The sequence below is a fragment of the Maylandia zebra genome, linkage group LG12 (assembly GCF_041146795.1).
Source record: "Maylandia zebra isolate NMK-2024a linkage group LG12, Mzebra_GT3a, whole genome shotgun sequence".
In the NCBI taxonomy this organism is placed as follows: Eukaryota; Metazoa; Chordata; class Actinopteri; order Cichliformes; family Cichlidae; genus Maylandia; species Maylandia zebra.
In genome coordinates, this window is record NC_135178.1 from 25,782,398 (window position 1) to 25,903,381 (window position 120,984).

The 120,984-nt window shown below is 39.2% G+C and overlaps 6 protein-coding genes across 7 annotated transcripts; 2 read left to right on the forward strand and 4 right to left on the reverse strand.

The window, feature by feature from the left end:
• Positions 1-6,268: 6,268 nt before the first annotated feature.
• htr1aa (5-hydroxytryptamine (serotonin) receptor 1A a) lies at positions 6,269-8,578 on the reverse strand. The gene has a single exon (XM_004547192.4). It carries the CDS (start codon positions 8,256-8,258, stop codon positions 6,975-6,977), a length of 1,284 nt encoding a protein of 427 aa, XP_004547249.1. The 5' UTR covers positions 8,259-8,578; the 3' UTR covers positions 6,269-6,974.
• A 2,864-nt stretch (positions 8,579-11,442) lies between these two features.
• rnf180a (ring finger protein 180a) lies at positions 11,443-18,012 on the forward strand. Of its 2 annotated transcripts, none has more exons than XM_004547194.4 (4): positions 11,443-12,315; positions 15,897-16,134; positions 17,036-17,161; positions 17,552-18,012. In XM_004547194.4, the coding sequence occupies exons 1-4, from the start codon at positions 11,638-11,640 to the stop codon at positions 17,755-17,757; spliced, it is 1,248 nt and encodes a 415-aa protein (XP_004547251.1). In that variant the 5' UTR covers positions 11,443-11,637; the 3' UTR covers positions 17,758-18,012. The 2 variants fall into 2 exon arrangements, with proteins under 2 accessions (XP_004547251.1, XP_004547250.1); XM_004547193.4 differs by having other exon boundaries at positions 11,444-12,594.
• A 2,528-nt stretch (positions 18,013-20,540) lies between these two features.
• rgs7bpa (regulator of G protein signaling 7 binding protein a) lies at positions 20,541-27,751 on the forward strand. The gene is made up of 6 exons (XM_004547190.3): positions 20,541-21,455; positions 22,393-22,559; positions 25,329-25,459; positions 25,700-25,844; positions 26,496-26,566; positions 26,711-27,751. Exons 1-6 carry the CDS (start codon positions 21,306-21,308, stop codon positions 26,800-26,802), a joined length of 756 nt encoding a protein of 251 aa, XP_004547247.3. The 5' UTR covers positions 20,541-21,305; the 3' UTR covers positions 26,803-27,751.
• An 850-nt stretch (positions 27,752-28,601) lies between these two features.
• Positions 28,602-34,983, reverse strand: c7a (complement component 7a). Its single transcript, XM_004547189.3, has 18 exons — positions 34,822-34,983; positions 34,559-34,620; positions 34,371-34,449; positions 34,003-34,144; positions 33,776-33,920; positions 33,566-33,704; positions 32,760-32,903; positions 32,428-32,671; positions 31,999-32,112; positions 31,729-31,895; positions 31,368-31,596; positions 30,822-30,993; positions 30,554-30,641; positions 29,900-30,032; positions 29,629-29,817; positions 29,370-29,469; positions 29,082-29,266; positions 28,602-28,992 (listed from the first exon to the last, which is right to left on the reverse strand). Exons 1-18 carry the CDS (start codon positions 34,825-34,827, stop codon positions 28,808-28,810), a joined length of 2,523 nt encoding a protein of 840 aa, XP_004547246.2. The 5' UTR covers positions 34,828-34,983; the 3' UTR covers positions 28,602-28,807.
• A 5,534-nt stretch (positions 34,984-40,517) lies between these two features.
• On the reverse strand, positions 40,518-60,175 carry plcxd3 (phosphatidylinositol-specific phospholipase C, X domain containing 3). The gene is made up of 6 exons (XM_004547188.4): positions 59,886-60,175; positions 48,489-48,745; positions 48,058-48,231; positions 46,375-46,550; positions 45,808-45,909; positions 40,518-44,819 (listed from the first exon to the last, which is right to left on the reverse strand). Exons 1-6 carry the CDS (start codon positions 59,986-59,988, stop codon positions 44,663-44,665), a joined length of 969 nt encoding a protein of 322 aa, XP_004547245.1. The 5' UTR covers positions 59,989-60,175; the 3' UTR covers positions 40,518-44,662.
• Positions 60,176-63,183: 3,008 nt separating this feature from the next.
• Positions 63,184-118,452, reverse strand: oxct1a (3-oxoacid CoA transferase 1a). The gene is made up of 17 exons (XM_004547187.6): positions 117,968-118,452; positions 116,847-116,955; positions 114,811-114,901; positions 111,985-112,120; positions 111,707-111,856; positions 111,121-111,227; positions 110,508-110,568; positions 98,954-99,061; positions 98,576-98,690; positions 98,039-98,133; positions 97,382-97,430; positions 96,909-96,981; positions 93,407-93,482; positions 81,004-81,093; positions 79,592-79,672; positions 64,455-64,556; positions 63,184-64,352 (listed from the first exon to the last, which is right to left on the reverse strand). The coding sequence occupies exons 1-17, from the start codon at positions 118,061-118,063 to the stop codon at positions 64,317-64,319; spliced, it is 1,575 nt and encodes a 524-aa protein (XP_004547244.1). The 5' UTR covers positions 118,064-118,452; the 3' UTR covers positions 63,184-64,316.
• Positions 118,453-120,984: the final 2,532 nt, after the last annotated feature.

Here is a 120,984-nt window from a genome sequence, read left to right on the forward strand (position 1 = left end):
TTGGTTCTATTCCCTCGTCTTGCCGAACATTCACACACACACACACTCACAATCCGATGGATGCATCGGGAATTCTGTACTTTCCCAGGCATACTTCGCCATGCAGACTGGAGGAACCGGGTAGCCAATGGGGAACTATCTGAGTGGTAGAAGACCGTTACTACCTACTGAGCCACAGCTGTCCCGCTAATAGATTAATAGTTGCAATGGGGACACCTTAGCAGGCATTCCTAAAAATGCATAATATTAATAGTGAGAAATGCCTGATATGAACTCTTTTTTTTTCAAGTCAGGCATTACTGATTTCAGCAAGACAATGCCAAGCATTTATCTGCATGAATTCCAACAGCATCCTCCATGGTGAAAAGAGTATGACCCCCTTTCACTCCAGACAAAGCAGACCATGAGCTGTCGGGCAGCTGAAGTGCCGTTTTAAGTAAAAATAGGGAAATATTTTTTGCTTTGACAGCTGTAGCTATTAGTAGAAAAAAAACCTTTAGAGATTGTTATTAAAAGGGTTGATGAAATACAGCTGTAATTCTCTTGAGGAGAGGATGGTTAACACAATAGAACTTACTGGACAATTAATAATTTCTGTGCTTGTCTTCCTGCCCTCTGATTTAAGGAAGTGAAGTTTGTTGGCAAACTGTTTGTAGAGAGAAAAGGTGCTTTCTTTGTGGCATAAATAAGGAAGTGAGGATTTATTTTCATCAGTCAAAAAGACAGACAATTTTTTTGAATGATTTCTACCTTTAAAAACTCTTCAAATGATAAATAACATTTTGTTGGTGGATAATGGCAGCTACGCCTGTGTTTGGTGAATGGTGGGTGTCAAGTGCCTTGACGCTGAGTTCATCTCCTGTAGTGTGCGGTCCAAAAACTCCTGTTTTGTGGAAGTGAGTTAAAGACCCTTCAACTGTCTCTCAAAATTCAAATATTAGTATTTGGATTATTAGTGGCTCAAATCACATTATTTTAACAAGACATTGACTTGACAGGCATATCTATTGGGTTAAAAAAAAATATATATATATATAGATAGATAGATATATATAGATATATATAGATAGATAGATAGAAATCAGTCCCCGCTTTTACACTTGTTTTGTTTATTTTATTTATTTTGTGAGTATGCTTGCAGACCACTTCATTAGTTACAGCTTGCTAATACTGGGCTGAACCCCCGTTTGCCACAAAGTGTTGGAAACATTTCTCAGAGATTTAGGTCCATACTGACATGATAGTATCCATGATGGAAATCTCCAGTTCCACAACATCCCAAATGTGTTCTGTGGGACTGAGATATGGTGATAGCAGAGGCCATTTGAATACATTGAAGTCATGTTCATGGCACGTTACCCTGCACATCAAACGATCTGTACTCTGGTCATAAAAAGAATGGTCATGGTCAGCAACAACACTCAGAGGCTATAGACCCCAGGACTTTCCTACCTCTTTACTGCCACGCTTTCCTCAAACCAAATCCCTCTTTAAACTCATGCATTTGGTAGACACCTGTCAATGTTTGTACCTGAGACTGACTGTGTCTGTGACACACATCCACCTCCAAACAGACAGACAGATACAGCTGCTAAAGTCAAAACTGCCTTTGTGATTCCTCCTGCTACAGTAGACGTGTGCACGCACACACATACACACAAACAAGTGCAAAGTCATAACTGCCTCCAGGCAAACTAAGAGGGGCTTGTTCTGTTTAGAGTGGCCTTCTTCAGAGACTGTGTCACGCAGTCACTGTTTGTGTCACTGAGGCATGTTTGGTGCAGAGTCTGTCCACTGTTTTTTATCAGAGTTTTAGCCGAACATCACTTATTGAAAAGGAGTGCGCGATCCTCTGGGAGAAGAGGAGCAAACAGAAAGGAGAACAAATGAAGCGGCGGCAGCAAATGTTTGGCGCTTGCTGAAGGAGAGACAGAAGAGTTCTTTCAAATTTCAAACGCTGAGGTGAAGTGTGTAATACTAACAATGGGGTCCGACTCTTCATCTCTCTTATACTTTTGGGTCTTTTGTTTTTTTTTAAAGCAGAAAGTGGCAGAATGGATTAGATATTGTTTGCTTTTACATTCTTTTGTGTTTGCTGTCCTTGAACACATGTCCTCCATCACTGTGATGAGTTATTGTGAGTGTGCTAGCGTGAGCAAGAGACAGTCTCATCCATCAACATTTGGACTACCCTATGAAACAGGAATGTTCTGTTTTTAACTAACCTCTGTTCTAAAAAGAAAAGAAAAGAAAACCCATACCTTAACAGACCCAAATCCTCATTTCTCCACGTCAGAGGGGGGTTTTGTGGCGTTATTTCTCAGAGCCTCCGGTGTGTGATGGGCTGTGGGATGTGAGATCCTTGAAAAAACTATGACAGATCAAAAAGACCCTGAAGTAGGAGGGGGCGAAGCAGAAACGTGTTGTGCTGAGTGCTCAGTCATATCCATGTCTCTCTTACTTTCTCCTTGTCTTTTCCTGTTACCATTCCCTTTTAAGCCTTCACCCAGTCTTCTATATCTTTGGGCTTATATTAGATTTTGTATTATGTAAGTCTTCTTTTTCTATTTTAGTTTCTGCTCATCCACTCGTTTCTACAACTCAGCATGCTTTTCTTTCTATAATTTGCCTTTCAATCCACTTAGACACTGTTTCGCTCTGTTCCTACAGAAGCAAACACACCACCAGAACTAACATGCAGTAGAGCCTATACATTTTTCCACCTTGTGTTATACTCTAATATAATGTCACTTTGAGCTTGTCCCTCGTTCACAAGAGGTTACCACAGTGGGTAGCTCTACATGTTTGATTTGGCAGATTTATTATTATTTTTTTTTACACCGGATGCCCTTCCTGACTCAACTCCAGAGGTGTTTCTGCGTCCTTCCAGGAAGGAGAGGTGTTATCCTCACACCTAATGAGGTCAATCAGAAGGAGAATGCTCTGACGGCTTGATTGGCTTTATATAATAACGCTGACCTTCATGTGTGTTTATACATCAAATGATGTTCATGTACTTTATGAATTTATTGAGAGAATGATCATAAACAGATCAAACACCGAACTGCTGTCTTTACCTGAAGTGGTAAAATTATTTCCGCTTAATTCATGTCATTCACTGCTGGGTTTCCTTTGAATGCAACCTAAACACGTTGGTTTATTTTCCGTTTTCCATTTTGAAATCCCTCACAAGCTAATAAACTGACCTTAGATAATGGTCCATATTTATTAGTGCAAATTGTGTGTTTAAAATGTTTCTTTTCTCAGTACACAGTCCAGGCTTAGACTTTCCCACTGGGTGATTGAAAGGGACTGCTGTTTTCAGTCATGTGGTCACCTCTTTTCTCATGACCAAACCCCTGTTTAGCCTTTTAAATGTCCAGTGTTTTTGCTGCTTTGCCTCAAAATAAACAACTTAAATATCAGGGGGAAAAAGAAGAAAAAAGAGGTAGTAATTAATAATTAACAGCAGGTCTACTTCTTTGTTTACAGTTTATGCACTTTCCAAATTACTGTACCACCTTCAAAGAACTTGTTTAAATAAATGTATGTTCAATTTTAAGTGCCAGATGTTTGATCTACCTGTCTTGATCTATCTATCTTTCCTTTTTTTCTTTTTTTTTGCTTAACGCTCCATATAAACTCTATAAATGTTGGATATAGCATGTGCTGTTAGAGGACATGGGTCATAGTACTTCTCTGTGTTTAAGAAGAGCTGAAACAACTGATTTTGGCTACTCTCTAACCTACAGTATACTGAAATGCTTCTATAGAACCAGCATCAAACTACAAAATAAACCAGAATCAGCTAAATTTCACAGTTTTAGTCTTGAGGGCAGCTAAAGCAGTAAAGGCTAATCCCCCTGTTACCGATAGACTAGCATTTTATATAAGCATCCTCTCCTCTCCTCTCCTGCTGGGTTGAAGGAAAGCTCCTGCGTCATCACAGTGCACCCACATACCTATATTACATTTAAGATTCCCAGAGTGATTGGGATTAATGCACTTCCACAACCGATTCCTTTGATATTACAGCATAGTTCAAAGAAGGTCATCTACTTCGTAATCCCATACAACAGGAGCAAAATGTAATGATTATACAGTAATAGTCTTACACACAGTGTGACTCATAGTTGTGAAATATACTCATTTCTGCTCATTGGCTCACACCACAATCTGTATGTGTTTCTCTGAGCCTGTTATGAGCCTAGAGGTCATAGGTAGAGGATTAATTTTCCCAAAAGCATTTTAAGTGCATTCATGGTACTCTAACCGGCCACAGAGCAAAGTGATCAGATGGAGAAACCCGGGCATGGAGAGACAGAGGGGTTGTATGACATCCTCCTGTCCTATTAGTTTATTGTTTCAGGTGCTCTTTGGAAATGAAATTGTCAAAGAATCCAAGGAACTCTCTTTTCTAATAATATCTTAAATGGCTTTATTCTCATCTTTAACCTAAAACAAAGCCCTCCCCTGTGTTTTTGGCATACAAGCCTTAATCATCCATCATCATTTATGATGACATAATATCAGTTATCAGAACAGTAATCAATGCATCACAGAGACAGGCAAGAGACTGAGAATACATTTCTGTTTCACAATTTTGATTTAATACTTGATCACTTATGTGAAATAAATTTTATTGGCCTGTGTTGTCAGTTCCCTTTTAAAAACCACCAGATTTTACACATACAAGCAAAAGCAGCGTTCTCCACACTATGAGTGTGTTTTCTCTTACTCATAAACAAGCCTGGTAACTGTTACTTTACAGTGCAGCAGTAGGTGTGCGGTATTGATATGCGCTTCCTCATATAAAACATTCCTCAAATAAAATGAAAAATAAAGTGCATTTTTGTTTTGTTTTTATTAATTCTTTGCAAGATATTTATTATATCTAGAAAATATATTTATTAATTGCTTATAATCATTATTATTTGATAGAGTCTTCATTTATTTGACTACTGCTTTCTTGTACTAGTACCATAGTACTACCACTGCAATGTACATTAATTAATGAAGGTCGTGAGATGTAATTGCAAGCCTTAAATTAAATTCAACAATTGGCCCATACGTTAGACCTTTATTACTTTTACGTGTGTAAAAATGGGGGTTTACAAAACAATGTGCTGCTTCTTTCCATGCATGTGATCAAATATCCTCAAGTGGGACTGCAGCTGTTTTAATGGATTATATTTCATTCATTAGCTGTTGATACACCAGCATTCTTTGCATTGGTATTAAAACATTAATAAAACTTTTTTGAATCACTAACATAGTCTCAAAGAGAGGCAAGTTTGTGAGAAGAATGTAAGAGAAGGTAGAGGAAAGAAAGTTCTAATTTTCACTGGAATTATTCAAGATATTTTAAAGTGAAAATCCCAACTTAAAAAGCAATCCTTGGTGAAAAGGCTCCTTGCAGTGATAAAAATTAGATACACTGTAATTTTATCTCACATACGATCACCCAGCAGAGTATGAGCTAACTTGTCATGCCACAGGTGTCACCTGTAAACTGTCATGCTACTGTATGTCTCACATTCCTGTCTGTCCCTAGCCAGCCTGCCTTCATATCTGACCAACCTTGATGCCTTGGGCTTGATGTGTTGCCATGGCAATGCTTCAGATAGCCACCCATCTTGTGAAGGAAGCGGGCCTGATTGGGGCTTCTTCCTGAAAGTTGTTTTCCTCCTTCCTCTTTTAATGCCTGACAGCATTTATCTCTCTATCAACTGTAAGTGGATTTGTGTCTGAGATTTGCTTGATAGATGATAGCAGTTATACAGTGAGGAGGTTTCCTGCAACCCTTTTTATTATGTGGCCTATTTTTCTGAGTAACCCTCTAAACTATGTGCTATTATGAGTGTGCACACATGTGTATGTGTGTGTGTGTACGTGTGTGCGTGTGTGTGGACTAAATTTAGCACAGATTTTCTTGAGGTTGATGATGTAACAAGCTGTCTATGTAGTTCTCAATAAGCCTCGATGGAGAACTGCACAACAATCCTATACAAGAGAAACGAGTTAGACTCCCTCTCTTGGTTTTTCTCTGAGTAATTTTACTTTCACTGTCAGTCTGTTGTTTTTCCTGTCTTTCTCTAACACTCAAGGGACAGAAATAGAGAAGAGAGGAGGCCAAAATGAGAAGAGCCACAGGGAGATTGAGAATGCATCGTATCATAAATGCAATACCAGTTCCCATTTTAGAAGAAGAATGCCCATCTTCTTTTGCTTTCAACTCTGAGGTGGATTTGATGGCTAGACACTGGGCTTCATTTGATACCCATTTGTTTTAAGACCTTAAATACACCATGCACTGATAACCTGAGCATCACTCATCATCATCAGTGTGTTGGCCTGTCAAAGCAAACTGATAAGTTGCCCACTGCTTCGAGTGCTCAAGAACATAGGAAAATCACTCATTCCTTATTATCTATATGAAGATATATGACGAGCCATGTCCTATAAATGAAAGTGTGATTTTTCATAATGGGCCTCTGCTCTCTTCTTTTCTCGTTTTTGCTTCTAAACAAACATTCACTCATATTTCTTCGTGACAAACTTTGATTGCTTTTATTGTTTCAGTGCTACACAGCTCATGACATGGGACGGAAACCCCGCGTGCCTCATGATAAAATGCATGGAAACAGCACAGGACACGTCTTGCATGGCAATACAACGATGGCTGCCGTCGCATATAAGCTATATACTGTAGCTACAACACTGAATAAACATGAGCTTGTACATTAACAGCGAAAGTTTCTATATTGATTTGTTTCACCGGTGGATTATTTTTACACCATCCTTAAGACACGACTAAAAGGGACTGTCCCTGAATGAAAGTCTGTGTATTGTTGTTGTTGTTTTTGTCTTTTTGCTGTTTCTATACAGTCACTGAACATCCCCGCTCTCTGATTAACGTATCCGCATTTAAATAAACGTAAACGTTTTTCTTTTTTCTTTTTTTTTTACTCTGGTCATGGTCTGTGGAATTTGCATTTTATAATCTTCTTGAAAGCGTTTTGGAAGTCTTTGTTGAAGTAGGCATATATGATGGGGTTGAGGAGAGAGTTTGAATAGCCCAGCCAGTTTATGACTGCGCCCAGCCACTCGGGCATGTAGCAGCTCTCTGCACAGAAAGGTAGTACCAGTGCAACGATGAAAAAGGGCAGCCAGCAGAAGATGAAAGTTCCCATAATGATGCCGAGTGTTTTCACCGTTTTACGTTCCCTGGCCAGCGCGATCTTTCTCTTCGCCCCCGAGTTCTTTTCATTCATGTTTTCATAGCCGTGCGAGGAGGACTGAGGAGTGTTGGGCAGAGGCAAGTGCGTCTTTGAGTTGCTGATAACTTCTATGATCTCCAATGATTCGCCCTCGTCTCCATGCTTCACCGCGCCATTTACGCACGGAGAGCTGGATTTAGACTCATCCCCGCGCTTCCAGCCTTTGCCGCCGGTTTCTCCGTTGGTTTTCTTGTGAAAGATGGCCGGAGACACACTCAAGCACTTTTCTGACACTTTTGCTTTCTCTGCTTTCTTCACTGTCTTTCGAATCCGAAACCGAGCAGCTCTGAATATTCGTCCGTATAGAACTAACATGAGGATAAGAGGGATGTAAAAAGCTCCAAACGTAGAATAGATGGTGTAGCCCGGGTCCTGGCTGATCATGCAGGCGTCGGGGTTTGCCCTGTCTTCGGCGCTTCTCCAGCCTAACATAGGCGGAATAGAAATGGAGAAACCAATTAGCCAAGTGACGCTAATCAAGAACGCAGCTCTCCTTGGTGTCCGTTTATTTACATAGTCAATAGGGTCCGTTATGGCCCAGTACCTGTCCAAAGCAATTGCGCACAGATGCAGGATGGATGATGTACAACACAGTACATCCAGAGAGATGAATAAATCACAGATCTCCTGCCCCAGAGTCCACTTGTTTAAAACCTGATACAGGGCCGCCATTGGCAGGACCAGCACAGATACCATGAGGTCTGTCACGGCCAGGGATCCGATCAGATAGTTGGCCACATTCTGGAGAGATCTCTCCAGGGCGATGGCTGCCACGACGCACGCATTGCCAAATATGGAGCAGAGGATGAGGGCCCCCAGGAGCATTGAGGTAATAATCTGGTAACTTAGCACCAGATCTGGAAGAGACCCGGACCCCGTGCCATTCTCACCCCCGTTCCAGTCGGCAACCACGTCCCCCCCACCGGGGTAAACACTGGTCGCGTTGCTGTCGTTGTTGCTTGTGGTTATAAAATCCATAATGCAACCACACTCAGAGCGAAACTTTTCCCAAAGTAGTGGGGAGTAGTGGAAGAATAAGCAGGAGTCAGTCAGCCCCCTCAGACTGCTGCTGCCGCTGTGCGTTTTACCGGGTCCATCGGAGTTACAGGGCTCGTGCTGTCGCTCTCAGGACGCATGACGCAGACGTGCTTGTGAGTGCGTGTGAGGGGGCTGTGTATGTTGTAGCCCATGAGTGTTGACAGCCGGGTGCGCACACTGGTACTGCGAATCATCTGAGCTTGGTGACGCCGTGAATTCATTTATACCAACAGCTTTTGGTACGTCAGACCGGGAGGAGGTCGTCCTGGAGGTTTGTGCCTTTACTCTCCCTGTTGCTCAGTTTTTCATCACAGACCGCCGCCGAGGGTGCAGAGAGCTACTGTCCTTTTTGTATCTCCTTTATTTTACTCTTTGGACTCACTGAAAAAAGTATTTTGTTTATTTATTCATTTTTTTAAAGTTTAGTTTTAGCCTTCATCGGAAAGGGTTGGTATCAGCCAGAACCAGTAACCAGGAATTTTTCCTTTCTTTTTTTAATATAACGAGATATCAGAAAATTAACTATCAAATGAAGCAAATTTGTCGTTGGGCTACCTAAGACGGATACATTTTAAAAAAAGAGTATCTATCGTCGGTTCCCATGAAGTTTTTGTGTAAAGCAACTTCGTTTGAAACGGATCTTTAAAAAATATTTTAAAACAGTTTGAACTAGAACCGAGTAATTCGTACAGCGTGTTTACGAGTGGAGCTTTGCAATTTTGATGTGAAAGGGAGAAAAGTTCAAATGTCCAGAGCGCTGAGAGAAAATAGTTTGAGGACCAGGAACAGCTCCTCTGCAGTCCTGAAAGGAATGCTGCTGCCCTCTGCTGTACGCGAATGATATTGCACCAAATGGTGGACGTTGCTCCATCAGCGCATATGAGTTCAGGGTAGGTTGTGTGAGTACATTACAGGAAGGAGGGGGTTCCCTTGAAAACAGCTGTAGCCGTTGCCTTGTGTTCAAGTGTATTCGAGCCAACAAATAATGTCAGCTATGAGTCAGAGTGGAGTCTGAATAAACGCAGTTAGTGAGGAACTTCTCAAAGGGGAGGGATGGAGGCTGTGGGTGAGTGTCTGTTATGAGGTGATTGTATGAAAGATGAGTGAGTCTAAAAAACATATTTAAAAAAATCTTAAAAGTTCTCATTGGAATTCCACACAGAGGCCCTAAGGCCAGGTGATAATTAAAAATTGAAAAAGAAAAGATATTTAGATGCAAAATGTCAATTTAGGAAAAGGGCCATGAAGTGAAAATTGCAAAAGCTAGAAATGACAAAAGCTTAAATGGACAACAAAATGTGTACAAACAGAGCACATAGTGGGCAATTTATATTTTCTCTATTTGTTGAAATACGTTTTTTCCTACAAATTACAATTACAATCCTAATTTGGGATAAGACTCATCCAACATCCCAGCCTGTGCCTCCAGGTGCCCCCCTCCTCCCCACCAAAGATAATACTCAACATGTTTGAAAAAACTCCAAAGTTCTGTTTTAAAAAAAACCTTGTTCTGCATTCTTTTTGTTGGATGGTTTCAGTTTTTAGACACTTAACTTTGACTTTAACTGCGAGAATCTGCTGTGTTGGTTATACTGGAGTTTAAAATCAAAATGGATGTATTGTTTTCCCATCCCTCTGAAGCTTCTGAAATACCAGTACAATGATTAGATTAGAAAGTCTCATGCTCTTTCTGTATAGTACTTCCAGTGTGTGTGGAAATCAGCTGACACGACACAGGTAAATATAGCCTTGTGTTAAATTTGAAGGGGGAGGGTATGCAAGGATGTTTTAAAACATATTACCACTTTCAACCAAAGAGTGGTGAATCAGAAAGAACAAAAAAGTAAATCAAACTAAAATTTGGGGTTGTCACTGTGCCATAAATGGCACTTGTTCTCTTCCTTTTTCAAGGTACTTGGCAGGTAGGTTGTACAAAGCATCTTTGAGTGCTTGCCGCTGTTCTTTTGTATAACATCTGACTTTTATTTGTCTCTTGATGTAATTCCAGATTGACTGCTTGGCATTGAGGGAGCCACTCAATTTTCTCAGAATGTCAGCGAAACCAAAATCTAAGTAACAGAAGTACTTATTAAAATGACAATTTTATCACAGACAGACACCTTTAAAGGGATACAAATCACCCTTTCTTGTCATTTGTCTTTGAAACAATTAGACATGACAGTCACTGCAAAAATGATAAAAGCATGTAATAAAAGCTAAGTGCTGAAAAAAAACGAGGATAAATTTAGTGCTTTCATTTAACTGCTCTATAAGTGATGGATAAAAGATCAGATTGCCAGGAAATGATAAATACATTAAAGAGACAAGACACTAGACTGACGCAACAAACTGACAAAACAACTTGGCAAAAGATGAGAGGAAATGTCAAGAATACAATGAGAATGAAGGAATAGAAAACAGGTGAGGGAGGTGTGAAGAGCCACCTTCACAATGGGAAAGGGTGGAAAGGATGATTATTTTGATAAATACTAATATAAAACTTCATGTAATAACCTTTTTAATAGAACCTCAGTTATAAAGCAGGCTCTTTAAATTCCAGTAATCAAGAACTGATAAATTGTTGGGATTTTGTCTGATTGTTGGATTTTCCTCTGTGTTATTGTCACATCTTTACCCTACAGTATAAAGCACCTTCAGGCAACTGTTGTTGTGATTTTTGCCTATATAAATAAAAATGCATTTAATTGAATGTTTTTCATGCAGATCTTTTTTGAATTCAGGAAAAATAAATTCTGCTATGCTAGACCACTGAAATGCTTTAACAAGGAAGCAGCAGCAGCAACACACACACACACACACACACACACACACACACACACACACACACACACACACACACACACACACACACACACACTGTGCTGTGCTTATCAACCAGTAAGTGAAAAAAGCTGACACCACGGTTGTGGGCATGAGGGGAAAAAAGGTGGCTCTGGCTATTTCACTTGGTTTTTGTGAGTCTGCTGGTTCCATAGTGGTGTGCTTTCTATAGGTCATGAAGGACAATAGCAAGGCTGTTAACAGTGCACCTATTGCAGTGGGGCACACTATGGGGACTTTGTCTTTGTTAACAGAGTGGAATGCCCCAGTGGGCTAACAGGGGCAGGATAGAGAGCACCACTGCTCACCGCCTCTGCACTCGAACAGTCCCTGTAGCTCTTAAAAAGAGCTTCAATCTATACATCCAGAAGAAGTGGGAAAGAAGAGCAGGAAAAGGATGACAGGGGAAAAACCAGGCTAACTGGGTGAAGTTGCTTCAGATGTCTTCCACTGGTGGGCGAGGTGCTTCGAATGAGCCATGATGAGCTCCCATGTGGGAGCTTCTAGTGTAAATGTCTCGAACAGAGTTGGATGTAGCGAAGCTGAGGATGCTGGTGAGGAAACCAGTACTAATGAGACTCACACACCAAAAGTGGAGAGATCTAGGCAAAGGAGTGTAAATCCAGCAGGCGAGGGAAGGTCAAGCAATGTGCTGGTGAGACCTGCGCTGTCAGGTGGAAAAGCACGCAAAAAGACCTGCAGTGAGGACAACAAAGGAAGCTGGAGAGAGCAAAACCAAGACAGGGGCGAGGAGACAATAACTGCTGGAGATTTGGAAGGCAGAGAAAGAGGGAAAAGTATGGAAAGAAGAATGGCGGAAAGAGATGAAACACATGGAGATGAAGCACAGTATAGACAGAGAAGAGAAAGCATTGGAAGTTTGTCAAGTAATAATTCTGATCATCAGTTAAACAACATTTTGGAACTTGGAGAAGGATCGAGCAACTTGCAGAGAGGACACACCTGCTCTCGACTCCAGAGCACTGGCTGCAACTGGACCTTCACTTCCAGTTCAAACGCACTGTCCCGTCGGCCTGCTGCTCATACCAGGTCCATACCCCGGTCACCTCAGAGACCTTTATCCAGACCAGCAGCAGGAGACTTGCACCTCTACTCACTAAGTTCATTCAGGGAGCCAGATCCATTCTGGGTGGAGGTGAGACCAGGGTCAGCACCTGGGCGATCTTTGACCTTCTATGAGCTAAGAGGGGAGGGAGAGGATGAGGGTGATGAAGAGAACGTGGAGGATGGTGATGAAGGAGGCAGCGGGGTGGTAAGGGTGATGAGTCAAAGCGTGACCTCAGCAGTGGCACAACCTTGTGTTCCTTGTGAGAGGAGGATGAGTAAAAGGGAGAGGAACAGGATTAAAAGTCTGAGGAGGAGACAGCGAAGAAGGGAGAAATGGAGACAAAATCAACAGCAAGAGAGCAGACAGGTGACTGGCACTGCACACTGACATCACAGAGGTTTAAGTATCACCACGAGATGAGTCACAGAGGCAGTTATTAGATCACTAAATGATTTAGTAATTACTAGATCCAGTAATTAATACCCAGGATAATTTATTTTTTTTAATATGTAGTCTTTATGGACTTTAAGGATTAAAGACACACCAAATAACAAATGTTTTTAACTGAGTAAGTCCTGAGATTTATACTCAGGACTTACTCTTACTAAAGAAGTATTTATAGCACAACATGGCAGGTATATGTAGTAAAGAAAGAAAGAAACAGAGGCTGCATGCACATAATCACGTGGTACAAAACAACAGGTACAAACATTAGGCCTGTTTCTGTTTTGTTGTTGTTGGGGCTTTGTTTGTTTGTTTTTTTTGCACTGCATCTATTTTTCACTGTTTTTACTCATGGTACTTTATATTACAGCATACACGTGTGTGTGTCTGTTTGTTTCATCTAGACTCTGGCTCTCGAAAGCTATATCAGCAACCAGCTCATTTCAATAGCCATTGTGTGCGTGGTTTAAAGTGGGGTTACATCTGAATTAGTTGCATGATGAGGCTTGGGCAGAGAGCCCTTCAAAACCGACCAGACAAAAGAGCAGATTCCATTTTGATTGGCTGCTGCAGAGCTGCAGTCACGTTGGCAGACTGAAATTACTCTGACTGCTCTGTTACCAAAAGTCAAATTAGTTTCTTCGACACTTTCGTATGATCGATTTCCTAATCCTTTGTCCTCCTACAGACTGTGCTGTTTTTAGTTAAGATATTCCTATCTGTTATTCATTGGACTTGGTGTGTAAATAAACTGGGTCATGCAACAGGACCTTAGCACACCAGCAAATCTGCTAGCATGGCTGAAAAAGAAAGGAAGAAAGTCCAGACCTACTCCCAAATAAAATGCTGTCGTGGGACCTGTGCATGAACAAATGCCTGCAAATCTGAGTGAACTGTAGCAACGCTGTAAAAAAGAATGGCTCAGATTTCCCCCACAATGATCTGAGAGACTGATAAAATCATACAGAAAGCCATTATTTAAACTTACTGCCCCTAATAATAGTTCTGCAAACTACTGAATGATAGGGTATGCTTGGTTTTTCATACGCTGTGTCTCCATTGCTGTATAGGCTTGATAAATAGATAATGATACTGTAGCATATAATGTGTTGTCGTTCATCTGAAGCTGATAGACTCTAGCAAAAACCAAATGATTTCTTCTTTTTTTTTTATTATGTCCTAATAATAAAAAAAAATAACGGATTTTGAAATAGGTTTGAAGGCGGGTGCATTTTGGTGTACACTGGATGAAGCCAGCTAGCTTCTTCCTTCTGCTTCCATTTATCCTAAGCTAAGCCAATCATCACCTTGCTCCTGCTCCACACCTAGCACACCCTTATATATTGATGTTCTCAGCTAACTTTCAGGAAAAAGGCATTTTTTCCTTAGACTGATAAAGACATTGAAAACCCAACATATATTCAATATGTTTTTAAACAATTACTTTTGTTACCCAGTACCCATTTCTTGCTCATTTATCATGTTGAATCTTTATTTCCATTTATCAGCTCTGTGAAAATTGAATTTCAGAAATTTTGCACTTATTCTCGATTGGGAGAATATAAAAACCTAGAACACACGCTGCTATTGGGCACACTGGTCAAATACCCTGGTTTAGATTTTGGATTTTCACAATAAGTTTTATCAATATTTTGTACAATACAGAATGTTTTACATTTTTTTAATCCCCTTTTTAAACTGTCTTAACTTACTGCATTCATGTGGCTGCCTTCTTGGTTTGTGCTGGCTTGTTTGAATTTGTTTGTGAGAAAAGTGTCGTAGGACAAAGCTAGAGGAGATGCTGTTGTATAAAAACAAACCACAGGATGTGATTTCATCCTGAGTAATGCAGAGACGTTTAGTGTTGGCTTGTTTCCAGCTGCTGGAAAAAAGCTAAAATGTGGTTTTAGCTGCTGTTCTGCAGAAACACATTTTGTGAAGGAAATGCAAATTGTTTGTGGTGCAGCAGCGCTATCAAATAGAGCTTCACTCAGTTATAGGTTTATCTATAAATTAGCAGTTTTTTTTAGTCTAAACTTTGGTTCTGTATGTCATAGAGCACACTCTTATTCATTTATATACCAGTATATGATTGTAACCTAGACAAAACTGGCATGTCACCATACATGTTGCCAGGAGAGCCTCAGCATCTATGCTTACTTAGACACCCTGTGCTCTGTGTTCTCTCCTCTCTTTAATGACACACCTTGGGAGGATGGGCTGATGTGACTGGGAAGTCCCTGGAGCTCCCCCAGGGTGAGAAAATAGTAATTACTTTGGAAACACCCCCAGGATTCTTTTTAAACAGTGAAGCTTCAATTCTCAGGGGTCTGCCAACACAACACGTGTTTGAGGAGGCGGTGGGTGACTTGGAAAGCCCTAGCTACTATTTTAAAAAAAGAGCTTTTGTTACATCATGGAGTTATAGCTGGAATTTGGAACCATAAAAAGTGAGTGATGAGGATAAATTAACTGTTGAGGAGAAAAGAGGAAGTAAGGAAAGAGTGTAGCAGATGCTCTGCATGATGAAAGAGAATACTAACCAGATCCAAAACCCACCTTCTGTTTTTATCCAATAGAGGTTAAGAGGGCTCATAGTAGGGCTTAACTGACAAACTGCAACAGATATAAAGTGACACATCCTAAGATGCACCTCTATTGGTTTTCCATGAAGTAATAGGAGTTTGAACTAATGCCTATGATGGGTCAGAATGCTCTCTCTAACAAACAATGTTTATGCTTTACAGTAAGATGTGTGAAAATGTAGGTAGGCAGACATTTCACTTGACTGAACTCACACCTGACACCCTCATGTCCTCACACATATTATTATGCTGTTTGGATGGGTGTCAAAGAGGGTTACATTCATCAAAAGAGAAAAGAAATTCAAATAGAAGAGAACTGTGAAAGAGGACATTTTCACTTATATTTAATGCTAACTGGTAGCATCTTGTAGTGATAATTTATACTTAACATCTCATACGTGAAGGGTCAAATCTCTGGATTGCTCTCTCTTATTGCTGTTATCCAATCCTAGGCAAGATACTAATATAACTGTCTCAGAGGTTAGTCCATATAGCCAAAACTGTGCAAAAATGGGTTTTATCATTCTAATATTGGAGCTTTAAATATGCACACATGCAAACATAAGCAGGTTTGTGGTCACACAAGAAAAGATATTTTTAACAATTAAAATGTTCTTTTCTACTTCTGTTTTTTCCCAGAGTTCAACAGGAAACCCATCCAGCAGCAGCAGTGAGGACGATGAGGCCCTGACTACCGGGGACAGAGAGGGCTACATCTGCGCTGTCTGCTTGGATGTGTACTTCAGTCCTTACATGTGCCACCCGTGCAATCACATCTTCTGTGAGCCCTGTCTTAGGACGCTGGCTAAGAACAGCCCCACTAATACCCCCTGCCCCCTGTGCAGAACAATCATCACACATGTTTTCTTCCAAAAAGGTGAGATGATGAGCAAGGACCACTTACTGTATAATCACTTAATCAAACTTCCTCAGCACTAAAGACTGAATAAAGCAAAAAACAACTTCATGTAAAAATCTGACATTAAGGACAAACGATTTCAGCTATATTTTTATTCCTGTGTTGGCTGCTACACAACATCTAAGCTGCAGATTGTTCAGAGGGCCCAGCTGCAGATGTCCCACAGGGAGCAGAGTAGACCTAAGTTCAGCTTTGACCAGATGAGTCACTTAGACTGAGAAGACAAAATCAAACACAGTCTGAGCACTTTGATTCCGTGCTTTCTAATGGAAATAAGAAGTAGTATTCCCCGTGGGTGGAAATGAACTGTAATAATAGGAGCAGATGTTTTAGGGTTTCTTTAAACCAGTAAAAAGTGGAACCCTAAAGCTGTAGGGAAACCTTTTCACCACAATGTTAAGCAGTATAATAGTAGTTATTACTGTAATAATATATGTATTGTGTATATTTCTGTGGTGTGTGCTAACAAATGTATTTTGTCACCTTGGGATAATTTATTAGATACAATTTTGGTTTGATTTTGGTCAAATTTATGAATCACTGAAAAACTTTTATTATTCATCCCAGCCTATTTCTAGATGTCTATAGTAGCATGGATTAGATGGTGAGGAGGACTGTAGAAACACTGAGGGCTCTTGTTAATGATTAGATGACAAGATTAGACTGTCGTGTTGATTACCAGAGCCAAGGTCACAGAACAAGGAGATAATCAGAGAAGCAAGTGACGCTATATGTGCTGTTAGTGAATGTGTTGAGTAAATCAAACATATCTAGCCAAGCTATGAAGAAGTGATTAAAATGGTCGGGGTTTTTTTATTGCATTAACTTTGTGTCTTTTTTAAAATATGTATTTATATAGAGCTAAACCAAACAGCAAGAACATTCTTTCCAAAGGAATACCTTTCCCGGAAACAGAACTTTCAGAAAGCAAGCTGTGCAAAGTGGCCTCTCCCGAGCTGCAGAAAACTCTTCCGCATCTTTGGAGGCAAGTTTTTAATTCCCTCTAAAGTGGGGTCATATTTAAGCAACGTCATCTGCAACAACAGCAAAACTATATAAAGATAAAGCATAGCTAGTATTTTATGAAGCTGCACTTAAAGAGCGCTGTTGTTTTGTGACTTTTGACAATATGACACGTGTATGCTGTGCTACCTATTTATCGTAATTGTACCTCAAGGCCTCACAGAAGACTAAAAATAATCCTGTGCACTTTTCATTTGTATGAATTTGTAAATGTCTTCAATAGCAGCTCTAGTTGTATCAAAATCTGTCGTCTAACATTTATCAAAACACTGAGGTTATGTGTGTTAATTACCCCAGAGGAAATTGTTGCTTTTTTAACTACACAAAATGACTTATTTCTCATTTAAACCAGGCTTCCAGAGGCAGTCGAGTCCTATTGCTAGACGCCAGTTCCCCCACGGAGAAGGCTACCCTCTGGACACCATGGATTTCGAGGATGACACTCGTGGCTGGCGATTTGACATGGACATGGTCATCATCTACATCTACTCAGTGAACTGGGTTATTGGGTTCTTCATATTCTGCTTTCTTTGCTATTTCTTCTTCCCCTCTTTTTGATGCCCTGGCAGCAATTTTGGGGTAACATAGAAATAAGGTAAGGCTGAAGATAAATTTGGGGTGGGTGGGGGTAAAGGGGAGTGAGGACATAACATAAACATGATGCAGCGAGCATGCAAAGGGGGGTCAACTTAAGCTGTAAGGTTTAATGAAAACGCAGTGAGTGAATTTCAAGCAGGTGAGGAGGTGTAGTAGAGGAAAACCATCAGTGTGCTAGCTTCACATCTCTAATAAATCACTGAAATAAGGAAAATCCAGTGTTCTCAGTTTTGTGTCTCAACAACACGAACAGCATGTTAATATAACATGTTAGGCTGCAGTGTTTCAACATGATCCCATTACACTTTTCAATGCCTAAACTTTTGTTTAACAGCACAGCCACTTGAACTGTTCCCAGTGTGATTACTTTTCTAATGTCCAAGGACATATTAATTTCAATGTGAAATTTTTAATTACCAACTTCCATCCACTGCAGACACTTCATTTTTAAGATGTGTTACTGTTGATTAAACATATTGTAATGCAGCAAACACTCAATGCAAAATAAGTTTAAATTGCATCCTTGTTGTATTCCTGTAAGTGGAATTAACCAAAATAATGAGCAGATCTTAGTTAAAAGAAAACAGACTGATGAGGGTCTAATAAGACTGTAGAGGTTGGATATCGCAATAAGAAAAACGAAACGAAACGTTAGAAAAACACACAAAAAAATGTGCTTTAAGGTATGGGAACATTCATTTGTGGTTTCATGAATGCTTTCCCCAACATATTACTAATGCTAATAATGCTTATACCTGATGGGGGCACCATGATGGTGGTGCAGTGCTCAGTACTGCTGGTTCTGGTTTTAAATGGTCTGGTCAGGTGAGGACTTTCTGTTTAGTTTGCATGTTCTTCCTGTTTCCCTTCATGCTCCCTCCCTTCTCTCTGGTTTTCCTTCCACAGATTTGGATGTTAGGTTACTGGTGAGTCTATATTGGCTACATGCATGTTTAGTTTAACTTATTACAATTTATATGAAATAACATTTAAACTTCATACAGGTTTGTAGATGCAACAAATTTTTATTTAAGACATTTTAGGTCATTTCTATTTTTTGCCAAAGAATTCACACATCTCACACATCTTACACATTTCAAACTTTTAGTTTGGGATATAAAAAACTCCTTTATTTGAACTTTTTCTACAAGTTTCCATTATTTCTATAGCAGCTTCATATAAAGTATGCACCAGGCTTTTAATCTCAGTGTGGATGCATTGCTCACAGCTCTAAAACTAGACATTAGTCAGTGCCGCTTAGCTTGCTGTAAATGATGGTTTAAGAAAATCTGTGTTTATTACATACTTCTGGTCCACTTTCCCCATACATTTCAATTTTAAATTATTTAGATCAACTTACATTGCATAAGGCTCAGAGACAAGTGTTTTTAGCTGGTTTCAGAGCTGCTAAGAAGTTGATTGCCACAAGATGGAAACTTCAAATGCTCATTTGGCAGCAATGGCTGCTCACTTTCATGGATGTGCTTATCTTAAACTCTCCATAGCCTAAATCTGTGGAGCTAAAGAAGGTGTAGTTAAACTTTGGGCCCAAGCTGTGGAGAATCTTAAATCTTTACTGAACTGATTGCTTCATTGGTCTCTGCTCTCTAGCCGTTCATCTCCCATTTTTTGTCTTGCCTCCTTTTGGACAAGTTTTTTTTTTTTTTTTTTTTTTTTTTTTTTTTACATTTTTTGTGTGTGGCTGTTATGGTTCTCTTTGGTTGTTTGTTTTTTGCTGAACTTTTACTGTAGTTGTTCATACTACTGATATGTTTATGGGTTTTTGTTTGTCCGAAAACATTGATCACAAAAACTTACTTTAAACTAATTGTCACTATACAGTAAATATCACAAACTAATTCTCTGCCTTGCCTTTTTTGTGCCACTAATATATGTGATTGCGTCTTCAACTCCACACGCAAGTCTTCCTTTGTGTTCATGGTAATGCATGTCAGGAAGAGCACTCCATACACATTCACTGATTTATTCACAATATCTGCTGCAAACTTTTCTATTTGTGGTTGTGAAAAGCAAGGAGAGAAAAGCACTCATCAACAGCCAGTAATTGATTCTGGCACTCTTATAGTAAAGCGGTGCCCATGCTGAAATAACGTATTTCCTGGATGATCTTTTGTGGTGTAATCAGACACACACACACACAAAACGTTTATTGATCAGTTACACATCTATATACTCATAATATATATAGTAAAAAATAGTTTGTCTTTGTGCATTTTTAACTTTAATGTATATCTCAACCCCAACTGTGTTTTAGGGTCTGATGGTAAAACTGCATTTTTATTAGTCGAAACGAAGCTAAATCTTGAACTATCCAAAATGTAAAATAAACGATACACTATCTACAAGCTGAACGTGCACTTTTTTCCAGTTAAGTAACGGTAATATAGCTATAGCCCACCCTTTTCATTCTTTATGTTAATTATATTCTTGTAAAGGTAGACGGACACACATGTAACAACAGAAACTTAAGCACTTGTTAAGTTAACCTGCATGTGAGTATAAACGCAGTAATAATTTGTGATATTAAAAACTAAAGAGAATCACTTTAGGCTCATTTTTAACGGAAGTGTTCAAGTCATTCTTTTTTGTCTCCACTCGGTACTTGTGGTGGAGGTAAAGTGGCCAGTGACCTCAATTTCATACGTACAGGAGTTGATATGTCAGCATGGGGGAGGAGGGGGGTTGAGTTGATGGGCCCTATTAGTATTCGCGTCCTTTGGGTGCGCAGTGTTGCCAGCCACGTCAGGCCTGTAGCAACTGTTCTTCTACTGCCTCTCCAAGGTTAGATATAGGCCCTTCCTAATAGCTGGAAACACTCAAGGAAACAGACTGGGAGCCGACTTGAGACCGCGAGAGCAGGAATTAAGTTTTTCGACGTTTTCCGGCACAGTTGTACGCTGTGAAATTGTCGCCGTGGACACTGGCCGTGTTATTTCGTCTTAATAGGAGGTTGTATAGCTAAGAAAAGACTGTTACCGTCCGTCTTATTGGTGCTTAATGGAAACGCGCAATCATAAAAAATGGTTGCATTTGGAGAATATCCGTGAATGCGATCGTTCCCTCTTGACATCGGTGCGTCAGAAAAGACACCTCAGCTAGCTGGAGTCCGGGTTGGGTGTGAAGTCTTCACTGTGCACCGTGTGCTGCTGGAGTGAAGGTGACTTGCGCCCCGTCGCAGTCAAGGCAATGCGGAGAGGAGTCACGGGCTCTCATCCGGTACTTTACCTGCGCTCTAGGGCTCTTCTTGGGAAAAAATTGCTACCTTTCCCACATTAGGGGGAAAGAACGTAAGACATAGAGCAATAATAGCGTTCGAGTTTCAACACAGCCAATAGCTGGCGAAGGTGAGCTGAGCGTAAATCGAGGAGAGAATAAGGTGAACAGTAAGGTGCAGGGTGGTAAGGCAGGAAGAGAGAAAGTGGTGGAGTTTGGGGGGATAAGACCAAATCGTTCTATCTTAGGGCTGTTTTAATAGTGGATGTGTATGCATGAGTTCTGCATCGAATGGGCGCAAAAATCGCCCCAGATCCGCCGGGAACATCTTCCAGATCGGCAAGCCTCCTTATCGAGACTCACAAAGGAGGGAGAGCACCGAAAGTACCCGCAAAGCCCAGCGCGCCGTGGCCGACTGCAGAATGGTAGGTTTGCGGCACGTTAGTGCCTGCATGGTGCCTCTGATAAGGAGTGCTGTGCTATTATCGCAACCTTTCTTTGTTTAAGGATGTTCCAATACCCCGTGCATGCACGCCGCACAGGCGACAGCTCTTAATAGCTGCAAAAAAAAAGAAAAAAAAAAGATTCTAACCCGGTCTAGCAGCCTAAAAATAGCTTTATGCATTTGCATTGCTTTGTCGGCAGTGAAGCCAAACAGAACACCTCGGCGTGCAGATTGACTGTGTGATTTGCATTTAAAGTGTGGAAAGCTGCTGGTGATTTGGAATGATTTCAGCATTGCCCGAATGACAAGATTACCCATGGTGGAGTGCATGATCTTGGCACATATGTGCTTTGACAGAAGCTGACAGGAATGATAAAGCCTACTTCACCCTTTCATACATCAGTGATCGTCATGGAGCCTCGCTGTTCGTTTACAGGACTACAGCAGGATGCTATGCAGGAGGTGCACAAAAAGAGCAGAATACTTGTGCCCCAAGCTCAAATTTCGTGGTTGTGCAGACAACCAAATTTAGCATGATGGAAAACCAACCAATTCAACAATCAGCTGGTTTATCGTGCAGTCTTACTTTGCGGGCTGTGCTTCACTTTCCGCGTTTTTCGCAAGGATCGGTGACTGCACATGTGCAAGGCTGCAATTTTCGAAATGAAGCACATGACAGTCTAACTGCACATGGAGCATTATTTGTCCCCATTAGTCTTTTTTTGGGGGGGGGGGGGGGGGGGGGGGGCTGTAAAATGCTGCTCAGCATTTCCTTCTTGGCTGACGCGTTTTCATGTTGACAGGTCGGACTGAGGATAAAGACTATCCTGCAATTTATTTGTGTGATGCTTACTTGTCTGGTTCGTTAGGTAATAACTTTTTGTGTCTGTGTGACTTATTATCTCACTGTAATGCAGATCGTCCAAGAATTCAATACACTTGTGGCTCTGTACCGTGAGCTGGTCATCTCAATTGGCGAGATCACTGTCGACTGTCCTTCGTTACGGGCCGAAATGCTGAGGACCCGAACCAAAGGCTGCGAAATGGCGCGAGCGGCACACCATAGTCTCTCCTTGATATCGGGGTGAGTTGGCACAGACGCTGTCCGTGGTCCTGAAAATGAAGAGCCATCAGTGGCTGAACGCTCTGCAACACTGCAGCGCCGGAAGTTAAAAAAAAGTAGCTAATTTTACCAAAGTAAACCTGCACAAGTATCAACATTTGAGCTGCTGAATATTTTTTTTGTGTGTGTTTTTATAAGAATGTTCTTTCGATAGGCCATCTAATGCTTGTCCCATTAAAGGACTGATTTTTTTTTTTTCGTGGTGGGCAAAGTATGTGGGAAAACAGAACATGAGATCAGCTTTTAAAAATCATGACATTTCTAATTTGTTAGAAGGAGAGCTTTACCAGGAAGCAATCACAACAACATACTGTAACTGATCACTTCCCATTAGCTGACCTAAAACGTTAATGCACAAAGTGGAGGGAAAGTGGAATGCTTCCCGGGACTAATATCTGAGATAATAGTATCAATAATGTGGAGCCAATGACGTTTTTTTTTCTTCTTTTTCTTGTAATTTATTGAGAGAGTGGCTTCTTCAGTACAGATTTTTTTTAAGAATCGGAATCCTTGGGAGTTTTTTTTCTTTTGCTCATCAAAAACAAATGATATCACAATGAAACAGTAAATTAAAGTGGTTGGATCCAAAGTTTGTTCACTGTTTAGTGATTCTGAGTAGATTTTCATGTTAAATTAGATTTCAAGTGGTTTGTTTGTGATGAAAGCTTTGATTCAAGATACAGGAAAACAGCTGTTTTAGGAGCCTGAAAGGACTGCTGTTTTGGCCCACAATATCTCCTCTACAATAACGCCAGTAGAAGAAGGGCAAAGGGAGGCTTGGGATTTTAACATCCTCAGTGAGGCTAAGATGCCAGCCAACTTGGCACACTCAAACTTACTTAAATAACAATCGGACAGACTGAAGCCAGTGGTGAGAGAGATTTGGAGGACGTCTGCAGTGCCAGCTGCTTGCCAAAGCCTGGGTGCTGCTGGAACAATAACAGCATCATGATTTATCTTGCAGAAGGGGCATATTCCTACCACTGGACATACTGTATATTTAAACCACGAGAGATCCTTTTCTATTAGAAATTATTTGTCACCATATTATTTACAAGGTCCAGTTTTAAAAAGTGTTAAGCTGAATTCTTTTCTATTTTAATTCACTCTAGTGGGGTTTTAAAACTACATGTTTGATGCGTGACACTGAATATGTTCAGTGCACATCTCCCATCGTGCACATGCATGAATCATGAATGTAACTTTATTTGAATTGGAGCATTTAGTTGCTTTAAATAATAATATACCTTAATGCAGCAGGGCAGTGGTGGAAAATGAACCATTTCACTGTTGTTTTTCAACTGCATGGCTCATAATTATACACCTAAATACAGTTATACCTGTATCTGCAGAAAAAAGACTATTAGCCATTGAAACTGTGCTCTTAAATGTTCCAGCTTCTGCTGCTAAATGGAGATGGTGCAGTAGCTTTAGAGAGAACTCTTAAATTCTCACTGATAACAGCATCTGCATCATTGCCATTATTATCACCAGCACATATTCTAAAAACTCCTTCCCTAAAAGCTCTCTCGGCCATCTAAGTGTCTGTCTCCGCTACTAGAGACAGAGCTTGAATTAAACCAGTTCATTCCCCTTTAATAAAATAAACCCAGTGTGTCAGAATGGTTTGAATGATGCGAGGTCCCTCCGATGTGCAGGGGGAAAGCTGATTAGAGGGATAGCACTGGTGACAGCTGTGCTTGAGCAACAGTAAAGCGGCACTGTGACAAAACGGTGATGGCAAGGAGAAGCTTGCTGTTGGAAGAGGTGAATTCTAGAGCATGATTTGTGTGAGAAAGATTTGTACCAAGTTTCACGCCTTTTATCGCTGTCACTTTCCCATGTGATATTACACCCACTGGATATCACCTGCTGTTTCCCTTTGAAAACCCGATTAATATAGTTGTGAAGCTACTGCGATGTCTCATAAAAGCTAATGATCAGCTCCGGTTGAATGAAAAATATTGTGACGGGCTTTTGTGTTGCTTGAATCTCTTCAGTGCATTTTATTTATATATTCTCAGGGAGTTAAGTAAGCACTACATATAGACGCTTGCACAATCACAGAGACAGCAGCAATTTGAACTTTGCTGTAAAAAACATGGATAAGAAGCACAGTATGTTTATTATCATTGCAGACTCTATAGGCTTACTTTAAGCTTTGATTAGGAAACACTCTGCTCAAACATTTTAATGCATATTTGAGTTCATAAACCTCTCTGGCCTTAAAACCTGGTATTAAGAATTTGCTGTTATTCTTCAGGTTACAGATTTTCTGTAATCACGCACAGAAAATACCACGAGTATCACCAGGTCCAGCCCTCATTTATTCACTTAAGTAAAGATATTTCCAAGTAAAAGCATGTGACTCGCATTTGTCACAGATGTGACACAGATGTGCACCCTCAAATTACAAGAACAGGCAGTGCATAAGTTACCAATGTAGGTGATCATATTTCTTCAACAGATATTGCATTTACAGTTTAAATGAGTCAAACAAATTAGACATGTCAGTAACACATCCTTAGAGTGGAATATATTTTTCTTCGTTTTAACTTTTTGGTTTAGTACTAATATTTATTTAAGCTGCTGCTGGTTTCAGACTCAAGATTAGCACATACACGGATGAATTAACAACTACTGTAATGCTCATAGAGACTTGCAGAGACTATTTTGTCTACCAAGTTCCACCTGGCTGGTAAGCTTTGTTCTCTTCATGTGCCATTTCAGGCCAGAGGATGGGGAAATCCACCCTGAGATCTGTAGGCTCTTCATCCAGCTGCAGTGCTGTCTGGAGATGTACATCACAGAGATGCTCAAATCTGTGTGCTTGCTGGGATCGCTGCAGCTCCACAGGAAAGGTTAATACACAGACAAGCCTCATGGATAGTTTATAGATAGTATGCTTTGTTTTGTTTTTAATTTTTTTTAAAGAAACATGTGGACAAATGGGATTTTGTATCTCTAACGTCACCGTCATTCCAGTAATGCCATCACTAAACCGATCAGTAAACTCAAATAACTGTGTACAAATGACATAAATAATTTAGGTCAGTATCTAGTGAGGAAACACGATTAAGGCATTTCTCTGTGTGCTTTAGGTAACGACTCGTGTGGCCCTCCCGGCTTAGATGGTAAAACGGAGGAAAGCTCAGACATCCCCATTCTGGAGGACACCTCTTCCTCCCCCACTGACTGTCCTCAGCTCTGCTGGCTGGTGGCCACTGACATAGAAAACATAGAAAAGTAGGTAAACAAAGTGTGTTCTGTTGTGTCCTTCGGGATGTACGTAGGTGCTGTGTCTGCACTTGCGTTTTTATTATGATTTAACAAATATTTCACATATATTTTGGTGGGTAATCTGTTACATTTCCTATAAGAACATAATGCAAAGTATCGTATCACATTAAATTGCATTTTAATACACTGGGAATACATGTTGTATTATAAGATTCATTGGGATGTTTATATTTTTTTATCAGCTAAGGCTTTCTTGAAATTACATTTATGTAGTTTGTGTGGGTCTATAGTTTTACCTCACAGTTGGATTTAAGATTTGAGTTTACAAAACAATAGAAGTATACCAAAAATAATCAGATATTTGTGTCAAAGCTTCAACATTTCAAAACAAAAAGTATACACACTTATTTTACTACTACTACTTATTTTTCTAGACACCGTGTGTGTTTACGACTCCTGCTATGAAATACATTATGAAATAAATTGAAATACAGTCCCTAGGTTAACATTAAGTTAAGAGTTCGAGTTAGGGAGGAAAGTCTCCAGAAAATCCAATAATGGAAACCTGATTTTGTGCTTTTCTGAATGCGAGTATGTACTGCATATATTATGGATACTTTATGTACACAACATAAAAAGCCATTTGCCTTACTGCAGGGATATGAGGGAGATGAAGAACCTTCTCAGTAAACTCAGGGAGACAATGCCTTTACCACTGAAGAACCAAGGTGAGAAAGAAAATGCAAAAAGCAGTAACACTTTCAGAATTATTCATTGTGAAGCAGAGGTACTGGTTTAAGTGGACTGCATCGTAGCTCAAATGAGGAAAAATGCATGACTTGGCTGTGGTGTCTGTGTGTTCTTTCGCCCAGATGACAGCAGTTTGCTGAACCTGACTCCCTACCCACTAGTCCGACAGAGGAAGAGGCGGTTCTTTGGGCTCTGTTGCCTGGTAACCAGCTAAGGGCCCCGCCTTTGTGGGTAGGAGGCGGCAACAAAGACACCATTACCCACTGTCCTTCACCACTTGTGTCTCCCACCAATCTATTACTGCCATTTTCAAATAAATTGTCTCTTTCTCTTTTTTTTAACGGCTGCCCATTTTATAATTTTATTTTGTAATACGAAGAAGAATTGTAACTGCAGTGTAATGAAAACAAAAGTCATGAACATATATTTTAAGATATTTTGCAACAGATTTTCCCCTTTTTTGGTAAACGAAGTGCGATATCTGCTTGTCTGATGTAAAAGGGAATGAGAGTTTGTCTGAAATGATAATATCAATGTTCTGTTACTTCCACAAGCCTGAGTGAATGATGTGGATTTATGTTTTTATTTTTAAAAAAAAAAGGGAATCTAAATGTCCATTTTGTCAGAAATAATGTGATAACTTATGAACAGATGCCATTCACACATCTGAGGACGGCTCTTGCAATGACAAAGTTTTACTGTCGTTTGTCTAAGCTGAAATGACAGGTTTGTGAAGAATACGTTTGTGTATTACAGTCTCCGTTTTCTGTTCCTTGCTGTTTTTCTTCTCAATGTACTTAATTTAGTCTTCCATAAAACAAGAACCTGTACCCAACTTAAACTTTCCAGCTTCAAAATGGAATAGAAGATACAATAGTCAAAAGAAAACTTCTTTGCACACAATATCTATCTATAAATCGAGACATTAGACTTGTATATACACATACTCTTTACGCAATGCTCTCTGAATTATTTTCAAGGTTGCAGGTGGTTAGTAAAGAAGCTGTTGGTATAAGCAGAGAGCATCTCTCTCTCTTGGGCAGTCAAGCAGACAGAGCGCAGCTTATTAAATATAGTGATCACTGTTTATGGCAAGCTGTTTATGACAGTAGTCAAAGCTGATATAGGTCATTTTACATTGTTAATAAAACTTTTGTTATTGAAACTCATCCACCAGTGTTTGTCATTGTCTTGCATGAACTGAAATGTCCACCGGGTGGAGACAAACAATCAACAGAGACAAACTTGTCTAGCACGTTCTGGTAAAGCTCAAACAGTAAAATTACACTGAATTAATTAGATAAATTGACTGTGTTAAATGCAAATTAGGTGGTTTGCATTCAAAGAACAAACATGTATGCCATTATTTGTGCTTTTTTTTCTCTCTGTCCTTCTTTCATAGATAGATAGATAGATAGATAGATAGATAGATAGATAGATAGATAGATAGATAGATAGATAGATAGATAGATAGATAGATAGATAGATAGATAGATAGATAGATAGGAATTTTTTTTTTTACCACATCTCACCCAAAAACCATCAATTTGTATGCATTATCCCTTCAAGAATGGCAGCTCAGATGCACTTTTAACACCTTTCCCCCAACTATCAGTCTTTGTGATCAACATCTCAAACCTAGAAAATCATTCTGCTGACCATAAGTATTTCTTGAATTGATGATAAAACATTAAGTAGTTGGTGTCTTCACAGCTATTCACGGACAGGTTCAGACACACATGCAGACGTGCATTCACACTGTGCGAGGGCTGCAAGCCAGAGGCAGGAATAGACTGTCAGCAGGGGTTTGCTTCGCAGGATGAGCTTTGTCGGGTTTAGTAAGCACAAGACATCTTTTGTGAGAAGCCCTACACTTTCTCGAGCCTGAAAAACAGATTTCCAAACATTACCTCTCAAACCCAACCAACAGTCCATTATGCTATGTTTGTCTGTGAGAATATTACATATCTCTTGGTCTCAATATTAGTAATACAAAAGAAGAAAGATCAAACATGACTGATGTGCTTTTTATTTATTGTTAATACAGTATTGTTCTATTTTTACGCATGCAAAAAATGTGCCTTTAAAGTGTGCTAAATCTTAGCATAAAAAAAACAAAAAACATTGGCTACACAAAAAAATTTGTGGAATATTTCAAAGTGGGATAATAAAAGAAGACCAATAAGAGAGGTCAGTCAATCAGCTCCTGCCCTGAATGCTCAGGAGGTGCAGGGCTGGATACTGACAACAAACACTTTTTCTCCCTTACATCGCCGAAGTCCTGCTTCACATTCACTCATGGTCTGTGTGGCCGCAGTCTCATCCTCTCCAACACGGACACACACGTTATACCCAGGGTTCGCACAATCTGCAGAGTCCTTACAGCGACAGTCATTGGCTTGATCTGAGAAAATCGTGTGAAGACAAACAGCATGAATTACTACAAACTGCTGTACATTATAATAGATCATTTGTCACTTCACATGTTCATACCATCGCAGTTCTCCCACATGTGGCAGCCGGTGCAACCTGTTGTATCACGCTGTGGCCAAATGCAGGTGCTGTCCTCTGCTGTCATATATTTCTTCCCCATACATTGCAATGCATTCATTTTGCACACATCCAGAAGGACCGATTTTCTACCTACAGCAGCTGTGGCACACAACTTCAAAGATGAACTGGCCGGTGGGCACAAAGCACAAAAAACACAGTAAATCAGTATCATTAGCCAGTTTGCCAAAACTGACATGACCAAATTATTTATTAGCAGAATAAACATACCCACACTCAATAGGCATTTTACAAACACATTTTCCTCTGGAAGGCTTCTCCCACAGTTTACACTGCACTCCAGGAGCAATGCTTGGTTCTGGTGCGCTGTCTGTGGAATACACAGAAATCACTGTTCCACATTGTCTACTGATTCTCTACACTGAATGACTAAATATAGAGCTCATCATATTTCATTTTGTTACATAGCAGTCCAGGACAGTCCTTTAGCAGAGAGCTAAAGGATTATAAAGCTTGATGTAAAATTTACCTTGGATGCACCTGACGTCTGCTGGGTTTGGTGAAAAATCCAGACTGGGATTGCAAATAGCCGTGGCTTCGCCTGTTAGCCGTTTACCCGCTGGGCAGGAGAATGTTACTAACTCTCCTATGCCATAGGTCTCCTTTAAAGGAGAGGCTATGACACCATCTGCAAGGAGTCCAATCTGGCAACTTGTAACTTGAAGAAAATGTGTAATTTTACAATGTGACACAGCAATTCATTATTATGATACACTAAATGTTAAACTTTATTTACTCACCTGTGCACAATCCAGGCCGGGCAGACCAGGTTTGATCAGCAGTGCACTCTATGGTGCTGTGACCAACAAGATAAAAACCTTCAGTGCAGGTGTATTCAACTTTACTACCCACAAGATAAATGTCCTTTGGATCCTGTGACACATGTAATAAAGATAAGATCATCAAGTTCAACTTCTTAGCTTTGATGTGGGTATGTAACTCAGCTCGGTTCAGTTTTATTTATGTTCACAACAAGGGTTGCCTCAAGGCACTTTATAAGACAGTACCACTTGTAGTTCCCCTATGAGGAACAAGTGGCAGCAGGAAGAGCAGCCATTTGCCAAAAATGGTTGGAGGATGAGCACAGAGGAGAACATAGAGACACAAGGACAAAACACATCTCTATTATGGGGAAGAGAAGATATAAAATTCAGCAAAATATTTAAAGATAACTAATAAACTCAGTAACATTGAGGCAGACTCTCTTTCACTTAGATAGGAGATACTAGAGCTTCAGTTTCAAGTCTCTTCCCGTAACTCTTTTTCTAACACTGTACTGTGACTTTGTGCAAAACACTGTTCAAGCACTACAAAAGTAGCAGTTAGTCTGGTTAATAAATACTAAATGTTTGTAATCATTTGTTCCACACCATGGTGAAAATTTCTATTTTTACCAGAATGTAGCCATTGATCAGAGCAGGTGGGGTTCCACACTTCTGACTTGCTGGGAGAGTATAGTCGAAGCACTGAGGCTCCATAGTTCTGTAGAAAAAGTATGTGTTGCATAACTACATATTGATGAAAATCAGTTTGACACTTTCTCTTACTGGAAACTCAATGCAATGAACACAGTGCTTGTTACAAATATGTCACTAAATTCACGCAGCACAAACAAACAAACAAAAAACTCATAAAACCCACAAAACAAACTTAAGCTCTCACCTTAAGTATTGCAGCTCTTCATCTTCGCAGTCGGACGTCTCAGCTGGTTCTCCGATACAGTGCTGTCCCCCATTCTGAGGGTAGGGGTTAGAGCAGGAACGACTACGAGACCTTCGGCCCCCAGAGCACGATGACCAGGCAGACCAACAGGTCCAGCTACCATGGATCACTCCTTAATGACCAGAAATGGAAAATAAGAAATAGAAAGAAATTAAGGACAATAATAAAGTCTGTCTGATATTAGCCTCGATTAAATCCTACCCCCACCCATGATAGTGACTTAACCCAATTTAACAGTTTGTTAATTTCCTTGTTTTCATCCTGAAAGTAAGCCTGACACCAATCTCACGTCTGCCAGCCCCACAGGGCTATTTTGGCATTTCTAAGCATAATCACAACACAAAAGCTAAAAGCTAAAAGGAAAAAGAACACTTGTTTTTTAAAGGGGGTTTTCACTGCAATGTGCGCCTTTTAGACTTTAAAAGTAACATTGGTGAGCTTAAAAAACTACAGTAATAAAGATCCTGTATGAAAGACAATACACACCCTGCTGCCCTTCTGCTTCAGTTCCTTGCTCACAGGCTGGTCCTGACGTGTTAGGCTTGCAGATGCACTTACATTCATTTCCATCCATGACAACCATTCCATTGTTCCTGCATGGCCGGCAGTGGCAGGGGGCACTTTCAGCAAGGTACTGATCTATGGCCCTGCGAAGGTAGAGCTTCTTCAAACCAGGACACTGAACCTCCTTCACCAGCTCTGACAGCGGCCGCAGCTGGAGAAACAATAGTAAAATAAAAGCGATGCAAGGTTGCATTAAGTGATAAGATGAAATCCATATAAGATTCATTAAACATTATGATCTTGCTTTTTAACATACAAATAGCTTATTTTACGTTCTCTTTACCTTTTGTTTTATGACCTTTGGAAACGACCTAACAGACTCTGCCCAGTTTGAGTACATTTCCCAGTTTCTCTCTGGATTATCTAGGTTCATCATATTCAGCGCTGCAATATGTGAGACACCTCCTCCCTCCACATCCACTTTTTTCAGATTATTGCTCCTCCTGGTTCCTATTTTTAAAGGTTTGAAGAGATAGTGGATGGCAGAAAAACTTATAGAGGTAAAGTGCTTTTATAGGTACTGGTATCTGTAAAATTATCATCCAAATTGTACCTGTGCCTGATGAGTGAGTGCTCTGGCCTCGCTTACAGTTCACTGTGGTGATGGGGAATATGAGAATCCAGCGTTTAGTCCTTGAACATTCGTCATACTGCTCACTTTCGCTGACTTGAAAACAAAGGAAAACGTAAAGTCAGTGTCAGAAAAGTGAGGCAGGACTAAAGCATTTACATATATATATATATATATATATATATAAATAATTTAATTACATTACAAACTGATTACATTTAAAAACACATTTTAGAAATTTTTGAGCATTTTTAGTCAAATGCATTTTTAAAAAATGTATATTACAACTATTACAAGCAATAGACACATGCAGTGGCTTGTTGTTTAGCACCTTAAAACACTGGGTAGAATTAACCACTAAGACCATATTTTTAAATTCTTCCATTACACTAGTGTTTTATGAATCCTTACCCATATTGTTTTCAGTTTCTTCATCAATTGTGGCAATAACTTTGAAGGAGCCTCCTAAGCTTCCAGCAGACAGGTAGTGCGTTCCAAACCTTTCCAAAATCTTCCTGTAGGCCGAGTAGTCATAGACAGATGGCAGTTTGACCAGTGCCTTCCAAAACGCCTCGGATATCGGGATGTACCGAGGAGCGTTAGTCTGGAACTGAGCTACCTCGATGTCATTCTTTAAAACTAAAAGCTTTTTGGTCTGTAAGAAGAGGAAAAAAAGGTTCCGTTTCAACATGAGATGACTTGTCAAAGGCATTTTTTATTTAAAGTGTTAGGTTTCTACTCACTTGAGTCTTGTCGTGTTGTTCATGAAAATCATAGTTGCGATATCCCGTGGTAGTCCCGGTTACTGTCTGCCTCTTGACAATATCCTTTGCATAGTGCCATTTGCTGGTGTACATCTCATCACTGAAGTCATTCTGGACTTTAACCTGGAATCGGGACAGGGGTTACAATGTCTGGTTTCCTCTAGTTTAGAGATATGAAATGCTCACCTGGACAACTTAACTAGATTTAGGGGAAGACCCTACAGGTGAATAAGATGAAACAGGTGAATTTTTTGTGTTTACAGAAATCTTATGTTAAAATGAGTCATACAAATGAGTCACTGTATGTCTAAAAATGAGCATAAATCTGAACTTTGAATAAAAACAGGTTTAAAATTATTGTTTCAATGTGTTGACATATATATTTACACTTTGTTAGTTTGTTTTTCCAGAGAGGACTTTGGACATCTCTTTTCAATCCACAAATCAGAAAACACCATCAGCAGCAAGACAAACTCTAACGAGCTGATTAACTTTATAAAGAGAAGATGATGAGATGTTGCAGATGATGTGAATGTATGTCAAGTTGAGGGCACCAAATGTGAGTCAATGGCCAAATGCCTAATGCAACAAAAAAAAGAGCAAAAGGCAGCAAGCCAATGGTAATAATGTGTGATTGAATAGATTAAAAAAGTAGAATAGGTAGAAAATATTGCTATATTCACTCCTTAACTCTAGAATACAAATCCAAGGGGTACTTTAAAAGAAATTGTGACCAAAGAAGTATCAGTATGAACTACAGTTCAAGTTCTTCCACAGGTACCAACCAAAAAGCTGTACTGAAGAGTACTAAGGGGCAGTCGATAAACAGAATTGTGAACGCCGCTGAAGATGGTGCGGCACTGGCCACCAAAGCTCTTAGTATTGATGACACTTTCTCTGCTCTTTCCTGACACAGCGTCAACCCTACAGAAACATAGATTAATGTCTCAATGAATCATAAAAAATAAACATCTAGATCAAGACTTTTCTCTTACCCGAGTCCTAGGATCTCAATGTTCGGCGGAGGAACTGAGTTTGAACAAACAATGTATTCTGAAATGTCGCAGTTACTCTCATCAAGTCCATCTTCCTCACAGTCCTGATCTCCGTTACACACCAGAGACTGGCTAACACACTTCCCTGCAAGTCAAAAGACAGATAGATAGTTATTGTTTAACCACTTCAGTAGGATTAAGGAAGTGAGGGCAGTTTCGATTCCTACCCGATCGACAGCGAAACCTGTTTCCACATCCGTCCTCTATAGGGCAGCCTTGTGTGGTTTCACAGGGCCTTGTCTCGCTTCGCTCTCCATAGCAACGGTTTCCACCGAACTGAGCGTAGACAACCATGGATCGGGTTCTTGTCTGTAGCATCCACAGGATGACAAAGAAATATTTATATAAAGTAATAATAATTTAATTAATGGCAAAATATCTTCACAAGTTTTAAAAATAACATAATCTTGAGTATTTCTGATGGTGAAAAATCTTTATTATGAATACACTTTCTTGTACTGTACTGTATACAGTACGTGAAAATGCATGCAAATTTGTATGGGTAAGAAATTAGTTACCAATGAATCTCCCTGACCTGTAATTTGGTGCAGCTATCACATTCTGACCAACTGCCAAAAGGACCCCACTGGCAATGAACTTCCTGGTTACACATTCTTGAAAATGACGTTTAAATCAACATAACACGATATAAATGACAACGTATAAAGTTCAACAAGCACAATATATTTATGCTTTAAAGCACAAAACGAAAACCAGATTTACCCCTTGGCAGTGAACAGGAAGAGGAGCCATGGTAAGACTCTTGCACAGAGTTGTGCAACTTTCTGAGGAGGAAAATGAAAACACAAAAAAGCACAGCAAAGAAAAGAAAGTTAAAGAAAGCAAAACAAAAGAAAAGCTTTGGTAATAGCAGTCACCCACGGAAATATCACAGCAATGACAATACAAACTTACTCTTACTGAAATCACATCAGTGACATATTTTACAGAAAACTGAAAAATGTATCCATGCAAAATCTACTTGCCTTCATGTTGAGAGAAGCACAGCAACAGATGGATAATGAGCAAGATTTCTATGTTTCGTTCTTCCTAGGGAGTCCAGCTGTTGTAAATACAACACATGGAGCTTATCAGGTTTCAAGGGAAAATTTATGAGCATGTGTGTGTTTGAGAGAGAGAGAGAGGAATATCTTCCTGTCCATATTGTGAAAGAGGCAAGAAAATAATATGTTGGAAGTTCATGCCAAAAAGTTCTTCCAGAGAAGTCATTTTGAAACTGAACAAAGCTTCCTCTACTAAGAATGACCTTTCTCACAACAGATGCTTTTACTCATCAGTGGAGGAAAAACAAGGGTTTAATACAAACCGTCTTCAGAAAACCACCAAGTTACATAATAGTTCCACATTACCACAAGATTAATTAACCATTGCTTAGTCTTCCTTTAAGAAAATGCTTCATTACTTAAGGCAACACATATTAATTAATGAAACAATGATGAATTACAGTTTTGTGCCATTCAGAATTATTTAGTCATTAATCGTTTAATTAATGCCTGAGAATTTAGATTTATTCGTTGATATTTATGAAACACTGATTGACCAGTCACCCAATAATATAGCATCACCCTTTTGTGTTGTATTACGATTTACAGCAGCATTGATTAATGACTTATTGATTTATTTATCAACTGTTCCTTAGTTACTAACCACGCTTCAGTGTTTCTCCTTGTAAACTGTTATCTAAATGACTACTATCATTTTTAACTTATTCAGATGAGTGATTTTTTTGCATCTACAGCTCTGAAACAGTAAAAACAGACATACAGTAGTGATGCATACTGAGATGTGATTTATCCAACCAAACACTGGAGGGCAACAGAGATTTAAGAACTGTTTCCTCTTGGGTTAAATTTGATTCAAGCAAATTTGTGACTGTTTCTGATCTCCACAGTATTTATCACCTTTGAGGAAAACTGCAACACAGCCATTCTGCTTGAGCTCGATTATATCTTATATCTTCATATCTTAATATTCCTGGCATATATGCATGGTAAGGGAGACAGAGAGAGGTTGGGTGATGTCCATCACAGTCAGCTCTGCAGCTTCAAGGAGACATATCTCACGGCCAAACTTGAGATTTTCTGCTGTTTATGAAAAGCTGTTCCTATATGTGTCAAGGTTCTCACTAATGATGAATATATATTTGCTGTCTCAGGCAATCACGGCTTCATATTCATCACATAGTGGCAGCTCAATAGCAAAAACTGAGTGCTGCATCGAAATGCTTTTTAGCAGTCGCGGGGCAGGCGAGGTTGTGTTGCTGTGCATTGATTCCTGCTGCCTATCAATTCTAGCAATAACCAACCCACATTACAATTTAAGGTTGTCAAATGAACGCATAGTGTGATTGAAACTGAGGTAAAATGACAGGAAAGGGAAAGACATGTTGGAGATGAGAATATAGCAATAGCAGAGGAATAAAGCAGAAAAAAAAAGCTTGAGCAAACACTTAGTGCCCAAAATCTCAGCCCTTTATCCACTCAAAAGCTCCCCCAAGGTAACCTCCTTATTTAGAAGTCATTTTCCAGGTGCAGCAATTTTAGAACAAAGTAGAAATTGTGTGATATTTACCTACTGAAGTCAGGACCACTAAGTCCTGATTGCTGTTTCTCTGTTGTGAGGCCTCCCTGCATTTCCACGTGCATACTGCAAAGCCACAGGCAGGGAGAGCAGCAACAACAGGACAAAGCAGAGCAGGCAGCGGTGACACAGATGATATGTTTTACGGAGCCTTGTATTACTTTATCTGCAATAGCATTACAGATTATTAGCCATGTGTAATAATGCCCGATCATTAGGTACTGTTACAGATGAAATGTTGTCATTTAAAACACACTGTGGGATCTTTGTGTGTAAAGGGATACTTAAACTAAGTTTCCTTTTTGGAATAAGTCTCGATTCTCTGTTCAGGCAGGGAAACACAATTTTACTGTTATTTGATCAGAGTGATCTGCTCTTTCATCATCAGTTTCATTTCAGCCACTTGTTTCTTGTTGTACTACTGTCTGGACATTATCTTATACTGCAGCAGTTCTAATTCTGCTTTAGACATCAAATTTCTTCTGATCCGTTTGACACCTGGTCCCAGCAGATTCACAAACCTCTTCCACATCACTTGTGATGTCGGTCTGATGTCAAAAGCAATTTGTTCCAGCAGCTCACCAGTATCCATTCTGCAAATGTATCCGAGATATTTAAGATTTTGTCTCTATGATTGCACCTGGTCAGTATCCAAAGAAGCTAGTGTGTGTTTTTGTTTGTGTTTGTCAGTCAAGAAGTCACAAGTATTCCTCTACATATTTGAACTTTTCCTCTAGATCCTAAAACTGGTTGCTATGGAGGAGTTTACATCAGTTTTAAAAAAAAACAAACACCCTCATACAACCTTGGTAATTATTTCATTTAAAAATCTAATAATGTTTTTTTTAATCTGCATGTCTATGCAAATACCATACCTACAGAACTATGCAAAATGTCTTACCCTCAATTAATGCTTTATTAATTACATGTGATGAACTGATCTTTATTATATATTTTCCCTGTCATTTGAAATTTATATTTATTTATGAAACAAGTCTATAGGACTACCTTATTTCATCTGATCGGTATTGAAAAAAAGAAACATCCAGTCTAAGAGTAATGTTGAAAAACTAGTCCATGCTTTTGTCATTCTTAGGATGTAGTTTTAAGATGAAGGTGATGGTTGTGGCTAGCAAAGGTGAAACATCCATTACAAATGCTGCTATAGCCTCACTATCTGAATTTTGCCAACTCTATGCATAGAAGGTTACTGCAGATGTGGGCTGGATTTAAACTGACCACCCAAGATTTTTATTTTTCACGCACAAGAAGGTGAAATTATATTGGGTAATTATGTAGTAATAACCATTAAAGGAAATATATAATTAGGAGAATACTTTAGTCTGAGCGTGTCACCTCAGTTTATGATATAAACTCAAGGCAATCACACTGAAGTCATGCATATCTTTCCCCTGGACTTCAATAATGGATGTAAAAGTAATTTCCAGTATTTCTGAAATGACCACCTAATGCTAAATGACTCAGCTACTGTACAGCAGCAAGCCAAATCCCAGCACCTCAGGCTAGAATAACATTTGGCTCAGACAATATGCCACCAGACCATGCCCTCCTTCATTAGTTCTGCTTGTGTGGTTTTCATGATGTTCAGAGAGCCATCTTTGACCGCCATCTGCCCTGGAAGTTTGGCTTGCCAGAGACGTTAGTAAGCTGCACACACAGGGTGTATCAGTCAATGAATATGCAGCTTTTATCCATACTCATCTCCAGATGAATGTCCAAATTGTGTTACAAACATATTTAAGTATACTACAAGATTTTGAATGGTCAAAAAACCCCAAATCATCCATAATTATTTCTATTTAAAAGAATTAGGCCCACTATACATGTGCTGGAGCTTCCTAGCCTGGTGCTTTAGTGACTAAAGGGGTCATCAGATAAATCCAAGGACATGTGCGGTAATAAGAAACTGAACACCATCCATCCATCCATCCATCCATCCATCCATCCATCCATCCATCCATCTATCTAATGTTAACCAGAATTGTTAAATACAAATAAAGATGGAGGAAAAAGGCAAACACCCTATAGTATATGGGTTGTCTGCTGATGTGGCATATTTATATGCAGACTGTTTAAAAATGAGTTGTGACTAAAAAGGTCATAAACCACCAGTGGCCACGGACCAACTCTCTCTCTCTTTCTCATGCCCCCTCTCTTGGTTGTCACAAGACTTTTAAGAAAGCTTTGCTTCCTCTGTCTCATTTCAAAGGTCATTAAGTTCTCTGAAACCTGAAAATTTGTGTTGAACATTTATTCATCTGTCCATCCAACCATCTGTCTGGGGAAGAGTTTGGTCACACCCTCCACAGGTCACCATCTATCAGAGGGCTAACACCAAGAGACACACAGTCATTCAGACTTACATTCTCATCTACAGCACAGCTAATTTAGAACCACCAGTTAACCTAACATACCTGCCTTTGGGCTGTGAGAGGGAGCAGGCCCCGGCTGGCCAGTGGATTCAAACCCAGGGCCTCCTTGCTGTGAGGCAACAGTACTAATTACCATCCCGCCATTGCCCCAGTGTTGAACTTGTTCTTTACTCCGTTGCATGTTTTACACTGTAGGGTGAAGTGCATCTCAGCCTCACCCATAAACGATTGACCACATATTCTGTTTCCTTTTTTCAGCTGTGAAAACCGAGTTAGGATACATGTCTGCTTTTATCTCTGAGGCTAGAAATATATCTTCCAATTCCTAATTCCTTGCGTTTTTAGGACAAGGAAAAATTGTGTTTAGTTTGTTTGTAGCATTCCAATTACTTTTCTTCATTCTTTATTTCCTCTTCATGCCTGAGAGAACAGTTTCCATTCAAAGGATTTACTATACATTACCATATATATATATATATACATACACATACATACATACATATGCCTCAGAGAAACAGCAATCAGGACTTCAGAACTAGAAACAAGAGTGGCTGGTAAAATTATTCTTCCTCCTCCACACATTTCAAACTTTTCTGAAACTGTGCATTTCACTGCTGCCCCTCTTTAAACTGTCTGAATGCCATCATCTCTACCTCCTACACCTCTACCTCCTCTTCATCTGTCTATTTGCTTGTGCGTGCGTGACAGAAAAAAAAAAGACAGACAGACCCAAACATGCACACATTTTTAAGCACAACAACACATTGGCATTTTTATCATTTCTTCGGGGGAAAATGACTGCAGCAATAACATCCAAGACTATTTCCGTTCATTTTTTTTTCTTGGCATGTCATCCATCAGTCCATTAACATGGTTTAGAAAACAAATAAAAAGCACACTACAACAACATTTAAAGACTCCTCATATCACATAGAAAGCAATATAAACAGAGAAAGGGAAGTAGCTGTGCCATTCCTTCCCAAAACTACTGTAATGTGCAATCAAAGCACTTAATATCCATTCATTGAGCTAGTCTGTGGCTATCAAAACCACTCTGCTATTGCACACCGCAGCTTCCAAAGAAGGTTGATGACTGCTCACAGCAGTGAGTGCACTCAGTCAATTAACCTCTGTTAATAAGAGTAAAACAGCATTAACATGAGAACTGCATCAAAACTAACCTTTTTTAAGCGAATAACTACATGCTTAAAAACATTAACCTAACAAAAAAAGATTGTAATAACTAATAAGTGCATCATATTAGTCATCATATTAGATACTCTCGAAGGTGCACAGATGCAGGGGGCTACTCTCCACCTGAGTTATCTTTATTTCCTCTTCATGAGCAACGCCTTACTGCAGAATGGCAGATGCTGAATTACAAAACACAGTCTCAGTAAGGTCACCCTGGGTGCCGCTGCCCACCCACCTCCATCCACATCACCCTGGAAACAGGATGATTTTAAGATGCTCCTCTGCACAAATCGAGTAAAAAAATGCAGCTATGCTGGCTTAAAAGCTGAAAATCTACATTAGATCTAGAGTACCGCCATTTAGTGATTGAATTAGATTAGAATTTTATTATAATGGCCATAATAATGATTTTGTTTTTCAGTCAAGCAATTAAGCAACCAAGCAACCACTAACCACTCAACAAGCCAGACACTCCTGAGGAAATGATACTTCACTTAATAGGCATAGAAGCTTTATTTGATCTGCCATTTTCCACTTAGAACAGAGTCACTTTGAACAAAGGTTTCCGAGTTTTACAACAGCAAAGGACTCTTCACATCAGAACATAAAGGCAGTGACAACAGTTTGGACCAGGAGAGACACAAATGTCCTTACAACACGGTTTGCAAGCATTTTAAAGTCTGCTCATTTGTGTGGGTTCATTCATGATCTGCATGGGCTAGTAAGAGTGCAACCTTTAAAAAATAAATTAATTTAGACATTTGTCTTAAAGGGAAGGAACATTTCCAGCTGAGATGCACGCATGCTCCTAACAACAATATGCAGAAAATAATCAAATTTATGCACAAACCTCATGGACCCTCTAGGTGTACAGAAAACAGTATAGTATGTAGAAGATTTCAGTTCATGCAAAAAAAAGTAAAGTGTAAAATAAATATGACAAACGCGGGCGGTGTGGTAGTTCACTAAAACGAAGAAAATGTTGTTAGTGACGATATAATAATCTAAATATTTTACAATTTATCGGCAGTATACTATTTGCAGTTACAGTATGTAGAAACTCTCCACGATATAAAACATTTTAACATGAAACCACATCTTTAAACTCTAAAACTTGAACTCATTTTCACATTGAAGCATAATAATACAAACATGACTTTCTAGCTGAAACTCAGTCACTCACATGAAACTTTTAGAAATGGCACAGATACGCACGAGACACATACATTCACCAAGCCAAAGAGTAAAGTTTTCTGTTTTTGGCTTTACATTACTGAACTTCTTAACACTGTCCTGGCAGAATACATTCTCTACAGAAAATACCACACAGACCATGAGGTGTGTGGATATTTGACTAGTGTGTGTGTGTGTGTGTGTGTGTGTGTGTGTGTGTGTGTGTGTGTGTGTGTGTGTGTGTGTGTGTGTGTGTGTGTGTGTGTTTTCCATGCATAAAACCTTGCAACAAAAGATGTCTTTTTGAATCTCATTTCTTTGTACTTTTCCATCTTGATTTAAACCCGGGAAGCGAAAGAATGACATGCACCAAATATAAATAAGAAATTAATGTATTGCCCTAACATTGATACAGCAGAAATTGAGGGATTCATAAACATGAGCGATAAGAAGATGCTAAAGAGTTGCACATATATCTCAACTGAATATTTCTTGTATTATTTTCCTAGTGATAAAACATCATTGCCAAATCAGGACCCCTGACTCTAAATTATGATTTTTTTTTTATTTTTTATTTTTTAAATACAATAAGTCTCTGAGTGGCTGTGAAGCAGTCACCTAGTATTATGAAATACATGATATAGTGATGGAGCTCAGGGTGACTCATTCATATATATATATATATATATATATATATATATATATATATATATATATATATATATATATATATATATATATATATATATTAGGGGTGCAACAATACTCGTATCGATATTGAACCGTTCGATACGGTGCTTTCGGTTCGGTACGCATATGTATCGAACAATACAAAATTTGTAATTTATTTTATCAACTTTCCTTCTGACGATGCTGTCTGTGTTGAGCACTCAGTGGATCTGCGCTCGACAGTGCAGCCTAGGCGGAGTAGTCGAACGCAGATTCACTGAGCGCAGGGCAAGCTAGCGAGACAGAAGTTAAGCTCTCCTTGCAACATGGCAAAGTGAACCTTCCCCACCCTCATTCAGATCTGGCGTTTGGAACTATTTTGGTTTTCATGTGACGTATGACCCTGAAGGTAAGCGCGTCATGGACTAAAGTAAAACAGTATGTTGGATGTGCCACAATGCTCAATTACATGGGTGGGAGCTAGTGTGTTAGCGCAGTTAGCTCGTTAACGTGTTGGCCGTCCAGCCCCACGCACGGGGCGATCCGCGGTAGCTCGTTAACGGAGATTTGCCGTGTTGTGGCGTTAACGTCATTTCAACGAGATTAACGCTGGCAGCACTAGTGGGAACACAACGAATATGACTGCACATTTACGCCGACATCATCCTAGTGCAAAGACAAGTGGAAGCAGACAAAAACAACAAGCACGCATGCTACAAACTTTACCCAAGTCATTTAGACAGCCGTTAGCACATGATTCTCCTTATGGGGACCTGATATGTTTAATATGCTGCTGAGAGTATAGCCCAGAAGAAGCGTATAGTATAGCTTTTATTTTGGAAAGAGCCATTTCTCTGTAATAAACTCTCTTTTCCAAAGATGAGTAATTCCTCAATCAGATACAGGGCTCGCAAAATCGACGACGTCCCGACCAAATAAGACAGGTCAGGGTGAAGAAGTGACAGCCAAAGAAAAGCTTACCACAAAACGGAAAAGTTATGACAAATCAGACTATAAGGCAAAAATAAAGTGCAGCTTTATAGTTTCATGGACAAAAGAATTTCTGTGGCTGCAATATGACGAGCTAAATAACCAGGGCTGCACATAAGTGGTCCGCAGGTGCGCATTCGCTGTCAAAATAAAAAACGTGCACAAGATAAGAAGTTGCAACGCGTGTTTGCGTACATAAGATTTTCAGGAGGAGGACAGACATTTGTTTAGAACTCTTAAAGATGTCGAAGAAGCTCCTTTAAGCAATTACTGTGATGTTCCTCCACCTCCAAAGAAATGTCAGGAGTCCGAACCACAAAAGAAGCGGAAAAGTATTTGCAGGAGGTGAGCTGGCTTCAAACAAATGATGGACGCACAGAGATGTGGTGCGGAATGTGCCGTGAAAATTTAATCAATGACAAATTAAAAAGGCATGAACATTTTTTTTTGTATCGAAAAAATATCGAACCGTGACACCAAAGTATCGAACTGAACCGTGAATTTTGTGTATCGTTGCACCCCTAATATATATATATATATATATATATATATATATATATGCATGCAGACATATATCTGCAGATACATGCAGACTGGGGGCAAGCAATGAGCAAAGGAAATGCAGACGGTGGCACCCAGATATACTGTATTTTTATACTTGGCTGTCACGACTCAACACCCACGACAGAATGCAAAAAAAAAAAAGTCACACTGAATGCCTTCTCATTAGAAATGTCTTGCTTCATCAACTTCATTTCCAACAGTGAGAACTGATGCTTGTCTTGCAATATGAATCAAACAGATAATGTAAAAATTACTGTTTTAGTGCTCATGCACAAGAGACCGCTGTGTATCCATCTTACATGATTAGAACACTTGTCGGCCAGCCAAGCTGCACTCTCACTCTCTCTTGCAATATGGTTTTGAATTACTGCATGAATCATTTTAATCTATCGATAAATAGTTTTAGAGTACACAGGTGTCTAATAAACGCCATTGCTGCAAGCTGGCTTCAGTGGAGACTTACTGGGTGAAAATCCCACGAGGGAATACAGTTTCAAAAAGAAATGGGAATGATTCGTTTTTGTCTATGTATTGAATAAACACATTGGAACAACACTTTTTAATCACACTCTGCATTCAAGCTGCTGGAGGCGTTTTCAAAAACACCCGCAGTGATCTGACCAAAGATGCATATTGTTAAAAACAAAAGAGAGAGAATTCACTTGGACAGATTTGCCAAACAAGACATACAACTGCTAGCTACTTACACCGGCCTAAAGTTTGAGATACACAGACTTATTATAAACAGCCTCTGAAAAAACTGTCACTGTCACTAGAATACCACGATTGATGTACCAATACATTTAGCAGACGGTTGATATGCTCTGAGGAACCTACCCGTGATGAAGTGGTAAGCCTGAAAACAGTGCATTTGATCAGTGGACAAAGCAGGGATTTTTACAGCACAGGGAGTAAAGAAAATAAACATTTTACCTGAAAAAACAAACAAACAAAATAATCAAAAATCTTTTGGATCCCCTAAAACTGGACACAAACAAAACAAAACCTCACTCTCAAAGTGCTCCAACCGAACATCAGCGTTATGTCTACCAGTCTCAACTTGAAATTCCTCAATCTCCTTTTTCCATTTGACCGCTCATCTCACTATAGCCCTAAATAAAGTGAAAGGAGCCGTTTAGCTCCCCCTCCTGAAATAAATGCCAAAGAGAAAAGAGTGAGAGCACAGACGCAACCACTAGTATCAGTGGTGGTGACTGCACTCCTTGACGCCTGCTGCGGGTTCTCAGGTCGCATCGTCGTCTTCGTCATCCAGGTGATAATTGAGGGTGATGACGGCGCTGATGAATTCTCCAAGCTCCACGAAATCAGCTGTGATGATGTTAATGCCGCTCTCCCCGGGTCTTTGAGATCTGATCCACTGCATCATACCTGGTAAAGCCCTGGGAGAAATGAAAAGAAAAAGCATGTTAGTGGAAAGAGTGCAAGGGGAAAAAAATGATGTCAAAAAAAGGAAGAGAGGAAGGGATGATTCACAGTTGGTTAAACACAGAGAGGGGCGTGCTGAGATAAAAGATCCCTGTGATGCTGCATGTGATGTCTGCGAGCCAGACACCAGCTGCGTGAAGGACACTCTGAACATGCCGGACATGTTCACGTGAGCTGAGCAACAAAGAAGAGCAGCTTTCTGCATAAAAATTAAAAATAAAATCTACGCGTTGTCTCCTCGTTGTTTGCTTTCTTGTTATGCTGAGTCCAACGCTGGCAGTCTATGTGCAAAACGCTTGGATGGGATTCTGAAGGATGCCTACATCAAAGTAACTAAATGCCTGGTGAGAGAGGCTGATAGTGGAATTATCAAATGAATAATTCATGCCAGGAAAATTGATGCTTTTGCTGTTGATGCTTTTAACAAACTGGGGACATTAAGAGGGAATGAAACACAGACAAAGCTAAGGGTAAATTAATATAATTTAAAAAAAAGTTGTGTACCATAACTGAAAAGAGGAGACATAACGTGAGGAAAAATTGCCTCTGGTTTATGGCAGTTGTTCCAGACAAAAAAAAGATGAAAGAAAAACAATAACTCGAATTAGGCCAGTGTCAAATGCCTGGAGATACCTGTAGAAACCACCATGCCTTTGGTTGTAGTTACAAAATGCCACAATGACTCACATTTGACTCCTAAAGTGTGTATCTGTCAGGGTACACACGCTTGTGATTTTTTTGTTGCGAGCTGTTATGGCTAAATCACTTCTGTGGGCTCTGGTGCCTGAGGTGTTTCCATAACTCTGGTCACAAAACTGAGCGTCTGTGTATGTGTGGAAGAAGACTGTGTGCCACCACTGGTGGTAACAATGCATTTTTTGCTAGGCCTAGCATAATAGCGATCATGAGCACAAAAACATGCACATAAATGAGCATGCACACCTTTCTGTAATTGTCTCTCTCAGTCCACTAGCCACACCCTTCATCACAGTGCTGGCTTTTGGTGTCAGAACCACCTGGGAGACAAAGAATGTCCCCTTCCTCCTGCAAGAGAAACGTTGAGGGTTTACATGTTATCTTTGCTGTAACTTTCTTCCTTTTTAATAGTCACCATAATATATTTGCTTTACAGAAGTGCTACTTCTTATATAATTCACTGCTTTACCTTTGAATTAATTACTTTGCATTAACTGCAATTAATCTTTTTAAAGCCTGCTTACTTGTAGCAGCATGCTGATGAAATCAGTAAGTTAAGCAAAGGAGCCAAAAGCAAGTCAAATTATTTGTACAGACCTCTAAGCACTGCAATATATCTACATCATGATAAAAAAGATCCATTGTGTTTAATCCTTATGGCTCATTTGCAAAGTTACAAAACATAAAACCAAGTTAATGAAACATGGATCATTAATTAAAGTGATTAAAAAAATTTATGTGGGGAACACAACAGATTTTATCTGATTTCTTCCTCTGTGTAGCAGACACTGGATTCATGAATATGAAATGTACCTGCGGTCAGTGATAGATGCCTGCAGAAACTGAATCAGCTTCTCCGGGTCAGTGGTGTTGGCCCAGGGAGAAGGCATCATCTGGCCTGGCCACAGGAAGGGCACCTCCAGGGCCATGGGATGGTGGTAGAAGACAAGCACCTGGTACTCCTTCTCCCATAGATACTGAAGACTCACCTGAGTGAGGGAGGGAGGTGTTCATAGTAGCAAGAGGTTATAAACTGAGGAACATAAAACAACCTGAACAGGTAGCTGATTTATTGACAGCTTAGTTCTGAATTAATTCTGAATGAATGAATTTCTCTCAGAGTGATGCATCTTCAATATTTAGTACTGACTTATCACAGAAGGTGTCAGATGTGTTATTTTTGAAGTCAGTGGCTCAATAAAACACCAACAGAGAGCTGTAAGTGAACCAAACTACATATAAAATCTATTTTAAGTGAATTGCATTGACTCTAACGTGATGATACATTTCTGAAAGCATTTTTGCAGACGTAAAAACAGTGAGACTGTCTCCCACAAGTTGCATTCTTACAAATACATGCTTATGTGTATAGCTGGACATCAGCAGCACATTTTGTTGGCTACATCCGATGAAAGAAATGCTGGATAGCAATATTAATTAATCGTAAGCAACCGGTAACAGCAATGAGCTAGATGATCCTCAGGGAGTGTCAATTACAGCAAAAATACACCTTTTCATCAGAATCCCAAGACGCATACACTTCACATCTTCTTTTCCAGCTGATTATTTGAGCTGATTTATTTTTTTGAAAAATGGGCTTGCAGCTGAATATTAGTTCTTAAAATAGACCAAACAAGTGCTGGAAAACAGTGCTGAAGTGGATTAACTTTGAATAGCAAAGCAAATGTGGGCTATAGAGATGACAAGGGAATGGCAGATAAACTTACAGTCTCAGGTCTCCGTCTACAAAATTAAACACTGAGGAGAAGCTCATTGTTTTCTCAGAACCTACTAGTCACTCTTGGCCTTTTTGCCCTCTTTTTCTTTCACTCAGCTGCTGCACCTGACAGGAAGGTGCTCATCTTAGAGTGGTGTCAGCGATTGTGGTAGTTCATGAATTGTAGGGCTAACTGGTACTGCTTATTTTAGGTTATTCAGTTACAGGGGAGGGTGGGAGATGAAGATGGGCCACAATTGGATGGGAAAAAAGACAAAAAAAACCCCTGAAAAACCTTCAAAGAGCAAAGTCTCATCTTAGGGAGACTTTTCTACTTGTCTCCTAAGCAAATGGGCATGGCGCGATATGGCAGCCTCGCTTCTGTCAGTCTGCCCCAGGGCAGCTGTGGCTACAACCGTAGCATGCCTCCACCAGTGTGTGAATGCGAGAGTGAATGAATAGTGGCATTGTAAAGCGCTTTGGGTGCCTTGAAAAGCGCTGTATAAATCCAATCCATTATTATTATTATTATTATTATTATTCTGAGTGAAAAAATGAACTATGATTAGAGATGTAATAACCATAATTCTACATCGGTACTGATCAAAACACAAAATCACTGTTGTGCGGTGCTGAGAAAACAATAATTGCTTGAGGTCTTTTGAACTCAGCTAAATAAGATGTTCTTGGTAAGACGAAAGAAGCATCAGAAAAATGTTCAGCTGCTCCTACTTCACGTACCCCTCCTCCTCCCTGTTAAAAGTTAAGTGTATTTATACCTCCTGAGCAAAAACAACAGGGCAGAGCTTCTCTCCAAACACCTCCTTTAGCATGGTCACCAGTTTTTCATGGTGCAGGTTCTGCATGCCGTAGAAGTGGTTGAAATCCAGGAAGACCACCTCTCTGGCATGAGCTGACAGAAAACTGCTGATCTGCTCTAGGCCTTCTCTGACCTAAAAAAAACAACAACAAAAAAAACAAAATATGCACATTATTAAAATCTTTAGTGATGATATTAAATGTAGACATACAGACTGTGAACTGTGTACTTCAAATCTCTGAAGGACCTTGTATAATTAGGCTCTCAGTCTACACTCAAATATAAATATGTTGCCACACACACAGAGATGGTTAGATATCACTTAGCAACCACAAGCATTGCTAAACAGTCATCACATCAAAAACCATCAAAACTCTACTCTTTTCTAACCGTGGCACTGAAGAGCCCGTGGGCGAAGTACAGCTCATTTTCAGGGTCACGGGGCTTGGTGGAGATGCGCAGGTCAAAGAACCGGATCCCAGCCTCCAGTTGGCTCGTGAAGTTCATAGTCTGTGTAGCCAACCACTTCCTCATTAGCTTCTTGGCCACCGTGCCAAAAACAGAAACGAAGTTCTGCACCGTCTCTGGCTGCTCGGGGCCCACTGGAGACGCCTCATCGATGTAAAAACTGAAGGAATCGTGGGATCCTGGGGGAAACACAAACATGAGTCTGCATACTGACTACTGCAGGTGTCGTTTCTGGTGGGAGACGACTGAAAGTTGAGGTCATTACTGAGAAATAGCCCAAAACCAAGGTAACAAAACTAACTACACGAAAAACAGCATCCAAGGTTGCAAATCATGAACTCGGACAGCTTGAAGAAGAAAATATATTTCCTTGGGATTCTGACAGGGACATAACTGGATTTAACTTTGAACTATTAGAGTATAAGTAAGATGGATGTGTGTGTGTGTGTGTGTGTGTGTGTGTGTGTGTGTGTGTGTGTGTGTGTGTGTGTGTGTGTGTGTGTGTGTGTATGTATGTATATATATATATATATATATATATATACACACATACACACATCCATCTTACTTATACTCTAATAGTTCAAAGTTAAATCCAGTTATGTCCCTGTCAGAATCCCAAGGAAATCAGATTCCTGATGGTCATTCTCTAATAAAGTTTTATCGTTTACATATTATCCTTTTCCGATAAAACTGAGTTTTGGTGTAAATTAAAGGCAAAATAAAGAATCAAGAAAAATTACAGCCTTTGACTTAACAAATTTACAACCTGGATGACAACTATTTTATCCACTCTGGATATGAAGACTTTAAACTAAGCTTTAAACTAGGATAGACCTCTAACTGTGAAATGCCTGGTTTTGGATTCCTGCTTAAATTCAGACACACTTGCTTAACAAGTGAACCTGCCATTAAATTGCTTCCACACAACTACGCTTCTCACCAATATCTCTGAATGATCAAAATTTAAAGGTCTATGTCTTCTGTCAGAGTTTTCCCGACAAGCTCTGGAACCGTATCTGAAAAGATACATGCTGTGAAATTTTCCAAATGTCATCTTTGGAGCCTTGGGGATCACAATCATTTTGGAGTGGCAGCAAAAATCTTAGATACAGACATCTACAAGCCTCAGGAAATAAAACAAGTCACATGAATACAGGCAGTGGAATCTGTGAAAAACCTCTAAAAGCATATTTATTTTGTTATTAACAGTGATACAGTTGATGTTTTCTTAGTTGTATTAAAATTGAAATGGTGAAAAAAATACATTTGTGTAAGCCAGTCTGTACACTGAATGGTGATTCCTTTGTGACATTTAACTATTTCCTTGAGACAAACTCAGGATCAGCTGTAAAATAGACCTGAAGGTTGTGTGTTCTGCTTGAGCAGTTAACATCTCCTGCTCCTCTCATAATCACTGAGACTTCTTCATTATCCCCTTTACATTTCACATCCTCACCTTCTACCACCACCACCCCTCTGACACAGAGCCTGAACTGACCTTCAGCTATCTATATAGCGGTGCTAGGTCTTCACAGTCAGCACAGCGAATGACCATAAGCTGAGTAGACAGCTGAATCCTGGGGCAGGGCAGCAGTCGCATCACTACTGGCTAAGCCGCACCACCAGGGTCACAGCGTAGCAGAGCATGACCTTAACCGACTCCAACAGCTGCCTCTGCAGAAAATCTTTGCTTTTTAGGGCTCAAAGTTGCGCAACAACAAATCATAATCATCGCAAAATTATTTTCATTATCCAGTCATTCAGTCAATGTTGAAAACTACGCTACTGCTGATGCCTTTAGGGCGCTTGTTACTGAAATGACCCTTGCAGTGTGGTGAAAAAGTCAAACAATTTAAGTAATTTATTTAAGCCCCCATCTTGACATCTTTTTTTGGCATATTTGTCATGCTTACATGTTTCAGATCATTAAATAATTGTAATATTACACAACAATAACCTGAGTTAATACAATAAGCTGTCTTTAAATAATGATTTCATCTATCACGGGGTAGAAGCAACCCCTACCTACATGGCCCCATGTGAAAAAAGTAATTGCCCCCTAAACGTAATAACTGGCGATGCCACCCTTGGTAGCAAGAAATTTGATCAGCCACTTGTGATAATAGACAATGACTCTTTCACATGACTGTATGGTTGGTTTCTGAACATGAAACCAGGGTCATGCCAAACATATCAGTTAGATTTAAATCCAGATTTTGACTAGGCCAAAGTTGGTTTTTGAGCCTTTGAAAGAAGTGTGTACATTATTGTACTTTATTGAGCCCCGTGGGGAAATTGCTCTCTGCATTTAACCCATTCACTCAGTGAAGCAGTGGGCAGCCATTGGGCACCCGGGGAGCAGTGTGTAGGGACGGCACCTTGCTCAGGGGTACCTCAGGGTAGCTGTTAAGGGGAATCGAACCCCCGACCTTCCGATCATGGGGCAACCACTCTACCTACTGAGCTATCCCTGCCCTGAGAGGTGGACTTGCTGGTGTGTTTCAGATCAGTTCAATTCAATGCGATACTTTATGGTCCCGCAAGGAGAAATTAGTTAAGCAGCAAGGGCAACAATACGAGTAAACAAAACGATAATAAATTGTCCTGCTCCACAACCAAGCTGGACATTCTCCTTCTGGATTTTTCTGGCAAAGAGCATAAACACTGACCATAACTGAGTCTTTACATGCTGTTCTGGGTTCTTTGTGACCACTGGATGAGTTGTTGATGACCTCTTGGAGTAATTTAGGCTGGCCAGTCTTGGGAAAGTTTACAACTATTACAACTTAATTTTGTCTAATTAACATCTGTTTGATAAATATGAATAACAGAAGAAGAAGACATTTAGGAAAGGGGGCAAATACCTCTTCACAATGTATACAAGTAAAAATAAGTAAGCAAATCTTCACATATGAGATGTTTGAAAAGGTAAGTTTGGCCTTCTTTAATTAAAAAGAAAAAAAATCACTGAAACAATTAATTTACACTTGAAGTGGCTGCTGCCCTTTAACCAATAACCTGAATAATTGTTTCAGTTTTGCAACACACACTTCTAATAGCTACACACCCATCAAGCTGCATAGGCCACTCTCCTTGAGATACGCGTTGTTCTGTTTGGGGAAAGAAGAACAGTTATAAGATATAAATTAAATCTAACAGTCCCCAAGGATCTAGCAACAAACTATATTTTATTAGTTTTTAATGAAAGCCTAGCACTTGAGGGAAACTAATGAGGTTTGTTTTGCATTGCTAACAAATACTTCTATAAATATGTATGACAAAAAGCCCATGGTTGATGCCATGTTGCAGAGAGAAACAATCTCACAGGAAAAGCTGAGACAGTATCAACCCTGGAGGGCCAAATCTTTTGCCAAATGTGCAGAACATCTGTGAGAATTTGCAGAAATGTGAGAACTTCACTCCAATACTATTATGATGCTTGAGCCCTGAATGTGATTAATTATTGTTTATGCTCCACCTTGATGGTCTGCCATTTCTCAAGGGAAAAACATTCATTTGGAAATGTGTGGAAGCATTTCAGTTTTTGAAACATACAATCCACACAATTAGTTTTCATTCTCACAAAAACAAACAACAGCAGCTCAGAACTGAGTCATTTCAAACTTGTCTACAGAGACAAAAAAACTTCTCCTTTCAAAGTGTAAGATTTTAAACTTCTTATACTTCTCATTTTAGCTTTAGAAGCAAATACAACATAACAGGTTGTGACTGGGGTGGATTGTCTTATATAGTTTATCATTTATGTTCCATAGATTGGTACTGGTGACATTTGGAGCAGTATTAATCACCTGCAGTTTCCAGGTCTTGGGATGTGCACATTTCGTGCCAGTTCCTGATTTTTCCAGTTACCAGGCTTTACACTGATCCTCTGTAAATGTTATCAAGAACTTGACACAGGAATTCAGCCCACTTAAGTTTGCTTAAGAAGTACAGCTGTTTCTTAGCTTTTACCAGAGTGCAAATGTGCGGTGACTGTGATACTTCTATCGAGTGTCATGATGAATGAAAAAAAAGCAGCAGGTAAATCAATAAAAAGACCACTGACCGGATAATCTTTGTCACCAAATGCAGACAGTAAATTACAATAATATACAAATGCGCAAAATCTTCATGCTACTGCCATGAGAATGAACATTCCTCTCTGTATTTAAAATATGCAATTACTGGGAAAGGCATTAATGGGGAATAGAGTCCAGTGTTTGATATGAATTACCTACCGCAAACAATATCCAAACAAACTACTGTCAAGCTGTTTGATCACTTTAACTTTGATAAAATTGAAGATGTGTACACAGAAAAAACTAAAGCACCCTGAAAAAAAAACATATCCCAGAATAATACAAGTAGATGTCACTTGTGTAGCACTTTCATTGGAAAGCAAACTTAGGGAACTCTTTTCTCCGACATGTAAATATCAGCCGCACACAAGAAGAAGAGTCTCAAACTGCAAAGAGAGAAGATGAACAAGAGTGCCACAGAGACAACAAAAAAGACTTAAACAAGGTGAAACAGAGTGATGATGATGACAATGTTGATGACAGTGGTGCTGGGTGCTGCTACTGTTACCTTAGAGAATTGACCTTTGTTAATTTATTTATTTATTTATTTATTTATTGTCATTGTCAAGAACAATGAAATTGCGTTTGGGGCTTCCATACAACCCAAAAAAAGAAGAAAATAATAAATACCCCTTAAAACCCAAGTGTACATATTTAACCCAGTGTGACTCCAATGCAATAAGACAATCCTTAGCAATAATGTTCGTAGAAATTCAGACAAAGACCTGAGAAACATGACAAAATACAACAATGCAACCCATTCAATATTATTGTACTGTGAGATATGATATCAGATATGATAGTTATCTATTTAAGAAAGAGGGGGGGGGGGGGCAGGAGGGGGAAGAGAATAAAGATATGATGCACCAATGCAGACCAGTTCATTGCTATTAAGAAGTTGGATATGGTTATTGTCCGTGAGAGGGGGGCAGAGAGTTCAGGAGCCTCACAGCCTGTGGATACAGGCTGTTGGCCAGTCTGGATGTTCTGGCCTGTATAGACCTGTACCTTCTCCCTGAGGGCAGCAGATGGAAAAGGTGGCGCGCAGGGTGATGTTGGTCCCGCAGGATACTGTGCACCCTCCTCAGACAGCGAGTGGGGAAGATATTACTGATCTCTGGCAGACTTGTTCCAATAATTCTGCCAGCTTCTTTCACCACCCGCTGGAGTGCTTGCTGATCGGCCTTGGTGCAGCTGGGGAACCACACTAGAAATCCATACGTCAGAACGCTGCTGATGGCACAGTTGTAGAAGTTCAACATCAGAGATCTGGGAATGTGTGCGCTCCGCAGTCTCCTCAGGTAGTAGAGGCGCTGTTGGGCCTTCCGTACAACTGAGGTGATATGGTTGCCCCAGGACAGGTCCTCGGTCACAGTTACCCCCAAGAATTTAAAACTGCTCACCCTCTCCACCGCCTCACTGCCAATGAAGAGAGGCAGATGGTTGTTATGGCCCCTCTTCCGGAAATCTACAATGATCTCCTTGGTCTTTTTGGTGTTTAAGACCAAGTTATTGTCGTGGCACCATGACTCTAGTTGTTGCACCTCTGTCCTATAGTTTGTCTCATCATTGTTGGATATAAGTCCGAGCACTGTAGTGTCATCTGCAAACTTAACAATGAGATTGGACGCGCAGGAGGAAATACAGTCATGGGTGAAGAGAGTGTATAGCAGAGGGCTCAGAACACACCCCTGAGTCATTCTGACTGAATGAGAGCAGAGCATTAAGAGAGAACCACTGGTGGTTTGTGCCCTTTTTCATTACAAAACATTACCACTCTCCACCCTTTTTAGATCTATTTTAGGATGCTGAGTAGAGGAAAGAGGAGAAGAGAAGAAAAAAAATGAGAAGAGAATGAAAACTGACAGGATGGAGATGAGCTAAATGTTACTACAAGATAGATATAGGCTTCTGACTCTACATAATTTTGTCATTTACACTTCTTTTTTTTTTTTTTTACAGTAATTCTGCAAGTGTTACTCTTTGCATCTATTTTTCAAACTCTCCAGTTCCTTTTCTCCTGTCTTAACACTTTATTTTCTCCATCTTGTTTGAGCATTAGTGTGCACACTGTATTTCTGATGAGGCTGAATTATTTGACTTTGAGACTATGTGACTATTAAGATAAGTGTCTCTGCTGGAAATGCAATTAACTGCAAATGGTGGGAAAACGAGCCAGTGGAGAATTCCACACTGAACCATTTCTTTTGGATTCTACAATATTTTTTTTAATTTTCTTTAAGCAACTTATAAAAGTGAAAACTCCACAAATATATGATGTTGGCTAATGAGTGGCTAATTATGAGTATCATGCATCAGCATAATACAATACTGCAAACGAGGGAATTTTTTGCAAAACTGCTAACTGTAAAATCCTCATGAGCTCCAAACAAGCAAGATGCACACAATATCTTTGGCAAAACAAAATTTCACTCAGATTAAGGAGGGTCTTGATTCACAGATAAAGAGCCATAGCAGGAAATAGCTCTAAGATGGGCATTCTCTCTCTCTCTCTCTCTCTCTCTAACAAAGACCCCCCTTTTGCTTTTGTATTGCACATTATATCCTGTTTTTCAGTGGCTTTGAGTTGACTTACTCCCCCTCTTCACACATCCGCACAACCAGTGTTTATCTTGGCATCTAATACCATTCATCCATCTTGCTCTATAGGGGTTTAAGTGGCGTCAAAGTGATCTAATCAGGGGACTAATGGCCTTTTACAGCTAAAAGTCCAGGGCAAGCCTTTTTCTCTATCCAGAGGGAACCACTGAAACTCAAGATGCCTCTTCTTACAGTGGATTGGTTGTTATTTCTCGCAAGACTATCTTAACCTAATACCACTGCCTTCACCCATCCCCCTTGGTAATTCATGCTATTCATTGCTTACCTAAAGCCTTGAGCTGTTACTCAGGAGGTGAAGAATGGCTCCCCTGAGCCTGAAAATGTAGTATAGAGAAGTGTAAATCAGCCTTCTTCCCCGGTATTAAAATAATCAATATTATCTGCATGGAATGGAATGGGACGGCACGGTGTTATAGTGCTTAGTACTTTTGCCTCACAGCAAGGGAGGACACAGGGAGGACAAGATTGCATGTCCTCCCTGTGTTTGAGTGGGTTTTCTCCAGGCTGCCTCCCACAGTCCAAAGACGTTAGGTTACTTGGTGATTTGAAACCGGCCATGGGTGTGAAGTAAATAAAGTACTTAAAAAGTGTGTTGACCAAATTATCACAATAGAATGATGCACCATTTAATCATTGTACTCTGAAATAAGAAATAAACAGTAAAAAAAACCTAAAAGTTGAGATTGCATCGCTTTCTAAAGTAACTGAGAAAGTCTATGTAAACGGGTTACAGCTGCTAGTTCTAAAGTCTTTGTTTAAGGCAAAAATAATATAAATAATAAATGTATAATGTATATAAATTGCATGCTAGCAGTCTATTTTGCAGTTCTTCTGATTCATAATCGCTGAATATTAATTAATGTAGCTTTAACGATCCAGAACGATATGGTTTCACTCACCAGTTCAATTTATTAAGACAATACATTTGAATATTTTAGGTGCTTAAATAAACCCATAAAAAGCATTTCATAATAAGTGACTAATACTGTGTTGCCACTATAGTGCTGATTCATTTAGTTGTCATGCACACCTGCACGACACAGATATTGTACATGCCAGTGAGCACATAGTTCAAATTATACACCTACCACCACACAAAGTACTGAAAATCCATTTAATTACTATGGTAGTAAAAACGTGACAGATCTTCCCTTCCCCCTCTTAAGCTCGTTTCATGGTGACAGAGAAAGAAATTCACAGTATCTCTGGTGGCACACCTTTCTGCTGACCGTCTTGCTGAGAGGAATGCCAGCCAGTCTGCAGCCCTCACCTGGCAGATTTAACAGTAGCCACAGGAAAAGAGTCAAACACTAATCAGCCTGGGTAAAACAAGAAAGGTAGCTGCTCCCTCACCATCTCTCCCTTCAATGACCCAAATATTTAATATTCTACTACGTCTTTCTTTCCTCTCCTGCACAGCCCTTCAACCTAGTTCCAATTAGTATAGGCACAAGCCATTTGACTTTTATAGATGCGATATGTCGGCACAGCCGGAGGCCAAAGTGGCATGTAGGGACAATGCAGAAAGCTGAGTCATGCCTAAGTGCTACCATGTTCTTAGGTCTCAAACAACGTAGTCTGCAGTGGATTAGCAGGATTAAGAAAATGAGAGCATGTATTATTCTCACATAATTAATCAAACAGCCACAACGCAACTGTGCTCAGTCATGAGTCATAGCATAAAACAAACAAACAAACAAACAAATTAGAAATGTGCAGTTATTCCAAATAAACTGGACAAGAGCTGTCCCAGTGTCATCCAGTTAAAAACATCTAAATCTGACTCCCTCAGATAACACCCTTCCTCAGTACTATTGTTATATACTGTAATTCTAGAATGAAAGAAAAAGCTCTGTGCACAGCTCATTTCTTTTTTCTGGACAAATCTTCTCCAGGTTTCACAACCACACTGAGTCAGCTCTCCTTTAAGTGTCAAATGATTCACATGTGTTTTTGAACTCGGTAAATCATGCAATTTCAATTCAGCTGGGCCTGCTAAGTTTGACAAAATTGATCATTCCTCTATTTCAGATTGTCTCGACCATGTTGTTGGCATTCAGGATCAGACTTTGCAGTGTTTTGCCCCTTACCTGGAAGAGCAAAACGTTAAGGAATACTTTCCTTTGCAACCATCTCTCAGGATAAAAAAATGCTGTGTTTTTTTCAACCCTCATTTCTTACTCTGGCTGCTCTGAGAACATACACCTGATATTTTGTCCAAGATTCATAGAATACAACATCGTTTATTAAATATGTTGGAGGCTCCTTATGCATGGGAATACGTTGCACAGCAAAATTCATTGGATGACACTTTACAGTGCAGATGGACAGAACAAAAATTGTGTCTGTGTCCAAAACTTTATGGATCTAGCCGTGCAATCTCATTAAGTGTCTCTAAATGAAAACAGATTTTTATCTGTTAATATCTCTCATATTTAAATACTGTAAATAACCTGTATTTAAGTTCACTTGACAGAGGTAGGTGACATTGCTAAGTTTACCGTCACTGGATCAGTCTCATTGTAATTTTTTGAATTGTCCATCAATCACACAAAGTAACAAGAAATAGCAGGAATTTAAAATGAGTGAACAACCACAGTCAGCATCATATGTACTGTAGCATATAAACTGCTTTCATAACAAGATTTTGCAGGTTGAACCACTCAAATGTAACAGGTAAGCACATGCAATCTGTTACACATCTGTTATACAGCTGTTGTAGCCATCAAACACCTGCTACTTTGAGTATCTTTAATGTGCTATATGCACAAATAATTTGGCAGCATTAGCTCATTAACCAGTTACTTGAAGCACAGCAAATGCTGTTAAAACATTATATATATATTTAAAAAATCCGACAGTAATGAATCTGCCACCTCAGTACCCTAAAATAAACTGTCAATCATTCAGATGGTTATGTGTGCTAACAGCTAGACTGTGAAGTTTTCTGGCAACAGCAGAGTAGCAGCCATCACATTATCCTACACTGTAAAGTACTACTTTTCCCTGGATATTTCAAGCTCTGCGGTAGGTGAATTGCTATTTTGAAAAAGTGAGCACAGAAAAATAAACTAAGAAACAGGCAGCAGCGGTTGTATAATAAGTTTTGTACAGCAGCATTTTCCAGTAACATCCTGGAAATAATATTCTTCCAATTAAGTGGAGCTATGAGACTTGTTTGAGGAAATGAATCGCCCATCCTTTTTGTTTCTTGCCTGTCCCAGTTTTATTCCTGCTTGAACAAAGGCTTAATGCTGTGTTCAATGATGAGACAAAAGAATGTGATATGAGATGCACACTTTTGAAAGAACTCGGACGTACACTCCAATAGGAACACATGGTTGTTGCTATAATGAGCTTGGATAGAAATCCTGTGTGTTCTGGAGTTTCTTGGCAAATATGTGCAGGCAAACACAAGAAAGTGCAAAGATTTGGTGGATGTTTACAGAATCTGTATCCAAATGAAGGATAAACTGAGCTATCCTCAGCTGAGCTGCAGGCCACAGAACCAATGAGAGATATTAATGCCTAATTAAAAGGGACAGAGCATGTTCCCATGCTGTCTTGGCATGGATGAACTGTGATTCCGCACAGCACATGATTCAGCAAAATTACAAGCATAGATTATGCATACTATGTTGTTCCAGTCCTTATTTGTATTCCATTACATCTAATTTGACTGCATGTGTCTTGGCATCCTTAAAAGCTGTGATCATATTTGGTCATATGCCGTGCCCTGGACATCAACCACTAATCCATCTGCATGTGAAATGCAATGTTGCACATGGCAACCAATAAACACCTCAGGTATTGGGAGTTCAGCAAGAAAAAGACAGAGAGCGGAAGAGTGAAAGTGAGACAGAAAGGAGGGGGAAAGGGAATGAAGCACAAAGGATTAGAAATTCACAAGAATGAAGAATCGAATCGCTTTGTGTGGAGGTGTGATAATCGCTAGGCAGTGAATATGGATTTAACTGGCTGCTAATAAGACATTCTATCAGTCAGATCAGTGGTGGGCTATACAACCAGCATTTCCCATTTGAATGGAGTTAAAAAGACCGGCACACTGATTGGATAAAGGTCCGACAGCACATTTTCAATGGGATGCGCTGTGATCATCTGAGTGTGCAGACGGCACCCATCCCACTCCGTCTCCCTGTGGCCACCACCCCAGCATAAAAGCACAAACAGAGCAGCGTGGCTCATCTATTCTGAACCTATAGAGTGGTTCTAGATGACCCTTTTCTTTATTATCATTATTTTCTAAGTGCATACTTACTCGGCCGGAGAACGAACACGACAGCTGGGTATTATGATAACCGTTAGACAGGTGATCGCAACACAAGCAACTGAACTATTATAAATACATAGTACTTCTTTGGTTGCGCAACAGGTCTTACCCTTTGTTCCAACGAGGTGCAACGAAAGTGACGGTTGTATTAAATGCACAATTCAAGTTTAGGAAGCGGTAAAACACAAATCTGAAACTGTCAATTTGTGCATTTCTAATCTACTAGAAAAGCTGTACGCAATGCGCGAGGTTAAAAAGACACGGGCATCCTCCTCATCCGATTACACTTGGACAAGGTCTTAAAAAAAAAAAAAAAACACTTACCGGGAATAGCCAGGTTGGTGAGCGGGATAGTGTGCATGCTCTGCGGTAAACTTGCCATCCAGTCTGCGAACCGCAGGTCGCTTCTCCCGTGAGACGAAGCCATGCTTCCACCTTGCACAACGCTCCGTTCTCCCTGACCGGTGCCTGCGCCAACCTGGAGCGCGCGCTCTCTCTTTCTCTCTACACACAGACACACTCGCGCCCTGCCTCACTTTCTCTCAGCATCCCTATCTCACGCACACACACAGACACAACTGCGCGACCGAGAAGTCAGCCCCCCCAGCAGCACACATAGGCGTGTTGCACATTTATGAAAATGCGGTTGGATGGATCTAAATATGGCAACATTCGGTGGTTAGTCGCCCAATAGTAACATAGCCTAAACGCCGCAATGGGTATGTTTCAGTACTAGTCACTTACAAAATAAAAGGCAACATATAATCATCTCATGTTTTTAGCATTAATGCACAGAGCATGAATGCTAGACTACACAAACCCATAAGGTTGCCAGAACACCCCCACATGAGGGCAGCATGTTAAATATTTTGGAACCACATAGTTGGATATGAATAGCCTATGTAAAAAGGTCTGCCAAGCTGATTCCATAATTCAAGACATGCTTTTACTGAGGTTAGAACATTTTGGACATTTAAAGCCATCTTTTTAGAGGACTGGATATGTGCATTATCCAAAAAGGTTCAGTTAGTGTAGGGTTTTAACATAAGATGGTCACAGATTAAATTCTAATTCCTAGTTAACCTATGTCTGAGCTAAGGTCATGCACTTGAATCACTGAAAGCTATATGAAAATGACCCATTCTGCATAATCAGTGTGATTACAATCAGCTGGCTGGCCAGCTTAACACGAGTCATTCAGAAAATAGGTTGTAATGGTATAAAGATGGAGAATATACAAAACCTTTTCTTTCATGGTCTGTATCATGTCCAGACACTCCACGGAATTTATTACCTAAATGACAGCAAAGTAGATAACTGACTTCTCTGCCAAAATCAGGTTTTTTTGTTGTTGTCGTTTTCCCATCTGGTTGTGTTTTCTACAATTATGTGTTTGGAGGAGTGTCACGAGAGGAACGGTTTATCAAACCATTGCCAGCAAAAGCACAGAAAAAAGATCAATATTGTCATAAATACTGTGCATAATCACTAATCACTGCCATGTCTCCCAATATAAACATAGGTCTCTCAAATAATAGGCTTTGCCTTGGTTGACCTTAAACCCAGTGTTCAAATGAACAATATACATATTTAAAAAGAAAAAAAGGGATCTGAATTGCCATCATATAAAATAAAATGTCTAATTCATGACAGCTGTTAATGTCAGAGTCAGCTTTCAACAATATTTCGGGTTGGTTGCCACAAACCGGGTTGGTTGCCACAAACCTGAACCTTAAAAAAGGACTTCTGTCCCTTTAATGATGATGCCGTCATTCACCTCCTACATCGTTCCCTTGCTCACCTGGAGACCGCTGGAAGCACTGTGAGAATCATGTTCTTTGATTTCTCCAGTGCCTTCAACACCATTCTTCCCTCGGTTCTAAAGGACAAGCTGGTGAACTCTGGAGTGGACCATCACCTCACTACCTGGATCCTGGACTACCTCACCGACCGACCACAGTATGTGAGGACTCAGGGCTGTGTGTCGGACAGTACGGGGGCCCCACAGGGAACGGTTCTGGCTCCGTTCCTCTTCACCATCTACACTGCAGACTTCTCCCACAATTCCACCCAGTGCTTCCTGCAGAAGTTCTCTGATGACTCTGCAATAGTCGGCCTCATCACTGATGGGGACGACAAGGAGTACAGAGGTCTGACCCAAGACTTTGTGGACTGGTGCCAGCTGAACTACCTCCAGATCAACGCCAGTAAAACCAAGGAACTGGTGGTAGACTTCCGCAGGCACAAGCATTCTCCACTGCAACCACTGAACATCCAAGGTATGGCCATTGAGGCTGTGGACAGCTACAGGTACCTTGGTGTTCATCTGAACAATAGACTGGACTGGACTCATAACTCAGACGCCCTCTACAGGAAAGGGCAGAGCAGGCTGTACCTGCTGCGGAGACTCAGGTCGTTTGGAGTGGAGGGCCCACTCCTGAAGAAATTCTATGACTCTGTTGTGGCTTCTGCTATCTTTTATGGCGTGGTCTGCTGGGGCGGCAGCATCTCTGCTGGGGACAGGAAGAGACTGAACAGGGTGATCCGAAGGGCCAGCTCTGTTCTAGGATGCCCTCTGGACCCAGTGGAGGTGGTGAGTGACAGGAGAACGGCGGCTAAGCTGTCATCCCTGATGGACAACATCTCCCACCCCATGCAGCAGACTGTGACAGCACTGAGCAGCTCCTTCAGTGGGAGACTGCGGCACCCACGGTGTGGGACGGAGAGATTTCGCAGGTCTTTCCTCCCCACTGCTGTCAGACTCCATAATAAAGACTTTAACTGATCAAGCACACACATCCATACATATGCAATAATACTAAGTGCAATAATCCTTTCTGTCATCGTTGTATTTTTACTCAGTTGTATATAGTATTTGTATTTGTATTCTATTTTTTATCTTATTGTATATTTATTTTATTTTATTCTACTGTATATAGTATTTTATTTTATTCTATTCTGTACAGTTGTGTACTGTATTTATTCTTATTGTATTCTAATTTTTGCCTCATAACTTTTGCACTGTCCACTTCCTGCTGTGACAAAACAAATTTCCCACGTGTGGGACTAATAAAGGTTATCTTATCTTATCTTTAACTAAATCTTGAAAACCCATTTTAATATCCCCTTTTGAAAACCTCAAAAGCAAGGTCATCCATTTGTATTTTTCAGAAACATGTTCCTACTAAAACCCGCTGCGTTCTTCAAATTCCCTCTTCAGTGAATTCAAGTACAAGTATGAGAACTAGGTTACAAAATGTAGGCTTATGGAGTATTGCTTTGGTCTGACTCATGAAGGAGTGTGCTGGATTAACATCAACAGCCGGTGGCTGGAGCCCCTGTCACTTTCTTCCATTTTTCTGCTTGATGATCCAACCCAGTTGATCTCCTTGAACCCAAAAGCCTACTGGCTGAATTCGCAGGTTATGTAACGGGCCTCTGGTTATGCCAGCACCTCTCTGCCCGAGTGGAAAAATCAAATCGAGAATGTAAACATTAAGCCCACCATCCATACACACAAAGCTTTAACCTGTAGTGCGTCAAAAACTCTCGATGAGCTAAATCACTTGAAAACACATCTGCTGGTTTCAAGATTCTTATTCAAAAAGAAAGAAAAACGTAGTTTGCTTCACTCTGCACGCCAGCTTGTATTTTATTTTACACACAATTGCATCTGAACAGCAAATGTCTCTGTAAAAATTATTAAGGCTTCATGTTTTCTGGTTGAAATATCTGACAAGCCCACCTGCTTCAAAACACCTGAAGTTGAGAAAAATAGACAAGTCTACATTACGGCAGAGGTTGATAGTAAAATAATGGCTCATCATCTTCATTATTAAAAAAAAAAAAAGACAAAACATATTCAACACTGGAAGCCTCATCTACGAACTTTTTTTTCCGTTTCATGTCACAGCACAATTTAAAACAACTCCATACATATTTGTTCTACGATAAATGAATACTCACTTGACCTATAGGACATTGGTTTTCATTCATTACATTTCAGTGAGACACAGGCATGCCTTTCAGCTTATCAATCATATTCAAGTTACAGTTGGATAATATGTAGTCGTTCAACCAAATAATAAATGGTGTCGCATATTCCACTGTTGTTCCTTCACCAATGAAGCAGGCGGGAGAGGTCTGGAGCTGATATAAAAAGTTGCAATGTTTCATATTATATATTGTGATTCTTGAATTACTGCTTGTTTCCACTTAACTGCACACCGATTGCTACTTTTAACATCTACTGTTATAGTGTCGAGAGCCAAAACACTGGAAATTGTCTCACGGTTCAAATATTTGACCTTTCTTATTTATTTCCCAGAAAATCTGATTCAAAAGAGTTTTTGCATCATTTCTTTTAAAAATAATAGTAAAGTTGGAAAAAACAAAATAATATCAATATTTTTAAAGCAATTTTCAAACTGATGATTGCGTAAAAGACTCGCGTAAGTAAAAAAAAAAAAATTAATAACTTAAATGTGTAATAGGTAACAATGCAATTTTCTTCATTCCTTCTAAGAGCACGAAAATAACAGTGTAAAGGGACTTCTGTTAATCAAATTTAGTTAATAATACAGAGGTAAATATTTGACAGCTGCATGCTGATTGCCAAGAAAACCTTGGCTGAACCAGGTATGTTTTTTTAAAAGCTTATTTGACCCATTTCAGGCTGTTAAATAACCTGATGTTTATCACAGAGAAATGAAGTGACAAACCAAAAACACATCTCTGAGGCCAGTGGAAGCTCCTCTAAATTTGCTGCATAGGCTTCAGGTTGGGAGACACCTAGAAAAAATTAGACAGAGGACAAGTAGAAGTTTCATGTTTAATAAACCCAAGTCCAAAAACACTTCATAGTGCTAGTAGCCTAACTGTTACATTACTCACCTCAAAATCTGTGCCAGTGCATCCCTTGATATCTTCGGGAGTAAGTCCCTCCCATATTTCTACCAGGGTCAGACCTTTTGTCTTATCGACATCAAACACAGCCTGGCAAAAAAAACGAGAGAAAGAGGATAGAAATGAGCGAGAGGAATAAGGGGGGTAAGGGAAAAAGATGGGACATTTAGAGGGAGAGAGATGAGAGAGGGTGATGAGACAAACACAAAACAGGCAGAATGAGCACTTCTGTGATAGACAGGTTTGAGCCTTATGGCGTCCGGTCACTGGGTCACAGTCAAGGATGTGGGGTCCTCATTTATCAAAAAGGACCCAGAAGAGACAACCTCCAGAAAAACACATCAGTGCCACAGGCAGAGGGCCAGAGTACCACTTTAGTGTCATCCATTCAACAGATGACAAAATAGCTGCAATTATTGGTGACACATCTAGGAAAGGCCTCAGAGAGCGGTCCTCAGCTATCTGAAGCTGGACTACTACAAAGCAGTAAGCAGTTTTATTTTAATTGGTGCATCATTTTTAACAGATTACTGTGTTATTGATTAAAATGTGAATTTTGCTATAACGTTCAAAATAGTGGTTGCTGTGATGATTTTACATTGTACTTATGCACACTTGTCTACATTTAGGAATTTGTGAATGTGCACTTTGAGAATTTGTGAATAGACACATAAAAATTGATAAACAGACTCCAGGCTTCGAAACAAGCCAACACAATTTGCGCACACAGTGCACTCATAAATGAGGCCCTTGGAGATGTCAATATCTGATTGTAATGAAATACAGTAACAGCCAAAGGCATTGGCCCTGCAAAACAGAACCGAAAATAACCATGTTAAATCCCATCAAACTTACATGCCGAAGGGAAAAATACAGTAAATGTGAATATTTAAAGAAAATTTGACTAATGTTCTGTCTACCGAAAAGTAGCCAAAAGAAGACCCATTAATAGCTTTCCTTCTTTTATAAGCCAAAACCCTTTTCACACATGCACTGTAGCCAAGTTTCCAGACACTGCTCATAACAGGTGCATGCCACAAAGCTAATGAGAGTGGACATTAGCCAGTCTTTAACCTTCCAGCAAGCACAAGTCTGGATGATGTCGGATTACTGTGATGTGTAAGATCTCACCACTAGGTATCAATAGATTGTAGTCAAGTGAATTCTGTTTTCTTACCCCTCCTGTTCATCTGTCAGACAAATATGTGTCCATGTCTAAAACACATGTTAAACTTTGTCAAAGTAGTCTGATAGAAGTCTATGAGTCAATAAAAATCACTTATATCCTATAAGAGCGATACTCAGGTGAGTTGTTGAGGATATCCTGAACTTTTTTGTTGTTATTGAAAGTGGATCTAACATAGTTGGACTTGGACACTTTGTGCATAAACTCTCATTCTATATTTGGATGTATTCAAACTGGTTACTAGAGGTGAAGTGTGATTTTAAGGACCCTCAAGCCTACATAATAATAGCTTCTAACCAGGTAGTAATTTTACTTAGCAGGTTCATTGTCAGATATCTGGAGATGGAAAAGTCGAATGTCTAATCTGCTGACCAAAAGTATGACAATCAGGAATAAATCAGCATATTTATGTTTGTGTTAAAGACCTGACTTCGTTTCTGGACATGAGGTTTGAGTTTGGGAGGAACAGGTGGAAATGAGGTCGGAGAGAAAAGAATGGTGGAGGAGGCAAATTAAGAAGAGAAGAAAGACATAAATAGAGAGAAAGAGATGTACAAATGCTAAATGGTACAGTTAAAAAGAGCTATTTATAAGGTCTACCACATATGTGGCCGTATGTAGCCCATCTACATGTTTTTAAGATGGTGAGGCAACATGGTGGCTTCCACAATCTGGCGCCCACTCCTGTGTATTTTTAATAGATTAATTTATTCGTTTATGAGAAGGCATTGGTTTGTTGGAAGATATAATTACACACTAAACAATGTATATTAATGAGTAAATTTTTTTTAATTAAACAACCTAACAAAAACATATTACTGTTCTTGCTATTCTATTCTTAAGCTTTTAGGCTAACTTCATATACTTGTGCATTCTTTTGTGTGTACTACAAGCTATTTTATAAAATGTGTCAAATTTGTCTTTTCAAATTGAATGTGACATTATCGTCAGTTAGCAGACTGCAACTTCTCAACACATGTCTAAGATGACAGCTTAAGTAGGGGTTCGTACTGTACCGTTTATATGATAGCTATTAAAAACTGATGCAGGGCAAAATGCCATTATCCTATGCCACTATTTATGCAAACAACGCAAAAATACTTTATATAGACACGCACACTCTTCGAGGCTGGCCCTGTTACTTCCCTAAGCAGGGCCTGACAGACTAAGTCATATTCACATTCAGGCTAAGCCTGTCAGGACTCTCAGCTCATTAGAACTATACACACAGTAACAGGGCAGGAGGAAGATATCTCACTCCAGTATTAGCAAGACAGATGGAATGTCACAAGGAACAGGGGTCTATGGATAACACAGACACTGACATGTATCTCTAATTGTGACACATGTCGCTAGTGATTAGGGCAAATTAAAAAATTGTCAAAATGTGCCAAAGGGTATAATATAAGATGCAGCACTAATGTACTCGTATGATAGGTGCTGTGCTATGTCAATGTGAAACTCCCTGTTTGCTTTACAATGCAAAAAAGCTTGCCACATAATGGCTTGGGTAAGCACATTTTAAAATGAACTAGGAGCTGATTTCATTTATAATAGCCACACTATACTAATGAATAACCAACCGTGCCTCCATTTGCAAAGCAGCCTTTTGTTATAAAAATGTTGAGTCACCTTTCTTCACAGTCTTCAAAGCCAGCACCATCATTAACCAGATTGATGCAAGTTAGTCATTAAGAAGCCGGTAGTCTTCCCCATGTGCTGTCTGGCGAGACGTGGGCTGAATGTCATGCAACAACACTAAGGCACACTCTCTCGGTCAGCTTAACGTTTTAGACAAATACAAGAGAAAAGGAGGAGAAATTAGCACCTGACCTTCCAACAAATAAACAACAGCTTATCCAGCATCCTGTCAATATACTGCAGCAATTACAAGAAGTAGCTTTTGAGATGTTTTCAGACAAAAGCTCACAGGAGGACCATAAAAGAATTTCAATTTGGTTGCTGAAAAATAATTGCCATCACTGGTATTGCTGTCATTAGGTAATGCCAAAGGTAATGATTTTATGCTCCCATTAAATGATTGAATAATTCAGGAGTCATTGTGTTTCATTGGTAAATGAATGGGCAATTATTGTTTTTTTACTTCCTCATTTTTAAAGAAGGATTTAACTGATAAGATGAGAAAAATACTCAAAGCTAGTGTGGAGACCTTTGTCATGGCAGCATGTAAAGCAACAGTGGGAACAGAGGTGATAAGAATTACTCACACAAAATCATTGCAATAAACTCCTGTAAGTCAACTAACTGTTAAATGAAGCAAAGTAGTAAAGAGTGAAGAAGTGGCAACATGGGGTACAAAAATGATTCCAGCAGCAGAGACACAGCTTGAGGCAATCGATTTCCTACCACACTTAGCTTTAAATCATAACATCACTATTTAGGACAACACTTGAATTGCTATCCCTCCTGGACATGTTGAGCCAAGGAGGATGCTGTGTTTGTGTGAATATATGTGCTAGGTCAGCATGTGTCTGTGCGCGGAGTGTATTTGGTTTTAAAGGTTTTAGTTTCTGCTCTTATTTTAAAAACAATTTGGAGCAGAATCATGCATGAAAAGAAATCAATGGACAATAAAGTACAGATGAGCATTATCGGCTTTATTAAAGATACTATGCATTACTTATGTCCATATCTTCTATCGCCTCTTGTGATCGTCAGATTTTCTTACAGTCCACAAACAGGATTATAAAATCTTCTGGGCTAAAAAAAAAAAAGAAAAGAAAAGAAAGAAAGTCCACCTTTTTACTGGTTGGATGCGGTATTTAATTTACCCAACCAATGGTTACAGCTTACATTCAGGTCTGTAAGTATTTGGACAGTGATATAATATATAATTTTGCAAATTCTGAGTAAACTGCAGAATTTACTTCACAGGGTTTAAAAAATATTTTATGAACTATTTAGGAATAGTCCTCCAGACATTGGAGTGACAATCAGTTTCATGGCCAGTTCTCTCCTTAGATAAACACTCTTGAGGATGTAGGTGCATCATTTTCTCTAATGCAAACTCTAATGCATTTTCTCTCAAGCAATGCTTCCATAAATATGAATAGAGAAGATTTATGACAAGTTGCACAATCACAAGCAGGAAGGCCAGATTAGACTTTACCAATAAATATCGAAGAGAGTCTGCACAGTTCTGAAAAAACAAATAAATCTTTGAAGAGATTAAATTTAGATTATCTCACACCATTCTGGTAGGAAGAGAAAAGTATTCAGAGGGTTAGGAACAGCTCATGATCTGAAGCTGTCAAACATTATCTGTCAATTATAGTGGAGGCAATGTTATGGCATGAGCATGTATGGCTGCCAGTGGAAGCGTTAGTTGGTGAGGTGAATGCTGACAGAAGTAGCGGGATGAATTCTGAAGTGCACAGGGCTATATTCTCTGCTCACATTCAGCCAAATGCTCCATAACCCATAGCCCTGGTGATTCACAGGCAGTGTTGGGGAGTAACGGAATACAGGTACCGCCGTTACGTATTTAAAATACAAAATATGAGTAACTGTATTCCGTTACAGTTACCGTTTTAAAAGGTGGTATTTAGAATACAGTTACTTTGTTGAAATACAGTGGGGCAAAAAAGTATTTAGTCAGCCACCGATTGTGCAAGTTCCCCCACTTAAAATGATGACAGAGGTCAGTAATTTGCACCAGAGGTACACTTCAACTGTGAGAGACAGAATGTGAAAAAAAATCCATGAATTCACATGGTAGGATTTGTAAAGAATTTATTCGTAAATTAGGGTGGAAAATAAGTATTTGGTCACCTCAAACAAGGAAAATCTCTGGCTCTCACAGACCTGTAACGTCTTCTGTAAGAAGCTTTTCTGTCCCCCACTCGTTACCTGTATGAATGGCACCTGTTTGAACTCATCTGTATAAAAGACACCTGTCCCCTTCCTCTTCACCCTCTACACCACAGACTTCAGCCACTGCACAGAGACCTGCCATCTTCAGAAGTTTTCTGATGACTCTGCGGTGGTTGGATGCATCAGCAGGGATGATGAGACAGAGTACCGGGCTGTGGTCGACTCCTTTGTCACGTGGTGTGAGCAGAATCATCTGCAGCTCAACGTGGCAAAGACCAAGGAACTGATCGTGGACTTCAGGAAGACCAGGAAACACTTGACCCCTGTTTCAATCCAGGGGGTCAGTGTTGACATTGTGGAGGACTATAAATACCTTGGAGTACACATTGACAATAAACTGGACTGGGCTAAAAACACCACAGCACTTTACAGGAAGGGCCAGAGTCGTCTCTATTTTTTGAGGCGACTGAGGTCCTTCAACATCTGCCAGAAAATGCTGAGGATTTTCTATGAGTCTGTGGTGGCCAGTGCGATCCTCTATGCTGTTGCATGCTGGGGGAGCAGGCTGAGGGTCGCAGATGCCAACAGACTTAATAAACTGATCCGTAAGGCCAGCAATGTTGTGGGGATGGAGCTGGACTCCCTCAAGGTGGTGTCGGAGAGGCGGATGCTGTCCAAGATAAAGACAATGTTGGATAACACCTCCCACCCACTCCATGACATGTTGGTCAGTCACAGGAGCTCGTTCAGTGAGAGACTGAGATTACCGAAAAGCACCACTGAACGACACAGGAAATCATTCCTGCCTGTGGCCATCTCCCTGTACAACGCATCCACTTAACACACTGTTTGCTGCTACAACTACACATGTTTCTTTTCCAAATATTTATTTATAAGTGACTTATGTATGTATGTATGTATATATATGTATATATTGTACTATTCTTAGTTAGCGTATTGTCTGTCTTGTCTTAATGTTGGTTTAAAATGGAGCACTGTAACAAAAAATAATTTCCCCCAGGGATCAATAAAGTATTCTGATTCTGATTCTGATTCTGAAACAGTCAGACTCCAAACTCCGCCATGGCCAAGACCAAAGAGCTTTCGAAGGACACCAGGAAAAGTATTGTAGACCTGCACCAGACTGGGAAGAGTGAATCTACAATAGGCAAGCAGCTTGGTGTGAAAAAAATCAACTGTGGGAGCAATCATCAGAAAATGGAAGACATACAAGACCACTGATAATCTCCCTCGATCTGGGGCTCCACGCAAGATCTCATCCCGTGGGGTCAAAATGATCATGAGAACGGTGAGCAAAGATCCCAGAACCACACGGGGGGACCTGGTGAATGACCTGCAGAGAGCTGGGACCAAAGTAACAAAGGTCACCATCAGTAACACACTACAACGGCAGGGAATCAAATCCCGCAGTGCCAGACGTGTTCCGCTGCTGAAGCCAGTGCATGTCCAGGCCCGTCTGAAGTTTGCCAGAGAGCACATGGATGATACAGCAGAGGATTGGGAGAATGTCATGTGGTCAGATGAAACCAAAGTAGAACGTTTTGGTATAAACTCAACTCGTCGTGTTTGGAGGAAGAAGAATACTGAGTTGCATCCCAAGAACACCATACCTACTGTGAAGCATGGGGGTGGAAAGATCATGCTAGGAATGGGCCAAAATACCAGCTACTGTGTGTGCAAACCTGGTAAAGACCTATAGTAAACGTTTGACCTCTGTTATTGCCAACAAAGGTTATGTTACAAAGTATTGAGTTGTATTTTTGTTATTGACCAAATACTTATTTTCCACCCTGATTTACGAATAAATTCTTTACAAATCCTACCATGTGGATTCATGGATTTTTTTTTCACATTCTGTCTCTCACAGTTGAAGTGTACCTCTGGTGCAAATTACTGACCTCTGTCATCATTTTAGGTGGGGGAACTTGCACAATCGGTGGCTGACTAAATACTTTTTTGCCCCACTGTAAATGGATTACACGGCGGTACTTTCCTGTTTCATATTGTGGCGGGTCAGGACTGTTTGGTTTTGTTTGACAGCTACGTTCTGTTGTTCCAGGCGGCAGCGTTACGGTTGCCATGGTTACAGGGTGACGCTCTCTCTCTCTCTGTGTTTCCTGGGTGAGAGAGAGCTTTTTGTTGTTGTTGTTGTTGTTGTGCTAAGCTAATAGGCAGAATGCTACAGGTATAGCTCTAAAGAATGTAGCCTCATGGGCAGTGTAGTCCGTGCTGCAGGGAGAATGGACTGCCACACTCTATATGTTTCTGTGAGCGCGAGGAGGGAGAAAAAGGCGAGTGGAAAAGTCAGAGCTGTCACCGAACAGAAACGGGAGCTGGAAGCATGTAAATATAATAATAACCACTGCAGCCAAGAAGAGTGCCTGACGAGCCCAGTTGTAAGTAAGCTATTAAGACTCGACTTACGCTGTGTTCGTGTTTATCTCCGAAACAATAAGTTCCGTTGGAGCAGCCTTTCAACGCCTCTCTTTGCCTCTCGCAAGCAAAGCTGACCCAGACAACAAAGTAAAGCTATTTTTCGGCTACGAGCCGACAGGGACCCCGCCGTATTAGTCAGAGGTTCCTTTACTACGGTTCGGAGCCGTGGACCTTCAGTAATAGTAATAAATCACACAACAATAGTACAAATATGTAGTTGTAAAAAGCATGATAATATATTAGGTAATCCAAAGTATTCAGAATACGTTACACTCACTGAGTAACGTAACGGAATACGTTACAGAATACATTTTGGGGCATGTATTCTGTAATCTGTAATGGAATACATTTTAAAAGTAACCTTCCCAACACTGTTCACAGGGTAAATGCAATATGACCCGAACCTAAAAGAGGATAGAGAGACCCACAAACAAGTAGCAACAGAAAGAGGCGGCAGTAAAGGTCTAGAATTTGTTGAAGTTGACAAGTTCTAGACTTCAGGAAGTCGTCAGCTGTGAAAGTTTTTATACAAGTACTATATTAAAAACAATCCTTATATTTATAATTATATTAATTTTTTGAAATATCTTTGAGTCTCTAAACATGAGGAACTACATATACAATTGGTGTTTGCTGTTTTTAACCATTGTTATTATTATGGAGAACAATGGCAGCAGAGCAGACTATTGACCTACTTTTACAACTATTGCTGGTGAAATTATAACTTGTGAAAAAGCAAGTTTGATTATGCTGAAAATTACACCAGGAAGAAGAAACTGGTCTGGAAGACTACCAGGCATGATAGCATAACTGGTCTGGTTGATCTTCTCTGCTCTGTGTGTGGTGGAGTAAAACAGGTGCATAAATAGATGCACATAAACTCACACACTTAGACTAAAACAGAGAGCAGAGGAGAAAACTAGTGCTGATGCAAATAAAAAAGTTCTATTGCTGGAAGTAAAATAAATAAAATCCCTGTTGTGTATCTTCTCTCCCTTCACCAATATTCCCGAAGATAAGAGATAGAACTGTTGCATCTATGTAGTTCTCTCTACGGCACACAGTATGTGTTAGGGCAGGTGGATGGTGCTACATCAACCATGTGCAATGCTAAAAGTTTTTATCCCAGATACATGGGAAAAGCAAAAGAACCAACAACAGCACAAATATAAATTAGGTCTACATTCCTGGATGTTTCAAATTTTTTTTTAAACTGCTCCCAACACAGCTAACAACTAGGCTCTGCCTAATGCAGTACCATGCTGAAGCCTTCACAAGCATCTTCTAACTTGTAGCTAAGGAAGGACACCAACATCAGTTGACAGGCACAGAATACTAGATAATTCCCAGAGTACGCAAATGTTATATTGCTCAAACTTGACCACACAACATGGACAAAATTAATGCATTTGATTCAAGAGGTTTCCTTTATCTGAAAGTCACACCAAGATCACATGTTCAAATTCAAATTCAAATTCAAATTCAAATTTTATTTGTCACACACACACAACCATACACAGTATGACATGGGGGTGAAATGCTTGTAGCTGTACAATGCCCGACCATTAAATGACAGAAGAAAAGTTTTACAATATTTACAATTTACTACAAAAATTTACAAATTAACTTAGGAATTTACAGTAAAGAATGTGCAAATAGCAGATGAGATTATAAAGATAAGGATTATAAATTATAGGAATTATAGGATTATAGGAAATGTGTGGTGGTGCGTGTGGTGACGTGTGTGAGAGTCCAGTCTTATAGTGACGTGTTTGGGAGAGTCCAGTCCTACACCTGGTTCAGGGCCCGAATAGCCTGGGGGAAGAAGCTCCTCCTCATTCTCTCTGTTTTGGCCTTAAGGGAGCGGAAGCGCTTCCCAGACCTCAACAGTGAGAAGAGTCCATTGTTGGGATGGGAGAGGTCCATCATAATCTTCCTAGCTTTGGACTTGCACCGCTTGGTGTAGATGGACAGCAGGTCAGGGAGCTCTGATTGAATGATGCGTTCTGCCGAGCGCACCACCCTTTGCAGATCTCGTCTGTCCTGCTTGGTGCTGTTCCCAAACCAGGTGCAGATGTTTGACGTCAGGACGCTCTCGATGGTGCAGGAGTAGAAGTTCTTGAGCACCTTCAGTGGCAGATGGAAGTCTCTAAGTCTTCTGAGGAAGAAGAGACGCTGACGGGCTTTCTTAACCAGGGTGTTGATGTGACAGGACCATGACAGGTCCTGAGTGATGTGGACACCCAGGTATCGGAAACTGTCCACTCTCTCCACTGGCGTGCCACTGATGATGAGGGGTTTGTAATTCCTCGCCTGCTTTGTAGTGAAGTCCACGATCAGCTCCTTAGTCTTGCTGACGTTTGTGCACGATGTGCACGATAATGGATGCCCTTTAATATACTAACTCATGCAATCTGCCTCTAATGTAGGATGTTCCACTTCCCTATATGCACCTCGAAGAGACAAGAACCACGGAGGTCTATAGACGAGTTTAGTGAGAAGAAACACAGGTATAGACTAGAGATGGACCGACCCGATACTGACGTAAATTACTGGATCGGATATCAGAGAGAAATAAAAAAAAATGTAATCCCATCCATTAAATATCAAAAAAGCACCTCACAAAACTTGCGACACGGCGTAACTCTCCTCCTAACCGTAGCACGTCGGAGCAGTGTGCTCACGTGATAGAGCGGCTGTGTGTATTTGTAGCCTCGCTACCAATCCGGCATTTCATCTCCGAGGAAGTGATCCCAGAGAGAAGCAAAGCAAGTGTGTAAGTTCATCTCTGAATGTTTATAAAGCATTCCCGCGTTAAGCTGAACAACCGATATATGGAGCGACTGCCTCTTCTCTCCCCCTCCGTCTCCTGCTGCTACTTCAATCATGAAACTGATCAGTGATCAGCTGATTGGCTTTTCTATCGCGAGTCCATCGCTCTTGTTTGTTTATCTCCCACTTTGCACCAGAAAGAGGAAACCAGCGGCTGAATAACAGCAGCACATTTAACCTTGATAATCTGTTGTTAGAATTTATTAAATATTACTTTCTAGACCAGGATCCTTTTCTACGCAGCTGACGGCTGGTAACTGTGCAGGGGCGGATCTAGCAAAGTTTAGCCAGGGGGGCCGATAGGGCATGAACAGGGAGAAGGGGGCACAAAGGCATACTTTTCTTTCTTATTCTCATTAAAAATGTCTAGCTTTTAATAAATATTTATCTGAATCTTACACCCAAAGTTTTAATCTGATGTAAAATGAATAGAAGTCCATTACTGTATACAGCCTGTACATACTTATAGTTATAGAATATTCACAACATACTTCATACCGTGTACATTATAACATACCATAATAGACCCATTTCTGTAATATACTTACATATCTATACTATTGCTAATATATATTGTAATATATCTATATCACTAAAGCACTTCTGGATGGATGCAAACTGCATTTCGTTGCCCTGTACCTGTGCATGTGCAATGACAATAAAGTTGAATTCTATTCTATTCTATTCTATTCTCTATAGTAACTATTAAGTCTAACATACCCTAGTAAGCTATAGTACTTTTTCCTTTGGGAAGGTACCATCTGTGCAGTCTGCAGTTCTGTTGAAGAAAGATGTTGAATCTATTTAATTATTCTTGAAAAATAATTTATTTCTGTGCATTTTTCCCCCCACACTGCATCGAATTAAAGTTGATCACGTCGATTAAGCATCATGAGGTGGTGGGTGGGGGGGTGGTTCCCTTTTTTCTTTTTTTCTTTTTGCTGGGAGTTTTAGAGCCCTATTAGTTAGGTTGCTTACTCTTTAAAATACCAGAATAGGGAGGATGGAGTAGGTTTAAGTTTATTAGATTGATCAGTATTGCTGAACTATGAAATATTTTGGGTGCAGTGCATTTTTTTTTCCATACAGATATAACAGAATAGCTTTAGTGTTTTTTGGGGGTTTTTTTTAATTTTTAATTTTTAACTTGAGTATGAACTTATACAAAAAGCAGCAAGATATTAAAAAAACAGTTTTATTGATTAAAAAACACACTATATCGGATTCCTATCGGTATCAGCTGATATCCAAATTTATGATATCGGTATCGGACATAAAAAAGTGGTATCGTGCCATCTCTAGTATAGACATCCTTCAAGATGTACAAATACCACACCTTGCAATGTGGGACACATTTTAAGGTCACTTAAGACTGATGTTCATTTGGTAGTTGCAGCACCTCCATCCTCACATCATCACTAATCTCACCCTCTCACAATCTGTTAGCATGTAGGCATAAGGAAAGTTGAGTTACTTTGGTATTATTTGGTCCATAAAACATAAAAAAGGAAAATTATATATAAACTTTGCTTTCATGGTTTCAGCATGGCCAAAATGTTCCATGAAATAATAATAATAATAATGGATTGGATTTATATAGCGCTTTTCAAGGCACCCAAAGCGCTTTACAATACCACTATTCATTCACTCTCGCATTCACACACTGGTGGAGGCAAGCTACGGTTGTAGCCACAGCTGCCCTGGGGCAGACTGACAGAAGTGAGGCTGCCATATCGCGCCATCGGCCCCTCTGGCCAACACCAGAAATCTAGAGATGAGGCTTGTAGAAATCTATAACATGAAGTTACACACCTCATCTACTCTAGTCTGATCTTATCAATGTGAACTCAAACAAGCCAGACTGATTTTATTTTCTTCCGTCTCAAAAAAGACAATGACGTATATAAATGTGCTGATATATGTGTGTCAAATAGGAAGGAAGTTGAGCACTGGCTGCAATTTTGCTAAGAGGAATGGATGAATGCCACCATATATTGTTTTCTTTCATTCTATTTCTGAGAATATAATACAAGAGTACTTATGTACAGAGTGAAAGAGAGAGCGGCATAAGTTAAAATGAGGAGGATGAAAAGAAGGAGGTGGTACCAGGGCTAGTGGGTCAATACAAAGAGCTTTAACCTTTATAAATGTTGACAGAAATCTGCTTGCTGAGAAATGTTGTGCAATCACAACAGCAGCCAGTCGAGCAGAAAAGAACTGGGGGTGGAAGCACGGACACACTGTCTGACTTTGCCCCTGACAGGTCATGTTTTCAATGAACAACCTCTAAAGGCAGTAACCACCAGAGGGTAACACGGAACTGACCGGAGTACATGAGGACACAAACTGCATCAACACCAAGCTCTTCTACTTACTGGAATCCCTCACTGTGCTTTTCTTCCTCAACTGCCACAGACCTTTTTCCTACTCAGCATTTATGCCACTTCCTTTCTCCTTTTTACATTCCTTTGAACTGTCATCCGTTCCTAAATTCTGTGATATCTCTATCAGATAAGCAAACGTTTTCAAATCCTTTCATCACGCACACGCCAGAGAACATAAACTATAATTAACATAATAACGTAAGAACCAACACACTCAAAAGCAAGCTCAGAGACTTATACCTCAGCTCTAATGGAAGTTTGAAATCTACCCAAGAAAATATTCCAGAAAATGACAATGGCACAATGAAGTTAACCTTTGATCTTTTGAATGTGAAATTCCATGACAACATCATCTTATCCTATTAGACACTGTGTGTAATTTGGCATAATTGGCATATTAATTGAGAAATTAACTTAACCTTTGACCTCGCAATTTAAAATCAGTTCACATCTGAGTCCATGTGAACAATTGTGCCAAAATTAAAGAAATTCCCTCCAAATGTTTCTGAAACATCATGCTCAGGAGAGTAACGCTGACCGACAGATCGATGGGCATGCTAAAAACTAATGCTTCTGTCTCAGCCTGTCGCAATAAAAGGCTGCTGATGCAGCTCAATGGCTTCCACCATCAGTTGTAGAGACCAATAGGTTCTTTGGTGCATGAGTCTGTCAGTGGAACCTGAAGAGCCTACGGACAAGAACCAGATGTCTTTGTTCTGACTGTGTGCCACCCTTTAAGCATAAGACAGGGTGCAAAACATTCAGCTGCATCAAACATTAACAGACAAGGATGAAGATTAATTAAAGATTAATTGAATTTAAAGGGAAACCCAAGCCCAAGAATGAAAATCATAAAACCATAACAAATTAAATGTTTAAAAAAAAAAAAAAAAAAAAAAATCACGTGATTGCTTATGAAAATCAATAGACTGAATTAGGGTTAAATGAACAAATTCAATTTCCATCTACTAGTGTCACTCTCTTTTATCATAGCAATGTATCTGCTGCTTCTGTTTGCTCATTTTTGAATTGTGTTCTTGTGCTTAACAAATTCATTAAACTACCACCAAACGTAAGGTTTATGCCACAGCTGCCCTAAATTAACAGGAAGGTAATTACCCAAATCCTTTTTTATGATTCTGTAAAAGTTAATGATATCTTTAATGCTAAAAGATTAGTATTATTGTTATCCATGAACTTTCTAATTTACTGTTTTACAAAAAGCTTACAAAAAACAGTAAAGCACATAATTATTTTTTGATTGATATGCCAAATTACAACAATTTACTGAAAAGAAAAAAAAAGTTTTAGCGGTTAATGTTATGCTTGATTCATTTTTGACTTCTCACTGGAGTCTAGTGTGCCAGCTCAATTTTGGGTATAAAATGTGGATTCAGTTTCTTATAGGCCTAATATATAATAGTATAATTTAATTTTTTTTAAAAATAGGTTTTGGGTAACATTTGTGTTTTCTTGTTTTTATGTTAAGCACATTTTCCAAGATCATGCAATGCATATAGCTTGTGCTTTGCGGCACAGCTTTAGTCCTTTGGTATTAGTTAGTTAGTGTGTGTGTGTTAGTGTGATGTAATTCACAGTGTAGGCACTTGTGTTTTATTCGTTAAGGACTTCTGTGTACCCCTCGTTGTTACTAATACTAATTAGCTGTGGTAGAAAAGGAATTGAAATCACTGCCTGCCAAAATGATAATCACTTATCAATGGTGAATAGTTAAATTTCATCAACACTCAGCTTCTCCTGGGAGAAGATCTTCTAGTTTACGTGTGCTTTGTGGACTTTTGTGCATTATTATTTTTTTCATTATTGCTAATGACACAAAATGTGATTCCAACCTGTGTCTGCAACACTATTTACACATAGTACATTTCTGTTCAGTCAGACATTGTATTTGACATCAGTAGAGGTGGACCTTCTTTTTACTCTGAGTAACAAGCGTGGCGTTTACAGTTGTACCTCATGACATCATCTAACAAATAGATTCTGAAATAAATCTGTGTTCAGCTGCAGTCGAGCAGGGGATTTAGATGGATTTTTGTGGGTTGACCATTCTGTGGCATTAAAAAATGAATTTTACATTATTCTATTAACATTAAAATAAATTCAAATCACAGGTATCTAATTCATATAATGCAGTATATTCCAAAACCCCAATTTTTAGAAGATATACTAAAAAACTAGTTCTACAAAACACTCTCATGTCCCCCATGTAAATCCTTTCTAGGCCAGGAGTCCTGTTCAGTCATAGCTTACTCACTTGCACCGTCTATGTAGCAAACCTTAGTAAGCAGTCGAAGTTTATGACGAACAGCTCAATCATCCATTCATCTATCCATCCACTATTCACATTTGCATCCATGGAGGCACATCTGCATCTATTATGTACATATAGAAACAAAAAGATAAAAGTGCACCTTTTCTGTGATGATCCGATCCACACATTGTTTCCCTGTCAAAGGCAGGCTGCACTTGTCCAGTATCTTGTGTTTTCCTCCCTAAAAAGAACAGGACAACATCATTGCCTTCATTTAGTATCTGGATGTTTTTGGGAGGGATCTTTTATGTTGTACATATATGTGTATATTCAGTGTTTCAGCTGGGTATGTATATTGATCCTAAAGGACATCCAGCACAAATACAGTGTGTGCCTCAGTTTCTCCATCAGACATCTTCAAGGAAAAGGAGGGAGAGAGAAAGAAAGAAGGAGAGAGGGAGAGAAAGAGAGAGAGAAGCCTCCAACGATGTCTAAGAGGCATACATCACACACCCTCTCTCACTCTCCCACTCCCCTTCCCCATCATGAATGAAAGCAGCCTTCAGGGCAGTAAATTTATGCTCACCTGCTGCACCATCTGGACTTTAGCTGGGCGCCAGACAGAGTCCCATTAGCAAAAAACAGCATGCTTTTGTAAATGCAGAGTGTTACATTGCCCTTGCATCACATTGGTTTGGACTTTCTAAAAGTAAACCAATTCAGCTGGATTGCGTACTGCAAGTGTCAGAACCCCTGTGGGATTAGTCATCTCTTGCTGCAGTCCCGGTCTAACTATCAGCTCGTCTCAAAACACTAAGCCCAATTCTAGACTTGTATTTAAATTAACTGAAGATGAGCAAACAGGAGGTGGATTGTGTGCCTCACTAGAATGAGCCAGCCCTCTCTAGTAAAAGGATATTAAGCAATCCATTAGCAGAATTATCCTTAATCAGCCCTAGCACTCACATTCATTACTGTAGGAAGCAGATACAAGTAACACTGGTGAAGATATAAACACGGGAAAAGGACGCTGTTAATTTAATTTCACTCACAGAAAGGAAACAAGTCTCTTGAGTGACTCGTAAAGGCAATGTTAGCTAGAAAAACCACAATAAGAGTTCATGCTAACACACCCTTAAGGCCTCAATGGTCACTTCTATCACCTCCGCAACCTCGTCTCACAGTCACTTTAAGCCACTGCAGTATTCTCCTGAATGATAGGTGTCGCCACTCGGACAATATCGCCACATAAGCGCTGATATAGGAGGAAAATAAGTCAAAACCAGAAGTCAAGGGGGGGGGGGGGTTGCAAGTTTTTAAACTGTTAAACTGTTCTCCCTCTGTATATCTGTATATCGCTGAGCTTAAATTGGCGGTAAAAAGTATCACGATCATACACTCGTGTCTTCAATCCAGCTCCTACTGCCAAAACGCAACACGCCAAGTTACACAAATCTAGAGGTGCACAGGCGGCTGACAAACCACAAAGATTGTGTCACACGACACGCGATTTGACTTAAAAATCACTGCGTGACACAGCGAGCATATTGGCCCAACTACATGTTTACACACCTTAGCTGAATGCTCCATGGTGACCACCACCTTAGTTCCAGCGCTTGCCACCAAATCCATGGCTCCTCCCATTCCTTTCACCATCTTACCCTGAGAATAGAAGAGAAACAAACAGACTTTAGTTATTCCATCTAATCTTGGACAGAATGATATTTTCACTTGACTGATTTTTCACAACATTAGCTAGAGAGTATAGTACAAAATTATAGTCGGTCTAATCCCTAGTTAGGATTACCAAAACATTTTATATTTAAGCTTAATTGACAATAGACCATAAAACAGCTACACATACGTTGAAAAAAAAGAAAAAAAGGGAGAGAGAGAAAGACCATTTAGCTACATTTATCTATAGGATCACACCAGTTAGTGGCACCAATGTGTTTTATGCTGCATTCCATTTGAAGTGGGAAGCCAGAAACCCTTGATTCTGAGTTTGAAGTTTCAAATTCAAAAAAGCCCCGCAAACCCTGACTTTACAATTCAAGATGGCAGAAACTGAGAAGTAAAACCTGCAATCTGTACTACTACTGTTGTGTATTTGTGACTCTGTAAATAAGTCATAAACAAAGTACTAACACGCTCCATCTATAAATGTGCTGCATTGGTGTTTGTAAGTGCGAAAACCCTAACATTATAGTATATTGCTAGTGATGGATAAATGGCTCTACCTTCCAAGGGCGCAAAACAAAGCCTGTCTTTTCTTGCGTTCTTGACTACTACTATTGGAACGCATACCTGACTTCCAACGTAAAAGTAATGCAGCATTAGAGAAAAAGAAACAAAAGAAAAAGAAACACCAGCAGAGTACTCCAAGCCACCTTTTCTGATAGTCCCACCTACGGCATGTGTGTCCCCAGAACTCCATTTTGTATAGACTGAATCACAAAGTAAAAATAATTCTACCTTTAATAATGATGCTTCACATTTATTGAGAAAACCCAAACAAGTGCCACAAGAAAACATTGACCATTTCTTAAGCCTTTTCAGTCACGGCATAAGTAACGTTGAAAGCAGTATCAATCTGTTGAAGTGACAGCATTTTAAAATTCAGACACGGGTCACATTTATGTTAATGCTTCTAACAGTTTCATTCACACATTGCCATTTACTGACGCAATGAGTTCTTGGTATAATGCAGTGCAGATCTCTGCTGGGGAACCACGCCAAAATCTAAGGTCTGAAACCTCTAGTCACAGGCTGGTGTGCAGGTTACCTAACAAACCTCTGCCTGAGGACTGCAAATTCCATACCTGGGTTTAGAGTTGGAGGTCTGACACGTGCAGAGAACTAAGGGGCAGAGAAGGGATTAAGTATTTTAGGATTTTGCACAAGATAAAGGATTCCAGTGTGACCCTTTGAAGATATATAGGGGCTAGTTGTGCTGTAGTAATGTACTGAAAGACAGAGCAACAACAGGATTACAATGTTCTGAAGTCAGAACCAGCATAAGAATTATTCTGGTGCAGTGAATGGAGGATTCTCTCAAGACAGAATGTCTCATTAGTAGTACAGGTAAAGACTTGTGCTGTTAAAATAATTCAGCCATAACTGCTCATGACCGGTCTGTTATTTTCAACAGAAAAACACAATGACAACTGCAAGGAATGTAAGCAATGCAGAGAGCAGGAAGAAAAAGCATTCTGCATTAGAACTGCACTAAACATAACTGAATGATTCTGTGCAGGAATCCAGTGTACTGAAGCTTTGTCATGTCACAATGGATATTTTCTTCAATAACAAATAAAACCAAAACCGTTTTCTTTTCTTTCTTTTTTTTTTTTAAAAGGTGGGAAAGAAAAATGCTAAAAAAAGGAATCTGAGATCTGCCAGCCGGGGAAAAAAAAACTGTCTTCAAGTTAAACATTGGCCACAATAAGGAAGGTTTCCGAATAAGGAAGGTTGATGTGCACATATGGCCGCAGGGTGACGGCTCAATAACTGAATTAGAATCCCATTTCCTCATCAATCATGTGTAGAGCGTGGTTTGCTTTTTGCTCAATAACCGGAGGGTATGTATGCCAAGGGTGACACATTGTAAGGATACTGTTTGCCTGTGGGAAAGGCCAGCTGGGAGAGAAGATATTAACTGAGAACAGAAAGGAGGTTTGGGAGACAGGAGGTGGGTTAGAATATTGGATATTGAAGAGGCAGCATTTAATTTCATTTACTTGTTTGTCGTCCAATTGAAAGTGCCTGCTGTAACAGCATATCAATACCCCCAAATAAACTACCAATATCAGGTTTAATACAACTGTATCCATTTTGACTTTTAATCTCCAAACTGTCTCACCAGCTTTTTTCCTTCAGCGTTTTTATTTATTACACAGACACTTGAGATTAAACAGTGTTGTTTTTCATATAATCAATGTTAATGCACTTTATGACAGCCAGTGGGCTTAGGTGATGGGTACACAGGCCTAAGGGGATAAGACTGTCTGACCTGCTAAATGCAAGTTGTGATTTACAGCTACCATCCAGAACTAGACATCTGCTAATGTACTCCATTTAACAACATAGGCTGTTAACCACACAAGTATTAACATTCTAGTATGGTTTTGATTAGTAAAAATCAAGACAATGACTCCGGAGGAAATTATAAAATGGAAAAATCAATTTTTTATTTTGCTATGGGGCAGTACATTTATCCCTAACTGCGAAAATGATTTGATGTATTTTCTTGTAACCAAAAATGTAGCAGAGGATCAACAGCTTTCTGTGGAAGTAGTCAAATGTGTCACAAATGATTGTAAGTAACTAAAGTTTATTTATTAAGCGCTTTTCATAGACAGGTAGTCGCAAAGCGTTATACACAAAGATTAAAATAAACAGTACGATAAATAGCAAAATGTCACCTTGTTGTATATAAATTGTGCAAGAAAATAAGATTTGATGTGGAAAATTAAAGAAAGGTTGATGCTCTGTTTGTCAGTGACCTATGTTGCTAGGAGGATTGGCATTTACTTCCCTCTCATTCACAGCTTTGCACGAGGTTATCTGAGCCTACTTTGATCTAAACTGCTGCATGCAGCAAAACTCAAAATTAACATGATCTGTAAGAGTGTAAAAAAAAAAATCAAATTAATGGAGAGTTATGATGGGAAAAGAAAATCTATTCCACCCAGAAGGCTGTATTATCAAGGCATGTTGAACCTTGTGTCATGAGGCTGGCTCTTTTACTTACTTAGCACATTCACCATGTTAACAGGGGTCAGCCCAACCTTGTCTGGAACAGGTTTTCCTTAGAATTCAGTTAAAACTTGCCTCTGAAGTTCGACATTACATTAATATATATGCGTTAGGTTGACTTATGTTCCGGTAAACTGCCTAACCTTTGAGTGGCACTCGAATGTTGAACTCTCACAATAACTTGCCTCTCAATGTTAGACGTCTTAAAGACTTGTGTTTTGCAAAATCAACGCTATGAAGATGACAAAGCTACACACAGCATTGAGCCTCTGACCAGCAGATGCTGTAAAGCATACTTTCAGAACAACACCCATGGAAATATCCTCTTTTTAAGCAGCCAACAAGAGCAGAGTAATTTAGTCATTTAATTAACAAAGCTTTAATGATATTAACCTTGTTGGTCTGACTGAGGCTGGTTCCTTTTAAATTTCCTCACCACTCTTACTGTGTCCATTTGTCTGCTATAATCGTAGCACCACAGGGCCACTAGGACACTTAAAAGTATGTCAGGAAACAATTCAGTAGCAGAAACACACAAAAACACGAAACATCTCTCTTCTAAACAATGTTCAGCTCCCAAAAACCCTACAGCTGTACAACTGTATATAGAAGAGAACAACAAATTCTACATAAATGAACATAAGGAACAGACTGTGTTAGGTTTGAGATTTTTAGTAGTTCTACATTAATGGCCTAGTTCAACTGTAGATGTTATTCATCATATAAAATCCAGGCAAAATAAAAGCTACAGCAGCCAGTCAGCCTGGTTCCAAATAACACACAAGATCAGAATGTTAAATAACATGAATCTTCCTGATTGGATGTGTACAGTCATTGAGGTTGATAAAAAATTAAACAGCCAATCAAAACTGACAACTAATGTCACATGTAGGGTGATAACCAGAGACTGGTTTGAATCTAAATGTGTAAGAAAATAAAATAGACAGGAAACATGGAGAAAACCTGCCATTCATTTCCATTGCTGCATAATACTGTTTGCCCTATATGAACAAACTGACAACTCACTTGCAAGTAAGTTACAAATCTACCAGTAAGCACACATGCAGTATTTACTGTATAGTGTAGCTGAACCCGACATATTGATTTGTTTCATCCCTCAAAAGGTTTGTTGTGCGTTTCTCAAGTTACATTCAGCATGAAAAGTTTGAGAACTTCAATCCAACAACAGATGGCAGGTTATTTATCTTGTTCTTCCCAGTGCAGTGGGAACAGGCTTTACGGGAGTAGGTGGGCTAATTCATTCATTCATTTAATAATTTACTTAACAAAAGACCTGGTAAAAATATTCTAACACGAGATAGCACACAGACTCACGAAAACCATCTCACAACTATAACAATGAGTGATTAATGGTGGGGTGGAGGGTGTGGGGCTGCCGGGAGCAGTATAACTGGTGCAGAAACCTGATAAGACCTCTTAAGTTGAAGCTTTGCTAAGATGACACCTATCACAATATGTAAAAGCATAGACAATGACAGTCTATCTCACTAAACCACCGTTCAAAGTGAGCCCCAGGTGCCAGAGGACTAAGACTATTGCTGTTTAGACCAAGTATGGAACAGTTTGAAATGGCTATATATTCTATTCTAAAAAAAACTAAATAAAAAACAAAACGAAATATAATTTAATTGTACATGTAGAATGACAACAAAGGGCTATTGTATTCTATAACATTTTTACACTGTGATTTGCTGTACATTCAAAACTGTTGGTCCATCTCTCCAGGAACATGGGACAGCAGGGCATGGGACAACCTAGTACTTAATGTCATCTGTCCTGTGAAGACATTAGATTCTTCCCAAAACAGGTGTAAAAATATTACATAGTAATATTATTTTTCAACTTTGAATGATGAATTGAAAATTAATTTTAATTCTTTTTATTTTAACTCCTTATTTTTTCACTCTTTAAATGCCATTATGTTTAGATATCTCCACTGTTTTTTTATAGAAAAAAACAACAACAAATAATGTCTAAAAACTTTATTTCAAGGAGTGTTTGACTATTATTTTATTCTTTTTATTAGGCCCGGCATCAACGATTGGCAGCAACACTGATTTGAATGCATTCTTATTTTTTTCTACAGTGTCCGATATTTACAAAAACTCAACCCAACACCAACGGCTGTAAAAGTACTGCATAGTAATACTTTAAATGACAGTCTTTTAAAACTGCTTCAGCTTGAAATATAAATATAAAATATTAATTATAGCCTTTGGATTATAGCTGTATAAAGAAGAGGGACTCCAGCTGAGCTAGAGCACAGTTTGCAAATGTACAGACTGAGGTCTTTGAATCTAAGCTTCCCACATGGTGCTGCCAGCTCTTCTTTTTTTGTCTGTGCAAAAATCACTGCCCTTACATTTGCTGATGAGAGGGGCTCATCATAGCACCACCCTACAGATTTGAATTAATTAATTAATTTTTTGACCTGCAAAAACTGTCCAAAATGAGCACTGTGATGACCCACTCCACCCTGCCGTCCTTTTGGCCTCTTTGTGTGGCATGTCTCGTTTGCAGGCATTGGAGGGATGGAGTGGTTCATTCCCAATTAATGACACTGGCAACACCTGGGCCCGGTGTGCCAGTGCTCTATAAAAGCTTTCAGAGCTCAGTTGCTGGGTGGCGTTTTCCCCTGAGACATCCCTCTGGATTTTGCTTGCATTTGGTTTGTTTGTTTGCAAAACCAAACTTTGCATACACAATCCTTCCAACCATGCACTCATCTACACCACTGATTGTACTGACTACACACGCCATGGTTTGTATAAGGTTTCTTTTTTTGGTTTTATTTATTTAAAATAAATAGATTTTGGACAATCCGGGTTTTTGTGATCCGGTTTGTGACAAGCATCCCTACATAAGCCTGCAGTTCCTCTGTGTCCATAAGCCACTAAGTGTTTCCCATGCAGGTTTGTGATGGCCACAATTTGCTGCAAGATTTCATCCATCAGCAGCAGTGCATAGCTAGTGGCAGGGTGTGTGTGTCCCGGGATCAAAACTCATCAGAACATGTATCTAGTGCCTAATGTAACTTTTTAGATACCATTTGTTACTTTTCAAATTCTATATTTATTAAGTTATGCAGGCTTGTTTGCACAACAAGGCTAAATAATTACATAAACTTTTCTGAATCTAAATAGTGGACTTTGGTAGAATTAAAGAATAAGCATAGTGCAGGTCTATGATGATTTTTAGTGCTACTATCATCTAGTTTTTATAGTCTGTCTTGGTTAAGTCCCAAATACTCCTGATTTTGAACTGTTGTAGTCCTGTTTTAATTCCAGATCAGTTCTTGGTCTGGTTGAATTGGGGTTTAGTCCCTGTGTCTTGATACAGCCCTGACTTTGTTCTGCCTTGCTGCTTAATTAAAAAAGTAGTTTAAGGTGTCCTGCATATGTGATATATATATTTTTTTCTATATGAAGTCATTCTTTTTTGAACAAAACTCAAAACAGAGCCTAATAATCTTTCAGTCATTTCTACCCTCACTTAATTTCCTTTCGCTGCTCAGCTGTCACACAGTGGCTCAGCTATGCTACAATCCCTCCATATTGTGGCCAATCACATGCGAGGATATAGGATAATATCATTATGTGAAAAACCGAGAGGGTGAGAAACGCGACAGTCAAGTGGAGCATGCGTCTGTCCTCTCAGTAAGTGAGTGAGACAGTAGACAGCAGTGAGGAGGGCTGTGCGAAAGCAAAGACACATAAATATACCTGACACCCGTAAACGAAGCAGCATCTGGCTGCAGTTTAAAGACTTTTTTGTCTCGGTCTTGGTCTCGTCTTGGTCTCGGATTAGGCGGTCTTGACTACAAGTCTATAGAGAAGTTCACCCTGTGACTTCAACCATCTCCTCTCTTCTCTCACTTTCAGGTGAGTCCCCAGAGGAGGATGAGGCGCCATCTTTACACTCATAAATCGCCTCCTGTGTGCTGTAAAGTCTTGCATCTCCAAAACGCCTGTACTTCTAACAATGCAGTGCAACTGCATAGTCTACCTGAGGAAGAACCACATTAAATTCCAATTATTGTTTTATTTTATTTGCTGCTGAGATATCTTTGAAGATCTGAAAGGTTACTCATCATTTATTATTACTGAATTACTTTATAACACAGAGTGTGGCCTTCTAAGGGAAAAGACTTGAAGGTGAACATCACACACATGCACACACACACTCACACAATTATCCAACATCAATAGCTTCGCGCATTTATCATTTTAGCAGAAAACAGAAAAATGTAAAATTTTGGTACATGCCTTGGATAACAAAAAGAAGCGCCACCTGGGAGACAAATATAAAAACTAAAAACTGAGGGTTAGGTTATCTTAAAAGAATGAATTAGTTGATGTCATGATAAATGTGTGATAAAAAAAATGCATTTTCAAAGATTTTCAATGGGGCATTTTTTGGCCTTAGGATAAAATGTGGAGGTTTTTGCATCGCTTAGGATTTTTCAGCTAATTTAAGGAACTGGGATGACAATTTTATAATAACATTTTTTTTAAATGAATATCCTCTGGCAAATATGAGCCATACTAATTCAGCAAAGCCAAAATAGCATGAAAATAAAAAACGCAATGACACAAAAACCCCAGGATCATCTAAGGGTTAAGGCACGCTTGCATTTTTTTGTGTTGCCATGGCTACAGCATACAATTTTCTCATTTGTTGTGCGAGTGTTCGCTTTCTAGTCAGTGGCAGAAACACCACAGAAAATGACCCCCTTCACAATCCAAGAGTTCCCACTTACCAACTGGCTTCCTTTCTCTCCCTTCCAGTTCTCTGACAATCTCCACTGTCTGATACAAACGGCTCTCTATTTAATAACATAGCAACAGACTGCCACAAGCCTTCGTTACCCAGACAACTAATGACAAGAATCAGAGAGATGGAACTGACAGCAAGACAATGCACAGCGTGTTCAAAGCAACCGAAAAACACAACTGTTTACAGTGTATAATTGGTAAATATGCTCCAATCCACTATAAGTAATGCAATTTATTTCACTGTAAAGCTGAAATTTTAAGCAGAGAAGCCCAAGTAAAGTAAAACTTAAAAAATATATACACAAGAAGACACAGAGAGATTACAAATATCCATTAGGACATTTTTAACTTATAAGCCTTCAGTCATGTCTAAAAAGCGCTATACAAATGCAGGCCATTTATATGTCTAAGTTAAATTGTTGTTATAAATATATAAAAAAGAAAAATCTTCTTAAGCAGCTTCATTAAAGCTGCCACCAGATCTTATGAGCACTTAGGAGAGTAACTGCATTTTAATAGTAAGTAGTTTGTAATATTGCTGCACTTAGCTGCACTTATACTGAGCCTCTGGGGTTTTGGAATATATGTCTGAGGCAGCGGCTGTTTTCTCCATTTAAGCTCAACAATGATCAATTCTAATTCTGTTCTGTAAAATACAAACTTCAATGAACAAACAAAGGAAAGGATAAATCATAATCATAGGCTTTTAATAGACTCATAGTTAGTAATAAATAAAATGAATATTTAAAAAAAAAATAGATAAATACAATTAAAACTTCACTTCTGACACAAGGTTCTTTTCCTACGCTGCCATTGGTTCCTTAAATTAAAAAAAGAGTTTAAAAACATCTCTGTCAAACAACCATCTTAGTTACTGTAACAAGATCGTAGTGTTCCAGACAAAATCACAATAACAAAATTACACATTCATCATTCTACCAAAGCACCTATTTTCAATATGAAGACGCAACATAACCTACCATCACTTGAGTGGGCACGTTTTTAGTAAAATAAACATATGTAGCATCACAATAAACATGAAACTGTAACTTACTCTAAACCTTATTACTCTTTCTTGAACTTATTCACATACTCAGAGAGATACAATTTATCACTTTGAGTGAGAATTCTTCTTCAACTCTATACTTATAATAATAATAATAACAGCCAAAGTTGTGCATAATAAAAAAAAATCTAATAAAAAAAATTGTTTCTCTTGCCTTATCAATTAAAAGCTATATCAATTAAACTATTTAATTTAAAAAATCCAATTAATCTTCACACTGCAGTAAAACCCAGAAAAAAACTTTCTGCAAATACTAACAGCTTTTTTGTGAGTGATTTAACTTTAAAATGTTTTTGTTGACCAGATAAATGTTTATGCTTTCGTTAACCTTTATACGATTGCCTTGAAGTGCTTGTTTATTCATTTCAGTTTTAAAGGAACGAGTAAAACTAACGACAGAGTTTGGTCAAAATAACATTGGAAAAAATAAGTAAATAAAAGAGAGACATGATTCTCAGAATGGGCTCACTGAGTGCAGCATGGTTAAGACCTTGGAGAAGCTTACAGCTGCCGTGAATACTCAGAATAACACCTCTGAGCGTATATTGGGTTACATCAAGGAGAGGTCTGCTCAGAGCAACACCTCTGCGCGAAAGCTGGATTACATCGTGGAACAGCTCACTGCAGTCGTGAGTTCTCAGAATCGGCTCTCTGAGCACAAGAATGATAAGACCACGGAGCGCAAGTTTGATAACATCATGGAGAAGCTCGCCGTGCTCCAACAGGAGATTGCGAGACCAGTGTCGGAGTGTTAAAGAACAGCTTTGAAATTCTCATGAGCTGCTCGCATAAAAGAAAAATCAACAACATCAACATCATAATGCTGATATCCCCTCGGCGCCAGCTATGGGCTCAAGGCTGGAGCCGAACGAAAACTCCCTGATAACGACTGTGTTTGACTGTTCTTCCCACTCTATGCAAGGCCACCTGGGTTGGCTGGTAGACTTTACTTAGCCTGATAGGGCGAAGGACACTGTCTCAGCTGAACTATGGACACGCACACACATACACTTACACTGATAAGCACTCACTCATCCCCCCTCCCCTTCCAATGCCTTCGATGCTTGTTGCCTCCTGGGAACACGAGGCGGGTCTGGGCCCGCGCCGGAGAGTCGGCGCAGTGGCAGGATGGCTGCTGTGTTGCCTGGGATTACTCCTTATCCCCTACCCAACCCTGTTGCTGGTCACGTGTTCTATAATGTTGTACTGTGGACATTTATGTGCTTTCTGTGGAGAGGAGTTTTTTTGTTTCCTGTTCTCATGCTGTCCTCCTATAGCCCAGCATGAGTAGAGGTCTCTTTTTTTCCACTTGTACTTTCCCATTGTAGTGTACATTTCAGTGTTTTTTCTGTAATGCAACCGTTCTCTGACTTGTAACCCCATGTGATGTCTGTGTCGTGTGTGTAAGGTTGGGGGGCGGGTTCATTCCACTGCAGGGCAACCTGCCACTGCATGTGGCGAATAAAATTTGAACTTGAACTTGATTCTCATTTTGAAACCTGGAAGGATGTGCATATAACAAGAAGTATTTTGTGTATCTCCTGTGAAAGACCTCTCCATGTAGGACAACTTGATAAAGCTCTCGCAGCCAAAGATAAAATAGCACAAGTCCGAATCCTGTATTCTATTACCCCTTTTCACTTCATCTATTGTTTTTCCAGATGTTTCAGCCTGAGTGGAGATGTAAAAGCGTTTCAAAGCCCTCAACTGGAAAATGTTCATCTGCATTTTGCATATTAAAAGCATTTGAAATCAACATAATCTCACTGAGAGTACTGCATCCCCAACTCCTACGTAAAACATTTCCAATTTCACGCTATGCACCCATCTTTAGATTGTAATAATGAAAATTATTCACTAAGGGTTGCAAATGTAATTCTCGTCATCCATCCTTTCTAAAGAGGGGATAATGAAGATTGAAGCGTAGGTGAGGACAGAAGTATGTGTGCCAATGTTCCGCATTGTTTCGCTTTTCAAAATGTCCAGAATTACACAAGAGAACAAAATAAATAAATTCTTTGTCTATGAGCAGCTCCACTGCAGGGCTTCAAAATCTGCATAGCATACTTAATCAAGCACTGGTTAATTAGCAATTACCATGGACAAACAAGTATGAGTGAAGTGGTAAAAATTAAATTAAGTTGCAAAATTTACAAATCACCATCAACAACAGTATTCTATTCACCAAGCTGTTATGCAGTCATTTACACTGTTCAAAACAATTAAAGGAATACTCAAATGGACATCGGCTGTTGATGAATGAAATATTGAAACTCAAAATCTTTACTGATATACGTTGTTTTAGTTTGAAATGATGTAACAATGGTTAGTGGAAACCAAAGCCATCAACCCTTTGAGGGCTAGACTAAAGAGGAAAAACTAAAAAAGGAAATAACACAAGAAATTGCATGGTAAAATTGCATGTCTCCAAGACTGTGCCCGTTTCTAGTTTGTCGCTTAGAGGAGATGTGTCTATAAAATGATGTACATGCTGAAACAACTCTGCACATACACGTCAGCACTTCAGTGCAAAAAGACAAAACAAAACAAAAAAAAACTCTGTGGCCAGGGGGCATTCTGGTTGAGGACTCCCACATGGCAAAGAGGCTTTTAATGGGTTCTTGACCTTAGTAATCATTCCCAAGGTCTGAGGCCACTGTGGTCTTAGTACCAACTGACCTGATGTAATATCTAATAATAATGTTGTACACCCATTATGCTGCAGCACTCACAAACAAGAGAGTGAAAGGCATTTCCTCGACAGTGCAGTCTAGGCGGAGTAGTCGAACACATATCCACTGAGCTCTCAACACAGACAGCATCGTCAGAAGAACAGTTGATAAAGTAAATTAAAAATTTTGTATTGTTCGATACATATGCGTACCGAACTGAAACCACTATATCAAACGGTTCAATATTGATACAAGTATCGTTGCAAGTATTCTGAAAGAGAATTCGTAGTAGTTACATGTTTGAACTAATATTACAACAAGTAATTATTTATATAGTGATGGATTATTCAGTGTTTTAGATCTTGAAAGCCAGATAAAGACAAAGAATGAGTATGAATATGTACTATACTGACAGAAGGATGTATGTATACAGTTAGAATAATGTAACAATAAAACCGTACCACAACTTTTACATTACCAAACACCCACCTGACACAAACTCAATAAATAAAAATAATTAAATAAAATTACAAAAATATCAGTAAACCCTATCAGCAAACCCTCAACAAATTAAACATTTGGAGCACGCTCATTATACTGCTGTGCTGAACCACAGCAGGTGCTGAAGAAACAACAAATGTGGAAAAAAGTTAACAGCTGTGGGCAATCAAAAGCAAACTTACTGGGATCATCCAGTTGGCTAGATCTCCATGTTTTGACACCTGCATGGCGCCCAGCATTGTCAGGTTGATGTGACCCCTGATGAGAATGACACAACAGAAGAAGACAGCTGTCAACTCCAGAATCACTTCCACTTATGAACTCACAAATCCGCCCATCAGATATAAAATAAAACACAACAGTACTGCTAGAGTGACTCCATTTTTGTGACAAGACACCATACAAGCGTATCAGACTGATTCTCACATTAAATGCCTTCACAATAATAATCTTCCCATCTCAGCCTTTTTTTGATAGCAGTACTTGTCATAGATAAAAGGTCTGTTCCAATGTTTTATTCACATCTTTTTAAACAAACACTTATCTGCTATAGCAGGGGTCGGCAAACCTGGACACGCGTGCCACAGCTGGCACGCAAAGGGTTAACTGATGGCACGACCATAGCTGGACTGGCCATCGGGCATACCGGTGATGGTGACTTTTTGTTTTCATTGGCCGATGTTTTTGTTTTTGTTGTTGTTTTTGTAACGGTATAAACAATGAAAGGTGGTGGACTGGCCGGATGCTGGTTGATGTGTAGAAATAACTCAGTTGTTTGGTGGTGACTGTGGCGGAGCTTTTACAGAAGCCAGCAGGTGGATGAGGGAAAGGGGAGACAGGAGGAGGAGAGATCCGAGGCGGCTGCCGGTCCGAGTGTCAGGTGAACTGAACTTCAGGTAAGAAGTTATGACCTGCAGTCTATCTGAGTCAGATATAAGCCAAGTTTAGGTGGAGTTTATTTTCGTTATACTGACTTTTTACAGTTAGTTACAATAACTCGTACTAACTAGCATGACCAAGTTTCTATATAGCCAATGGCTGGGTGGGTGCTATGATGTTACTGATAGTGAACTTTATTTCATTCATAAGGTTAGTTAGTAGAGTTGCCAACTGTCCCGTAAAAAGCGGAATCGTCTCGTATTCAGAGAAAATATTACGGGTTTCGTACTTCGCATTTGTCCCGTACTTCAGCTAGAATGAAAAAAAAGACACAAAGCTTTAGTTATTTGTGTTAAACAACAGCAGCACGTTTAAGCTTGATCAGCTGTTGTTAGAATTTATTTAATATTAATTTCTAGTATCAGCTGATGTTTGCTGGAGCCACAGCTGTAAAAGCTGCTGGTCATGATATCGGCTTGGATATGTGGTGAGAGGGAAACATGAAGATGAAACCAGGAGATGTCCTTACTGAATCATCAGAGCTGAACAGGTGATGGAGAAACAGGTTTACCTTTAGGTGACATGAATGAGTTGAAGGGAAGTTATGAACTGTTTCTGAGAGACAAATAACACCAGGATCCTTTTCCAAGCAGCTGACAGCTGGTAACTGTGCAGTGGCGGATCTAGCAAAGTTTTGCCAGGGGGCCAGGTAGGGCATTAGCAAGGAAAGGGGGGCACAAAGAAATACTTTCTTATTCTCATTTAAAATGTCTAGCTATACATTTTTATCTGACGTAAAATGTATAGAAATCATACATATACCAACAAGACAGTGTACATAACTGTCACAACAGTGTTTGGTTTCATTCAAAGGCTTTATGGCTTTAATACCTGGTGGGCCGGTCTCTAGTCAAAATGCCCGGGCTGATTTTTTGTCCCAGTCCAGCCCTGGGCACGACACGCAGTGAATTAATCTGAGAAGGTGCATTAAAAAAATAAATGGCTGGGCCAGCGGTGCACATCGCAAATTAACTTTCATACACACATTAGTTGTGCTGCTTCTTAATGACGGTATCTTAGCTAACAACCCCAACTATCAGATTCAACTTGTAATTGGTTAAAAATAACTTAGCTTACCGGTGAGAGGGACACTGCTAGCTGGTAGTTTTTTCAAGCAACGTTGAAATTTCTACATTCCGACACTTTAAATTCTTCAGGAGCTGTTTGCCCAGCGCAGCATCAGCACCACGGAAATACAATGATACATCCGTAGACTCACACTCTGTGGGGATCAAAGTTTGCAGAACGACGAATGCAGCTGGAATCCATAGCTGTGCGTGTTCACTGAGCTTGCATTTTCACCTGCTGGACATCACTACCTGACAAGTTTAACTTTCTTCAGAATATTGCAGAGGCCTTATTGACAGTGTTTGGCTCTACATGTCTGTGTGAGCAGATTTTCTCTCACACGAAGAGTGTCCTCAGGTAGCCGTCTGAACGCTGGACACTCGGAGACCTGTGTCTCTGAGTGGGAGACCAGAGATCACATTAACATGTGTATCTCTGTATTAACAAACATGCCATATTGGCCCAGTTTATTTTTCTTATCATTGTTGTGAGGAGACCATAAATAGCATTTGCATTTTCTGTTGTACAGTTCATTTGCTGTTATGGAGTTCTTGTTATGGATAAAAAGTGTCTTTTTTTTGTTTCAAAATAACTGATAACTATTTGCTGATAGCTGCCAACATCTGCGAACAAATATAATTCTATAAAGTTGGTCTATATAGTGTGTAACTGTTAGTATAGAGCGTTATTAAATTTATTGCTAATGCAATTATATGGCACACTGACTTCTGAGGAAATTTTAGATGGCACTCATCATCAGAAAGGTTGCCGACCCCTGTGCTAGAGGTACCACTATAATCCACTATATTAGCAAATTAAGTTTTACTTGTCTCTTTATGTGTGATACTTTCTTCACTAGAAGCAATCTCTGCTTCAGAATAAGGAGTTTAAAGTCCAAAGTAAAGTCCTGCAACAGGCAGTTAGGGGTATCACTAGGATGTCTACAGCTGCACGGATTAGTGCTGCTGCCTACTGTATAATCATAAAGCACTTTAATCCTTTTTGTTTCTGCAAAAGAATGTAGCAGCTCATGGTGGGTGTTGGCCACACACAAACACATACAGACTAAGAAGTGATAAAGTCTAAATGCCCAAGTGTAACATAATAAGTGTGGTGTCTGAGGTAATATGGCTCACAGCACACCATATGTTGAGTAATTCTTTCCCAGCATATCTGCACAATAGCAGACACACTCACACATGGACAAATTTAGCGTTGTTCCATTCGGTACCTGCCAGTGTGACAGGACAGTATTATTTATGAGCAATATTGAATTCTTGCTGGGAGGACAAAAAGAATTGATACTGCAGGGAGTCTGGGTGGGCAATCACAGTGAGCTGGCAAATCAATAAGAACCGAAGACCTTGGGAATATTTGGAAGGCTGCTGTGTAGTTGTACTGATGACAGTGTTGTCCAGCATTGTGAGTCATGGTTTTGGCCTCTAGTTACAGGTGTTTGGTGCAGGTGATAAGCAAATATGAAATTATGACGACTCTAAAATTCAGTAAATAATAGATTAGAAATGATGTTTTTAAAGGTCTCACTTTATGTATACCTCCAAGCTATAAGTGACTCAATAATTTTTAAGGGACTTACGTTTAAGTCCACCACTGTTAGGCATATCTTACTTGAATTCAACAAATAAGTTTTGAAAAGCTTGTGTGTTATGGACTTACCCTCGGATCATAGCAAATGAGTCATCACTGGAAAAATACGCTGCCCCAGGGAGCACAGTGACAGTCTCCTTCCCTGCAGAAAAGCAACACAAAGCATTGCAATTCATTTATCATAGCAGTGAATTTAACACTCAACACATCAAAAAGCAACGCACTTTAGAGATGAACATGAAGACAGTAAATAACAAAGAAAAACATACAACAATGGCATTAAAAAAAATTAATGGAAGGCTGAATTCGAGAGGGAAAAACGATGCTGGATAACTGGACACTTGTCAAATGTCAACAAACAAGTATTATCTGAGTAAGTTTGTGCCAAGCATGAAGCAGGCAGGGAAAAAATGGTAAAATAAAATGCTCTTATTTTCCCTAATATTTTACCAGACCAGTTTTCATACTTAACTCTCTTAAATAAATTACCTAATTTTGTCAGAGGACGTGGGAAATTAGATGTTCATTAGGATAACCCTTACCAGCATTAATCAGGTCTGCGTCTACTGCATCCTCAGTGGGGTAGGGACCCTATAAAAAAAGAAATAAAAGGTAAAAAGAAAAAAATGCACACATGCAGGCAGGACACATGTCACTCAGCCTGACTGGCCATGGTCTTTGAAGAAAGAGGCACAATCACATTTCTCCGATTAGATGAGGCATCGATTTTCTCTGCTTTCAACAAAGAGAGCAATCTTTTGAGACTGAGGAGGTGGAGAGATCGGTACCTTTTTGAAACTGGCAGTCATAAATATAACATTGACAAATAAGAAATTACCATAGGCGCCTACATTCTGTCAACACAACTGATTGGAGAGCCACTCTATAGCAGCGGCAGCGGCAGCCTTTGTTAAAAGGCTCAGCCGGCAAATAATGAGAAAGAAAAATGGACGAAAAAAAGCATCAAATTGATACAATCTCTTACGTAACAATCGAAACACATTTCAAATGAGGGCCCCAACTAGGAATGATGCTGGTTAAATAAATGGCTATTCAGTTTGAAACATGCTTACTGCCACTTCAAAAAAAACGTCTCTGCAAAGAATGAAGAAATATGTAGCTCGTTAGCTTGTTTAGTCAAGATTCAAAGCGCTGAAACCTGAGGGAAGGCAAAAAAAACTAAAACGTAGGTGTCTTACCAGCCCCAGAATCCCATTTTCACTCTGGAGGTGTACAGTGATGTCTGGTTTTATAAAGTTGCTGGCCAGCATGGGGATACCAATACCAAGGTTAGCTTGTATTATTCTTTGTTAAAGACAGTAGCTTCGATATTTGTATTTCTGACAGGGGAAAAAGGTGTTAAGATTAACAAATGCATGCATTGTTTAAACAGTCACTAAACAGTCATGTTAAGTCCAAAAAACACTGAATGGTTAATCACAGATCAGTCGATCAAAAACTAAAGATGATTTCACAAGGAAGGGCAGAAGCTGTCACGATAAAATGTAACTAAAGACCACAGGGAGAAAAAAAAAAAAAAAAAAAAGCATAGCACATTATGTGCATCATTTATTATGCAACTTGATGATAAAGGAAGCCAAGGTAAAGCATTCTTCTGTGGCAGCTGGATACTTTTTGGTTTGGTTTTCCTGGTGGGCGTTAAAAGTAGGCAACTGCTTCACAAATGTATATGATTTTTTTATCCTCTCACTGCTTGCATTTCCATCAAAGGATACCATACATGCCATCCTCAAATTCCAGAGCAGCCCTGCGAATGATCCTCTCTCGAACAATGTCAGATTCCTTCTTTGGCTTGGGCTTCTCTTCTTGGCTTTTCCTTACTGTGCGTTTCTGGAAACATATGGAAATATAATATAATCTTGAAAAGTTCATTCTGGTTGAGTAACACGACACATGAATAAAACAACAAAGGCTATTTCTGAACAGTGAAAGAAATGCGAAAAGGCTTGGGAAAGGTTCATCTCTACAGTTCTATCACTGCAGGATTGATCTTTTTTCTTTTTCCATTACAATTTCATAATCCAGAATGCTTTGCATGCCTTCCAAATGTAATGTGTCTACTTCTCTGAACTCTTTAATGTATCATTTTGTACCTCAATCCTTTTTTCACAACTGGCGCCCTGGACAACCCTGTGGACATAGATGCTGGGTATGTGGATATCCTCTGCAGCAAAAGCCCCGACATCCACCACCTCTTCCACCTACACAGAGACACAGAGTGATGAGCTCTGACTTCACTTGCAAGGTGTCCCATGATCCTTGAGATTAAAGTTCGGATAAAGAAACCATGCACAGATGGAATTACACCACCAGAAAATAACCTTTGCCTACCAAGCTATGAAATTCAAAAGGTGAAATGATAAAAATCCAGTAGATATTTTCGCACTCTGCAGGCAAATCTGAAGATTTCTTCTTGATTTTTGGGTTACTATACAATTTCTTAAGGCTTTAAAAATGCAAGTACTGTAAATAAATGTAAAAACAAATGAGACAATTTAAGTTTGTTACTAATATAATTCATAATTGAGCTTCAAACATCAGTGGCGTTAATGCTGAAGAAAACATTTGTCCTAATATGGCCTCAGAGGTTTTGAAATTATTCTACTATCATGTCTTTCACAGGGAAGAGACAGTAAATATTTGTGGAAAAGTTGCATTTATTCTTCTAGCAACTCCACTGAGCCCAGTGAAAGCTGTCTGTGTACCCAAAGTCAGCTTGGCTAACAGAAAATAGGAATCGTCTGACACACCAAGCCCAGGGGATGCAGCTTGATCCTAAGATCAAAAGCAGCGAGAGTAGGGGTGTATGGAGGAGATTGTATTCATGCTGTGGGTATGCTGGCCAAACTAAAAATAGAGGTCAAAAGGAACCTTTTCACCATTACGTGGAAAACAATGGTTAGTTCCAAAAACTTTTTTCCAAGGGTTAAATTTCAGATCAGTTTATTCTGATAATATGGAATAAACCATCTCGATCATTGTCGTACTTAACATGACAGCAATATAAAAATCGTGTACATGTAGCAGGCAGTATATTGCTGACTGTGACAGAAAGTGCACCACCTTTATTTAGAAAGTGTACAGCAGCAGAAGAGGAGTATACATCTGGGATTCTTTCTGTCTGACTAACAAGACAGTGATGGAAATGGCTATTGATTTCAAAAGAGTTGGGTTATCATGACTAGGATAGGAACCTAACAACAAACCTGCTTCCTCCTCCTTGCTATAAACTGAGCCTGCAGTTACACAGGTGTTCAGGGAGACTTGTACGGCATGTGTGGGATCCATTAAGCCTTGCTGCCCATGCAGGTCTTCTCTAGGTCTTTTTGCAGTATCCATATTTACAGTAGGCTGTAGCATTAAACACTACAGTCCTAGAGATTTCAAATAAAGGACTCAAACAAAGCTGGGACTGACAAAAAGCCTTTTTTTGAGAACCAATTTTCCTTTATCAAATAGATGAGACTTCAATGGGACGGATGTGCTGTTTCTTTCTTCCAGGAGATTCTTCAAGTGGTTGAAATAATAAAATTAAAATGAAAAATGGAAAAAAATAAAAGTGTTCCCACACCTCTGGGAACCAAAGACGACTCAGCCGTGACAACATAATTCTCGCCCTCATTTCTACTTTTCAGTGCTTTACTCCTGTGTAGTTCAGAGTGTAACCTGCTCATTCTATTTACATGAGGGGCAAGCAGCCGTTCAGAGCAAATTGAATTGAATCTTTCCTTATCTCTATTTCCTCCCTCAGCACTCAGCCCTGACTGAGAGGAGTCAATGGCTGAGAGTGGATCCCATCTTAGCGTTGTCATGGATACACAGGCTTTGGTCTCTCATGAGCTAGGGCCACTCAGGACCATAAAGTGATTTTAGACTCTTTTGCTGGTTCTACTCTGGTTTATGGTAAATCTCTGATGCTCCAGAGTGGAAACGAGGCCATGCAAGATGAGACTGATGCAGCAGTCCCACACACTCACCCACATCTTTCTCTGGGGGCTTGATCTGTCTTGGTGAGAAGCATGATTTTCTTAGACATCTTCATTAAGCAAGATTGTGCTTGTCATGTTATTAAAAAAAATGTTTTAGTCTTATGACAAGGGAAACCTGGGGGAGGAGGATTACAACAAATATCTGGGGTGTAAATTTCTAAGAATTTTAAGATGCATATGAAAACAACATCAATCCCTTAATTAGAAAAGTATATACAATTGTAAGACCCTGAAAAACAAAAAACGAAAAACAAACAAACACAGAATTCACACCCAAGAGGCTGGATTTCCTCATATTGTTTCATTGGTCTCACACATGCAAACAAACCATGTATTCAGCTCCATTTTCAATTACCCTCCCAAAGCTAAGTCAAAGCACAATAACAAGCTCATACAATTTAAATGTGCTGTGTACATAAAAAAAAAAAGCCTCTCTTCTTTTCATCTATGTGATGTGTCCCGGCTACACCACTGCTCAGATGTAGTTCAGACAGAAGGTTCAACGGATGTGAAAGGATAAAGCACTAAAATAAAATAATACACACACACACACAGACACAAACACACACACAATGAGCAGGTGCGTAACACTAGCAAGCAGGCACACATGGACAGACATTGATATTCCCGTATCTGTAGAACGATTTTCACATCAATGAGAGCGGAGCGAGGCATGAAGTGAGCTGGCAGGAGGATAGAGGGAATCAAAGTGCCCTCTGGGGACGTGGCAAGCGTTTTTTCATGAGTTTGTGCTTTTTTAGGCTGTGAGCTTTGTCAAATCTCGTTAATCTCACACTGATCAGTGTGCAGTGCTATCAAATTCCTAGAATAAACCATAAACGGTGATGTGGTGCACACCCCTCGCTCTTCATTCACTAAACGACACTTGAAATACTATGCCAAGCTAATGAAATATGATAAACATTTAAAAAGAATAACAAAAATAAAATAGATGGATCACATTTTTGAGTTGATTGAACAAAAAGTACTGCAAGATAAACTAAATATAACAGAAATGATTTTACGTTATATCGTTTTAGTGGTTACAATAGTTGCAGCAAGTGAAAATATGTGCACAGTATTAAAAAAAAGGTTACACAATAATAGGTCCGAGACGCTACAATGTTCATCACACCCTTGATTACAAAGGCACTGAGTGGAATAAACAAAGAGCACTGGTAATTGCCCCTTTTTAATAGCCTAAGTGATGAGTGCACAAGTACAGCTGCATTACCACTCCTCAGTGTACACACACAGCATGGTCCAATTTCTCCATTTAGAATACCATAAGAGTGCAGACAACACTCCCTTCTGTACTTAACACATCAGATACCTGTTGCTGCTATCGTGGAAATTTTATACTACTGAAATAAAAATCATTAAATAAATAAAAACAAACAACAGATACTATCGTATATCCTATACTACTGAAATAACTTGTAAATAAATGGAAATTCCTTATATTGTGCCATTTTTATAGAAATTGTTATGCAAATACAAATTCTTATATACGAGTTACAACAACAGCATCGACAGACATCTACAGCAGAGACAGTAATTCCGCTGTGTAGTGATATACTGTTGTTTAGTTGTTCCCCACATAGTGAAAACTTACATTTGGAGTCAGTATTTTTGCCAACTGAACACACCTTGTGAATATTGTCTTAAAGCTGCGTCCAAACTGGAAGCAATGCTCGTACTGATGGCTGATCGCTTGCAGACATTCCAGGCTCCTGTTGCCTAGGTAACACTTAAATGTTTTTATTATCGGGTCGTACATCAATCAACAGTATCCTGCGTTGTCACCTGGAAGTTGAGGGAAATTCATCTGGGTGGGTAACACCCACTTTGCTTAGCCAGTGGTTATTCACCCTGCAGTCACTGAATATCATTCACTTTTTATGGTCTTCCAGTGTGACTCTAGCTTAAGACTGGTTCCAAAGGTGAATTTTGATTGCATGGTTATCCTTTCTTAAACCTCAACTTGACTTCCATTTTAAAGATAATGACTCGATTTAATGTGTTATTATGTTTTGGGGAGTTTTTTGTGGCAGAACTTGCTAATATATGTAGCAAAACTATAGATAAATCACTATAGTTACACAGTAAACTGGAATTATCAGTGTCATTTCAGCCAGAGTTCTAAATATTACACTCAAAGAAGTCACCAAGACTTTCTAAACATGGGATTTGTGGCAGCTGGAGAAAATTCTGCAGTATATGCTCCTTCTGCACCAGGGAGCAGCTGCACCCCTCTGTGACCCACAGTGCTCTCATGCACTGCGAGACCTTGAGGGAGAAGATTCTAAAATTGAATGTCTAATGTTATTTTAAGAAAAAGACAGATCAGAGATTTCGGTGTAGCATGTGTTTGTTAACTAGTTAGCATACAGGCTACTGTATACCTAACTAACTTCCCCAATCAAATGGCTTATCAAAACAACTAAAAACAAATTTGGCATTAAATTTTTTTATTTCGTTACATCTCTTTATTTTATTTAGGGATGCAAGAACTGAAACGTGACAGTCAAAAGGTCAAGGGAAAGAAGGTGTGGCTACAGGCAACCGGCAACAGGGCATGATGATGACAGTGACACCACACTCTCATTACTGTGTTTATTTATAGCCTCTCAATCTTCCTCCTATTGTGCACTTGGCCACGCATGGTTTCCACTTTCAGGGCAAAGCTCCGGCTATATCCCCTGACCTAGTGCACTGACATCACGAGCAATCTGTTTCTCCTCCGTGGAAGCTTGCCTTGCCTGTGACAGATTTTATGCTATCCAGGAAATGGCAGATAGCCAGCCAATGTAAACCTTGACAACATTACAGAACTAAAAATACATTTTTCAGATGCCACACATTGCTCACCAAAGCACCTTGTATCATTTGGAATGGATTTCTGCACTCACAGCTCAAATGGCAATGTTTACATTTCAACTAACACATAAGCCTTCTTGCAATGTGCTTCAGATTCAGATGACGGGCAGTTGCGAGGAAACTTTAAACTTACAGTCAGACATTCGGTTTCTGCATATGTTCAGCAAATCTGTCTTCTATCACACTTTCACAGTGTCTCCCTCTGCTTTTACATTCAACCAGTTCATCAGACCCTATTGACTGTCAATCAGTAAAGTATATTATAGACTGTCAGTGACATTTTCTGATGCATTTATATAAGCCATGAAAAATGTCAGCAATGTTCTTGAAGTAATGTTTATGTCAAGCAGACCTACTCCTAGAAATGTCAATGCCAGCCTTTAAAATGAGGCATGATGTATTCTCTTATGTTCAGGAGAAAACTTCAAAATTGGAACAATAACAAAAAACTAAACAAAAGACACTGCTGGCCAGCTGCTATTGAGCTGTGTGCAATATGTTTTGAGATATCAGTTCAAAACAAGTATGACTACAACAATCTACATTAAAGATTTTTAGTCAATTAGCATTCAAATAACACATTTCACCTTGTGGCAAATGTATATTCTAAATCCCCATAAGCTGTGCAAAATGGGAATATAAAGAATAAACTGCACATCTTTGCACATAAAATTCAATTCATGAACCTCCTTAGGCAGGAAATGATGGAGAAAACAAGTGGTTTCTAATTACTAGAGAACAGTAGCTTGAGTAATGATGTCAGTGGAGGGCACAAGTCAAGAACAAGACTAGAAAACTCAACAAGGCATTAGAAGTTATGCAAAATAGCTAAAAGGAATGTTGCCTGTATCAAGTAATCGAAATTTCAACAGTTACTAAAGGAGACAGAAGGCATTCTGATCTACAGAAGACCACAGCAGCGGCTTAAGATAATACCCATCATGCATCCATCGATCAATATTTTTCCACTTATCCAATTCAGTGTTGTGAGAGAGGGGGACCTGGAGCCTATCCTAGTTGTCATTTAGGCGAAAAGGCAGGTTACACCAGCAAGTCCCCAGTCTATTGCAATAATCCCTATCATTTCAAGGAAAAACACAGTAGTAAACTAAAACTGACACCTTGCAGCTTTGTAACTCTCCAAAAACAGTAAAGCTGCAGTTTACAACCATGTTTGTCTAGAGCCTCCAGTAAATAAAACAAATCACTTTATCATTTAATTATAAAAGATATATTGATCATATCACAAATATGAGGCATATTTTTGAGTTATGGCCAAAGACATTTTATAATCAGTGACTTTTACCTTTAACCAACGAATTCTATACCAATCACCCAGGGAATAACCGGACCAGCTGGACACCCTGGAATAGCAGAGTTTGGTTGCCTAGCAACCATGGAAGGAGCCAGTGATGATAATGGTAATTTTTCTTTTTTGTGTGTGTAATTTGCTTTTGTGTTATCTTGTTTACTGGCACCCTTCCAATCTCCAGGATTATAAATTCCATTAAAAAAAGTAGACGGCATAAACTGGCACATAAACTACAATCGTCGGTCAACGATCAGCGTGGAGCACTAATGTTAGCTATGTGTGAGACGGAGTTACAATAATGTGAACCATTAAAGAATATAACAAGATGTTAATCAATTTATCTCCAAGATGCGTGAAATGAACTCAGCCAGGTACCACCGCGGGATTATTGATATATACCAGGAGATCATTTGAACTTGCTTTCCATAACTGCCGTTAATTTCTAAAAAATAAAAAAAATTGAGCCTCAGTAAATTTGACTTTGATGACTTTGATTCCTGACAGTATGTAAATAGTTCAAAGAGATGCTTTTAATGAAAGCTATAATTTTATGTGCATATTAAGTATAGATATTCCAGATACTTCAGGTTTCTTCTTTTAGTCTGCGAGTTAAACGCCGTTCAATCCCTTTCAAGCACAGGAAAGAAAATTAAAGAAGAACGGGTTAGCTAAACAAAACTTTATTCAACAATTTAATGGACATAAGCTTTTTGCTGAAGAAGAAAGTCGCCTATGCTTATGAAACTCATTTTGAAACACTTAACTGTGTGGATGTTCTAGTAACTAATTAAAGCCAATGACCAGAATCACATTAATAAGATTTGGGTTTTAGTCTGGCTATGATTACTGGACTTAATTTCACAGATGATTAAGTATTTTCAAGACTTAAACTAATATAATCTAGCTTTCATTTAATAAAACAATCTAGTTGTTTAGGTATAGCTACAACTGCCAGAGTGTGGAAATTATTTCCCTGAAGTTCCCCGGGTTTTGCCAAGCTCTTGACTGCATTTTTGCCCTTTTTCATCAGTAATTGCTTAACAGTTTGGTCTTTCTATACACCAATAAGCCACAACATTAAAACAACTGACAGATGACAGAAATAACACTGATAACCAGTGTAATATGATGACAATCCCACTCCCCCTGCGCCAGCAGGAGGCCCCATACAGACAAGACACTCCCATGCACCACAGAAACTGCTTGGGAAATACAGAAAGAAGACTACAGAGAGCTCAGAGTTTTGACACAGCCTTCATACGCACATATCTGATCAAACATCTGTGGCAATTTCTAGAATAAGCCTAATCCCAAAAAGTCCCACCTCGTAACCCATAGTTTCACTGTCATACACCCCTAGATCCCCTGTGTCCATGCACCAGAGCTTAGAGCTATGGGGGCAAGGCCCTTCACAGTATTAGGTGGGTAGTTTTATTATTAGGTAGCTCAGTGGAAAAATACAGTAGTTGATGTGCAACACAAGCTTGGTGAAATGGCGTGAGCTAAAAAGCTGACCAAGTTAAATGAATGGCTTGAGAAACGCCTCACTCTGTCTGCTCCTTACACCAAGACAACAGGGTCAATATTGATTCCAAAAATCACCAGATTTATGATCAAATATGTCCTGAATCCTGAGGAGAAATGTATTGGCATAAGACAAGTAATTAGTCTCTATGCCAATATGCACTATGCAAGACAAAAAGGCTCTTAATAGGGCCAATCACTTTATAATCCTCAATAAATTGTCATAATGTTAATATGTTACCTCCACTGCCATAAAAAATGGACCATAAAACTGGCCATCTGACAAATTACTGTGATAGAACGAAGCAGTCAGAGAACCATAATGGGATTTTAAGTTAGACATTTATTTAACATAAGGAACCTGTTATTATTTATCACTCTGCACACTCATTTTAAAGTGGGTGAGCAGAAATGAGGAAGGGGACTCACTTTAGGTCAGTGTCATTATTATATTATAAAAAATTTAAAAAAGAAAGAAAATCAAGTGAATCAAATGGTTAAACAAAGCAGGACTAGACTCAGATTCAAAACATGTAAATTCTATTTGATATCATTTATCAGACCACATCACAAATTACAATGAATGCCTCTTAGATTAAAAAAAAAAGTTGATATGTGGATGACTCGTTTTGTAATTAGAGCACAATATGAAAAAGGAGTAAAGTAGAAAAAACTTCAAAGACTAGTCTGAAACTGGCAGTTGTTTGACACAGTCTAGTTGTACTACTGGCAGGCAATGTCAAATTCCATTTAAAAAAAAGATTAATTAAGTTCAGATGCAGATGCGCAGTTTTCTGTCCTAAAGTAAAATTATTTGTGTCAGATTGGAGAAAGCACTTTAGGAGAGGTTAATTGACTGACATCAGTTCTTTACCTAAATAGAACACTTCAAATGACATTTCTTTAGCTTACCCATATATGTCAAGTACTCTGCTGAAGAGTAAAATATTAATAATTTAGAATAATCCCATTCTAAACATTAAGAGTAAACTTTTTTTTTAAATTTCTCAATTCATGACAATTAGCAGATGCCATTCATGTTCATAACTGTTTTCAGATCTTGCAATGTGAAGTACATCCTGCAAGCTTATGTTGTGATCCAAATCCCACATTCAATTTTTCACGTTGATCAACCTGTCTTTCATCCAATGCCTGCTACTCATCACTATAGGTAAGCAAAAAGGTTGGTAAAAATGTCACAAATGTATCTTATGGAAAACACTTCTATTGTAGCCTGGACCTATAATTGCCAACAACAGCAGCTTCATACATGACTCGGGTGATTCTAGGCTCAAAATGATAGTCGCAATATTCGGTTCAACCAATTATACTTGGATCTTAGCATTGTGATTATTATTATTTAAATTATTATTAAATCCAATAGCTGTAGTAAATTTCTTAGTGGTAATAGGCCATCACAAACATGTTTCAATAAGTAAACCAGTCATACCAGTCAATCCGTAAGTCAAGAGTGCGACCCTTTAAAAACCAGAAAATCCCCATGGGTCACACTCAATCTAAACTCTTCACTCTAATCAAAATACAAGAGAAAGTGATTTTTCTTTCCAAAACAAACAATAAAAGTTGTTTGCTATACATTGCTAATATTACCCAGTAATATCCAAAGTGTTAAGGCCAATGTTTGACCCAACTACTTTTTATATAACTAAAAAAATGTATATAAATAAGAAAAGACCATACTTGTAATTTCAAACTAAATATCTGTTATTACTGCGGCCCATCTGCAGTACTTCTGTTGCCCAACAGGGGGCTTCAGCTCGGAATTTTATATAAATAAAATTGAATTGAGTTGAACTGAACATCGGTAATTACTGCATTATACCAATTGTCAAGAATTAACTGATATTTACACAATATTAGGTCATTATTCCATCAGTTCATTTACCATCATATATCCAGATTTTGGTCACCGCATCTACTCTTCTGGGTGAATAATAGGGCACCCAAAGCCAGGCTCTGCATTGGATTGAACATGCCTAAAGCATGACATCTTGAGATGCATGAACAATCTTAACTCTACCACTGGATTGCTACCTTTCATATTTGTGATTCTATTCTTTCAGTCACTACATGCAGCACATGCCCACAGGTGACAGCAGAAACAGAGATAAACCTGTAAAACCTGTAAAACGTCAGCTGTGCCTGCGCCCTCAGCTCTCTCTTTACTTTAACAAACCATTACAACATCTACACTACTGCAGACACAACCCGCTTGTCAATCTCCTGCTCCACTCTAGCCTCACTCCCCAACTCCTTCCCAACCTGGAGCAGGTAGTTGGCTGCTTTTCATCAGATGTTGCAGGAAAGCTTAACGGCCAGAGTGTTTCTGAACAGCATTACTCATAAATGGATAGTAAATGGTTCAAATGAAATGGGTTCTTTATTATCAATACTCAAAGGTTTGGCTGGTCACTGAAATTTGGTCTGCAATGGTAAATAGAACACATAACAGCTCCATAGTGATAAAAATGTACCCCTATGTTTTCAGACATTTCTAATCAACAGCAGATTAAATCTCCGGTCCAGCAACAATGGAATAATTGAAAATGCACTCAGATTTATGAGAGACCCTTTTCTAGCAATTTATTTTCAGAAAGTGCCAGTTTTTTCATGGTTTTTCACACAGTTTTTCTCCCTGCTGCTCTCTGAAGCAAGCCATGTCTATATGCGAGGTGTGAAGCTGTGTGTTAGATAGGCGGAGAAAGAGACAAACGCACATACACATGGAGGGAAGAGATACGCAATAACATTTTTCTAAACGGTTAAATGCTAGACAGGTGGGTAACCAGACAGAATTCAATTTCACTTCAGTTTTATTCACAGCAAAATTCATCTCAGGGCACCTTGAAGACCGTACCATATTATACAGGGAAACTACGTATGTCACAGACAACCCAGAAATAGGTGGACACACTCTGATGCTCGTCACATAACTCTAAAAACTGCATTTATTTTTAATGCCAGGACTCTAAGAATATCCCCAGTTCAAGTGGACAATTTCAGTTCACAAACATACACACATAACCTTTTACCTCTATTATACATTTTTAGTTGTTTTGTTTCTACCCAACACAACATGAAGCATTTTCTGCTGGCGAAACTTATTTCAGTGGTCTTCAGCAACATTAGATTTTAAATAAATTATTGACCTAAGCACTAGATTTTAAATAACCAATATACTGTAAACTAATAACACTGTGATTACATAACACTTAAACTGATTTAGAATTTAATTAAATACATCTGATCTAAACTGGCTTCTCTCTCATATTGGCTGTTATCCTCCCCACTCTCCTCCCCTCATCTTACTGGTTAACTCTTCCCGGCCCCGTTTGTACCTCAAGAGCACTTGGCTAGTTTCAAACTATTTTCTAATAACCTGCTAAGTTGATTCTAGTGAAGAGTTAATACTGCCATTAACTTATAGTTCTGGTTTTTACTGACCAGGCTCCTGACATGCATACTATTAATAGCACGTTGAAGAATTGTGCCTCTGACACTGACAGCACACACAGAGAAAGACAGTGAGCGAGAGGGACAGTGAGAAAGGGAGAACCAGAAATATTTTATGCCATATCAAATTTTTTCCTTTTCTAAATGTTGTTTTTGTTTATCTATTTTTATTTTATTTTATTTGTTATTGTTGATTTGTGAATAGCCCAAAAGGGTTTGAGAGTCTTAATTTGGACAGTGTTTACTCATCACTGTGTTTGATGGTTGATTTGTACAACTTATTTACAAGTTTACCTTTTTCAGCTAGTGGGCCTAGAAAATGAAAACTTAAACAATGGATGCAGTAAAACAATAAAGTAAAACTTATGTGTATATTCCACTCACATCCAATCCACTAGTGGAAATGTTTGAAGAGGAAGTTTGCACATGCTTTAAAAAGCATGTGACTGTGATGTTGCAGTTACATACCTCAACTATTGTGGTTTTGGCTGCCTTGCACATGGGCTGGTTGAAGTTCCTAGCTGTTTTCCTAACACAAACCAAGACATACATATTGAATAAAATGTAGTGGCAGCAAATATAATATATAAACCAGAAAGTGATTTCAAAATCTCTCAATGTGGTGTCCATTATGTTATATCCTGTTTAGACTCAGAGTACCAGAGGACACTGCTCTCTTGTGGTGAAGAATTTTACTACATTCAATTTGGACATGCACTGGATTGGTTCAATGTTACTCATGTAGGGACCTATGCATAACCTAAACTTTGCTATAACTAAAAACAATATCTAAACACAAGAGTAAATTGAGAGCATTATTTAGATTTTTCTAACTTTTGCAGCATCAATGCATATAATTGAACAGAGCTATATTAGTAGTAATGAATGATAATCCCAGTGCAGTTCAAAAATATTCTGTCTGAATAATTAAAGACGACGTATGCGCCAAAGTAGATCTGCAGGCTGAGAGCAAACAAGAGCTGACAAAGTTAATAAAGGCTTAAAATGCACTATGGTTTCATATGTTCAAATATCTCAAACTTAACACAACTTTAACACAACAATCCATGTCATTAATTACCTGAAAACAATGTTCCCGGCCTTGTCAGCTTTCCAAGCTTTGATCAGTGCAAAATCTCCAGTGATGGCTTTCTCCATGACGTAGTGCCTGCCACCAAACTCCCTCACCTGTGTACAACCAGGTGAGAAGTTACTTACAGGATGAACTAAACAGTGAGCTGTTTTAAAGTTCTGTTTTTAATTTTAGACTTGGTCTTTGTAGTTGTCTAAACTTTGTCATGCTATAGATTCTGTGGCATTTAAATAAATCTGCAATGGCTACTATTCAGGGTTACACATTACACCACCTGTGTGAAATCTCCAAAATATTTTTTACACTTAAAATATCAATTTTGACGAGGCTCTTTTCCTCAGTCACAAGACATGTGTCGCATGCCAGTACCTAATGGAGATTTATTCAACTCACTGTGTAATTTACTGTATAAAGAAACTGGATTTCAGTGCTGCTGTGCACTACAACAGATCAGACCAGAGCTCTTGGGAATCTGTGCATTGTGAGGACAATTCAAGGCTACTATCATGTAACCCGCGAAGTTCAGCTACAGCACTTAATTCCAAAACTACAACAGGGATTACAGCACTCTCACCTCTCTCTTTTCACTGGCAATGGCAATGCTACCATCTTTGTTGTACTTGATAGGAGAGCCACCCTCTTGGATAAGAGTACCATAGCCAGTAGCAGTGAAGAAGGCTGGAACCCCAGCTCCCCCTGCCCTGATTCTCTCTGCAAGAGTACCCTGTGGGGGGAAAAAGTGACAGATTATGAGAGGCGTACAAGAGAAATCCAGATACATGTCCACAGCATGTTTGTTAAAAACTGTATAAGCCTTGTCACTTGACTTTTTTTTTTTTTTTTTAAACCAACCTGAGGCGTTAGTTCCACTTCCAGCTCCCCTGACAGATACTGTCGCTCAAATTCTGCATTCTCTCCAACATATGAGGAGATCATCCTCTTGATCTGCTTAGTCTGGAGCAGCAGGCCCAGGCCAAAGTTATCCACTCTAAGGAAAACACACACAGCACTAACTTACTAAGCTTTGTTTTGTTTATTAAATTAACTTAAGCAGTTTTTTATAAATATAAGCTGATCTAAAGGGTACACACAAGTGTCTTGTTGTGTTTTATTTTACATTTCATGTTATTATATTTCAAATGAATACATTTTCATTTTTTATTTGACATTAAAGCACTTTTCTGTCAATACTCATTTATTTCTAGCAACTATGCTTCTTTTTCCTCATAAGAAACTATCAACGTCCTATCTTCCTGCAATTTCCACCATTTCTTATTGTTAACGTAAACGCTTAGAGAGGTTATTCAAGGTTGTAACTCAGTCAAGCTGAAACGGATATGGCTCCCTTTTCTGATCTTAAGACAAAGCAAAGACAGTCACAGTCCAGCTGTGGCCTATTCACAGCCATAATCACAGTACATTTGATCAAACACAGCTGCTGAGCCTGGGGTTGCCACTGAGTCAGATTTTTCTGAGCATGTCTTTGTTTATTGTCTGTCAAAACCGCACGGAATAATTGTGCTTGAAAGAAGCTGTGAAGCTCACACTGGTCCGAAGTGTGTCTTACACCTGCTGCACATAGGGTGTCACGTATTTAGACCACCATACCTGGACAAATCCTCATGACTCAACAGTTGTGAATACATTTTTCTAGCCTTCTTTGACAAACATAAATTGCCGAGTCCCTCAAGCAACTGTTTGATCAGCTATGAGAGGACTGGCTTTTTGTGGCTTTAAAGCTCTTTCATACCAAACAAGAAAAACAGATGGCAATCGAATCAAGTTAGTTTCAATCTGTCCAAACTGTATTTTTGCAACACAAAACACTTTAAACATGTGCTTTATGTTAATGCACAGGCAACTAAAAACTCACTTACACTGCTCTAATCTCTAACTACCACTGCTTTGTTCTCTAATTGTAACTCTAATCTCGGGTTATCTTAAAGTATATAAAGGCCATGCCTTATCAGAATGCAAAAACAGATAACTGCAAAGTGCACTTTCACATGCACACAAACCACTGGTGATGCAACACACAATGGAAACACTAAAGAAAGGTTTTGGCACTATTAACTCGTGTTAATGTTTTGTGTGTGAAGCTGGTGTGTATGGAATGATGTTTGAGGACTATAAGCTCTTCAGGCAAATACTCAGTGCTCATTCATGAGAACAGATTCCAGCAGTGATCTTGAGCACAAGTGTCACTGCCTTTTATACAGAATCTATTTGGTTTGTGTCAAATTCTGAAGCAGCTGATTACACAGTACGTATAAAGCTGCAAGGGAAGGCGGTTCTGTAACAGCCCAATAATCTCCTTTTGTACAGCTGAATCCTTCTCAACTCATCGAGGGCATAAAGGGCCAGCTGTGTCAGTTTCATGAGAAGTGAAATATGAGGGTCTCGTTCCTCTCACCCAAAAGCAGTGAGACAAAACACTTATGTGTTCTATATTGCTACAAAAGTCAAAAGATTAAAGATTTATCCTTGATTAGGGATCACTTTAAAGAATAAAGTGACACAACACAACCAATATTTCTGCATGTTAACTTCTTACACTTTCTTTCCACTGCTGCCAAAATAAGGTTAGCAATGCCTAGTTGTCAAATAGTAAATCTAGTTTTCATTCAAAAAATAGTTTGTTCACACTGCTTTACAAGCAAACACACTTATGCAGTACTGTCATTTAAAAAAAAAAGGAGTCTTTATTACAGTACTTGATTGCCTGCCACTGATATAATTAATTTTCCCAAGGGGTAATATGAGAAACTGGGACTGTTGTGCAGGGCCGAACCATAAAAGCTGAACTCAATTCTGTTCAATATTAACTTTATCTCTTGATATGCTTCCTGGTGCAGCCCAGATCCAGTTTCTCATGTGGCCCCTTGGGAAAATTGATTTCCCACCCATGACTGGGATATATGATCACCAAGAAGGCTTTATTATAAAATGATCATACGAAAACATACACATGTAATTCTTACCCTTTAATAGTTTTGTATGTGGCATAAATACAAAGACACAAAAGGGTAAGAATTACTCAAGTTTCACTATTTCTGTATAAGCACTACAATTAAATGTTTACTGGATTGTGACACGCCAGGTTTTGATTACAAAAGAAAGCTGCAATTTTCTTTTTCCTTTTTTCTATCAACAGTATTAGAATTTTATTTGAGTTAAAAGACTGAACGCAACCTTCAGTTAGTTCTTGCTACTGTACAAAATGTACAAAAGGACAAAACGTATAATAAAGGTAATTAAGGTCATCAGCTGACTGTTATGTGTACACTGAATCTGCACTGAGACCAAATACAAACATCACACACAAGATCACCTGACCACACACACCTCTTCCTTGTACCTTATCCAATGACTTATCTACTAGCCTCTGGGCATCTCGCTAGCACAACACTGCCTGTCTGGCGTTACAGTCATAAGGTTGCCAATGCTGCAATTAGACACCATCACAGGCTCAAATCAAGACAAAGAAACACTACTATTCAAGACAATAAGCAAAACGTTCAAGTTCATATGCAAGGATGTGGTTTGGTTAAAAGATTTAAACCAAAGTAATAATTCTAATGTTTTTGTTTTTATTTAATTCTACCCAAACAACCCAACAACAATGAATGGTACTATTCTAAAACAGCACGTACAAATCATGTACACTTCCACACATACCCTGCATTGTTACTGACTGCAGTGATGCTCTTAACGCCAGTCTTCAGTAAACTGTTGATGAGATTCTCCGGAATTCCGCATAATCCAAAGCCTGAGGTGGAATACAAAAAAGTAAGCGTTGCAAACAAGAATCACTGTGAGAAAAGAAAAACGATACACATTTAAACACTACTTTAAATAAAACTGCCAAAAGTATGTATCAGTGTATTTACGTTGTAAGTAAATGTTATGACTTTGTGTTTTATCTTCACTTGTTCACCTGATCTCTGTGCATTTACTGCCATCGCTAATTTCCTTATATTTTGCTAGGAAACAATAAGAAATGTCTAATCCAGTTAATTGGCTTAAAGCATAAAAAACATTTCTCTGAAAATGCTCAGAGAAATGAAAACGAATGAAAAAGCAGCCGATGTCCAAAGAAAACTTTAAAAGACCTTCAGAAAGCCTGGAGAACAATTGATTAAGACCAGTTACAAAATTACAATTAAGTGCTGTATGCTTAAGTGGTTAAGTGTTAACCAGATATTTTAGGCCAATTCGTTCATAGCAATGTGAGAATTAGGTTGTGATTTGAACTGTGATTCAGTGCTCTCCTCATGGACTTTGGATCAAAGTCCAAAGATACCCCGGCCTTTGATGACACAGTTGAGCTACATGGTGTGAAGGAATTTTATTCGCAAACATATATTTAAGACATTTTAAGATCATATAAGGACCTTAAAATGTCTTAAATACACATTTATATCTAAGGATTAGGGACATGCCAGATTTGGACAGTAAACTAATGCAAAAACAATGATCTTGTTAACTACGTCAAACCACACAGAAAAACCAAAGTGCAATCAGCTTGGATCAAGTCCAGGTATTTCTAGACTTGTTTAGAAATATTCTTATATTGCACTGAGGGAAGGTTCATCTGCTTTTCTCTTAGACAGAAGTGCGTCACAATGGAAAACATTTAACAATGTCACTGTGAACAGGACTATAAATAAGATCAGTGGATTGCACTCAGTGTGTGGATGATACTCAACCAGCATTCTACAGACAGTTTGGAATCACTTCATTGCAAATTAGACATTACATTTATTCTAATGAATTCACCTGCCACTTTCTTACGTGCATGCGTTCAACCGCTCATTAACACAAATATCTAATCAGCCAATCAAATGTCAGCTGCTAAGTGCATTTAAGATGACACACTGAAGTTCAAACCAAGAATCAGCCTGGGTAAGAACGGTGATTTAAGTGATTTTGAATGCATGGTTGTTGGTGCCAGACAGGTTGATCTGAGTAATTTAGAAACGGCTGATCTACCATCTACCAGTATTGTTCCACACAACCATCTCTAGGGTTTAAAGAAAATATCCATTGGTTGCCCAGTGGTTCAACAAAAGCTGGATAACAGAAGACTGAAAAAACATTCTCTAGTCTGATGAGTCTCCTAACAATTGGATGGTAGAGTCAGAAAAAAAGATAACCATGGATCTATCCTGTGTATTAACAGCTCAGGCTGGTGGTGGTATAATATTGTGGAAAATATTATCTTGTCACATTTTAGGGCCCTTGGTATACCAACAGTGCACCATTTAAATGCCACAAGATACAGGAATATTATTGTTGTTGACTGTGTCCACCCCTTTACGACCACAGGTCTTCTGATAGCTGCTTCCAGCATGAGAACAAACAATGTCACAAAGTTCAAATGACCTATAACTGCGTTCTTGAACATGACAATGAGTACTCATCACTGTAACCAAATAGCCTCCACAGTTAGTAGAGCACTTTTGGGATGTGATGGAATGAGAGATTTGCATCACGGATGTGGAGCATGTTTTTGTTTCCAGCACCTTGATGAGTCTATGCCATGAAGAAAAATGAAGCTATAAGAAACAGTAATACCAAGGTGTACCTCATAGCATCCAGTGAGTGTATGTAAATATAAAGCATAACATACTGTTAGGTGAACAAAATCATCATAAACCAAGAAGTCCTATCTGACATTGTTACAACATGTTTGTGAAAGTACTATACATTACCTCCCACAAGAATGGTAGCTCCATTATGGATATCTTTAACTGCTTCTACAGGATCCGAGTAGAACTTTGAATTTTTCTGACTTGATGTGGAAAAGTAAGAGCCACAGGTCTGTAGAAAGCACAAGAGCATGAAATACAGCAAATTTGCATTCATAAAAAATGCTGTTTCCGCAACACCAAAACAAACAAACATGTAAATTCTAAATAGAAGCACAAAAAAATAAAGGCTTAAAACCTAATGACCTGCTTGCACAGTTCAAATCCAATTTATTCTGTAGAAGAAAGGAAAAGTAAACCTAACTGCTGAACAAATCCTGCAACAAATGCAGGCGAGATTATGATAGCGCACAGCCAAGAGCCAAAAACCAACAGTCAGCAGAGGATTCAGGTTTAAACTCATGTGTTTAAAACCCTGTGTCAGGCCAATGCGAGCTGCTGTCTTTTGTAAATTCTCATATCTCAGACAGTAGTTAAACGCAAGTTCAACCATGAAGGGCAGTTAAAATCTAAGCTATCACGCAGATTGCTGCAATCACACTGTGTGGGTGATAATTAACTAGCATTCAAGAGAAAGCTTAAGTTCACAATGTTCTTGTCATTACACACAAATACATTGTTACAAATAATCTTTTTTATTAGTTAACAAAACGAGCTTCACATTTAACGACTCTATAATATTGGAACATGTTTTTGAACGTTTTCCGCACTGAATAAAACGTGTGGCAGGTGTTTAGACCTAAATCTATGATTACTTGGTGTTGAGTTACGCGCACTTGTGATCATCCAACTACACATACCTTAGTCAGATCAAATAACCTGATTCGCTTTATTCATGCATTTCTAGATCTTAGCAGCAGTTTTTGAAAGGATTGGCAAATGTGTTGTATTGCGCGTATCCGCAAGGTTGTGCGCCCTGCAGGCTGAGGTCAGCCCGCAATAACACAAACGCAAACTGAAACAGTATAAACGACGCGAAGCTTGGTTCATAGTTTCATTCCAAATGTAACCAATACTTTAATGACAGTTGAATTATTATATTTTACTACTGTCGTCTCTTTTTTTGCAGCAACATCATCTCAACACTCCTACAACAGGTGTAACGTCGCTGTTGTTATACTGACCTTGCTCAATTGGTGGATGGCGAAGTTTATTTTGGTTCTGTGGTGGGTTTTCAAGAGTATATTTTCCGCTCTGCACAAAGCTTTGAGGGCCGCCATGATTTGGAGCTACAAACTTGGGGTAGGCGGAGATGCAGGGTGAGCGCTGACTGGATCTTTAACCGAGCTAGCTGAGGGTCACAAAATATGGCTACACGCAAGCCCAGCTCGGCGACACGACGCTATTGGCTGTTTTCAAACAGGATGAAAGGAGAAGCTCTTCTTCGTTATCTTTCCCCCACCTGGTAAGCTAGGCATGTTTTAGTGCATTGCCGCCTACTGTTGGTGTTGTAGCGTCATAGCGTTTGAGAAAGCCCAATACTACCCTTGTTCTCTTGTTCTTTTTTAGTAGGGCTATACTGTATTCAAAGGTCCACGAAGAAAACATTAATTTCCCTGACACAGCTTGCAATGCATGAGAGCAATTTCCAATCTCTGTTTCCCCACTACATCCCATTATCACATTGATGATTCAGCCTCTCACTAAGGATGCAGTGGCACAGCATCCTGCCAAATGGCACATGCAAATCTACATTTTCTACCTAATCTTATCCACGCCCAGGGGCGGAGCGTGGGGGTGGCTTACTGGGCTTAAGCCCGGGTTGTTTTGTCAGAAGCCCGGGGTCTTTTGGAGTGTAATTTTTTCATAGATGCCTGGCTGACAACTGTATAAAACAAAAAGTACACACAATATTCGAAGCACATAGTGCACACTTGGGGGAATTTACGACTGTGCGTGAATCCCCCCTGATATTGGTATGATCTGAGCTCAGGCACTAAGCGACTGAGCGAGGGGGCGGGGCAGCTGCTGCCTGTGTGCGCTGTTGGAGAAACGGAGCCAGCCATACTAAGGAGAGCTTAAGTTTGACCAGGTACCAAAGCAAATCATTCGTACCGTACAAATAATGTAAATATGACGGTGCATCACGAAAGATTGATATCAAACTGATCACTTGACCAATATTACGTTACTTGCTCTTCAAGTGAATCAACAAATGGCAAAATGAAAAGCCGAACAAATGCTATTTTTTTTAGAGAGTCTTAGCTTACGTGTGTTTATTTCATATTTTCAGTTCTTACCCTCCCCGACTAAATCGGTTTCAGTTATGTACTGAAATATAAGAATGGACATTAGAGGGTTCTTTCAAAGAAAAAACTCAGGTAAATGTTATGCTTTGTATGTTGTTCAGTATATTTCTATGCAAAATAAGAGGGATTTCAGTACACAGCAGGATATTCACATTTGTAACCAGATATTTACATACACTTTAGGGAGAAAACATAAAACATTTTTACTGTACAAGATCAATTTAGAGTAAACTTTTGTTTTAGATAAATATTGAAATATATTTTGAATTAGTTAAATGTCAGAATAAAGAGAGACAGAGATTTCTGTTTTTTATCACTTTCATCAAATTTAGGAGTACATGTACACTAAGTTTGTTGTTAATTAATAAGAAAACTCCAGACGATTCCATTCTGAGCTGAAGAAGCTTCTGATAGGTTAGTAGAGTCCATGTGAGTAAATTGGTGGCACAGCTGTGGATGCATATAAGGCAAAACACAGAGTCTGTTTCTTTGACATGGGAAAATCAAGAGATGTCAACCAAAACACCAGGAAAATAATTGTGGAGCTCCATAAGTGTGGCTCAGTTTGAATACAATTTGGTGCCATTTACAATTAAGAAATACAGATAGTTTCTCTCTTTACTCTTAAAGTTAACAAATATGTTTTTTATATTTATCAATCTAAAAAATAAACATTTAGTCTGATTTGATGTTACAATTATAAAAGTGTTTTGATCTGAAGAGTTTGTAAATATCTGGTTTCAACTGTATATTTGATGATTGTCAGCACAAAGAGGGAGAGAGAGGAGCAGAGAGGGAGATGGAGAATGAGGACAGAACAGAGGTGGAACAAGAGCAGGTGAGACACACATGTTAATCAAATGGTTGTTTACCAAAAGTATCACCGTATCACAGGTCCTCATGTATCTCGTACCTAGTGTTTCTTTTTAGGTTTGTTATTTTTCAAATTCTATATTTATTAAGTTATGCAGGCTTGTTTGCACAACAAGGCTAAATAATTATATAAACTTTTCTCAATCTAAATAGTGGACTTTGGTAGAATTAAAAAAATAAGTGTAGTGCAGGTCTATGATGATTTTTAGTGCTACTATCATCTAGTTCTGATTCTGGTTCTGTCTTGGTTAAGTCCTCAGTAGTCCTGATTTTGAACTGTTGTAGTCCTGTTTTAATTCTGGATCAGTTCTGGGTCTGGTTGAATTGGGGTTTAGTCCTCGTGTCTTGATACAGCCCTGACCTTGTTCTGCCTTGCTGCCTAATTAAAAAACTAGTTTTAGGTGTCCTGCATATGATATATATTTTTCCCTATATGAAGTCATTCTTCTTTGAACAAAACTCAAAACAGAGCCAATTAATCTTTCAGTCATTTATACCCCCCCCCCCCCCAAAAAAAAAAAAAAAAATCCCACATGCATACTACCCTTTTTGGCTAAGCCCCGGGTGTTTCAAATGTCTGGCTCCGCCTCTGTCCACGCCATCAGTGCTTTCAATCCCAACATCTGCTAGCACACAAAGACAGTTTCACATTTGATTAAATTTATTTTATTTATATCGAAACCATATTTCAAAACAGGAATTGCCTCCTGGTGTTTAATAATGAGAGAAAAGCATATACAAGAGATGGAGCCAATTGTAGACAAAGTTAGAGAGGAAAGGTGAGATGAGATGGTCTCGACACATGCGGAGGGATAGTGGATATACTGGCTAAAGGATTCTGACTATGGAGCTGTCAAACAGGAAGAAAAGAGAAAGACCACAGACAAGGTTTATGGATGTAGTGAAAGAGGACATGCAGTGGGTTGGTGTGACAGCAGAGAATTGGAGATAGGGATTGAAATGGATGATGAAGATCCACTGTGGTGACCCAGCTCAAAAAAGAATTTAGTTATTAGTTA

Excerpts from the sequence above, each read along its gene's own strand:
- htr1aa (XM_004547192.4), bottom strand. The coding sequence starts at position 8,258 with ATGGATTTTATAACCACAAGCAACAACGACAGCAACGCGACCAGTGTT.
- plcxd3 (XM_004547188.4), bottom strand. The coding sequence starts at position 59,988 with ATGGCTTCGTCTCACGGGAGAAGCGACCTGCGGTTCGCAGACTGGATG. Across the intron at positions 46,551-48,057 it reads CTGTTGTTTTTGCTCAGGAG|GTGAGTCTTCAGTATCTATG; the intron begins GTATAAATACAC and ends TCCCTCACTCAG. Across the intron at positions 45,910-46,374 it reads GCATCTATCACTGACCGCAG|GAGGAAGGGGACATTCTTTG; the intron begins GTACATTTCATA and ends TTTCTCTTGCAG.
- oxct1a (XM_004547187.6), bottom strand. The coding sequence starts at position 118,063 with ATGGCGGCCCTCAAAGCTTTGTGCAGAGCGGAAAATATACTCTTGAAA. Across the intron at positions 79,673-81,003 it reads CCATGGAGCATTCAGCTAAG|GGAGGAAAACACAAGATACT; the intron begins GTGTGTAAACAT and ends TGTTCTTTTTAG. Across the intron at positions 64,557-79,591 it reads ATCGGATCATCACAGAAAAG|GCTGTGTTTGATGTCGATAA; the intron begins GTGCACTTTTAT and ends TTTTTTTGCCAG.
- rnf180a (XM_004547193.4), top strand. The coding sequence starts at position 11,638 with ATGATGAGCTCCCATGTGGGAGCTTCTAGTGTAAATGTCTCGAACAGA. Across the intron at positions 16,135-17,035 it reads ACATGTTTTCTTCCAAAAAG|AGCTAAACCAAACAGCAAGA; the intron begins GTGAGATGATGA and ends GTATTTATATAG. Across the intron at positions 17,162-17,551 it reads ACTCTTCCGCATCTTTGGAG|GCTTCCAGAGGCAGTCGAGT; the intron begins GCAAGTTTTTAA and ends CATTTAAACCAG.
- rgs7bpa (XM_004547190.3), top strand. The coding sequence starts at position 21,306 with ATGAGTTCTGCATCGAATGGGCGCAAAAATCGCCCCAGATCCGCCGGG. Across the intron at positions 25,460-25,699 it reads GCTGCAGCTCCACAGGAAAG|GTAACGACTCGTGTGGCCCT; the intron begins GTTAATACACAG and ends TGTGTGCTTTAG. Across the intron at positions 26,567-26,710 it reads TTTACCACTGAAGAACCAAG|ATGACAGCAGTTTGCTGAAC; the intron begins GTGAGAAAGAAA and ends TCTTTCGCCCAG.
- c7a (XM_004547189.3), bottom strand. Across the intron at positions 33,921-34,002 it reads CAGGTTTCGCTGTCGATCGG|GGAAGTGTGTTAGCCAGTCT; the intron begins GTAGGAATCGAA and ends TTTGACTTGCAG. Across the intron at positions 31,896-31,998 it reads CACTCACTCATCAGGCACAG|GAACCAGGAGGAGCAATAAT; the intron begins GTACAATTTGGA and ends CTTTAAAAATAG.